Source organism: Leucopleurus acutus (assembly GCF_964270905.1).
Source record: "Leucopleurus acutus genome assembly, chromosome: 20".
NCBI lineage: Eukaryota > Metazoa > Chordata > Mammalia > Artiodactyla > Delphinidae > Leucopleurus > Leucopleurus acutus.
In genome coordinates this window covers 49,740,870-49,866,893 of record NC_139162.1, presented here as the reverse complement: position 1 = coordinate 49,866,893, position 126,024 = coordinate 49,740,870, and the positions used below count along the sequence as shown (strand labels likewise).

General features: G+C 50.9%; 7 protein-coding genes across 11 annotated transcripts; 3 read left to right on the top strand and 4 right to left on the bottom strand.

Annotated features, from left to right (window-relative positions):
* Positions 1–4,392: 4,392 nt before the first annotated feature.
* On the top strand, positions 4,393–40,403 carry LOC309976893 (optic atrophy 3 protein-like; the record flags this gene model as incomplete). Its single annotated transcript, XM_082862708.1, has 2 exons — positions 4,393–4,555; positions 39,967–40,403. The coding sequence occupies 2 exons, from the start codon at positions 4,393–4,395 to the stop codon at positions 40,401–40,403; spliced, it is 600 nt and encodes a 199-aa protein (XP_082718834.1).
* On the bottom strand, positions 22,176–22,568 carry LOC309976761 (barrier-to-autointegration factor-like; the record flags this gene model as incomplete). Its single annotated transcript, XM_082862527.1, has 1 exon — positions 22,176–22,568. The coding sequence occupies one exon, from the start codon at positions 22,566–22,568 to the stop codon at positions 22,365–22,367; it is 204 nt and encodes a 67-aa protein (XP_082718653.1). The 3' UTR covers positions 22,176–22,364.
* Positions 40,404–62,012: 21,609 nt separating the features above from the next.
* LOC309976339 (optic atrophy 3 protein homolog) lies at positions 62,013–71,163 on the top strand (the record flags this gene model as incomplete). The annotated part of the gene is made up of 2 exons (XM_082861914.1): positions 62,013–62,040; positions 70,763–71,163. 2 exons carry the CDS (start codon positions 62,013–62,015, stop codon positions 71,161–71,163), a joined length of 429 nt encoding a protein of 142 aa, XP_082718040.1.
* Positions 71,164–72,766: 1,603 nt separating this feature from the next.
* Positions 72,767–85,603, bottom strand: VASP (vasodilator stimulated phosphoprotein). Of its 4 annotated transcripts, none has more exons than XM_082862851.1 (13): positions 85,297–85,603; positions 78,315–78,486; positions 78,077–78,242; positions 76,961–77,057; positions 76,415–76,464; positions 76,054–76,295; positions 75,807–75,907; positions 75,238–75,289; positions 74,659–74,695; positions 74,396–74,441; positions 74,152–74,242; positions 73,559–73,616; positions 72,767–73,434 (listed from the first exon to the last, which is right to left on the bottom strand). In XM_082862851.1, the coding sequence occupies exons 1-13, from the start codon at positions 85,299–85,301 to the stop codon at positions 73,397–73,399; spliced, it is 1,155 nt and encodes a 384-aa protein (XP_082718977.1). In that variant the 5' UTR covers positions 85,302–85,603; the 3' UTR covers positions 72,767–73,396. The 4 variants fall into 4 exon arrangements, with proteins under 4 accessions (XP_082718977.1, XP_082718979.1, XP_082718978.1 ...); XM_082862853.1 differs by having other exon boundaries at positions 74,659–74,692; XM_082862852.1 differs by having other exon boundaries at positions 75,807–75,904.
* Positions 85,604–88,589: 2,986 nt separating this feature from the next.
* On the bottom strand, positions 88,590–91,931 carry PPM1N (protein phosphatase, Mg2+/Mn2+ dependent 1N (putative); the record flags this gene model as incomplete). Its single annotated transcript, XM_082862462.1, has 5 exons — positions 88,590–88,798; positions 89,970–90,030; positions 90,115–90,220; positions 90,297–90,414; positions 91,017–91,931. The coding sequence occupies 5 exons, from the start codon at positions 91,929–91,931 to the stop codon at positions 88,730–88,732; spliced, it is 1,269 nt and encodes a 422-aa protein (XP_082718588.1). The 3' UTR covers positions 88,590–88,729.
* A 1,226-nt stretch (positions 91,932–93,157) lies between these two features.
* Positions 93,158–101,013, top strand: RTN2 (reticulon 2). The gene is made up of 10 exons (XM_082862420.1): positions 93,158–93,315; positions 94,977–95,021; positions 95,145–95,615; positions 95,721–95,981; positions 98,210–98,417; positions 98,789–98,927; positions 99,074–99,143; positions 99,270–99,316; positions 100,479–100,537; positions 100,809–101,013. The coding sequence occupies exons 1-10, from the start codon at positions 93,282–93,284 to the stop codon at positions 100,888–100,890; spliced, it is 1,416 nt and encodes a 471-aa protein (XP_082718546.1). The 5' UTR covers positions 93,158–93,281; the 3' UTR covers positions 100,891–101,013.
* An 8,735-nt stretch (positions 101,014–109,748) lies between these two features.
* Positions 109,749–113,960, bottom strand: FOSB (FosB proto-oncogene, AP-1 transcription factor subunit; the record flags this gene model as incomplete). Of its 2 annotated transcripts, XM_082862012.1 has the most annotated exons (4): positions 109,749–110,210; positions 111,211–111,318; positions 111,590–111,919; positions 113,835–113,960. In XM_082862012.1, the coding sequence occupies 4 exons, from the start codon at positions 113,958–113,960 to the stop codon at positions 109,749–109,751; spliced, it is 1,026 nt and encodes a 341-aa protein (XP_082718138.1). The 2 variants fall into 2 exon arrangements, with proteins under 2 accessions (XP_082718138.1, XP_082718139.1); XM_082862013.1 differs by lacking the exon at positions 111,211–111,318.
* Between the last annotated feature and the right edge of the window lie 12,064 nt (positions 113,961–126,024).

Sequence of the window (126,024 nt, the reverse complement as noted above, 5' to 3'; positions counted from 1 at the left end):
TCCTCCACACTAACCCCACCCTCCCTTCCCTCCTGGTCTGGTGTATGCAAATTGTATGTAAATGAGGCTATGCTAATTTCCATAAGCATGTAAGAAAATAGGAAAATAGTGAGGTTGATGTGTCACTGGTCAACCATCGTCCTCCACCATGACCCCCTAACAATTCAGTAGAACTGTGCCTAGCCCTGCGCTGGGTGGTGCTAGTGACCCAGCGGTGACAAATGACAGTGCTGGCCCTGCCCTCACGGCTCCCACTCCACTTGGGGAGACAGATCTGTCCCTGGATAGTGATGACCCAGAGTGGGCAGGGCTCAGACGGGGAGCCCAGGGGCTGGGGGAACCCAAGAAGGCATCAGACCCGGTCTGGGGGTCAGAAAGTGCCTCCTAGAGGAGGGGACCAGTAGATTAACTTTCCGGAAGGTAAAGACAGAAAAGTTAGGATTACTTTCAACAAGGGGGTAAAAGTCTGTGACTCACGGGGAAGGTGGAAGAAGAAACTCACCGAATGCTGAGTGGTCCCTTTTGCCTTTGGGAAGCCCCCGGTCCTATAGGGGAGAGAGCGAGCAGGACAGAGCGTTTCCGAGTTTCACGGTAAACAGCATTCTCCAGGTCAGGACTGAGGAGGAGGGAGCAGGACCAAATGAAGGGCGATCAGCAGACGGGCCGGTGGAGCAGGGAGCAGGGCAGGCTTGGGAAGGGGGCTGGGGACAAGAGAAGGCTATTTATTCATTCATTCAAGGGAGATTTGTTTATACCTACTCTCTGCCCAGCCCTGTGCTGGCCGGCAGCTGGGGACAAAACGGTGACCAAGACAGCCCAGGCCCCGCCCTCACGGAGCTCACAGTAAATGAATAAAGATAAACATAACATTTGGAATCGATAAGGGTAATGGGGAAAAATAAAGCTGACTGAGGGGACAGAGAGTGATGTGGAGTCTGATCTAGATAAGGAGGTCGGGGAGGGCTCACGGAGAAGGGGGCATTTGAGAAACGACCTGAAGGAGGAAAGGGGTCAGATGGAAGAGCGCTGCAGGCCGAGGGAACAGCAAGTGCAAAACATGGAGTAAGAGACTGCCTGCGTTTGAGGGCCAGCAAGCACACACAGCGGTGTGGCGGGAACCGGTGTGGCGGGAACCGGGGGCGGGAGGATGTGAGGAATGGAATTGAGACAGGCCAGGGACAGGGGCCCATATTATAGAGCTTTGTGAATCCACGTGAGGACTTTGCCTTTTATTCCAAGAGAAATGGGAGCTACAGAGGGGCTCTTAGCAGAGAAGGATTGGGATTTGGCTTAAATGTTAACAGGATTCCCTGGCTGCTGAGTGGGGAACAGAATATGGCAAGTAAGGGCAGAAGCCAGGAGCCCAGGCAGGGGATGCTGATGGCTGGACTGGGGTCGGGGGTGGGTGGTGGTGGAGTGGGGAAGGATCGGTGTCAGCTTTGGGATTTATCTTGAAGGAATTCGATGATGGAAGAAGCACAAGGGCCGGTGGGATTGTGTAACTCAAGCCCCTTGCCCATCCTGGGAAAAGGGTGACCAGGGGACCTGAACTGGAAGGACGTCTGGGAATGATCCCAGGCCCTACTCAAAGGCCGTCACCGAAGAGGCCAAGTGATTAGCCCAGGGTCACACAGCCAGTGAGTCAACGCCGGGGCCATCCTGGGCTCCCTCTCCCCTCCCTGTCTCTGCCTCTGTTCCCATGCCCCGGAGTGGCCAAGGCTGCTGTCCTGGCTGATCGTTTTCCCCTCCCTCCCCTGGCCCTCAGGGGTCAACCAGGAATGGCTGTCCTTCTAGAACTAGGCTGGAGAGCAGGAGGAAACACACAGCTCTGGACAGGCCTCGCCCCTTCTGATAGCCCATCTCCCTCCCTTCCTCCCCACGGGTGTGTAACAGGCTCCAGGCTCCTGATGAGATGTGAAGATCTCCCTACACACACACACACACACACACACACACACACACACACACACACACACACACACACACACATACACACGGGCACAAATACACCATTGCCCCAGAGGTTCCCAGAAGAGTTTCCTGGAAACCCTTCTCAGAGAAAGAAAGAGGAGGGAGGAGGGGAGTGAGAAAAAAAATGAACTTAATGAGGAAAATGGTTTTGCAGGAGGAGGGGTGGGTCACTGAGATGCAGGAAGTTGGGTCTTTGGTGTTGTGGGGAAGAGAAAAGAGGGAGGCCTGGGATTGGGCGGGGAGGGAGGGCTGGTAGTTTTCCCACCCTGTCTCACTGCTATAAAGCTACTGGGATGGAGATGTAGGGGAATAGAAGCTTTCTGAACACAGTCCCCTCAGGGAATCAGATGAAAGCCTGCATGCTACCCCTCCACCAAATGCTCATTCCCATTCATTCAATAAATATTTATTGAGCACCTACTATGTGCCAAACATTGTTCTAGGAGCTGAGGAAACAATAGCGAATTATAAACAAAAAAGTCATGTACAAGTTTGGAAGCTTCCTAAACCCATCAGGTGGAACCTCAGCGCCCCACCCCCACCCCGAGTAGGTCCTTAGGCCCCAGGCTAACACCCCTAGGGATCAGGAGAAGACTCTGGGCTGGGACTCAAGAAACCCCAGCCTCAGTTCCATCTTGATTAACTCTGGAACTCTGGATAAATCCTTGTCATCCTCTGGCTCCAGTTGGTCAGTCAGTAAAATGGGGGGGAGGTCCCTAGTGGATGATGGACCTTGAATGGTCCCAAGCTCCTTAACATCTTTAGCCCAGAAAGGGTCCTGGGGAGAAGTTGTTTTTATGGAGTCTTGGCATTCTTAGTAATTTAGAATATCGAGGTTCACACATGTCAGTATCATCATTACAGATGGAGAAATGGAAGTCCATCAGGGCCAGGAAAGTGACAAAGGACACTCAGGGAGTCCAAGAGGATGCCAAGTAAAGCCCTGGGTCCCCCAACTCTGTGTCCTGAATGTTTCCTCCTGTACACAGCTTCTCTGTTCCTCGCACTTTCCCTCTTCCTCTGCCTCTTCGAGAATCTCTCAATTACGCATCAGCACTCCACCATCCAGAAATTTCTCTCAACCTCTTCTTGACCTTGTTTATATGATTTTGCTCCCTGCTGGGTAAGGGATGACAGTCTGGGACACTTCCTTAAACTCCTTCCTGAGCCAGCTCCCTAGGGACCCTTGCCCCCCAATGGAGGGAGTGGGGCTGCTTGAGAACGGTATAGTTTATTAGCCAAGACGCTGGGTTATCAACCTCTGCCGGCTGAGGGAGCTTGTGCCACTCTCCTGGCCCCTCTTTGGGTCTCAGTTTGTCAGTTACTTGGGAAATGGTTGGATTAGCTGCTTCTGGAGATGAAATGCGTCCTCATGCTGGAGTTAGCAATAATAATGCTAATACCTGTATAGTAATAAGGGCTGTTTATTGGGTGATTGGCACCATTCTAAGCTCTTAACATAGTTCACTATGTTTTTATATTCAAAATTTGCATGCAAGGCTTACAACAACCCAATAAGGTAAGTATTCTTTTTATTTTTTTAGTAAATTTATTTATTTAGTTTTGGCTGTGCTGGGTCTTCGTTGCTGCGCAGGGGCTTTCTCTGCTTGTGGTGAGCAGGGCTACTCTTCCGTGCGGCGCCCGGGTTTCTCATTGCGGTGCCTTCTCTTGTGGAGCATGGGCCCTAGAGTGCGCGAGCTTCAGTAGTTGTGGCACACGGGCGCAGTAGTTGTGGCTCGCAGGGTCTAGAGCGCAGGCTCAGTAGTTGCGGCGCACGGGCTTAGCTGCTCCGCGGCATGTGGGATCTTCCCAGACCAGGGCTTGAACCCATATCCCCTACATTGGCAAGCAGATTCTTAACCACTGCACCACCAGGAAAGTCCCAAGGTGTAAGTGTTCTTATGATTCCCATTTTGTAGATGGGAATACTGATGCCCAGAGAGGTTAAGTCACTCGTCACACACAGCAAGTAAACAGTGGAGCTGGGTTCCCAATCCAGGTCTGTATGACTACCTGGACAGTTTCTTACGCCCAGTGAGAGCTCTGAACTGCGGGGGGGAAAGGTGCATTTGGGACTCGTTAGCCCTAATTAGGACTAATTAAGACTCCTCCTTTGGAGATGCCACCTAGGTGTGTGACGTCACGGAGGAGGGCGGTGACGTCAGCCGAAGCGGGCGTGGGAACCCACGCAAGCTCTGCGAGCTGCCGTTTAACGGCACCACCCTCTGACACTAACTTTCGCCGTATATTTGCATATTCATCGGAACGGACGTCGGAGCGTCAGCGTTGACGTGGTGTCGTCACGGAGCGCCCCTGCAGTTCCCCATAGGGCGTACGCACGTACGTAGGCACGCACAGCGACGAGCGGGCGGGGGAGGAGGGAGAGATCGGAGGCGCCCCTCCCAGTCAGCAAGGTTGCGCATGCCCCTTGCAACCGCCAAGATGGTGGTGGGCGCGTTCCCTATGGCGAAGCTGCTATACCTGGGCATCCGGCAGGTCAGCAAGCCGCTTGCCAACCGCATTAAGGAAGCCGCCCGCCGAAGCGAGTTCTTCAAGACCTACATCTGCCTCCCGCCAGCTCAGCGTGAGTCTGACCCCACGTCCCTCCAACCTTCCCATTCTCTAACCCCTTTCAGGTGGTTGCTCAGGAGGTGGACTTCTGTTCATGACCAATCACAGCCCGAACCGGCAAAGTCTTTCAGCCAGTAGAGATGGTCCCTGGGAGAGGGGCAAGCGGGTAGCCCAATAGTAAGAAAGGGCATGGGGTTAAGGGCGGGGCAGGGCGACCGCGCTTGAGTTGGGAATACTAGCCAATAGAGGAAAAGAGCGCGTGGAGACTGACGTCTAGAGGGACCAATAACCTGGGGAATGGGAGTGATTTGGGCGGGGCATTCCAGGGCTGAGAGGAGCCGGGGGAGACCGGAGCTCCGGTGCTTTGACCAAGTGGGGTCGTTTGCCAGACTATCCGTGGGAGGGTTCGCTCTGAAGACTCCACCTCGTGCCTCAGTTTCCCTCCCGTCCTGGGAGTTGAGAGGTGCCTATGTATCATCGGTTTAGGACATTCATTGGTTTGCCCCAGTTGTACTCCGGGAAATAGGCCTGGGTAGAGGCGTGGCTCGGGCGAAGTCTGGGGTCTGGGGGCGTGACCTGGGAATCCGGCTAAAGGAGTAATTTTAACTAGAGTGAACATTTGTCCATCTATTCATTAATCCACCCATACTCCGTATTTGTTCGTCCATTCATTCAGTAGACAGACCATGCTGGCTTTTTCTGGGCTGGGAGACACATTTATGACCCATCACTGTCACCCCAGAGTGGTCAGGACGGTGTGAACTCCAGAGCTCAGAAAGACCTCCTGACCCGGGGGCGTGGGGTCAGGAAGGCTGTCTAGACGAGGGCTGCCTGAGCTGAGATCTGAAGGGCATAGTAAACATTCAAACTATGAGCTACTATCAAAAGGCGATCTATGTGCTGTGGGCCTGTGGGAGCACAAAGTATGGAAATTTAACGTAATTTGCTGGGTCAGGGAACCACCAGTAATCCATCTGTTACTTCATTTAGTTAGTGTTTACAGAGCGTCTGCTTTGTACCTGGCCTTGTGCTGGGCAGTGATGGTGAAACAGCAGGAATCAAGCTAGCCCCAGTCTCTGCCCCCAAGGAACTCACAGTCAGGTGGGGACAGACCCATCCTTCAAGGTGACGACCCAGAGTGGGCAGAGCTTGCATGGGGGATCCCACTGGACGCCTGACCTGACATGGGGTTCAGGGAGGGCTTCCTGGCAGAGGAGACCTCTGGGCTGGGAACTGAAGGGTGAGGAGAGTCTCGCCAGACAACACGGGGACAGGGATGATGTTGAGGGCGAGGGAGGAGCATGCGCAAAGGCCAAATGGTTACAGGGAGCACGCTTTTTTTCCTTACAAGTTTGGATGCTTAAAATTTGCTTTCCAGGGCTTGGAATTCTTGGTCTTTTGGTGTTTGGTCGGTCCTCTGCCAGAGCTGCAGGTCTTAGAACGGAGAAGTGTTGGATTACAGTTTCTGAAGTGCTTCCATATAAGCTCTCTCATTTGAGCCTCACACTCTTTTTTGTCCCCATGTCAGGGAGGGGAAATGACTTCCCCCAGTTTATAGAAGAGAAAACCGAAGCCTGAGAGCAGAGGGGAATTGCTGAGGTCACACGTGGAGTTAGTGCCAGAGGCTGACTCAAATCCTGCGTTCGGGATTCCCAGAGCTGGTGCCTGTTTCCTGCCTGTGTCTTTCTCCCAAGTACTGTGATGTGTCTCAGCGTTGTGGTTTAGAAAGCGGCTGCTTGAGTCAGACTGACATGGGTTCCAATCTGGCACACACACACACACACACACACACACACGCACCCCGTCCCCTTCTCAGCCAGGTGATTTTGGGCAGGTCACTAACCCCTCTGAGCTTCAGTTTCCTCCTCTGTACAGTGAGTATTATATAATAGTGGCATTTAATGGGTGCTCACTTTGTGCCAGGCAGTCTGCTGAGAACGTCACAGCATTAAGTCCTCACCAATTATTATGAGGTAGACGTCGTTATTATTCCTATTTTGTGTATATCTACATACGCATTTATGCTATAAATAATACTTACCTCATCAAGTTGCTGTGAGGAGTAATGGATGTAAAGTGATAGGTCAGTGCACGGCACTGAGTTGTGGCTGTTGTGTAGATGTTATGGATACAGCTGAGAAGAAAAAGTAAAAAATTTTGTCTTCAGGGGACCTTGCGTTCTTGGCGTGGGGGGAAGCCAGACAATAAAGAAAACAGTTAAAATGTAAAGTTAGATATTGGATAGCACTAATTGCTCTGGAGAAAACGTCAGGGATGCAGGAGGAGGAGTATTTGGGGGACGGTTGTGAAGTTTAGATAGGATTACCAGGGAGACCTCACTGAAAATATGAGAGGAGGGAGCACGCAGTGCGGGCATCTGGGGGAGGAGCTTTCTAGCCCGAAGTTTCCACAGGTGTGAAGACCCTGAGGTGAGTGTGCGCCTGGCCTGTTTGATGAGCATCGAGGAAGCCAGTGTGGCTGAACAGTGAGACTGAGTGGAGACTGAGGGCCGAGAAGGTGGTGGGAAGGGGGCAGATCGTGCAGGGCCTGTGGGCCACCACAAACGCTTTGGCTTTACTCTGAGTGTATGGGACTCACTGGAGGGTCTGAGCAGAGGACGGATGGGATCTGAGTTCGATTTTAATAGGATCCTTTTAGCAATCATAGGGTGAGCGTGGATGCAGGGAAGACATGACTACAGTAGTCCAGGTGGGAGGTGAGTGGGGAGGAGGGGTCAGATCCCAGAGACAATTTTTCCCCCAACTACTTCTTTTTAAAATTTCAAACCCTGGGACCTCCCTGGTGGCGCAGTGGTTGAGAGTCCGCCTGCAGATGCAGGGGACACGGGTTCGTGCCCCGGTCCGGGAAGATCCCACATGCCGCAGAGCGGCTGGGCCCGTGAGCCATGGCCACTGAGCCTGCGTGTCTGGAGCCTGTGCTCCGCAACAGGAGAGGCCACAGCGGTGAGAGGCCTGAGTACCGCAAAAAAAAAAAAAAAGTTTCAAACCCTGAGAAAAGTTGAAAGAAAGAATGGTATGGTCATCAGGTATATGCCCTTCAACACCTAGTTCATCTCTTATTAGTCTTCAGCAGATCTGCTTTGTCTTCAACACCATATATGTATGCGTGTATGAATGTATATACACAATCTTTTTTTTTTCTGAACAATTTGAAAATAAGTTTTGGACATGCTTCTAAACTCCTAAATACTTCAGTCTGTATCTTCTAAGAACAAAGGCATTCTATATGACACAGAACCAGTGTCACACCTGAGAAATTTAACATTGATAACAATAATATTGATGACAATATTGTTTAATATACAGCTCATATCTAATATATAGCTCTTATTCTGGTCCCCCAAATGTCCTTTTAGCTGTTTATTGTTTTTAACCTAGGGTCAGCTCAAGGATCATGCACTGCATTTGATAATCATGCCTCTTTAGTGTCCTTTAATCTACAGCAGGCTGGGCAATCTGGCTCACTGCCTGTCTTTGTAAATAAAGTTTTATTGGGACACAGCCCTGCCCATTCGTTGTACATTGTCTGTGGATGCAGAGTCGGGTTTCCATGGCCCACAAATCTAAAATATTTGCTCTGTAGCCCGTAGCAGAAAAAGTTTGCTGGCCCTCCTCTATAACAGTATCCTTGTCCTTTCTTGTTTCTTGTGACATTGACATTGGAAAGGGTCCAAGCCAGTTGTCCCATAGTGTCCCGCAATCTGGGGTTTTCTGATTGCTTCCTCTGATTTGATTCACGTTGAGCATATTTGGCAGGAACACCACAGAACACCTAAGGACATCACCTCAGGGGGCTCCTGATGTCTGTTTGTTCCGTCATTTGTGGCGGTACCTTGGATCCCTTGGTTAAGGTGGTGACTGCTAAAAGAACCTTTCCTTTTCCCCTTAGTAATGAATAAGCAGTAGATTTGTTTGAAAGGTAGTGGCGGCAGGATTTCCTGTGGATTGGGTGTGACAGGCCGACTGGAAGAGGGGCAGGCTGGATGGAAAGTACCAGGGGCTCAGTGGGGGACAGGTTTGGTTGGAGATGCTTTTCGACGTTGGTATGCCCTGACTTCTCATATTCACACTTTTTATTTTTAATTAATTAATTTATTTAAAATTTTTTATTTTATTTTTGGCTGCGTTGGGTCTTTGTTGCTGTGCGCGGGCTTTCTCTAGTTGCGGTGAGCGGGGGCTACTCTTCGTTGCAGTGGGCAGGCCTCTCGTTGCGGTGGCTTCTCCTGTTGAGGAGCATGGGCTCTAGGCACACAGGCTTCAGTAGTTGTGGCATGTGGGATCAGTAGTTGTGGCTCATGGGCTCTAGAGCGCAGGCTCAGTAGTTGTGTTCCTCCGCAGCATGTGGGATCTTCCTGGACCAGGGCTCGAACCCATGTCTCCTGCATTGGCAGGCGGATTCTTAACCACTGTGCCACCAGGGAAGTCCCTGGCTAAGGTTCTTTTGACACAGTAGGGTAGACCTAGCTGTCGGTCTCCTCACAATAGGGGCCGGAGGGGTAGGTGTTTCTGCCTGGGAAAGAACAGTAAATGCAAGAAGCATAAATCATCGATGATGCACTGTGTCGGGGAGACAAAGATATTTTTCAACAAAGATTTCTGGGGGAGAGAAAATAAAAGAGGTTGGTGATGCCAGGAAGGTTGGGGCCACTCATGCGAAGTGCACTGCTGATGCTGCCAGGGGAACTGTGGGAGGTCTCTGGGCAGTGGGAAAATTGCAGTTGGTTTCCGCTTATTCCTTTGGAGAACACTGGTCATTTTTCCAGTTTGCTACTCTGGTAGGCAGAATAACGGCCCCCCCAAAGATGCCCACATCTTAATCCCAGGAACCTGTTGAATGTGTTGCCTTACACAACAAAGGGGACGTTACAGATGTGATTGACTCAGGTATTTGGTGATTGGGAGAGTAGCCTGGGTCATGCAGGTGGGTCCAGTGTAATCACAAGGGTCCTTATAGGTGAAAGAGGGAGACAGGAAAGGGACCAATTTGAAGCTGCTACCCTGCTGGCCTCGAAGATAGAGGAGGGACCGTGAGCTCAGGAATGCAGGCGGCCTCTAGAAGCTGGAAAAGGCAGGGGAACACATTCTCCCCTAGAGCCTCCAGAAAGGAACTCTCGCCTGCTGACACCTAGAGTTTAGGCTACTGAGAACCGTTTTGGACTCCTGACCTCTGGAACTGTAGAGAATAACTGTGTGTTGTTTTAAACCACTGCATTTGTGGTCATTTATTACAGAAGCAATAGGAAACTAATATGCCACACGATTCATTCAGGCTGCTGGGATAATTTTTTCAGAAGAGTTTAGCTCTGTGGTCATTCTTAAAAGTTTTGGCTTTGGAGTTGGTTTCAGTTTTGCTACAAAGCAATCTGACCTACAGTTTAAGGACTTTACACAGTGACCATTTTTCTCTCACAGTTTCATGGCTTGACTGGGCCAGCTGGGCCTCGGCCAGTCTTGCTAGGTAGTCTCTCAGGGGGTTTCAGTCAGAGGGTGGCTGGGCCTGGAGTCATCAGGAGGCTCTACTGGGATCTTGGAATGGCCAGTTCCTTCTCTCCGTCTCAGTGTTGTCTCAGGACCTCTGTTCTCCACGTGATTTCGCCTCTCATGGTCACTCAGGGCCCCCAGGAGCTAGATTTCCATGAGGGAAGAAGCAGAAGCCGCAGGCCTTTTAAGGGCAGGGCCTGGATCCACACAGCATCACTTCCAGAACACGCTATCAGTCCAAGCAGCTCTGGCACAGACCAGAGTGAGTGTGAGAGGGGACCGCACAGGGCGTGATGCAGACAGTCACCAGAAGCAGTTTGCCACAGAGTCGATACTCTTGGCTCAGCATCTTGGAGCCGCTAATGAGCTGTGTGACTTTGGGCAAGAAGCTCGACCTCTCTGAGACTCCAAATCCATGTTCATCAAATGAGGGTGATGATAGAACTCACCTCCCAGGATTCTTGTGGGGATCCAAGAGCCAGTGGATATCAAGGCCTGGCCCAGAGCATGTGCATCTGGTCTTTAGTGCTGGCTGTGATAATCTGTTCTTAGCATATGTGGGCATTACTGTCCAGAGGCTGAAAACCCTGCTTCCAGATAAAGGCTTCCTGCACTCAGCTTTCCGCTTTGCCGTTTGCTGTGCGTCCCGCGCAAGTCACCCCGCCTTTCTGTACCTCGGTTTCCTCCTCTGCACGGTATAGCACTCACCTCATAGGTCTGATGGGAGCGTCTGTTGCGTGCGTGAGTACCCTCAGCGCAGGCCTGGCACGTTCTAAGTTCAGTGACTTAAAGTGAACTCAGTAACTTAGTGGGGCAGAGTGGTCAAGAACCCGGCCTCTGGAGCTGAGCTGCCTACATGTTAATCCCAGTTCTGCCATTTTCTATGTGGCCCTGGGGCAGTTTTTTTTTTTAAATTAATTTATTTATTTTTGGCTGCATTGGGTCTTTGTTGCTGTGTGCGGGCTTTCTCTAGTTGTGGCGAGCTGGGGCTACTCTTCGTTGTGGTGTGCGGGCTTCTCATTGCGGTGGCTTCTGTTGTTGTGGAGCACAGGCTCTAGGCACGTGGGCTCCAGAGTGCAGGCTCAGTAGTTGCAGTAGTTGTGGCGCACAGGCTTAGTTGCTCCGCGGCATGTGGGATCTTCCTGGACCAGGGCTCGAACCCGTGTCGCGTGCATTGGCAGGAGGATTCTTAACCACTGCGCCACCAGGGAAGTCCCTTCCGGGGCAAGTTATTTAACTTCTCTGGTTAAATTGTATCTGTAAATTATATCATTATAACTCATATTCCATGAGTTAATATATCCATAAAGCATTAAACAGTGCCTGGCTCTTAAGTGCTGCATAATTGTTTGTTGAATATGTAGAGATATCAGGCACCATTATTATTTTGATCATCATCGTCATCTTAATACTAAACTTTCTAGTGCATTCCTTCTCTGGTGGCCTGTTGCAGCCAAGCAGTCAGTACTTCAGGCCTCTAGGTGGCGTTGGTCCCTCTTCCTCAGTCAGACCTCACAGGCTTACCACAAGCAGAAGGGTCTGGGCTCTCCCATGAACATTTCTAACTAGCGCGGGGCAATTATTATGTTTGTCTGGTCAGAAGCTGGGATTTGGAGTAAAGAAAAGTGAGAAAGGCAAAAGAGAGAGGGCAGTGTGGCTGAGTAGAGAGCCTCCTATGACCTAATGCTTCCTAAAATATTTAAAGCATCCTTTGAAATGCATGGTTGTACCTGCAATGAAGAAAAGGGACTCCTCCCAGAGCAAGGAGAAAGCGAGAGCAAAGAGCCAAGGAGGGGAGGGAGCGCTGAAGCCTCCTGGTGCTCTGGGGACATTGACAGATTCACATGGCCTTGGGGACAGAGGACCACCTTGTGAATAGCCAGGTCCTGGGGAAGGTACCCCTCAGGGGAAGTGTGAACTAAAAAAAATCCCATCCTGCAAAGGCACACAGCCTTACATCTAGGTAGAGACTGAAAAAATTTTCCTCTGAGAATTGACTGTCCCTCATGTGGGTTTTAGGCTTCAATTATACTCTTTGGAAGGTCCTGGAAACAGTAGGCTGAGAATGAACCCGGATCTGTGTGCCCCTAAGTACCTGGCCAGGACAAACATAAACCCTCCCTGGAGGAGCCCCACCCTCTGCCTGGGCCTTGGAGAATTCAGGTAGAGTTCCGGCACATATGAGCTCATGATAAAAAAAATTATGTGCCGTACAGAGAAGCAGGCACCATGATCGAGAGTCAGCAGACACAAAATATGGCAGGTCAAGACCCGCAAACAAACAAACAAACAAACAGACAAAAAAGACCCGCAAACATTGTGGATGTGGGAATGATCAGATACGGATATAAAATAGCTCTGTTTATATATGAAAAGGATAAAATAGGACAGATATAAAAACATGAATGAGTACAATCAAAAATCACCAGGAAGTTGCAAAAAGAGCTAAATAGAACTTCGAGAAGTGACAGATACAATTGAAGTTCAGAGCTCCACAGAACTAAAGAAACACCAGACTAAATATAGCTGCTAAGAGGATTGGTGAGCTGAAAGGTAGATGCCCTGAAGGGAAAAATGTGAGCTTTGTGGCGTGCTCCCCTCAGCTGCCCAGGATCCTGATTGGTCCACCTGGGGAAGGAAGGGCTGGACACTTTATTTTTTAATCTATTTTTTATTCTTTTGGCTGTGCCACTCAACATGAAGGATCTTCCCCATCCAGGGATCAAACCCGTGCCCCCTGCGTTGGGAGCATGGAGTCTTAACAACGGGACCGCCAGGGAAGTCAGGGACTTTTTTTTTTTTTTTTAATTTATTCGGCTGTGTTGGGTCTTAGTTGTGGCACGCGGGCTCTTCATTGGGGTGCACGGGCTTCTCTCTAGTTGTGGTGTGCGGGCTCCAGAGTGCATGGGCTTAGTTGTACCGCGGCCTGTGGGATCTTAGTTCCCTGACCAGGAATAGAGCCCGTGTCCCCTGCATTGGAAGGCGGATTCTTAACCACTGGACCACCAGGGAAGTCCCCATTTTTATTTTCAGTATTTTCCAGACAGGATCCGCGTGTGCATGAGCGCTTGAAAACCACTTCCCTGGAGTCTATTTATAATCTCCAGAGTACCACATCAGTTATGTTACATGACAGCGGGCTGCTGTTGGTGACCTCCAAACAGTTTTATTATACTCTCCTATTAAGGAAAAGTTCTGACAACTCTCCCCTAGTATGAATGTGTGTGTGTGTGTGTGTGTGTGTGTGTGTGTGTGATATGAATGTGTATACATAGTTATTTAGGAGTCATGAATAGTACTGACATATATTACTGTGAATATATTATGTGCATTTAAAAACATTCAAAAATTGGAAGGGATGAAATTTTTTATTTTTTGAAGTTAATATTTTAATAATAAAATTTTTATTTTATATATTCATAGCCCTCCAAATGTTTTTGCTCTCACTAAAAATATTTTCTTATACAGGCATTGTTAATGCATTTGGAAACTCTCAGTGTAACCATCTTTTTTTTTTTTTTCTTTTGTGGTACGCGGGCCTCTCACTGTTGTGGCCTCTCCCATTGCAGAGCCCCGGCTCCGGACGCGCAGGCTCAGCGGCCATGGCTCACGGGCCCAGCCGCTCCGCAGCACTTGGGATCCTCCTGGACCGGGGCACGAACCCGTGTCCCCTGCATCTGCAGGGGGACTCTCAACCACTGCGCCACCAGGGAAGCCCTGTAACCGTCTTTGAGAGTCATTTTGACATTCTTTGTGCATGGCTGGCTGTCACAGCTGGCAAAGTCCTAACTGAGGTACAGACCAAATGAGAGAAGTGTGCCGTCAGCTGAATTTAATCCCCCTGCTCAGCTTTCATTCCCACCCTTCATATGCAGAGGTGTTTGTTGGAATTTTCTCGTGCTGGCCTTGGTAAATCTTCCGTCCTTAGTTTCTGAGCAGGACTCTTTAAGAAGCCCTGGTGTGAGGACTTGATTTGCAACCTGAGAATGTCCCCGGGAATCAATTTGCCCAGGCTGCAATGCGCTTAATGGACAGGAGAGGGCGCCCGTGTCAGTCCTTTAGCCTTTAGGTCCAGCGCCTGAGGATGCTGGCACCTGCGGCTGAGGGGCACTAGAGGGCTTCTCTGTAGTCCATCTGGGTGTGTCTCCGTATGCCTAGTAAAGCTTAATTTCTTCTTATTTTCACCCTCTCCTTCCTTTCTCCTCTTCTTCTTTCCCTTCTCTTCTCTTTCTTCAAAGTTGATATTTTCTTCCTATGCTCCAGAGAAACACCTTGTTCACCCTTCTTTGTTCACCTGTCCTTGAGACTCCTTGGTCTACGCCAATGTTCTCGGCCTCCCAGGATGTGCTTCTGTCTCTAACTAGGGTCTTACCCCTTGTTTCTAATTTTTGGTTCCTCCTTTGTTCCTGCTGTCCTGGCTCCAGCTGACCCCACCTCAGACCACTGAGCCTCCACATAGCTGGTGATTTCTTCAGAGCCCCCCACTCCCCCTCTTTCCTCAGTGATCTTCCGGCTTCCAGACCCACCTCGGTCCTGCCTTTGATGAGCACACAGCCACAGCAGCTACCTTCCACTGAAGGCCTAGTGTGTGCTGAATTCTGTGCTGCGTGTGTTGCCATTTTTCTCTCTTTTCTTTTTAAAATTGAATCAAATTTTAATTTTATTTTGGGGTTTTAGGGTTTTTTTCCTCTGAAGTTTTTTTTGGGGACTTACTAAATTTACAAAAGTAATATATGCTTATTGTGAACGAAAGAACAAGACACAAATCAGTTTGTGCTCCTCTGTGATTAATCGAAAACCCAGCCAATAAATCGTACCCAAATCTTAAGTCTAAGGGATGTTTATTGTTGGTGGAGGAAGGTGGCTTTGTGGTTGTTTGGTGGCTTGGTGATGTTATTAGGGACCTGAGGACTCTTTCTGTCTCTACCATCTTGGTGTTCAGGCAGTAACTCCCCTCAAGGCCTCAAAGAGGCTACTGGAGCTCCAGGCATCGTACCTTTATACTGCAGTGTCCAAAGGGAGAAAGTGTGTGTGTGTGTGTGCGCACGCGCACGCGTTTATATGTGGGACGGGGGTTCTAGGGAAATGAGAGAAAGCTCTTCAAGGAGAATAATATTCTCCCAGAAGCCCCCAGGGGACTCCCCTCACTGCTAATTGGCCAGAATTTAGTTACATACCATCCCTTGCTATATGGGAGGGCAGGGTGGTGGATGAATATAGCGTCTAGACTAATGGCAGGAGAGGATGGAGTTAATAAGACAGTACAGATGATATAAAGTAGTATTAATAGTAATGAGCACTAAGGTTGTTGTAGTCTTTCTGTATATTAATTTATTCCCCCCACACCCCGTGAGGTAGATTGCCATCCCTAACATACTTACAGATGAAGAAACTGAGCAGAGCTGTTGGGTGGCCTGCCTGAGGGCACACAGGTGCTGAGGGGTAGAGCTAGGACCAGGCGGTCTGGTTTTACTTCGCACTCCCCGTGCTCAGCCCCATCCCCAGTCTCTGCAGGCAGCCATGCCGAATCTCCCACTAGACAGTTAATTCATGTACAAGCCTTGAATGCACCAACATCCCTGCCAGCCAGGGGTTATGATCCCCATTTTGAAAAAGAGGAAGTGGGGGTGCGGAGAGGTTGAGAAGCTTCCCCAAGCTCACACAGCGTGTAAGTAGCAGGGCCAGAACTTGAATCCAGGAACACCCGACTCTAGAGCGCACTAAGCTCTTAGCCTCGTTAGCTGCTTCCCTTGTGCCTCTCTTTTTTTTTTTTTTAATTTATACTGGATGTTTATTTATTGGAGTATAGTCGCTTTACAATGTTGTGTTTGTTTCTACTCTACAGCAAAGTGAATCAGCTATACGTATACATATATCCCCTCTTTTTTGGATTTCCTTCCCATTTAGGTCACCGCAGAGCATTGAGTAGGGTTCCCTGTGCTCTACAGAAGGTTCTCATGAGTTGTCTATTTTATACATAATAGCAATAGTGTATATGTGTCAATTCCCATCTCCCAATTCATCCCGCCCCCCGTTCCCCCTTGGTATCCATACGTTTGTTCTCTACATCTGTGTCTCTATTTCCACTTTGCAGATAAGATCATCTATACCCTTGTGCCTCTTAAATCCCCACAGATGCCTTCTGTACTAAGTTGCACAGAGTCTCCAGATATGGGCAGGGAGTAGAAGCGGGATTATTTTCTGGGACAAGGGCTTGCTTCAGTCCATTAAGCGGCTGTATGATTGACTCATTCAAAAAATCTTAATTTAGTGCCTGCTGTCTGCTAGGAACTATCCTAGGAGGTATGACTAACAACACAAAAGACGCTCCTCTCATGGAGCTCACATTTGAAAGTATTAGTTACCTGTGTAGTGACTCCAGGGCACAGAGAGGTCCTTCTTCCCAGGGTGAATCTCAGTGGTCCAGCTTGGGTCACATCCCCATCCCCGAGCCAGTCACTATGGGCTGGGAATGCCGTGCTCTGATTGGTCAGTCTGAAGGATTGGGGTAACCCCTGCGAAATCCTTTGGACCCAGAGTGCGGCAGATGGGATCCCCGCACTGAGAGACAGAACCAATCATGTTTCCTCTGGTGACTGGCGGGCTGCGCAGCACTGCTGTCTCTGGGCAGTCATGGAGGATGGGACCAGGTTCACCAGAGGAGGCTCCCGCCCTGTTTGTAGCAGCGCAAGTCTGTTAACACCTGGAGCATGGTTGGGGCCAGCTTTCAACGGGCTGGAACCCATCCAGGAAAGGGCAGCCAGCACAGGGACTGGCTCGAAGCTGTGTTTACTCTGAATAGTAATTTCGTAACTGATGACAATAGTTTTTATTTATTATGCTTTCTGTGATCTCAACAAAATATATGAACCACCTTATTAGGGAGTTTATATGATCGTCCTGGTTGTATGAGTGGGGAAATAGCCCAGAGACCAGCAAGTTCCCTGAGGCAACACTGAATAAGAAATCAAGCCTACTGGCTCCCAAGCTCCTCCTCTTACATTTAGTTGTTAATATTTGACTTTTTGCGTATTATTTATTGAAGTACCGTATCTATACAGTATAATACTAAAGTTTAATAAAGATCTGTAGTTTAATGAGTATTAACAAACGCATATGCCCGTATAACCAACATTCAAGATATAAAACATTTCTGTCACCCTGGGAGAAGTTCCTTCCTTTGCCGTTCTGTCATCCTGTATGACTTCTCTCACTATAGATTAGTTTTACCTGTTGTTAAACTTTGTATAAACGGAATCATGCAGTATGAACCTTATGTCTAGCTTTTGTTCACAAGATGCTTTTGAGATATTTCCTTGTTGCTGCATGTATCAGTGGTTCATTTCTTTTATTGCTTTTAGTGCATATTCTTTTCTTTTATTCCAATACATATATGAATATCCTACACTTTGTTTATCCATTCTCTTAATCATTTGGGTTTCCACTTTTTTTGGTTATTACAAGTAAAACTGCTGTGAACACTCTTGTACAAGTCTTTATGTAGACATATGCTTTTATTTCTCTTGATTCAGTACATCGGAGTAAAATTTCTGAGTTATATGGTAAAGGTGTGTTTAATCTTATAAGAAACTACCAACGAGTTTTATAGAGTGGTTCCAGTTACTCTGCATCCTTGCCAATATTTAGTGTTTTCACGGTTAATTTTAGCTCTTACAGTTGGCGTAAAATGGCAACTCATTTGCTTTTTCCCTGGGGAATGGTAATACTGAGTACTTTTTCGTGTGACAATAAATAAACATTTGTTACCTCACACAGTCCCTGAGAATTAGGCATTTAGGAGTGGCCCAGTGAGTGGCTTTGTCTCAGAGTCTCTCAGAATGAAGGCTCACCTGGCACTGGAGGATCCGCTTCCAAGGTGACTCACTCACCTAGCTGTTGGTAGAAGATCTCAGTTCTTCACTGGCTGTTGACTCAGTTGCTTTCCACATGGACCTCTCCTTAGGGCTACCCATGACCTAGCAGCTGGCTTCCCTCAAAGAGAGTAATCCAAAAGTGAAAGGGACCGAGACTGAAGAAGCAGTGTCTTTATAATGTCATTTGGGAATTGACATACTACCACTTCTGATCACATTGTGTTGATCATACAGGCCAACCCTGGTACACTGTGGGAAGGGACTATACAGAGGTGTAAGTACCAGGAGACAGGGATTGTTGGGGGCCATCTTGGAGGTTGGCTACCGTAATTCTACTACTATCATGAGCTGAAATGATCGATTTTTTTCTTAAAGAATATTAAACCAATCTTATATTCTTGTATAAACCCCACTTGGTCATGGTGTAGTATCCTTTTAATATATGCTGACTTTGATTTGCTAATATTTTCCAAAAGATTTTTGTATCTGTAGTCATGAGTGATATAGCCTGTAATTTTTTTTCTCGTAATGTTTTTCTCAGGTTTTAATATCACGGTTTGGCTGACCTCATAAAACAATTGGGAGAATGTTCCCTCATTTTCTATTTTCTATAAGATTTTGTGTAAAATTGGAATTATTTCTTCCTTAAATATTTGATATAAATGTCCAGCTTGGCTTGTAGTTTTTTTTAAGGGAAGATTTTTAATAACTGATACAATTTCTGTAGTAGTTATAGGACTCTTCAGATTTTCTGTTCCTTCTTGTGTCAATTTCCATAAATTATGTTTTTCAAGATATATGTCACTTCATATAAGTTGTTGAATTTATTCGGATAAAGTTGTGCATCATGTTCCTTTGGTATCCTTGTAATATTTGTAGCATCTCTAGTGATGTCTCCTCTGTCATTCCTGATAGTGATAATTTATGTTTGCTTTTTTCTTTATTCTTGAATACTAATCCTGCTAGTGGTTTATCAAAGTATGTTTCAAAGAATCACCTTTTAGCTGTGTTATTTTACTTTTATTTTTCTGTTTCCTATTTCATTGATTTCCACTCTTATCCTTATTATTTTTTTCTATTTACTTTGTGTTTAACTTGCTCTTTTTTTAGTTAGATAGAATCTTAGATTAATTGCTTTTTCAATCTTTCTTCTTTTCTTTTTTCTTAATTTTATTTTATTTATTTATTTTTTGGTACGTGGGCCTCTCAGTGTTGTGGCCTCTCCCGTTGCAGAGTACAGGCTCCGGACGTGCAGGCTCAGCAGCCATGGCCCACGGGCCCAGCTGCTACTGCGGCATGTGGGATCCTCCTGGACCGGGGCACGAACCCGTGTCCCCTGCATCAGCAGGCAGACTCTCAACCACTGCGCCACCAGGGAAGCCCCTTTCTTCTTTTCTTAATATAAGCACTTAAATATAAATTTCCCTCTAAGCACTACTTTAGTTGTGTTCCATAAAATTTGACACATTGTGTCTTTTTTTAAAATTTATTTATTTATTTATTTTTAGCTGTGTCGGGCCTTCGTTGCTGTGTGCGGGCTTTCTCTAGTTGTTGTGAGCGGGTCTACTCTTTGTTGTAGTGCGCGGGCTTCTCATGGCAGTGGCTTCTCGTTGCGGAGCATGGGCTCTAGGCACACGGGCTTCAGTAGTTGTGGCACGCGGGCTCAGCAGTTGTGGCGCACGGGCTTAGTCGCTCCGCGGCATGTGGGATCTTCCTGGACCAGGGCTCGAACCCATGTCTCCTGCATTGGCAGGCAGATTCTTACCACTGCGCCACCAGGGAAGTCCCACATTATGTCTTTATTGTCATTCAGTTCTGTATATTTTTTAGTTTCTCTTGTGATGTCTTCTTTGACCCCTGGGTTATTTAGAAGTGAGTTGTTTAGTTTCCAAACATTGGGGCCTTTTTAGATTTCTCACTGTTATGATTTCCAGTTTAGTTCCATCACGGTCAGTAATAATGCGTGTGGTAGAAAAATTCAGGTGGTGCAAAAGGAAATATGATGAAAAGTACATCCCTTCTTATCCCTATCAGCCTGCCTGTCTTCCTTCTTTTCTTTGTTCATTAAGAAAGATTTATCAGAGGCCTACTACTTGCCAAGCACTGGGGATACAGCTGTTTAAAAAGAGACCCATGTCTGTGCTGCCCTTTAGAGCTGAGGTTCTCCTGATAAGAGACAGATAGTAAATAAGAAAGTAAATAGGACTTCCCTGGTGGCGCAGTGGTTAAGAATCCGCCTGCCAATGCAGGGGACACGGGTTCCAGCCCTGGTCCAGGAAGATCCCACATGCCTCGGAGCAACTAAGCCCATGCGCCACAACTGCTGAGCCTGTGCTCTAGAGCCCACAGGCAACAACTACTGAGCCCGCGAGCCACAACTACGGAAGCTCGCACGCCTAGAGCCCATGCTCCGCAACAGGAGAAGCCACTGCAATGAGAAGCCCGCGCACTGCAACGAAGAGTAGCCCCTGCTCACCGCAACTAGAGAAAGTCCACGCACAGCTACGAAGACCCAACACAGCCCAAAATAAATAAATAAATGTATTTAAAAAAAGAAAAAAGAAAGTAAATATATTACATGTTAGATGGTACTAAGGGAAAAATGAAGCAGGAAAGAAGAAGGATTAGGTGTAATGGGAGAAGGTATTTGCTCTAATAGAGTGGGTTTAGGAAGCCTTCTCTGAGGAGGTGATTACAGAGACTTGAGTAAAATGAGGAAGTATGCATGTTTGGAGAGCAGTGTTTCAGGCATAAGGTACAGTAAGTGCAAAGGCCCTGAGGCTAGAGCATGCCTGCTGGGTTCCAGGAACAGTGAGGAGGCCTGTGTGGCTGGGGCAGAGGGTGATGGGAAGAGTGGAAGGTCAGAGGTTAGAAAGGAAACCACCAAAGGTCACTCCCCAGATACCCTCCAGAGGTGTTCTGTGCATAATCAGGTGTACTGTATGCATATGTGTAACTCACGTAAAAGGTTGTGTACTGTTCACCTCGTTTTGTGCCCTATTTTTTTCCTCTTTAACTATATAACCTTGAAAATTCATCCCACATTCTTTTTCGTAGCACTTGGTACTTAGTGTGATCGTACCAGGCCCCTGTTGGTGGACGTTTAGGTTATTTCTGGGTTATGCTCTCCCAAAGAATGCTGCCTTCAGTATTCCAGTCTATGTGGCACTTGGCAGGCAGCCTTCATGCTGTTGTACGTGAATCCACCCCAACTCCCCGCACTCCTGCAAGGAGAGTTTTAAGGGAATCCTTTCCAGAGCTCTAGCTTCACCTGACTTGCCTGAGGAATCTGCTGGGTTTCCTCCCTCCCTCCTTCTGTCCTCCCTTCTATCCTTCCTTCCTTCCTTCCTTCCCTCCCTTTCCGATGGTTCTGCTCCCAAGAAAAGAAATTATGGGAGAAGTGTGAAAACAAAGGCAAATCGCCTCTCCCTTCTTGGTGATGCATTGCCCCAGGTATAAAAACAACCAGCAGGGCTTCCCTGGTGGCGCAGTGGTTGAGAGTCGCCTGCCGATGGAGGGGACACGGGTTTGTGTCCCGGTCCGGGAAGATCCCACATGCCGCGGAGAGGCTGGGCCCGTGAGCCATGGCCGCTGAGCCTGGGCGTCCGGAGCCTGTGCTCCGCAACGGGAGAGGCCACAGCAGTGAGAGGCCCGCATACTGCAAAAAATAAATAAATAAATAATAAAAATTAAGGTTTGATTAAATATATTATCTTTAAAAAAAAGTCAAGGACAGCGAGGAATTAAGTTGCTGTATTATTTTTCAAAGAAAGTTGATTTCTGCTTATAAAAGTAACACCTGTTCAGTGCAGAAGACCTATCTTGCCTCTTTTCTGTGATGTTGGCGTGCTGTTGTATATACACATTCACGAGTACACACTTCTAGGAATTTCCCCCTCAGTGCTCCTTGAAACTCCTGTCTCTCAATATTTGTCAAGAAGGGGTGATGGGGCTTCCCTGGTGGCACAGTGGTTGGGAGTCCGCCTGCCGATGCAGGGGACACGGGTTCGTGTCCCGGTCCGGGAAGATCCCACATGCCGTGGAGCGGCTGGGCCCGTGAGCCATGGCCGCTGAGCCTGCGTGTCCGGAGCCTGTGCTCTGCAACGGGAGAGGCCGCAACAGTGAGAGGCCCGCGTACCACAAAAAAACCCCACAACTTTACAAGGGCAGTAACCGTTCTACCAAAAAGAGCTGACTCAAAACTTGGCAGGGAAAGGAGAAGGGAGATGCATGCAAGGCTGAGAATTCCAAAAAAGTTGAAATGATGAGGGGAGAGATCTCCCAAAAGACCCTGGAGTACACGGGAGGTCTGCACCACCACAGCAGTCTTTTCCCTTGGAGAGGATGGGGGAGGAGTCCTCACTTGGCTGCAAACTCTGGAGACTCAGTGCTGGGGCTCGGGATCAGGGCTCCCCAGAGAGCATCACAGGAAGGCGTCGCACCACTCTCACAGGCACCCGAAGCAGTCCCGGGACTGCTTGGCGTTGGCGCCGCGTGTGTCCTTCAGCCATTCCCGGAACAGGTATTCATCTTTCTTTAGCACCAGAAACCAGCCAAGAACCACATGGGCCTTGTCAAAGCCCCTTTCCTCCAGCTTCTTGCCCAGGACTTCGCCAGTGCCGGCTAGGCTTCCCACTGGCTTTTTCCCCATGGGCTCTGCCACGAAATCTCAGTGCTTTTGGGAGGTTGTCGTCTTTTAAATATTCTTTTTTTTTTTTTTTTTTTTTTTTCCGGTACGCGGGCCTCTCACTGTTGTGGCCTCTCCCGTTGCGGAGCACAGGCTCCGGATGCGCAGGCTCAGCGGCCATGGCTCACGGGCCCAGCCGCTCCGCGGCATGTGGGATCTTCCCGGACCGGGGCACGAACCCGTGTCCGCTGCATTGGCAGGCGGACTCTGAACCACTGCGCCACCAGGGAAGCCCTCTTTTTTTTTTAAATTTAATTTTATTTGGCCATACCACAAAGCATGCGCGATCTTAGTTCCCTGACCAAGGATCGAACCCGTGTGCCCTGCCTTGGGAGCGTGGAGTCTTAACCACTGGACCACCAGGGAAGTCCTGGGAAGTTGTCATCTTGTTCAGGCTTAATCCACAGCTCCAGTCCCCGTAACAGCTTCTTCCACCACCCGACTCTCCCACCGATACCTCAACCCACTCCGGATCCCTCTTATTTTCTTTCCTAGTTGTCCAGTTGTCCCGACAGCACTGATTGAATAAAGCGTCTTTTTATCACCAAGCTGATATGTTTTTATACCTCAGACTTTTCACTTTTGGTCTCATTCTTTCAACATATCTCCTATGAGCATCTTCTCTATACCTGTGCTGAGTGCTGGGGACACAGGGCTGAAACAAACCCTGTCCCTGCCTTGTTTTATTCATCCCTATCTCATCCATGCAACCAGCACTCCCCAGAATCTTCTCTGTGCTGGGTCCTGTGCTGAGCAGCGGTGGGGACACAGCCCTGCCCTCATGGGTCTCACAATTCAGAGGGGAGACAGGCCCTTCTCCAGACGATCCAGAGAGGTCAGTGGGTCAGTGCTGGGCTGGGAAAGCCTGGAGGGGAGCTTAGCCAGTCTGTGGGTTTGGGGAGGGCTTTTGGGAGAAGGGGATATAGCAGAGCTCAAGGAGAAGTGAGCCAAAGTGGAAAGACAGAGGCACAGGTAACAGCATGTGCAAGGGTCAAGGTGTGAACGAGGGGAATCAGAAGAGGCTGGTGGGGCTGAAAGGTAAACGGTGGGGCTGAAAGTGGCAAGAAGAGAGACTGGATGGCCATCCAAGGACAGACCACACAGGGCCATGTTAATACATTTGGACTTGATTCTGAAGGCAGCAGGGACAATATGTCATGATGACAAAAGAAATCAAGAACAGGGCTTCCCTGGTGGCGCAGTGGTTGAGAGTCCGCCTGCCGATGCAGGGGACACGGGTTCGTGCCCCGGTCTGGGAAGATCCCACGTGCCGCGGAGCGGCTGGGCCCGTGAGCCACGGCCGCTGAGCCTGCGCGTCTGGAGCCTGTGCTTCGCAACGGGAGAGGCCACAACAGTGAGAGGCCTGCATACCGCAAAAAATAAATAAATAATAAAAATTAAGGTTTGATTAAATATATTATCTTTAAAAAAAAAAGAAATCAAGGACAGCGAGGAATTAATTTGCTGTATTATTTTTCAAAGAAAGTTGATTTCTGCTTATAAAAGTAACACCTGTTCAGCGCAGAAGACCTGTCTTGCCTCTTTTCTGTGATGTTGGCGTACTGTTGTATATACACATTCATGGGTACACGCTTCTTCTAGGAATTTCCCCCTCAGTGCTCCTTGAAACTCCTGTCTCTCAATATTTGTCAGGAAGGGGTGATGACCTCACTCTGAACCCCTCCCTCAACTCTTCACAAGTGACAGAATTCTAAGCTGACGGTCAGATGCATAAAAGCTCCGGAAGTGTATAGCTTCAGCCTCAGCTAGATTCAGGAACTCAGACAATTCCTGGAAGGCGCAGTCCGATCCCTGGGCCCTGTGTTTCTCTGTGCTGTCTTTCTTTCTCAGGTAGTCTCTCCCTTTGGGGATCAGATGGCCTCAGTAGCTCCAGGTTCATAGCCCACTCACTAAGCAACACCAGAAGAAGGAGAGGAGCTCGTTCCTGAAATTCCGGGAAAAATCCCAGGGCTAAATGCCAGCATCTAAACATGGGGGTAGGATCGGTTTTACCTGAACAACATGAGGGAACATTGAGGGGAGGGCCTTCCTCAAAGGAGAGTCAGGGGAAGTTTCCAGAAAAAGAGAAGTGGCTGCTGGGCAGATACCCACTTCACCAGGGCTTTGGAGGGAGAGAGAGGAGGGGTCTCTGTGTTCCTGAAGAGAGGAGAGGGGGCCTGGGAGCCACGGGGATGTCCTTGGCCTAGATCTTTCCCATCTCCCTGGATTACCAAGGTCACAGCTGAGCAGAGCCCCTTTCTGTACCTCAGTGGAAGGTGTGACCTCACTCTCATCACCTCCAGCTAGGGCCACTGGGGTTGACTCTTGACCTCTGTGCATTGGCCACCAGCCCCAGGCAAGAGGGTCAGGCGTGTTTCCAGCGTGGCCCGCCCCCTGGGCTGTTCCTGGAGTCCCCCTGGTTCACCCTCTGCAGCTTCCTGTCAGGTTGGGGAGGAGTTCTGGATATCCTCAGCTTATCCCCGCTCTCAGAGGGACTGGTGCATGCCATCCTAGTCTGTCCTAGTTCAGCTGCCTGCACCCTGTCCCCCCCCCCCCCCCGACACACCCATGGTGCCTAGGTGCCTAGGTCTCCTCCCTGCTGGCTCTGTCAGTTGCCTCTCAGCCATCTGCTTCCGGCCTCTGGGCCTGCCCTGGCTTGCTCCCCTCCAGGCCACCCCTCCCTCTTCCCTCTGTTCTTGTGGCTTCTGGCTTCTTTCTGCCTGAATGCCATCTTAGTGGGGCTTGAGGGAAGAGCAGAGTATTTCATCTAAACAGGTTTGACCACAAATCCTGGGTCCAGGATTATTTGTTGAATTTTTGGAAAAAATTTTAATTATCTGTCTCATTTTTGGCTTTGTTTTTAAGTTCACATGGTTTCAGGTTCACAAGGGTATGTAGGAGAAATTCTCCCTCTACTTCTGTTCCCCAGGCACCCTGTTCTCCTCCACAGAGGCAACCACTGTTATCTTGAGTATTTTCCAGAAAAAAACAAAAAACAACTATGCATTTCCAAGTAGATGCTGATATGCAACGCGCCCCGCCCCCCCGCCCTTTTTTTTCCCCACGAATACAGCAAACAGTATACACCGTGCCGGTCCTCACTGCTTTTCACTGACCATGTTACATGTTATCCTGGAGAGAATTATCTATCAGCACATGAAAAACTTCCCTACTCTCTATCTCAGCTGCCGACAGAGTTATTGTAATTTATGAGACCGTAGATAGTCCTGTAGGGTCTTTCCTGGCGTTTTTATTGTTGTCATAAACTATGCTGCAGACCTAACGTGGCAGGCACGCCTTTCACACCTGCGTGACTGAAATCTCTCATCCATCCCCAGAAGCAGAATTGCTGACTCAGGGGTGTGCAGATTTCCACTGGCAGCCACGAATGTTCGCCAGGGTCCGTTTCCTCCCAGTCTTGCCACCTGGAGGTTATTTCTTTTCTTACCTTTTTACTTTGAGTTCAGTGTAGATTTACAGGAAAGTTGTAAAAATGGTACAGAGCTTCTGTAGACCTTTCCCTCAGCTTCCTTCCATGATAGCATCTTATGTAAACACAGTACAGGGAGCAAACGCAGGGAATGAACATGAGTGCTGGTAACGTAACCACGCACGTCATTCGCATTTCACCAGTTCTTCCACCAAAGTCCTTATTCTGTCCCAGGATCTCATCCTGTATCATGAATTAGTTGTCATGTCTCTGTAGTCCCCTTTAACCTATGATAGCTTCTCGGTCTGTCTTTGTCTTTCATGACCTTGACCCTTTTCTTTAAAAAAATAAATTTCTTTATTTCTTTCTTTATCTTTGGCTGCGTTGGGTCTTTGTTGCTTTGCGCGGGCTTTCTCTAGTTGTGGCGAGCAGAGGCTACTCTTTGTTGGGGCTTCTCATTGCGGTGGCTCCTCTTATTGCAGAGCATGGACTCTAGGTGCACGGTGTCCAGTAGTTGTGGCTCATGAGCTCTAGAGCGCAGGCTCAGTAGTTGTGGCGCACGGGCCTAGTTGCTCCGCGGCATGTGGGATCTTCCTGGACCAGGGCTCAAACCCCTGTCCCCTGCATTGGCAGGTGGATTCTTAACTACTGTGCCACCAGGGAAGCCCCTCCTCCTTCATTTCTGATTTTATTTGATTCCTCTCTCTTTTTTTGTTGTTGGTGAGTCTAGCTAAAGGTTTATCAATTTTGTTTATATTTTCAAAGAACCAGCTCTTGGTTTCATTGACCTTTTATATTGTCTTTTTAGTTTCTATTTGATTTATTTCTACTCTGATCTTTGTTATTTCCTTCCTTCTACTAACTTTGGGCTTCATTTGTCCTTTTTCTGGAAGTTAGGTTGTTTATTTGAGATTTTTTTTGTTTCTTGAGGTAGGTGTTTATCATGATGAACTTCCCTCTTAGAACTGCTTTTGCTGCATCCCATGAGGTTTGGTATGTTGTTATTTCATTTTCATTCATCTCATACTATTTTTCAAAATTTCTCTTCTGATCTCTTCATTGACCCATTGGTTGTGCAATACATTGTGTTTAATCTCGACATATTTGTGAATTTTCCAGTTTTCTTATAATTGATTTCTGGCTTCATATCAGTGGGGTCAGAAAAGATGCTTGCTATGATTTCAGTCTTCTTAAATTTGTTAAGGCTTGTTTTGTGGCCTAACTTATAATCTATACCGGAGAACATTCCATGTGCACTTGAGAAGAATGTCTATTCTGTGGCTTTTGGGTGGAATATTTGGCTTGGACAAGTCTTCTAAATGTATTTGTGTTTTAAAAATTACATTAATTACTAACGTTGTCAAAGGAGTATGAGTACTTAGTTTAAAGTCAAATATATCTATGATTTACGATAAGAAGAAGAAAACTGAACCTTTTCCACTTCAATTCCTGTTCCCCACAGGTAAACAGTTTAAATGTTTTAGCTGTTTTTTGGTATTTACCACCATATTTCTAAAGATTGTTTCCCCATTTTTAAATTTTATTTTATTTTTTTGGCCACGCTGCATGGCATGCAGGATCTTAGTTCCCTGACCAGGGCTCAAACCCACGCCCCCTGCAGTGGAAGCGTGGAGTCTTAACCACTGGACCACCAGGGAAGTCCCTGTTTCCCTATTTTTTATTACCTGTTGACTTCTTATTATGGAAGGTAAGGATTTAGTGCTTTTATTCTCCCCCTCCCATGTTTTAAAAAGCACTCCCCTCTCCATAGCTAACGCATTTAGCAGTTCAGTATTTAGCATGTCTGTCACAGCCCTTTCATCATCCCAGGCTACCTAAGTAGTAGGTATATAATAGGTAGTGTAGTTAGGATGACGCACTGCTCACATTTGAATGATGGCCCATATTAGGAACACGTTCCCTTTATTTTACAAGGAAGCAGCCATTGTGTGTATGAAGGTGTGTTTCCAGTATTGGGGGAGAGGCCCTTGGTCCTGTCTCGTGTCCTTAAACTCCCGAGGCGCCTGGCCTCTCTCCCCCCACAACCCCCGCCGGCCCTGTCCTTGTCTTACGAGCACAGTTTCCTGAGGAAACAGATACATTCCAGCCAAATGCAGTCTCATGTGCAGGAAGACACTTTCACAATATACACAGACCTCAGAAATATTGCCAGTTCTGTTCCGAGGCCACCACATAAAGCAAACCCCACAGTAAAGGGAACATCACAATAAGGCAGATGACGAATTTTTGAGTGTGGTGATGCGTAGAGCCAGGTGAGAGGGAGCCGCGCAAGGGGTCCACGGCTCCCTCCCAGGGACTTCCACAGATCAGCCCTGTCACTGAGTACCTGTTCTCTGCCCCATCCAGGGCTGGGGACACTGCAGCGACCAGCTCAGCCCAGATCCTGCCTTCGTGGGGCTCATAGTCCAGTTGGGGGGATAGACTTGTCACCACACACTGATGGCTCAGAGTGGTCAGAGCTAGGGTGGGGGGCTTCCCTGGTGGCGCAGTGGTTGAGGGTCCGCCTGCCGATGCAGGGGACGCGGGTTCGTGCCCCGGTCCAGGAAGATCCCACGTGCCGCGGAGCGGCTGGGCCCGTGAGCCATGGCCGCTGAGCCTGCGCGTCTGGAGCCTGTGCTCCGCAGAGGGAGAGGCCGCAACAGTGAGAGGCCCGCGTACCGCAAAAAAAAAAAAAAAGAAAAAAAAAAGCTAGGGCGGGGTTGCCCAGGAGTCTGGGGCTCAGGGAGGAGAGGATATCTGAGTTGGGATACTCTGTGATATGGAGGATGGATCAAAGGGACTGAGACTGGAGATACAGAGACCAGTGAGGAGGCTGAAAACTGTTCTGTGTAGCCCTAGGGCATAGAGCTTAGACCACTGGGTAGGACATATTTCCAGGAATAAAACTCTGCACAGGAGTCAGGAAGAGGATGCTAACATTTAACATTTATTAAATTGAGCAATTTCTCTTTTAGTCTTGCATTGCCATTCTCCCAGTCCTGCCAGTTGGGTATCCCCAGTTGACTGATGGGGAAACTGAGGTACAGCTTGCATATCCAGGAAGTGGCAGAGCCAAGATTTGAGTCCAGGTCTGTATGACTCCACAGGCCTTGCTGCCATTTGTTAAGCCTGGCCCTGAGTGCAAAGTTTCTGCGTGCACTCATTTAGTCTTTTCAGCAGTACTATCCTGTAGGAGGGAGGGTCCTTAGTTTGAAGATGAATGAAGGCTTAGAGAAGAATACGCCCTTGCCCGCAGCCAAATGGCCCAACTTGGACTCAGTGTCTGCTCCTCAAGTGCACAGGCAGAAGTGAAGGTAGCAGACCCATGCACCTACAGTCAATTAATCGAAGACAAAGGAGGCAAGAGCGTACAATGGAGAGCAAAACAGTCTCTTCAACAAGTGGTGCTGGGAAAACTGGAAGCCACACGTAGAACAGTCAGATTAGAACATTTCCTCACACCATGTACAAAAATAAATTCAAAATGGTTTAAAGACCTAAATGTACCACCTGAAACCGTAAAACTCCTAGAAGAAACACTCTTTGACATAAATCGTAACAACATTTTATTGGACCAGTCTCCTAAGGCAAAAGAAATAAAAGCAAAAGTAGGACTTCCCTGGTGGCGCAGTGGTTAAGAATCCACCTGCCAATGCAGGAGACGTGGGTTCAATCCCTGGCCCAGGAAGATCCCACAAGCTGTGGAGCAACTAAGCCCGTGTGCCACAACTACTGAGCCTGTGCTCTAGAGCCCATGAGCCACAACTGCTGAGCCTGCATGCCACAACTACTGAAGCCTGCACTCCTAGAGCCCGTGCTCTGGAACAAGAGAGGCCACCGCAATGAGAAGCCCACGCACCGCAACAAAGAGTAGCTCCCGCTCGCCGCAACTAGAGAAAGCCCACGCACGGCAATGAAGAACCAACGCAGCCAAAAATAAATAAATAAAGAAATTTTTAAAAAAGAAAATAAAGGCAAAAGTAAATAAATGGGGTCTAATTAAACTTAAAAGCTTTTGCTCAGCAAAAGAAAACACTGACGAAACCAAAAGACAACCTATGGAATGGGAGAAGGTATTTGCAAAACAATGCAACCGACAAGGGGTTAATATCCAAAATATATAAATGGCTCATACAACTCAATATTTTTTTTAAAAAACCCAATCCAATCAAAAAATAGGCAGAAGGCTTGAATAGACATTTTTCCAAGGAAGGCATACAAATGGTTAACAGGCACATGAAAAGATGCTCAGCGTCAGTAATTATTAGAGAAATGCAAATCAAAACCACAATGAAGTATCACCTCGCACCTGTCAGAATGGCTATCATTGTTTTATATATAAATTTATTTTATTTATTTATTTTTGGCTGCATTGATCTTTCGTTGCTGTGCACGGGCTTTCTCTAGTTGCTGCGAGAAAGGGCTGCTCTTTGTTGCAGTGCACGTGCTTCTCATTGCTGTGGCTTCTCTTGTTGCAAAGCACGAGCTCTAGGTGCGCGGGCTTCCGTAGCTGTAGCACACGGGCTCAGTAGTTGTGGCTCGTGGGCCCTAGAGCGCAGGCTCAGTAGTTGTGCCGCACAGGCTTAGTTGCTCCACAGCATGTGAGATCTTCACAGACCAGGGATCGAACCCATGTCCCCTGCATTGGCAGGCGGGTTCTTAACCACTGCGCCACCAGGGAAGTCCCCAGAATGGCTATCATTAAAAAATCTATAAATAACAAGTATTGGAGATGATGTGGAGAAAAGGGAACCCTTTTACACTGTTGTGGGAATAAAACAGTATGAAAGTTTCTTAAAAAATTAAAAATAGAGCTATAAATGATCCAGCAATTCTACTCCTAGGCACATATCTGGAAAAAACGAAAACACTAATTTGGAAAGATACATGCACTCCAGTGTTCATAGCAGCACTATTTACAATAGCCAAGACAAGTGGAAGCAACCCAAGTGCCCGTCAACAGACGGTTGTGATTCTTCTGGGGAGAAGAGGGACCTCAGTCCTTGTCTTCTTTGAAGAAGGAATTCAGCAAAGAGACCAAGATTGTGAAACAGATAAAGCATTTAATACAAGCAAAGTACGTGTGGAAGAATACACGGGCGAACTTGGAGTGAGTTGCGTGCCAATAGGAAGGATTTAAGTTGCTTAAGTATCGGGGCAGTCTTCCGGGTTGCCTCTGGCCAATCATCTCGCCTGTGTCCATATTTGGTCTGACTCAGGGTCCTTCCCGGTGTGCATGCGCACCTCTCAGTGAAGGTAGATTCCAGTGTGAAGGTTTCTGGGAGGTTGGCAGGACAAATCCTGAGCTGGTGCCTCCTCCCTCCCTTTTTCCCTCCCCTAGACTGAGGACCTTCTCTGTGCATGTGTCAGGCGGGGAAATCCCCTTCACCACAAGCATGAGAAGAATGTAGTCGCTTTGGCCGTTTACCCAGGCAAGGCCCAATACTCATGATGGTATCTTATCTCAAAGTATCAGCAGGAGATGCTTGGAGCTGTTCAGCCTGGGGCCTCATCTATCTCCTACCTCAGCTGGATTAAAAAGATGTGAGATATATATGTATGTGTGTGTATGTATATATAATGGAATATTACCTGGCCATAAAAAATAATGAAATAGTGCCATTTGCAGCTCCATGGATGAACCTAGAGAATATTATCCTTACTGAAATAAGTCAGAAAGATAAATACAATATGATATCACCTATATGCAGAATCTAAAAAATAATACAAATGAATGTATATGCAAAGCAGAAACAGACACACAGATATAGAAAACAAACCGTGGTTACCAAAGGGGAGAGGGAAGTGGGAAGGGACAAATTAGGGGTATGGAATTAACAGATACAAACTATATATAAAATAGGTAAGCAACAAGGATGTACCGTATAGCACAGGGAATTATACACATTATCATGTAATAAACTATAATGGAGTATAATCTATCACTATGCTGTTCACCTGAAACTAACACAAAATTGTAAATCAACGTACTTCAAAAAAAAGTAGAAGTGAAGGTAGCAGTACGCCACGTGGTATGATGTTAGAGTTTCAGCAGGGTGGCTAAGGGCAGATAAACAGGTTAGGTGAGTCCTGCCTTTTCCTTGGCTAAAGCAACCTGTTAAATTCTCTCCCCCTTGGGAGGAGCAGCGACTCCTCAGAGATAGAGTAAACATCAAACTTTAGTTAAGATGTAAACTTCGAAACAGACGACATTTTGACAAAATGTGGGTGCCTATCGTGACTAAATACAGTAAATTTGAGGAAACCTGAAGGAAAGATGAGCCGTTCATCCACTCATGAAACATTCCCCGAGTGCCTTCTCGATGCCAGGTGCCGGGCTGGGCATTTCTGGGAACCTGCCCTTAAGGAGCTACAGTCTAGCCTCCAGGCAATGATGAAAGAGTTCCCTTGAAGCAGGGAGAGGCCAGAGGCCTCAGGATATTAAAAACAGTGAAAGCAGCCTTTTTGGTGAAAGGTCAAACGAGGCTGGGCGAAACATATTTCTATATCCATTTTAGAAGCAAGGAGTTCTGCCTCCATATTCTTTTTTTTAAATTCAACCTAGAATAAACAGCATCATGATGAGGGAAGCCCAGGGAGTTTTGGGAACCTAGAGGACATGTCTGATGCAGCCTAGGTATCAGAGAGGGCTTCCTAGAGGAAGGGACACGCCAGGTGAGACCTAAAAGATGAATTGGGGCACAGTGTGAAAAGAGGAGTGGGGGAATGGTATCCCAGGCAGAGGTGAATTTAGGTGTGAGATGGAAGGGAGAGCAGAACGGGCCTGGGCCCAGCCCTTGCAGAGCGCATGATCCAGTGGGGGAGACAGATCTGTCACCAGTGACACCCAAGATTGATCAGAGTTGGGATGTCAGAGCCCAGGGAGCTGAGGATGCCCAGAGTGGTCGTCTGACCTAGTCCTGAAGAAGGAAATCCCTGAGACGCACCTTGAAGAACAACCAGGAGTTAGCAGGCATTTAGTAGAGGAAATCAACAAAGTCAAAAGATGGTTCTTTGAAAAGATTAATACTACTCAAGGGGAAAAACACAAATTTCCATTAAAAGGGATGAAAACTGACACATTAATTCATTAATTCGTCCTAATTCTAGGATGACAAGAGGATATTATGATCAATTTCAGCCAAAAAATTTGGCAACGTAGAGGAAATGGGCAATTTCCTTGAAAAACACAATTAACAATATTGACACAAGAAAAAATAGAGACTCTGAATAGCCCTATATCTGTTAGAGACATTGAATCTATAATTTAAAACCTTCCCATAAAGAAAACCACAAGCTCAGACGGCTTCACTGGTAAATTCTTCCAAACATTTAAGAAAGAAATAATGTCATTACCCAAATTCTTCTAAATAATAGAGGAAGTGGAACACTTCCTTATTCATTTTATGAGTCCAGTAGAATACTGATACAACAACCTAACAAAGTCATTACAAGAAAGGAAAATTTTAGGCCAAGATCTCTTCTGAACATGGATTCAGATATCCTAAACAAAAATATTAGCAAAAGAATCCAGCATTACATAAGAAAGATAATAAATTATGACCTAGTGGGATTTATTCCAAGACTACAAGGTTGGTCTAGCATTTGAAAAGCAATCAGATATGTGTGGGTCTAGTTTTGGACAGTCTGTTCTTTCCCAGTCTTCTATTTGTCCATCCTGGTACCAATACGATCTTAATTACTTTAGCTTTGCAGTTAGTCTTGAAATCTGATAGTGTAAATCTTCAAACTTTGTTCTTCTTTAAATTTTTCTATTCTTAGGACCTCTGCATTTCCTGTGAATTTTAGGATCAACTTGTTCCCAACAACAGAAAAACTGGTTAAGATGTTTATTGCGATTGTCTGGGTGATGCAATGCCCTGTGATTCAGCAGTTTCACTCCTGGGAAACCTTTCTACTCTAGGCTCCCTAAATGTCCCTCAGTGGGGTATGGATGAATGAACTGGTCCATCTATACAGTGAATGAACTGAACCACATGGCAACACAGTGGATCTCACAGACATATTGCTGAACAAAAGAAGTCAGACCAGAAAGAGAACGAACGATCTATCACGAAGAAGACAGAATAGGATTTAAAGAGAACATATCATCTATCATAAGAGGTCAGAATAGTGACATTAGGGGTACTGACTGGAAGAGGGGCTTGAAAGTGGGAGCCATTTGGAGTGTGGGAATGTTCTAGATCTTGATCTAGGTGATGCCTACATATTAAAAAATTATCCAGCTCTACAATTAACATTGGTGTACTTTGTATACGTTATATTTCACTAAAAAGGAAAAAAAAGAATGGATTTAGGGAGGTCACTGGAAAGAAAGTCATTTACATAACTCAATTGTATTTCTATATACCAGCCCCAACCAAATTGAAAATGAAATTTAAAATACCATGACAGGGAATTCCCTGGCGGTCCAGTGGTTAGGACTCTGCACTTTGCAGGAGGCGTGGGTTCAATCCCTGGTGGGGGAACTAAGATCCTGCAAGCCGGCGGCACAGCCAAAAAAATATATATATACCATGAAGAATAATGACAAAAAATATCATTACCTAGTAATAAGTAAAACCAAAGAGGTGTAAGACTTGCAGAGAAAATGAGAGGCTGAGTGGGGAGAGATACCACATTCGTGGATTGAAAGACTCAAGGTTGGGAAGATGTCACTGTCCTGAAAATGATTTGTAGACTCAGCGGAATTCCAACCAAAACTTAGGACAGTGGCTTTCAACCTTTTGACTATGTTCCAGTCACACACACGTATTCGTACAGTCACATAAAAAACAAGACCAAAAGTTTTGTGAAACGGTACTTTCCTTGAGTGCTTAAGATTGGCTTTGATGTTTTATTTTTTTGTTGTTGTATCTGTGAGCTTGGCTTGTTGTTGTTTTTATAAATTTATTTATTTACTTATTTATTTTTGGCTGCGTTGGGTCTTTGTTGCTGCATGCGGGCTTTCTCTAGTTGTGGCGAGCAGGGGCTACTCTTTGTTGCAGTGCGCGGGCTTCTCATTGCGGTGGCTTCTCTTGTTGCGGAGCACGGGCTCTAGACATGGGAGCTTCGGTAGTTGTGGCTCACGGGCTCAGTAGTTGTGGCACACAGGCTTAGTTGCTCCACGGCATGTGGGATCTTCCTGGATCAGGGCTCGAGCCCTGCATTGGCAGGCGGATTCTTAACCACTGAGCCACCAGGGAAGTCCCTGTTGTTTTTTTAATTCCACATATAAGTGAGATCATATGGTAATTGTCTTTCTCTGACTTACTTCACTTAGTGTAATGCCCTCAAAGTCCATCGAATATTTTCTGTTAGGTTGCAGGAAGGGGGACCCCTTCCAGGGCCTGAGAGTGGGCTCTTGTCTAACATTTGGAAATGAATTGTCCGAGGAGACACACGTACTGACAAAGCAAAAGGCTTTATTGGGAAGGGGTGCCTGGGCGGAGAGCAGCAGGGTAAGGGAACCCCGGAGAACCGCTCCGCCACATGGCTCGCAGTCTCAGGTTATATGGTGATGGGGTTAGTTTCCGGGTTGTCTCTGGCTAATCACTCTGACTCAGGGTCCTTCCTGGTGGCACGCATCTCTCAGCCAAGATGGATTTCAGTGAGGAGGATTCTGGGAGGTTGGCGGGACATATTGTGTCCTCCCTCTTCCTTTTGACCCCTCCTGGGCTAGTTGTAGAAGACATACTGTGGGCTGGCGTGTCCTCCCTCCTTTCAGCCCCTCCTGAATTCTCCCAGTTAGTTTCCGGTGGCAGCACCTAATTCTTTTTTTTCTTTTTTTTTGCGGTACGCGGGCCTCTGACTGTTGTGGCCTCTCCCGTTGCGGAGCGCAGGCTCCGGACCCGCAGGCTCAGCGGCCATGGCTCACGGGCCCAGCCGCTCAGCGGCACGTGGGATCCTCCCGGACCGGGGCACGAACCCACGTCCCCTGCATCGGCAGGAGGACTCTCAACCATCGCGCCACCAGGGAAGCCCAGAACCTCATTCTTTATCAGAACCTCCTGTTGCGAGACAACTCATGCAAGTGGTTATCATCGTGCCTGGCCGGGGCTGGCGGCTTCAGTCAGCGGTTCCCTAACAATTATATTCTTGATTATATTTTTAACGCTGGTTTGTGCCACCATATTGATCTCATTAGATAGGGACTCACGGGACAGGATCTGCAGTTTGAGAACTGTCATGCGAGGGACGATCACGTCATCCTAGAAAATCACCGTCGAGCTGAGAGCAAACCGACGTGTGCTCTGTGGGGTAAGGGTAGAGAAGCTGTCTGACCTTGAGCCTGAGGACGCCTCGAGGCGTCCAGGTGCTTCCTCCAGGCGGCCCCGCCCTAACACAGCCCATCACAGGGGCTCCTTTCTAGCTTAGTCACACCCCACTGAACAGTGTTTCCACGACTGTCACCGCGTATGTGCCATTGATTTTCATTTTTCTGACTTCGCTGATGCACAGAGGACAAGGGGCCGTATTATAGCCCCCGAACAGCCTGTATGTTAAATCCTGATCCTGTGAAAGGACGGTCTGGCCTAGGGAGATGTGGAGGGTGGGGAGGGGAAAAGGGGCTGCTCGTTTCCTCCCTGACCATGTTGGGAGCTGAGGGAGATGGTGAAAAGAGTGTAAATACAAGAATAAGAAATATACAAACCACTTGTAGGAATGGGGAGCGGAGGGTCCAGGGAAAGACAGGCTGCCTGGGGAAGAAGTGCTCATCTTTTATGGTGGGGCCGGGGGACCAACAGGAAATAGTTGTATAAATACAAGCAAATTTCCAATTGGAAAACTCAGAAATAGAGATGAGCAACGTATGCTTATTATCAGATGTCAAGGAGAGGACACTCGGAGACAAAGAGGCCTATTAGGGCATGATTTAGAGGTATGTTTGAGGGATCAGGACCAGGTGGCATGTGGGATCTTAGCTCCCCGACCAGGGATTGAACCCACGCCCTCAGCACTGAAAGTGCGGAGTCCTAACCACTGGACCGCCAGGGAATTCCTGGCTTTTAATTTTATAGTTTGAGTACTTGATTTTCATGCAGTGCGTTACTTTTGTTAGTGAAAAGAATGGTAGTTTTTTGGGGGGTGGTTGTCTTTTAACCAGCTCCTGGTTACTCCATGGAGAACAGTTGCAGGGGGTGAGGCCGGGGCTGGCAGATGGGGAGGAAGCTGGCACGGGGACCCATTGGCGCAGCCAACGAGATGTACTGAGCATCGTCTGTGGGCCTGGCCTGGACAGTGCTGGGGACACAGCCATGACTGTGACAGCCCTGGGCTCACCCTCGTGGGGCTCACAGCCCAGTGCGGAGACGGAGTGCCAGTAACTGGCCGGATGACAGGATCATTCCCAGTTGTGATAGGCGCTTTGAAAGGAGTACACAGACTGATGGGAGGGATGGAGGGTCCCTGAACAGGGAGGTCAAGAAGGGGACATTGGTCAGAGCTGGGACAAAGCCTGGACCAGGACAGTGGAAGGGAGTGTGGTGTTAAGAGGCAGCAGGGCTGGTGTATGGTCATCATCTCCCCTTTACAGAGGAACCTCAAAATGAACTGTCATTACCCACACAGTAGGTGGCAGAGCCCCACGTGGACCTCAGGATGACCTGATGCTGGGACCTCAGTGTGGGAGGGTTCTTTGCAGCCTGGACTCCAGGAACCCCACAGCACCAGGGCCTACGTAACAATTAGTAGTAATGGTGACCGCAGCAGCTGGCGTACTGAGAGGGCCCTGGGTACACTCCTCGGATCTTACCGCCGGCTCCAGGCAGAGCTTCTCAACCATTTTTCTACTTAAAAAAAATTTTTTTTTCATGAAAACAAACAAAAAAATTTTTTTAAGTTTACTCCTTTAAAAAATTGAAAAGTTATATACCCTCTAGTGCATTTTCAAGTTGACAGCTAAAACTTCTGTTCATAAGTTCAAGTACCTGCAAAGGATATATTGGATTGGCCAAAAAGTTCTGTAACATCTTATGGAAGGGCTTCCCTGGTGGCTCAGTGGTTAAGAATCCGCCTGCCAGTGCAGAGGACATGGGTTCGAGCCCTGGTCCAGGAAGATCCCACATGCTGCGGAGCAACTAAGCCCGTGCGCCACAACTACTGAGCCTGCGCTCTAGAGCCCGCGAGCTACAACTACTGAGCCCGCGTGCCACAACTACTGAAGCCCGCGCACCTAGAGCCCGTGCTCCGCAACAAGAGAAGCCACCGCAGTGAGAAGCCTGCGCACCACAACTTAGAGTAGCCCCGCTCGCCGCAACTAGAGAAAGCCCACTTGCAACAACAAAGACCCAATGCAGCCAAAAATTAATTACTTAAAAACAAAAAACATCTTATGGAAAAACCCAAACGAACTTTTTGGCCAGCCCAGTAATTTCTGGTGTGTTAGGAATACTGAAATTTTTAAGCACTTGGAGCATCCTTTCTTTGAAGTATCTAATGCAATCCACATACTCTTGTGATGTGGTACCTGCCGATGTCCAGTTTATAAGAAAAAAAAATGAGCAAAGCTCTTCTTTCACAGTCGGAAATTTTACATTGTTCCTTTTCGTCCTTGAACTTATATTTACAGTTCCGTTTCCCACCGAATTCTATCTACTAACTGATGTGCCCGCAATGAAGACATGTACAGAAATTCAATTTTTAATTTGTTTAATTTCCTGAGACCGTAAGATTCTAAATGTTAAAATATTTTCTCCTGGATTGAATTACCTTTAAGATTATTAGTCCACAATTAATTTAAAACATTTTATATTTTGTGCATTTTCAAGGATAATTATTAAACGTTCAAAGTAAAATGATACGTAGGAAATGAATCTCCAAATGAGCTAGAAAACAGGGCCTCCCCAATAATCCCATGTGTCCTTGGATGAATGTTAACTATTACAGGAGGGAGTCAGGGGTCAGCATCAATTCGGCCCTGGTTTCTAAGACTCAAATGCTGAGAATCTTCCTTCACAAAGGAACAGCTGGGCAAGCAGGTTTTTGTTCCCGCAGCATCAGTCACCTCTGAGCTGCTTCCGAGGCGTGTGCCCAAAACCTCACCGGGAAGAGCTCACAGCTCTTATCAGCTCCATCTTCAGGGCCGGTGAAGATCTCGGATGGGAGGCACCAGACTGGCGAAGAGGGTTGGTCACCCTGTGCTCACAGTCGCCTAGCATCGATTCCTACATTTCTGCTGCCCTTTCTTTGGATCCAGGAGGTCCCTCTCCGTTGCAGCCCTGATTTTGCATTTGGGGAAGATCTGGAAAGAAAGGGGGTCTGCCTTCTTGGCAGTGGGTGGGGCGACGGTGCCAGGGGCGGTGGCTCGAGGGGCAAGCAGAAGGAGCTAAGCTTCCAGCAGTTGACCCTTTCTTTACACCTTCCTGGGAGTTTGCAGCCTGGCAGCTCCTAGTGACCTTCCAGGGGCTTGGTCCCCAGTCTCAGGACCTCCTCTCTGCGGCAGAGTTTCTCATTCCTGGCTCCTTGCCATAATTTTCTGGGATACTTAAAAAGATGCTCTGAAGTTCACCCCAGGTGGGGTGACTGGCATTCCTGGGACCAGGCCAGGTGCAGGGTTTTATTTAAAGTGCCCCCTGGGGCTTCCCTGGTGGCGCAGTGGTTGAGAGTCCGCCTGCTGATGCAGGGGACACGGGTTCGTGCCCTGGTCCGGGAGGATCCCACATACCGCGGAGCGGCTGGGCCCGTGAGCCATGGCCGCTGAGCCTGCGCGTCCAGAGCCTGTGCTCCGCAACGGGAGAGGCCACAACAGTGAGAGGCCCGCGTACCGCAAAAAAATAATAATAATAAATAAATAAAATAAAATAAAATAAAGTGCCCCCTGGTGATTTTGGCTGCTGTGTCCCCATTTCTCCCACCTGGACACCAAGGCGTGGAGGGGCAGGGTTGGCAGGGGCTCCCAGTGCATGACCTGACCCCTCTCTTCCCCCGCAGTGTACCACTGGGTGGAGATGCGGACCAAGATGCGCATCATGGGCTTCCGGGGCACGGTCATCAAGCCGCTGAACGAGGAGGCGGCCGCCGAGCTGGGCGCCGAGCTGCTGGGCGAGGCCACCGTCTTCATCGTGGGCGGCGGCTGCCTGGTGCTGGAGTACTGGCGCCACCAGGCGCACCAGCGTCACAAGGAAGAGGAGCAGAGCGCCGCCTGGGACGCGATGCGGGACGAGGTGGGCCGCGTGGCGCTGGCGCTGGAGGCCCTGCAGGCGCAGGTGCAGGCGGCGCCGCCGCCGGGCGCCCTGGAGGAGCTGCAGGCGCAGATGCAAGAGGTGCGCTCCCGGCTCTGCGCCGCAGACCCGCCGCCCGCGCCCCAGGCAACATCCACGTCCCAGGAAGTGTCCTCATCCGAGGAGAAGGAGCCTGCCGAAGCCTGAACTTAGACGTGGTCCTGTGTGTCCTGATGTGGCCTTCTGCCTGCGTTACCCCTACCTGTGCTGGCCCAGTGGAAACCACCGGGATGTGGATGGAACTTGGATTAGGTCACCCCATACTGACCCGTGGTACCTCCCCCTGCGACCAGCCCCCAGCAGGTGAAGGTTCCAACACAGCCCCCTCCAACCTCTGGCTCATTTGGTACAGTCCGCAGTGCTGTCGCTCCAGCCCACTCCAAACCACAAAGACCTATGGGGTCCCAGCCAGCAGGACAACGTGCTCACTCCTACGGCAGAAGAAAAAATGGAACCGGACTTGAGCCAGATCAATCTGTCAGCCCTCCATTTACTTGATCAGTGTTAACTTTTCCCGGGGACTCTTACATCGGAATACCTCCGTCCCTTTGTCAGTTGGTACAGGCTGTCGTAAGGAAGCGCAGTGTCTTTCAGTGAGCTTCTGCCTCTCCCACCTTCTAAGGTGGGCTCTCTCTGGGCATCACTCCTCTTATGAGGGGAAAAAAAAAGGGGTCTTGGCTTGCAGTTGATCCATCGAATATTACACCTTTCCCCTTAACCTGATCCGTGGTACCTTCCCCTGAGACACTCAAATGGAATATTCCAACAGAACCCCCCTCATCCTTCAGTCTACGGCACAACGCACTGGAATGGCTCTGCAGGGCCGTCTGGTAATGCCCTACCAACCCTGCTTCTGGTGGAAAATTTGATCCTGTCTGTGGCTAGTCCGACCGGTCTTTCAGCCTCAGCCCCCTGTCAACCTGTCCTCAGAGTCCCTGGGCCTTTCCTGACGTGTCCTTTCCTACCTTCCCCACTGTTTCTTCAGTGGCCTCTCTCAGGGGACTGCCGGCCATGATCACAGCCCCCATGTTCCATCAAATCTATAGATCTCTGTGCTATTGCCTTCCTTCCCTGCAGCTCTGGACTGGCCCAGCTGTCCCCCTCCTGCCTCCGTAACCCCCTCTATCCTGCCGGGCTAGGCCACCAGTTGGTCTTACCTTGGTTACTTCGTTTCCAGGGCTGCCATAACAAATGACCACAAACTCGATGGCTTAAAACAACAGGAGTTTATTCTTTCACAGTTCTGGAGGCCAGAGATCTGAAATCAAGGTGTTCGCAGGGTCACGCTCCCTCCACAGGCTCTAGGGGAGGATCCTTCCTTACCTCTTCAGCTTCTCTTGGCCTCAGGCATTCCTTGGCTTGGGGCCCCCTATCTCCAGTCTCTGCCTCCGTCTTCACCTGGCCTTCTTTTGCTCTCTGTCTCTTGGAAAGACTCCTGTCGTTGGATTCAGGGCTTACCCTAAATCTAGGATGATTTCACTTCGAAATCCTTAACTGAATTACATCTACAAAGACCCTTTTCCCACGGAAGCTCCCATAACTTTCCCTGGGTTAGGATGTGGACACATCTTTTGGTGGGCCACCATTCAACCCACTACACCTCCCCACCCCAGGAGTACGCTGGGACTCCTGCCAACCCCGTGGGGCATTCAGGGAACCACAAGGGTGAGAGGAACAGTCCAGGAACCACCATTCATTACCTGGAGTCTCTTCCAGGACTCATCTCTGAAGCAGGAGGGGTCTGGGCCCCACCAGTCTGCATCCTGTCTTTCAGACTGTAGATGTTTTCCAATTAAAAGAGCCCTGGAGAGGAAGTCATCTGAAGGGTGTGTCAGAGAATCATGATCTGATCTCCAAAATGAGTACAAGCCTCATTAAAATTAGGAGAGAAGCTGGGAGAGTTCTGATGGGGGTGAGTGGTAGAGCATCGTCCAAGATGGGGAAACTGAGGCCCAGCGGAAGCAAAGGGACTTGCCTGAGGCCAGCAAGCCAGTGAGGTGATGAAGCAGTAAGAGCAGAGGCAGGGAGGGAGATGGAGAAGGGATGCAGGGTGCTTGAGGGTACTGGTACAGGGCAAGGAGGAAGATGAGAGGGAGGTGGATTGCTGGGAGAGGGGCAGAGATCTCTACACAGAGGCCAAAGGCACCTGAGGGGCAGCATTGAGAGTGTCAGAACAGCCCCAGATTACACCCAAGATCTTAGCATTTAATGAATGAGGTTAGATCCATTCCACCTGGGCCCGTTTCCCAGCAGCTCTAGGGGAAGTGGGAGGGGCCAGCTTTCTCTCCCTCCCTCCCTCCCTCACCTCACTTCCCCAGCGGAGTGAAAATACTCTGGACACAAGACCTCCCCAGAGAGAAAACCAAGAAACCAGGGTTCTGAAACAGCATCTTAATTCCTTCTAGAAGAGCCCCCTCTGATGTAGAGGGAGCTGAGGGAGGTGGACCCCAGGTAGGGGTGTCTTTAAAATTGGAAGTGACTTGAGTGGGTTAAATGACGAGGGGAAGAAGGCAAGAGACAGAGCTACCACTGGATGATGGGGTGATTGATGGAGCCAGGTGAGCAGGCTTAGTGCCTGTTGCCATGGTTACCCCAGGGCAGTCCACTCTGGCACTGACACATCCCTGGAGCACGGGTTGCCACAGGCCAGGGACTGTTTTAGTGCCCTCCCCACATCATGTCAATGTCAGTGACCCATCTTGTCAATAAGGTGTGGTCATCATCAAAATAGGTGGAGTTTATTGAGCTCTGGTTAGGTGCGGGGCACTGTTCTAAGTGCTTTACATAGTCCCCATAACATTTTCTTTGTTGCCTTGATGAGGAAACCGAGGCGCAGTGAGGGAAAATCACCTACCCAAGGTCACACAGGCAGGGAAGAAGCAGAGGTGGGGTGTGAAGACGGGCAGTCTGAGTCAGAACCCGTAACCCCTGCGCCATCCTGACCCTGACGTAGTGCTGCGCTCACATCTCCGAGACTCAAAACTCAGCCCTGACGTGTACTTACGTGTGGCGATACCTCATGGGATGCATCCGCTTCACCCACTGGGTGGGGGTGGGATCAGCATGTGTGGAAGTGGAAAGAGTCCCCTCTCAAAATGCACAAGGCCAGAGGATGCTTCATCGCTCTGGTTTCCTGCTAGCTAAAATTTTGTATACATTTGTGACTTGGGGAGAGGGGTTAGAATAAATTTGTAATCCAAATTGGTTGTCTTCAAGTTGATGCATTTTTTCCCCATATTTAAAAAAAAGCCCCGTTAACCTGAGAAAAAATATCCTTCGTTTATTCTTTCATTCAAGAAACTGTCACCGATAGGACTTCCCTGGTGGCGCGGTGGTTAGGACTCCACGCTCCCAATGCAGGGGGCCCGGGTTTGATCCCTGGCTGGGGAACTAGATCCCGCATGCATGCCACAGCTATAGAGCTGACGAGCCTCAACTAAGGAGCCCACCTGCTGCAACTAAGACCCGGCGCAACCGAATAAATAAATATTAAAAAAAAAACCAAAACTGTCTGAGGTGCCCACCATGTTCCTCACCATGTTCTGTGCAGTGCTGGGGTCCCAGCCGTGACCGAGACAGCCCCAACCCTGCCCTCATGGGGGCTCACAGTCCAGTGGGGGGACAGATGCACATACAGACATTTCTTTTCCAATGTTACCTGCCCTGTGGTTATTTGGGAAGAAGGGACCAGGCTGAATCCCAACTCCTCCCCCCCTGAGGGACTCAGTACTTTAGGGCATTAAAAAACAGAAACGCTTAATTAAACACTGGCTCTCAAAAGCCTCATAGGATGTCCCAAGGGCTCTGCTTCTCCTGTCCCTTGTCAGGCCCCATTGTCCCCTGTGCTGGTTTCCCTGTTGGGAAGGCCCTTGCCTGGGGAGAGCCACCCCAGGAGAAGATGGATTCTGTAGAGCCCCGTCTGATCCATTGGCCCATATGGTCATCTCTGAGCTGGCCACCGGTGCTGTGACTGCAGGCCGGGGTCCCCCAGCCCCAGCAGACAGAGGGAGAGGAGAAGCATGTCCAGAGGAGAATCCACCCGCTCGCTAGACAAATGTTGACTGAGCACCTGCTGTGTGCCTGGCCCCATTCTAGTAGCTGGGAGTCAGCCAGGAACGAGGCAAGGTCACCGCCACCACGAGCCAACATCTAGTGCAGGGAAGCAGACAATAAAGAAAAATGATCCAGCGTCGGGGTGACGAGGGCTGAGAAGAAAGAGTTCGGGAGTAACAGGGATGGCTGATTTCGATCAGGTGCTCAGGGAGGAGGTGACATGAGAGGAGCTGCCAGAGAGTGTTGTTAGTATCTACAGAGGCCCTGAGGCAGGTGTGGGGATCAGCCTTTCCCTGGAACAGCGGGAGGATCTGCTATCAGCATTGAGCCCGGGCTAGCGGACCAAGGGCCTGGCCTGCCTGTCTTTGGGAACAAAGATTTATTGGGACATAGCCACACCCATGTGTTTATGTATATTTTTTATGGTTGCTTTTGCACGGCAATGACAGATTTGAGTCATTTGCGATAAATACCACGTGGCCTTCAAAGATGCAAATATTTACTGTCAAGGCCTTTCCGTAAAGAGTTTACGGGCCCGGAGAACAGAGTAAGCAAGGGGAGGAGGATGGGCGAGGGGCTCAGGAGCACAATGGCTGGCCCCCTTTTGCCTCAGTTGGCACAGCTCTGGAGGGTCTTACCAGCTCCGATGCCCCATCGGGTGTCCTCTTGGGCCTCCCTGTCCGCTCCTGCTTCCGTCACTCCCCACCCACAGGAGCTTCTCCCTGGAGTCGCCGCGATAACCCCGCTGTTCGAAGATCTCAGAGTCTCCCCCTCAGTCTACAGCAAGGCACAATGAGACGCATAGTTTATATAGTCCACCATGTTCATATTTATATAATAATTCACAATTCACCCTATATACGTAGGATAAACGCTGTGTAATTCATGCATTATATGACATAATGGAATATAATGCCACATAGAATGGAATATAAAAATCTTTTTGTGTAATATGTCACACGACGTTATATATTCCATGTTGTGTGTGTTGTGTGTGTATATATTTACCACTGGAAGGAAAATTTCGCTAAAAACTACCTTTAATATGTGCAGTGCAGTTTGATGTTTCCTGTTGTATTGCATTTCATGAAGAAAAACTACAGCTGTATATAGATATGATCATATATACCTAATATGTATCCTAACCATGTAAAATCTATTGTATTATATAACACAGGATAATATATATTATATATCCTATATTACATATCTTGTTAGAACAAAAGTTTCGCTAAACAATAATCGCCCTTACCGTGTGCAACGCACTCTGTTACTTTCTATTCACTTTTATTCTCTTTCATAAAGAAAAGCATACACACATGTATGGATTATACAAACCTACGTAAAGCGGGCTGCCTTGGGCTACGGCGAAGACTTTGGCGTTTCCTGTGGGGTAAGCAGGAGCCACGGGAGGTGCTCTGAGCAGAAGAGGGATGTGAGCTGGCTTAGTTTTAACAGGATCCCCAGACGCACTATTGTGGGCAAAGGTGGAAGCCGCCAGCCCAGCGAAGAGGCAGCTGTGATTGTCCAAGCGGGAGGCGATGGTGGCTGGACCAGGCGGAGACAGTGGAGGTAGACAGAAGTGGGATTCTGGGCATATTAATACATCAGAGATGGAGCAGACAGGATTTACTGAGTGATGGGAGGTGGGGAGTCATTGATGGCTTCAAGGTTTTTGCCCTGTGTATGGACAAGGGACATACTGGTGCTGAGATGGTGAGGCTGCAGCAGAAGCAGTGTGAGGAGGTATGGATAGCCTTGCCCTTCCCTTGCCCCTGGTCGCCCCAGATTTGGGAGCCCTCTGGCAGGCTTTGGTTATTTGTTCTGAATGGCAGCCGGCGGGGGCTGGAAAGACAGTCCTGGTCTCTCTCCTCGCGCTGTGAAACTGACATTCTTTATCTCACAGGCGCCTCCAGCAGGGCATGCTACTGGAGTCCATTTGGGACGTCCTGGAGGAAGGAGGCAACTGGAGGTGGTGGGCTCGGGCTTGGGACTCCGGTCTTAGGGCTCCCCTCCCCCCTGGAACGGCAGCACCCAGACCAGGCTTCCCAGAGGCGCCTCCACCTAGTAAGGGCTGATATGGACCTGGGGGCGGGGGTACCGCGGGGTCCATCACGTCCAAGATGCCTGCCTCACTCGGAGGCCACATCCTTGTGCCTTGATACTTATTATATTTTGATAGTCTCTTCCTAGAGTTCAGCCATTCCAGGGAAACCAAAGTCCCCTCCCTGAAAGGAATCCTGTCTCTGGTTTGGGGGCAATGTTGGCAGAACCCTTTTGGGAGTGATCTGGCCATGCCACCTTTGCGGGCATGGACGCTGTCCCCCTCTTCCCTCTCGTGAGCGACCTGCACACGCCTCTCTGGCCAGCATGAGCGTTTCCCCAGGGAGATGCCAAGTGCTAAAGAACTGCATAGGTTACAAACATTTATAGTTAATATAAAAATGCCCCCTAAAAGCTCTGCGAAGTGTCAGAGGAGCTGTCAGCACTTGCAGTTATCACACTTAAAAATTCTTCAACCCAAACAGTGCACAGTAGAATTTCATTATTCTTTTAATTTGCATTTTCTTGTTTTACCTGAGCTGAGCGTCTTTTCGGCCATTTATTGGACGTTTGTTCTGCTTTTGAAAAATGCCCGTTTTCATTGTCTGAAATTAATGTTCGTTTCTGGTGTGTTTTGTCCTACTGAAAGTTTTTTCATTTTTAAGTAACTGAATCTATGAGTCTTTTTTCTTTCAGGCACTTGTTTTTTCTGTCTTTATTTGAGAAGGGCTTCTCAACCCCAAGAATTTGTATCTCCCACTCTCCCTTCTTCTAATATTTGTATCGACGTTCTCTTTGTGCTTGTCATTCACTGAGCTTGTGTTGCATTGTGTTTTGGTTCCTAATGAGTATAACGTTGGGATCTGCGTTCTTCAGTTTCTAAATGTATGGCTGGCTGACATCTCGAAGTGCATGGGATGGCCCATCCTTTCCCTCCTCACCTGAGACTGGACAGCCGCGTTCGCTGTGTTCCCCGGACACAAGTACCTTTTTCTCAATCCTGTTCTGTCAACCGTTTGTCCGTCCTGCATCAACACCAGGTCTTTTGAATGCCAAGAGCTTGAAAATAGTTTTTGGTCTCTTCAAGGCAACCTGCCAGTCTCGTTGTTATTTTCAAACTTATCTGAGTTATTCCTGTGCCTTTGCTCCTTGATATGCATTTTTGAAGGTTAATGGACTTTACTTTTTGAGCGGTTTTAGCCTTAGAGAAAAATAGAGCAGAAAGTACAGAGAATTCCCACATATCCCCTCCCCACATAGGCGCACGTAGTTGCCCCTATTACTAACATCTTGCGTTAGTGTGTACATTTGTTACAATTGAGAAGCAAATATATGTATATTTTTTAACATCTTTATTGGGGTATAATTGCTTTACATTGATGTGTTAGTTTCTGCTTTATAACAAAGTGAATCAGTTATACAGAGAAGCAAATATTGATATATTACTAAAGTCACTAGTTTACATTAAGGTTCACTCTTGGTGTTGTATATTCCGTGGGTTTGGACAAATGTATGATGACATGTGTCCACCATTATAATGTCACACAGAATGGTTTTGCTGCCCTAAAAATCCACCTGTTCATTGCTCCCTCCCCGACCCTGAGTCCCTGGCAACACTGATCTCTTTACTCTCTCCATAGTTTGGCATGGTATGAACCCTCTGCACCTCTGTCTGTCACTTACTGACACTCCTGCATTTGCTGAGTCAGTGAATCCATGAGTGTCAAAAGATACCCGGCCAAATCCCAGCCAGATGGCCTCCAGGCCCTCCCATCCTATAGAGTGAACTGAATGGTGGCCCCCTAAGGAGCCTAGGTCCCAATCCCTGGAACCTGTGAATGTAACCTTATCTGATAAAAATTTTCGCAGATGTGATTGAGTTAAAGGTATTGAGGGGCTTCCCAGGTGGCGCAGTGGTTGAGAGTCCGCCTGCCGATGCAGGGGACACGGGTTCATTCCCCGGTCCGGGAAGATCCCACATGCCGCGGAGCGGCTGGGCCCGTGAGCCATGGCCGCTGAGCCTGCACGTCCGGAGCCTGTGCTCCGCAACGGGAGAGGCCACAACAGTGAGAGGCCCGCGTACCGCAAAAAGAAAAAAAAAGAAAAGCAGATGGGCTCTGAATCTCTAGGGAGAAGATATTTAGGATTGCTGTCACTTTTTGGGGAACAGAAGATCCCCCTGCAAAATATCCCTCTCAAGAAACTTTTGAAATATCTAGAATCTTATTTTTACTTATTTTGAGGCATTGGCTAAAAGGCATTAAGTTACAACCCAATTTTCAGCCAGTAAATTAGTATCTGCGAATTAACCAACAAGCTTTGTGACTTAGTCTGTTTTCTTCACTGCTGTACTACTCAGATATTTTGGGCAGCCAAGTCTACAAGTCTGCTGAAAACTTACCCTCATCTAGCTGAGTATTCTCCTATACGTGTCACAAAATATGTATTATATAAACGCTTTCTACTTAAATTCAGCGTCTCTCTAATGTAGAATAAAAATTTGATTATAGGGAATTCCCTGGTGGCCCAGCGGTTAGGACTCCGCGCTTCCACTGCAGGGGCCACGGGTTCGATCCCTGGTCGGGCAACTAAGATCCTGCAAGCTGCGGGGCGTGGCCAATAAAAATAAATAAATAAAATTAAAAGGCTCTTACTGAACCAGTTAAAAAACTTAATTATCATAATTTTCATAAGGTTGACAATACACCTGAAAAACCTTTTTGTATTTATCAAGTATCATACAGAAGAACGTTTTTGGTTTGATCTTCCATGAACAGGTGTCGTGGTCTTTGAGCTGAAAATATATAAAGTCGATATATTCAACATAAAGTTTTAAAAAACAGTCGGGGTTTTACTATTTATTAACACTGGGCTATTTTAATATTTATTTATTTGGCCGCGCCGAGTCTTAGTTGTGGCACGCGGGATCTTTAGGTTGCGGCGTTCATGCGGGATCTAGTTCCCTGACCAGGGATCGAACCCGGGCACCCCGCATCGGGAGCGCGAAGTCTTAACCACTGGACCACCAGGGAAGTCCCAACACTGGGCTGTTTTATAATTAGCATCTGCAGGGCTGATCTCAAAGCATGGTGTGGGGGCTTCCCTGGTGGCGCAGTGGGTGAGAGTCCGCCTGCCGATGCAGGGGACACGGGTTCGTGCCCCGGTCCGGGAGGATCCCACCTGCCGCTGAGCGGCTGGGCCCGTGAGCCATGGCTGCTGAGCCTGCGCGTCCGGAGCCTGTGCTCCGCAACGGGAGAGGCCACAACAGCGAGAGGCCCGCGAACCCCCCCCAAAAAAAAGCATGGTGTGGCAGTAGTAACATGAACATTGCGCTATGAGGCAAGAGAAAACAGTCCTGGCCCTTTTCCTGTGTGGCCCAGAGAAAGTTATTCTCTGAACCCCAGTTTCCTCATTTACTTAAACAGAGATGCAAAGACTTGACGAACAGGTGATAGGTCACGAGGACATTGAACAAGCATGACTCAGAGTATGATCAGAACAAACAAAAAAGGAACAGACTCTCCCCTCAGGCTTTGGGAGGGAGCGCAGCCCTCAGTGATGCTGATTTTGAACTTCTGTCCCTCGGAACTGTGAGAGAATAAATTTCTGTAGTTTTAAGCCATCCAGTTCATAGTAATGTGTCATAGTAGCCACAGGAAACTAATCTGCTCCCACGATCTGATGGCTCATCCCGAGTAGCTCTGGCCTTTCAGTTAAAGAAAGGACAAGCCTAGGAGTTCCCTGGTGGTCTAGTGGTTAGGATCCGGCGCTTTCACTGCTGTGACCTGGGTTCAATCCCTGGTCAGGGAACTGGGGTCCTGCATACCGAGCGGTGTGGCCGAAAGAAAGAAAGAAAGAAGGAAAGAACAAGCCTACTCCACTTTGCTGGAGCTGTGGAGGGCCTGGATTTTCCAGAGACTTCTTATGGCTTTCCCCTATGTTGCCTGGGAGAGAAAATTATTCCTCAACTCTGGACATGGGTATTTTGGCAGCACGTTTAGTAGTCTATATCAAAAGACTAGTCAGACCTTTGTTTACTAGCTCACATTTTTTTTAATGTTTTTTATTCTTTTATATATATTTTTTTTTAATTTTTACTTCTGGCTGCATTGGGTCTTCGTTGCTGCACACAGGCTTTCTCTAGTTGCGGCGAGCGGGGGCTGCTCTTCGTTGTGGTGCGCGGGCTTCTCATTGCAGTGGCTTCTCTTGTTGCGGAGCACGGGCTCTAGGCGCACAGGCTTCAGTAGTTGTGGCACACGGGCTCAGTAGTTGTGGCTCGCAGACTCTAGAGCGCAGGCTCAGTAGTTGTGGCACACGGGCTTAGTTGCTCCGCGGCATGTGGGATCTTCCCAGACCAGAGCTCGAACCCATGTCCCCTGCGTTGGCAGGCGGATTCTTAACCACTGCGCCACCAGGGAAGTCCCAACTAGCCCACACTTTATTGAGCAGTTTATTTTTTCCAGGTTGTAGAAGCTCTGTTTCTATCCTTGGGTCAATTTTCTCATTGCATGTTTCCCTTTTCGTCTGATTTTTTTTTTTAGTTGGAATAAAACAAACACACAGTAACGTGTGCACTGGTATAGGGAGGGCTCAATGAATGCTTATAAATGGGGATCCATTGGGAACCGGCACCCAGATGGAGACAGAGGACATTCCAGGACCCCAGAAGGCCCCCTCCTGCTACTTCCCAGGCAGCACCCCCTCCCCCTCCCAGCTGTAACCACTGTGCTGAAATCTGTCACCGTAGATTAGATTTGCCTGTTCCTGAACTTCATATCCATGGACTCATAGGGAATGTTCTTCTCTGGATCTGGCTTCTTCAACGTAATATCTGGGAGATGCATCTGTGTTGTTCTGTGTAGCAATCGTTTGTCCTTTTTCGGTGCTGTGTAGTATTCCACTGTCAACTAGAACACACTTTGTTTACCAGCCAACTGACTGACGGGCACGCAAATTGTCTCCAGCCTCCTGCTTGTTCTGAGTGAGGCCGCTAGGGCCACTTTGGCACCAGGCTTTGGTGGGCATCACGCTCGTTTCCCTAGGGAATATCTAGGAGGGGGATCGCTGGGTCACAGGGCGAGCCTATGTTTACCCTTAGGAGAAAATGCCAATTAAAAAAAAAAAAGTGGGACTTCCCTGGTGGTGCAGTGGTTAAGACTCTGTGCTCCCAATGCAGGGGGGGGGCCCAGATTCAATCCCTGGTCAGGGAACTAGATCCCACACACATGACGCAACTAAGAGTTCACATGCCACAACTAAGGAGCCCACGTGCCACAACTAAGACCCGGCACAAACAAATAAATAAAATAAAATAGTTAAATAAGTGACTGTAGGGGAGTTCCCTGGTGGTCCAGTCGTTAAGACTCGGTGCTTTCACTGCTGTGGCACTGGGCTCAATCCCTGCTTGGGGAACTAAGATTCCCACCACCCATGCGGTGCAGCCAAAAAAAAAAAAAAGAGTGACTTTACCATAATAAATTCTCCTGCTCTTCACAATGTTCCATATCGACAGTCTTTTTTTTCTCTCTCTTTCTTTTTAATTTTAACCATCCTGGTAAGTATGTAGTGGTATCTGATTGTGGTTATTCTCTTACAGTTCCTGAGGCCAGAAAACGGAAATCAGTATCCCTGGGCTGAAATCAAGACGTTGGCAGGGCTGTGCTGCCTCCAAAGGTTTGAGGGGAGAATCTGTTCCCTGCCTCTTCCAGCTGCTGGTGGCTCCAGGCTTTCCTTGGCTTGTGGCTGCATCAATCCAGTCTCTCCCTCCATCTTCCCATGGCCTTCTCCTCTATATGCCTGTATCTTTTCCTCTTCTCTCCCATATAAGGACACTTGTCACTGGATTTAGGGCCCAGCGGGGTAATCCAGGATGATCTCATCTCAGTATCCTTAACATTAATCACATCTGCAAAGACCCTTTTGCCAAATACGGCAACATTCACCTGTTCTAGGGATTTGGGTGTGTTCATCCCTTCAACCTATTACAGTGATCAGATCTCCCCCTGCCGCCCTTTCATCAGGACTCTTTGGGTTGCATTTAGGGCCCACCTAGATACTCCAGGAACATTCCGCATCTCAAGGTCCTTAACTCCATCACATCTGTAAAGTCCTTTTTGACACATAAAGTAAGATTCACGAGATCCGGGGATTGGGAACCACCATTTAATATACCGCATCCACTTTTTCTAGGCTATTCCATCGTCCTTCTCTAGTGATTTGTTGGTGCACTTCACAGAATTTGCATACTACCCCTTCTTTTGAGATGGGGATACTCTTGGTAAACCTCTCATTAGAGCCTTGGGGTGAGAAGGCTGGCATGGAGGGTGTGGTCTGTGCCTCCCAGATGATCCCTAGTGGGCTCAGCATATTTTCAGCTGTTCATTGGACCTTTGAATTCTGTGAGAGATGCCTGCTTTGGGGAATTCCCTGGTGGTCCAGTGCTTAGGACTCCGTGCTCTCACTGCTGAGGGCCTGGGTTCGATCCCTGGTCAGGGAACTAAAATCCCATAAACCGGGTTTCCCTGGTGGTGCAGTGGTTAAGAATCCGCCTGTCAATGCAGGGGACACGGGTTCGAGCCCTGGTCCGGGAAGATCCCACATGCCGCGGAGCAACTAAGCCTGTGCGCCACAACTACTGAGTCTTCACTCTAGAGCCCGCGAGCCACAACTACTGAGCCCGCGTGCCACAACTACTGAAACCTGCACGCCTAGAGCCTGTGCTCTGCAACAAGAGAAGCCACCGCAATAAGAAGCCTGTGCGTCACAACAAAGAGCAGCCCCCGCTCGCCACAACTAGAGAAAGCCTGTGTGCAGCAATGAAGACCAAATGCAGCTAAAAATAAATTTTAAAAAAATCCCATAAGCCGCATGGCATGGCCAAAAAAAAAAAAAAGAAATGCCTACTTTGCTTATCCTTAATGCTTTTTCGTGAGGTCTTCTGTACTTTTACAAAAGTTTTTCAATTTTTAAAATTTATTTTATTTATTCTTTTATTTTTGGCTGCGTCGGGTCTTAGTTGTGGCATGTGGGATCTTTAGTGGCGATGCACGGGCTTCTCTCTACTTGCGGCGCGTGGGTTGTATAGTTTGCGGCACGCAGCCTCTCTAGTTGAGGCGCGCAGGCCCAGTAGTTGGGGCGCGCGGGCTTAGTTGCCCCGCGGCGTGTGGGACCTTAGTTCCCCGACCAAGGATCAAACCCGCATCCCCAACATTGGAAGGTGGACTCCCAACCACTGGACCACCAGGGAAAGTCCCCAAGTTTTTCAATTTAATAAGCCAGATTTCCATCTTTTACTTTATGGCTTTTGCTTTTCCTCCCTTGTCTGGGAAGACCTTCTTTGCCTCAAGTTATAAGCATCCCCACCCTAAGAGTGCAGGATGATGATAACCGTCATTTTACAGAGGAGGAAACTGAGGCCCAGAGGAAACTAATCTCTTTTAGTTCACATTTCTTAGGCTCCAGGCACTGTGAGAAGGATTTTACGAGAGTCATATCTTTGAATCCTTGAATCTCCTTGTGCTGGGGTTCCTCCAAACCACCCTCAGACCCGATGATTTGCTAAGTAGGACTCAGAAAAGCTGACATATAATTTATTGCAGTGGAAGGATACAGATTACATTCAACAAAGGAAAAGATACATGGGGTGAAGTCCAGGTGCAGAGGGGACAGCTTGTGCAAAGGCCCAGAGATGTGAGTGAGGAGGGATGTGCAAAAAAAAAAAAAAAAAAGATTTCATGGCTTAGTCCTGCAGCTTAGTGGGCAGGACGAGGGGCCGGTGACCAGATCATACAGCGCCTGGGGCCATGGAAAGGAAGGTATAGCTCCAGGCCTTTCTTGACTTGGGAGCTGAGGGCACTGGATGGCCTGGAGTTCAAGGAGTCCGTGTCAAAAGGAATCTCATTCCGATCACTGTGTTTCCCAATCATATTTTCTACAGAGTTCAAGAGACAGCAGGCTCACTATAGAAACCACAGCAAACACTGAGAAACAAAAACACTGAGAAATGAAAAAAATCATCTGTAATTCCACTACCCAGAGATGATCATTGTTAACTTTTAGCTCTGCTTCATGATCCTAATGGCACGCGCGTGTGTATAGAGAAAAAAGTGAGGCATCGTGTATATATTGGTAGATACACACATACGTACAAAGTGGGCATCATTCTATAAGATGCTCTAGATCTGTATTTCAAGTGACCGATAAGGAGTCTTGGAGGAGAAGGTGTCAGACCCCCTTGGCCGGGTGAGGGTGGATTTAGGAGCCCTTCTCATTTATGAGCAGCAGTTTCCGAGGGAAGGCTGTTCTCGTAAAGGGCGCGGCATGTGCAAAGACCCGGTGGCCACAGGGAACGGTCGGAATGGCTGGAGCAGGGCAGGGGTGGGGCAAGATGAGCTGGCGATGGCAGATTTGTGCAGGACCTCAGGACCCCTGAGAGCCCTGAGCAGCTGTGTGAGTTTTTCCCGTGTGTTTGCTTTGTTCGTTTTGTTTACTGAAGCGCGTGCAGGACAGCAGTGTGGGCAGGAGTGGTGAAGGATCCAGGGAGGAGCTAAGGCTCCCAGGGACTGGACACCACCCAGAGATGGTCAGAAAGTCACCAGGACCAGCACCAAGATGGGCAGATGTAAGAGCTGCAGCCCAGCCACGGAGGGGACAGGGGAGACATGCCCACCTCCACCTTCTCCTTTCCCCCCCGCCTTTTTTTTTTTAATTTATTTTATATATTTATTTCTGGCTATGCTGGATCTTTGTTGCTGCGAGCGGGCTTTCTCTAGTTGCGGCGAGCGGGGGCTGCTCTTCGTTGCGGTGCGCGGGTTTCTCATTGCAGTGGCTTCTCTTTTTGTGGAGCACGGGCTCTAGGTGCGTGGGCTTCAGTAGTTGTGGCTCGCGGGCTTCAGTAGTTGTGGCTCACGGGCTCTAGAGCACAGGCTTAGTAGTTGTGGCGCACAGGCTTAGTTGCTCCGCGGCATGTGGGATCTTCCCGGACCAGGGCTCGAACCCGTGTTCCCTGCATTGGCAGGCGGATTCTTAACCACTGCGCCACCAGGGAAGTCCACCTGTCCCCTCCTCTCTTGAGGGCACTGCCCAAAGTCGTGCCCACCAGAAACAGAGGATAGGCACTCAGCTTCCTGGGAGCAGAGAAAGGCAGGCAAGAGTAGAGAGGGGGTCTGGGAGCAGAGGGAAGTATCACAGCCCCAGCGTTCCCCAGCTTTCCAGGGGAGCATGAGACCAGGACACCCAACACCAACCAGTCACGTGCAGTTACCTCGTGTGATCTTGCCGTTTGGGAGCTAAGGTCCTGGGCTTGGTGAGTCACACTCAAAGCATCGGGTTGGCTCCAAGGCTTCTCTCTCCCTTCCCAAGTGTGACTCAGATAGCAACAACCCCCGGGACGGCAGGTGGATGGGCTTCCCTGCAACGAGGAATACTGCACGTGACTGCGAGTTAGTGCACGCTTCCCACGGGGCGGGTGGGACGCATGCTCCTGGGAGAAGTTCACTTTTGGATCCATAGAGGTTCCAATTCCTAGAAAGGAGATTGCTCTTGTTCTCTCCTGTTCTGTAACATCTGTTCATAAAATGTAATCAGCCAGTAGGAAAAGAGGAAAGTCCCACATTTCTAACCAGTTAATAGTACGATTTGCTTTTCATCAAAACCAGATGAGAGTGTGTGCCCATCAATACCAGGCTTGTTCCATCAGGGACGTCTTCGCATGAGAACATACACAAATCTCATCACCAGTCTTCACTTTATTCTGTAAAATACAGAGAAGAGAAAACTAAACACCCGGGTCACCACCAGCCCAGCTTCAGAGACAGGGCTTCCCCTGATCTTGGAAGTGTCTGTGGGACCCTTGAGGGGGGCAGCAGGCCTCAGTGCGGTGCAGTGGCCCTCCAGTGATTTCCACCTGGTTGTGACTTCCAACAACCAGGAGCTGAGCCTCTTTTCCACCCCCGTGCCTGCCTACGTTTGGAGTCGGCCACTCTTGTGAGACACCCAGGAGATTTCCCATCACACACATGTGGGCATCTGGGACCTGGAGCGGGGGAGGGGCTCAGAGGAGGGCAGAACACAGGAGGGGCTGCCCCTGACGTCACTTCTGGAACTGTGGGAAGGGACTTTGAAAGCCCCAGCCCCCCTCTGTGTGGATGAGAAGTTCTTGTGCATACCTTAACCTGGTGACAGGGAGACTGGGCCCAGAGAGGGCAGGACCCTTGTTTGAGGTCACACAGTGGGAAGCTGGAACGCAGTTAAGTTAATGGCACAGATGCCCTGTCCAGTAACAGACAAGCCCCTCCGCGGAGGGCAGAGCTCCCGGGAAGGAAGGAGAGAGAAAAGGGTCTCTGTGACCCCCAGAGCAGAAAGGGAAGCCGCCGGCGGGGCCAGGACCTACCTAGAGTTTTCTGGGGTGTATGTCCTGCATTCTTCAGCCTCTAACTTTTCCGGGTTCATGGGGATGACCATGAACTTCCCCAGGTTGGCAGCACCTCTGCGTGAGGTGGTGGAAACGGTAGGCGTCTCTGCAGCAGCTCCACTTCCGGTGCTTGGGGTCCAGCGTCACACTGCCACAGAGCCGCCACGGCTCCCTCACCACCAGCCCTTCACCTGGGGCCAGACACGGCTCAGAAGGAGGGCCTGGGCGGAGGGCCTCTGCCTGCGCCCTGCTCCCATCCCTTATCCCCCTCGCATCCATTCATTTTGTTTTTTTTCAACTTGCGGGATGTTAGTTCCCCGACCAGGGATTGAACCCGGGACCTTGGCAGTGAAAGCATGGAGTCCTAACCACCAGACCGCCAAGGAATTCCCCTTTCCCTTGTTTTTGTTTTTGGTTTTTTTCTTAAATACCTTTATTAAGATAGAATTCACATATCATACAATTCACCCATTTAAAGCCTACAATTCAATGGGTTTTAGTATATTTGCAGGGTTGTGCAGTCAGCACCACAATCAATTTTAGAACATGTCCATCACCCTAAAAGGAAACCCCGTGTCCATTAGCACTTGCTCCCCATTCCCTCCGACCTCCCCACCCCCCTCAGCCCTGGGCAGCCACCAGTCTACTTACTGTCTCTATAGATTTGCCTATTCCGGACATTGACCTCCCCATTTTCCATTTCCACCAGCAGTGTATAAGAGTTCTCATTTCCCCACATCCTTGCCAACCCGTGTTATCTGACTCTCTGATTATCCCATTCCCTAGTGAGTGGGAAGTCGTATCTCCTTGTGGTTCTGATTTGCATTTCCCTGCATCCATTCATCCTTTACCCAGCACTGATGTCCAACGTCCCATCCGCCTCTGTCCCCAGAGCAGTCGTGACCCCTCTCCTCTGGCTGCCTCCTTCTCATCTGCCTTCTGCCTGGCCCAGGGGCGTGGGTTCTGTGCTGAGCTCTCCAGCCCTCAGTGGGCTCCTGCCCTTGTGCGCAGGGTTACCAACCGCTCACCTTGGGCGCCCCGGTCACAACCAAAGAAGTACACTTACCTGGTGCTAGGGCTGCAACTAATGTCACTGAAGTTGCTTAGGCAAGTAGCGCCCGGTCAGGGTTTAAGCTCCGTTCTCCCCCTCAGGCAGTTAACTTCACCCCTCTGAGCCACACTTTTCCCATCTCTAAAATGGGATTGTCTGCTTCACGGGGGTGTCACCCAGAGTGAAAGTGGCTGTCAGGTAGTGGGGTTGAAATAAGGGATAATAGAAATGCTTCGCCAGCTGGGCCTGTGGTAAGATGGGACTCTTTATTTATTTATTTATTTATTTTTGGCCGCGCCGCGTGGCTTGCGGGATCTTAATTCCCCAACCAGGGATCGAACCCCGACCCTCAGCAGTGAAAGCACCGAGTCCTAACCTCCAGGGACCTCCAGGGAATTGCTGGGACCGGACGCTCGACTTTGGCTCTTGTCTCGGCCGATCACTCCCTTTCTCCCTCCCAGCCCAGCAGATGCCCCATTTCTCCTCCCTCCCGGGAAGCACTCCCTACCCCCCTGCACCCATATTCAGCGCAAGGGGCTGGCATGGGAGATCCACACAGACGACCCCAGGACCTGGGGGTGGGAAGTGGGTCAGAATTCCACACTCAGGTTGGCATTTCAGCTGATGCGGAGCACGGAGGTGGAGGTTGAGCCCCTTGCTGCTGCCCAGCCACCCCAGAGGGGTCAGACTTCCCTGTTCCCCGCACCCGTGGTCACCTTTAGAGAGATGGGGCCATCTGTGCAGGAATGGGAACAGCACGAGCAAGAGAGCTGCAGGGGAGAGAGACGTGAGGGTCGGGGAGCTGGGCCAGAGGAGGAGGGTGGTGGGGACAGGCCTGTACCTGAGAAGATAAGGAGTCCGGATCCGCCGCTGACACTGGTCCTGGGCCCTGGCCTGCGTCTGGAGGCCCCTGGTTGGCACATGTTACGGAGGGGCCAGCAGCACCTGGGGAAGACAGCTTCTGTCTTCTGCCCTCTGTCCTGCAAAGTCAATCACCAATGAGCTCCAGATGCAAGTAACTCACTTGGTAATAAAGAATATATGTAAGCGTTACCACAATTCCTAACACAACCCTTCAAAGTCATTCATAAATTCCTAAAGGATGGGTGTATCTTTGTTATGCTAATGGCATGACTCAGACCGAGCCAGTCACCAGAAAGACCTAGACATAAGGTATAGATATAAGATATAGAGGGTTGTGATTTTGTTTTTATTTTATTGAAGTATTGTTAATTTACAATGTTGTGTTAGTTTCAGGTGTACAGCAAAGTGATTCAGTTATATATATATATTTTTTTCAGATTCTTTTCCATTATAGGTTATTACAAGATATTGAGTAGAGTTCCCTGTGCTATACAGTAGGTCCTTGTTGCTTACCTATTTTATATATATATTAGTGTGTATGTGTGAATCCCAAACTCCTAATTTATCTCTGCCCCCTGCCCCCAGAGGGTTGTGATTTGATTTGATTTAAATAAATAAATGTATTAGTTGCGGTGTGGGGGGTTTTTAGTTGCAGCATGTGGACTTCTTAGTTGCAGCATACATGCGGGATCTAGTTCCCCGACCAGGGATCGAACCCGGGCCCCCCTGTATTGGGAGTGCAGAGCCCTAGCCCCTGGACCACCAGGGAAGTCCCAGGTTGTGATTTTAAACTAGCTATATTGGGAGCTCTGGAGAATGAGTTCAGTCACTTGGCCGAAGATTTCATCACTCTTGATGAAACTGAGCGCTTCGTGGGTGGCAGCCTGAGTCCTGTTCTGATTGCTGTTCTGATACAGGGAGAGAGCAAAGGAAGCTCTGTGTTCCCTCCTAGACCTCACCCTCTGTACCTCTTTTATAATAAAACTGTAATTGTAAGTATAACATTTTCAGGGGGTTCTGTGAGCCATTCTAGCCAGTTATTGAATCTGAGAGAATTGTGGGAGCCCTGAATCTGCAGCCAGTGAGTCAGGAGTGAACATGGCCTGGGAAGCCCACTTGTGGCTGATGTCTGGAGTGTGGGCAGTCTCGTGGGACTGAGCCCTTCCCTTGTGGGGTGTGCGCTAACTCTGGACCGCATTGCAGTACACCCAGTAGGTGTTGACCAGTTGGGGGTGAAATAGGCCAGTACCTAAACCAATTTCTCATTACCCAGTTACCTTTTCTTTGTAAACTGTGGCAAGATATACATAACATAAAATTCATCATTTTAACCATTTTTAAGTGTACAGTTCAGTGGCATTAAGTACATTAAGTGTATTCACAGTGCTATGCCACCATCACCATCTATTTCCAGAACTCTTTCATCATTCCAGCGGAAACTCTTTGACTCTTAAATAACCAAGTTAGCTGCCAATAGGGGCCCTTATTCCCCTCTTCAGAAAGTAATTACAGGGATAATAAATTACTGCTATTCTTTGACTCTTTGAAGGGGAGGAACAAGGGGCTCTTCCGGAGGCAAGTGAGACAGAAAAGGAAGGAAGTCTTTACAGGGTATGTTAGTAAGCAGGTTACTTCTGTGAGTACCTGGGGCTCAGTCTTGCAGGGACCCTCCAAGAGACAGTGAATAAGGTACCCCAGAGTTTGCCCCCTCACCCCTCCAGGTTTCCTATGAGTTTTGAGTTTTAAGCTTAGAAGATGGACATATCACACCAAACAGTGGCCCCACTTCTACTTGACTTGGAAGGCAGCATTAGGACGCCTTGGTGATTGGAAGGAAAGGACCTTCCCAAACAGCCATGCTAGGCAGAGGGGTGTTCTCAGGGACCATGGGCTAAATCTTTGTGCATTCCATCCTTAGCTTCTTAAGAATAATTCCTGGAAATGACGCCGCTGGATCTGATCATGCATAGGTTTTGAATTTTCCTCTTTGATTTAACAAACAAGTCATCAGTGTTCATAGGAGAAAATTTAAAAATTATAAAATCATAGACCACCACCAAACCCATCTCGCAGAAATAATCAGCTCCTACATTTTGGAGTATTTTCCATAAATACTATTTATTTGTTTGTTTGTTATTTATATTTCAGTTTTCTCCAATATTTTACTTGGAAAATTTTTCAAACCTACAGAGCAATGGAAGGAAATACACAATCAACACCCAAGTGCCCTTACTGGATCCATCCCTTGTTCACACTGTGTCCTGTTTATGTCCTTCACATACCTAGGTCTCCATCTATACCCATGTTTATGTCTTCTATCATGCTGCTGTAACCAAATACCATAGGCTGGGTGGCTTAGACGACAGATATATATTTTCTCACATTCTGGAGACTGGGAAGTCCAAGATCAAGACGCTGGCAGATTCAGTTCCTGACGAGGACCCTTTTCCTGGCTTGCAGAAGGCCGCCTTCTCACTGTGTCCTCACAAGGCAAAGAGAGAGAGCGAGCCCTGATGTCTCTTCCTCTTCTTATAAGGACTCTAATCCCATCATGGAGTCCCTGTCCCCAAGACCTCATCTAAACCTAATTACCTCCCAAAGACCCCACTTTCAAACACCATCACATTGGGGGTAAGGCCTTCCACATACGGATTTGGGGGCACACAAACATTTTAGTCCATAACAGTTTACATCTATATCTTTGTCTCTATATATACACAGATTTTCTTGCTGAATCATTTGAAAGTAATTTGCAGATGCCACGGCACTTTGTCCTTAAATTTTTTTTTTTTTTTTTGGCCATGTTGTGCGGCTTGCGGGATCTTAGTTCCCCGACCAGGGATCGAACCTGAGCCCTCGGCAGTGAAAACGCCAAGTCCTAACCACTGGAATGCCAGGGAATTCCCCATCCTTAAAAACTGAAGCAAGTGTCTTCTAAGAATAAGGACCTTCTCCCACATAATCCACAAACCACTATACACTAAGAAAATGATTAATAATTTCATAATGTCATTTAAGAAACTGCTTCTTTTCAAATTTCTCCAACAATGTCAAAATGTCTTTTGTAGATGTTTCTTCCACCTCCAATCCAGGATCCAATCATGATCCACAAATTATATTTTATAGTCACATCTCTTTAATCTTGAAAAAGCTCAGACAGTTCCTTAGCTCTTTTGGACTTTTATAACTTTGGGTTTTTGGAACTTCCAGCTCAGTTGCCCTGTAGCAACTGACCCACACTCTGGACCATAATTAGATTCAGAGTGAACATTTTCAGCGGGAAAACGACGTGTGTGGTGCTGTGTCTTTCCCTTGGCAACTCCATCAGGACACGATGTCGGTGTGTCCCGTTTCTGATGATGGTGAGTTTGATCACTTGGTTCAGGTGATGACCACCAGGTCTGCCACTGGAAAAGTGCCCTTTGCCCTTTTGTAATTGGTCAGTAGTTTATTTATTCATTGATTGATTGATTCATTCATTCGTTTATGTTTTTAGCAAATATTCCATGAATATCATCTCTGTGCCCAGTCCTGTGCTAGGCAGGGCTGTGCTGGGAACACAGTGGTGACCAAGACACTCTGGATCCTGCCTTCTCGGGACTCCCAGGTCACGAGGGAGACAGTCCATCCACAGATAGTGACGACCCACAGTGCGTGGACCTGGGATGGGGGAACCCGCATAAGTCGTGATGGACCCAGCCTGGGGGGTCACGAAGGACTCCCAACAGGAGGAGGCATCTGAAAATTCAGGGTGGGTGTGGAGAGGAGTGAGTGTTGCAGGCAGAGGGAATAGCATATGCAAAGGCCCAGGGGTGGGAGAGAGCAGAGGGGTCTGGGCACTGAATGAACAGTTGGAAACTCCCCATCAACCTTGGGGTAGATCCCATTGGGCCTTGTGGCCATTTTAAGGAGTCAGGACATTTTCTGTGAGCTAGTAGAGGCCACTGCAGTAGGGTTTTCGTCAGGAGAGGGCTGTGGCTTCGGTGCATTCTTATTTTCTGGGACCATCACTCCGTGGGGAGCGTGGATTGAGAGGACGGGGCTGAACTAGTGCCGGCTGGGGAGCTGCAGGGGGCCCTGAGGGGCAGAGACTGGGATTCATCAGATACGGTGACTAATCAGGTGAGGGGGCAAGGCTCCAAGATAACAGTGCTCAGGTCCCACGAGTATTGTGTCTGTGCGTGTGCACGTGCGTAATTACACTAAATGTTTATTTTTATTCTCAGTTTAAAGAACAAAACATTCTCTAAGGCTTATCAAAAGCAATTCCCAGCCCCACGCTACCCACTCTGTACCCTTTCTCCTGCCACAAACTCTTTCAGTCCTTTTTCTCTGTTTCTCTGCCTTATCTCGAATTTTTTTGTCAAAGCAGCTTTAAGTGAGGTCTAAGCTTTAAGTGAGAAGTATAAGTGACACACAATACAATGCACGTATATAAAGTGTATCATTTGATGGTTTAAATTTTTTTTTAATTTTATTCAAGTGCAGTTGATTTACAATATTTAAATATCTCTTTTTTCTACCTATAAACTACCTCTTGTATGTAAAGTAGTGTGTATTAATTGATGTTTTGACATACGTATGCACCCGTGAAACCACCACCACATTGAAGGTAGTAGACACATCTCATCACTCCCCAGTCTCCTCAAGCCCCTCCCCCCTGCCCCCCTCCCCTCTCCCCTCCCCCAAGGAACCACTGAGCAGCCTCGTCTGGCTGCAGATCACAAACGTCGGGTTGCACTCACAGAAAACAAACTGTGGTTACCAAAGGGGAAAGGGGGAGAGGGATACATTTGGAGTTTGGGATTAACAGTTACACACTACTGTATATAAAATAGATAAACAGCAAGGTCCTACTGTATAGCATAGGGAACTGCATTCAATATCTTGTAATAAACTATAATGGAAAAGAATCTGAAAAAGATACACGTGTATCACTGAATCACTTTGCTGGACACCTGAAACTATCACAACATTGTAAATCAACTATACTTCAATTAAAAAAATTAAAACAGGTCAAGTTACAGGGCCTATGGAGGAAGCAGGATCCTTCCTCCACAGCTGCTTTTCTTTGGCTTCTTGCAGTGAGGGTAGCTCAGGCAGTGGTAGGAGCCGAAACTGTGGCCGAGGGTGCCCCTTGTGTGGAGTTTTGCAGTTTTGTTTTTTTGTTTTTTAATTGGTGTAAAATTCACATAACATAGAATTAACCATTTTATAGTGAATAATTAAGTGGCATGAGTACATTCACCACACTGTACCACCATCACCTCTATCTAATTCCAAAACATTTTCATGACCCCCAGAATAAGAGTTGGTACCCATTAAGTGGCTACTCTCCACCCCCTCCCCCTCCAACTCCTGGCCACCAGCAATCTGATTTCTATCTCTATGGATTTGCCTGTTCTGGACATCTCTTATCAGTGGAATCATACAATACGTGAACTTTTGTGTCTGGCTTCTTTTAACTTAGCATCATGTTTTCAAGGTTCATCCTTGTTGCAGCAGGTATTAGTACTCCATTTCTTTTTATGGCTGGATAATATCCATTGTACAGATAGACCACAGTTTATCTGTACATCTGTCAATGAACATTTGGGTTGTTTCTCCTTTTGGCTATTGTGAATAGTGCTGTGTGAAAATGGATGTAATTGGCAGTCATTTCTAGGCTTAGAGAATCTGTCTGGAGGGCAGTGGAGCATCGTGGAGGAGAGTGTGAGCTCTGACACTGAAATTCCTGGACTCAAGCCCTAGATCCACCTCATACTATTTGGATGAGCTAGAGTTCACCGGATGTCTTTGTGCTTGACAACAGAACTTCCTCTGTGGGATTATTACGACATCGAAACAGTTAATACATGTAAAACACTTAGGGAGGTGCCTAGCTCAGAGGAAATACTAGCAAAGCATTGAATTTTTGTCATCATCAGTGAACACTCTGCATTGCCAGCAACAGAAACCATCCTGGGCCAACGGAAGCAGAAAAGGAATATATTGGAAGGATATATTGGAGACCAAGCCTAGGAAAATCAGCAGGAATCTTGGAGGTCTATAGTTCAGGACACCAGTGTTGTCACCAAGAGACCCAAAATGTGTAATGGCACCTAGAACAGGGGTTTATTTCTTGCTTGTATAGCAGTTCTTGCAGGGGAGTCATGTGGCAGGACAGCCCTCTTCCTCTGCTCAGTCGTTCAAGGACCCAGGCTGATGCAGTCCCACCATCTTCAGCTTGTGCCTTTCAAGGTCACCCTGGGGGTCATGTCCACTCCAGCCAGAGGTCAGTAAAGAGCATGAAGGAAGAGAGCACAGGTTTTATGGACCAGGACTGGAAGTGGCACTCTATTCGCTTCACCTCAATTCCCCTTGCCGGGACTTAATGCCCTGGCCACACCTAACCCCAAGGGGCACTGGGAAATGTAGTCCCTGGCTGGACCAACACCTGGCAGCAAGGCATCTACCCCAGGTTGCCATGAGCACGAGACATTGGTGGACTCCTGAGGTCAGAGGACTGACAGCGCCGTGGGTACCACCCCACATCCGCCCTTCACCTGCCATCCTCCCTCCTGCATGACTCCTAGGCACTTCTGGCATCCTTGATACCTTGCTCAAGATTTCAGGTCCAGGGACTTCCCTGGTGGCACAGTGGTTAAGAAGCCGCCTGCCAATTCAGGGGACACGGGTTCGAGCCCTGGTCTGGGAAGATCCCGCAGGCCGTGGAGCAACTAAGCCCTTGCGCCACAGCTACTGAGCAGGTGCTCTAGGGCCCATGTGCCACAACTACTGAAGCCCACATGCCTAGAGCCTGTGCTCTGCAACAAGAGAAGCCACCACAATGAGAAGCCCGCGCATTTGCACAGCAGCATTTGCTAATTTCAGCAGGAGAGACTCTACTTTTTGCTTGCTTGTTTGTTTGTTTAAACAGCTTTATTGAGGTATAATCTAGCCATAAAATTCACCTGTCTTGAGTGGACAATTTATTTTTAGTAAATTTACATAGTCGTGCAATTGTTACCACAGTCATTTTAGAACATTTCCATCACTGGAAAGATCCCTCAAGTCCATTAGCAGTTCTCTCCCCATTCTCCCCTCCCCCAGCCCCTGGCAAACACTAACCTGCTTTCTGTCTCTGTGAATTTACCTATTCTGGACATTTCATAGAAAAGAATCATACACTACGTGGCCTTCTGTGTCTGGCTTCCTTCACTGCGCATAACGTTTTCAAGATTCATCCCTGTCGTAACATGTATCAGTACTTGATTCCTTTTTATGTATTAATAATACGCCACTGTATAAATACACCAGATTTTGTTATCCATTCACAAATTGATGGACTTTGTGGTTGTTTCCCCTTTTTGGCTGTTGTGGACATGTGTGCAACTGGCCGTTGTTCTGAATACAGTTATTCCAGTGGGTGTGAAATGGAATCTCATTGTGGTTTTGACTGGTATTTCTGTGCTGACTTTTTTTTTTTTTGGCTACGCCGTGTCGCTTGTGGGGATCTTAGTTCCCCGACCAAGGATTGAACCGGGTCCCCCTGCAGTGGAAGCACCGAGTCCTAACTACTGGACTGCCAGGGAATTCCCAGCTATTGTTGAGGGTTTTTTTGTTGTTGTTTGTTTTTGCGATACGCTGGCCTCTCACTGTTGTGGCCTCTCCCGTTGCGGAGCACAGGCTCCGGACGCGCAGGCTCAGCGGCCATGGCTCACGGGCCCAGCCGCTCCGCGGCATGTGGGATCCTCCCGGACCGGGGCACGAACCCGTGTCCTCTGCATCGGCAGGCGGACTCTCAACCACTGCGCCACGAGGGAAGCCCCTATTGTTGAGTTTTAAGAGCTCTTTATATGTTCTGCAACAAGTCCTTTATCAGATATATGATTTGCAATATTTTCTCCTAGTCTGTGGCTTCTCACTTTCTTAATCTTATAAAATTCCTTTTTATTTAACAACTTTTTTTGAGGTATGACTTACATGCAATAAACTGTACTTATTTTAAGGGTTCACTTTGATGGGTTTTATCACAGGTATTTGCCAGGAAACCACCACCATAGTTAAAAATATTTCCTTGGGCTTCCCTGGTGGCGCAGTGGTTGAGAGTCCGCCTGCCGATGCAGGGGACACGGGTTCGTGCCCCGGTCCGGGAAGATTCCACATGCCGCGGAGCAGCTGGGCCCGTGAGCCATGGCTGCTGAGCCTGTGCATCCGGAGCCTGTGCTCCACAACGGGGAGAGGCCACAACAGTGAGAGGCCCGCGTACAGCAAAAAAAAAAAAAAATATTTCCTTCACCCCCCAAATTTCCTTGTGTTCCTTTGCAGTCCATCTCTCCCGCCATACCTGACCTCAGGGAAGCACTGACCTGATTTCTATCACTGTGCATTCATCAAAATCCTTTTTTCTCCAAATGGCCAAAAAATATAATTGTTATTCTTTTTGAACTAATTTTTTCCTTTTAATTGTGAAATATTGCAGACGTAGAGGAAATACTATAACAAACACCCATGGACCCACCCCTTAGAATTAATAGATATTAACACTTTGCCCTATTTGCTTTGAGTTTTATTCCCTTGTTTAGGGACTAAAGCTAAAAAGCCTCACCCCGTTCTCACTCCTTCCTCCTTCATCTGTCCTGAAGTTGCTGAGTATTAGTCCATGTGAGACTTTATACTTTTCCTGAATACATATGTGTGTCCATAGTGCACGTTCTTGTTTTTACCGCGCTGTTTGTATCTTTTGGACCTAGTATTTCTTCTCGTTATGTTTGGGAGATTTTTCTGCGTTGAAGTATATGAAGCTCATTCGTTCTTTTAATTTTTTCCTTTGCAAATCGTGAGATTTATTCGTAGCGAAATATTTCAGAAGTGTTGGTAAGTTGGCAAAAGCATGCCTGGGGATGTAAGACACTGCTAGGGAAGCAAACGAGTAATTTCACCATTTTTGCTTTGTTTTGGTTTAACCACTGTGCTCGGCAAGCATAGCTTCATTTATAGGTTGTGACATAAAATCCTCCTCGATTTCAGGCTGAGATTCCCTTTTGAGCCTTTACCTTTAAGAAACTGTCTAGATTTACAGAGGTCATTGACAGACGGATTCAAATTTTGGTTTTTAAACAAAATGGAATGTGAGGAATTCCCTGACCGTCCATTGGTTTAGACTCCACGCTTCCACTGCAGGTGGCGTGGGTTCAATCCCTGGTTGGGGAACCAAGATCTCGCAGGCCCCCCAGCGCAGCCAAAATATATATATACATTTTTAAAAATTTAAAAAAAGAAAGGAATGTGCTGTCATCCTGTCTTTGAGTCCCTTTAACACAGGCCATAGTCGTGCCCGTCCCCCTCCCATTTTGAGTGGGGGCCTGGACTTTCTCAGTCCTGGATTCTGAATCCATTTTGCCTTTTTTTGTGTGTGTGTGTGTGTGTGTGTGTGTGTGTGGTATGCGGGCCTCTCACTGTTGTGGCCTCTCCCGTTGCAGGGCACAGGCTCCAGACGCGCAGGCTCAGCGGCCATGGCTCACGGGCCCAGCCACTCCGCGGCATGCGGGATCCTCCCGGACTGGGGCACGAACCCGTGTCCCCTGCATCAGCAGGTGGACTCTCAACCACTGCGCCACAAGGGAAGCCCCCCATTTTGCCTTTTAACAGACCCTCAGGGAGAATAGAGAGTTCAAGGATCCATCACGACCCTGCTTCCTGCACCCAGGCAGGAGCCTGGAGGACATCATAAGACTGGGGCTCCTTTTGGGAGGGGCCAGTGTAATTTCCCAACAGGAAGAGTGTTAAATAGGCAGTCAGGACACCTTGAAGTTAGATGTCTCAGGCTCATCTGACAGGTGGCCAAGGCCAAGTCTGGCTGCCCATGGGCAACAGGGAGGAAACAGACTGACCAAGGGCGTGGCACCAGACAGTGGCATTTCTCTGGCCCTCACCAGAGGCTGCAAGTGAAAGTCACTTGGAAGAGATCGGGAAGGTGGCTGGACAACTCTCGTTCATTTGGGTCATGAAAACTTTTTTTTTTTTTTTTTTTTGGCTGCGTTGGGTCTTTGTTCCTGCGCGCGGGCTTTCTCTAGTTGCGGCGAGCAGGGGGTATTCTTCGTTGCAGTGCGCGGGCTTCTCATTGTGGTGGCTTCTTTTGTTGCAGAGCATGTGCTCTAGGGCACAGGCTCAGTAGTTGTGGCGCTCGGGCTTAGTTGCTGCGCGGCATGTGGGATCTTCCCGGACCAGGGCTCGAACCCGTGTCCGCTGCGTTGGCAGGCGGATGCTTAACCACTGCACCACCAGGGAAGCCCTGGGTTATGAAAACTTTTAACTAAAGCAAAGTGTATACCTAAAGCAAAGTGTACAAATCCTAAGTGTATAGTTTGATAAACTCACAGAAAGAACAGGAAACAGAATATAACCAGCCCCCCAGAAACCCTACCATGCCCCCCTTCTAGTCGCTATGCCTCCCAAGGGTAACCACCATCCTGACTTGTAACCCTGTGGATTGAATTTGCCTCTTTGGGGACTTTATATAAATGGAATCACACAGCATGTATGCTTGTGTGGCCTCTTTCACTCAACATTGTCTGTGAGATTTATTCAGCTTTTTGTATGTCGCTGTGGTTCATTTGTTCTCATTGCTGTTGAGTGTTTCACTGTGTGCATCCTTTTTTACCAATCCTTCTATGGTGGGCATTTGGGTGGTCTAGAGTCTTTTTTTTCATAGCACTGAGGTGAACATGCAGGGACATGTCTTTCAGAGAACATGTGCCAGGTTTCTGTGGGTGTCCACCCAGGAGCGGAATTGCTGGCTCATAGAGCACTGAATGCTAAATTTAGGAGTCACTGCCAACCAGCTGCCAGAGTGGGTGTCCTCAATTACCTCCTCCGGGTCTGAGTGTGATACATCTTTGGCAGCACTTAGGATGTGTGGGTGTTTCATGTCAGCCATTCTGGGGTGTGTAGAGTGCTTTCTCTTTGTGATTTTAATTAATATTTTCCTGACATGTAATGAAAAGACCGCATCTTTTCACATGTCTAGTGGCCGTTTAGATTTTATCCTCTTAGGTGATTCAAGTCCTTCTCTATTGGCTGGTCTGCCAATAGCAGTGGTTAACCTCTTAGTGGTTAGGATTCCAGGCTTTCCATGCTGTGGCCGGGGTTCAATCCCTGGTGTGGGAATTGAGATCCCACAAGCCACGCTGTGCAGCCCCCAAAAAACAGTCCTCCTATTCCTTTGAGGAATAGGAGAACTAAAGCTGGAGGTGGAAAGATGGACTTCTGTCTTGCAGTTTACCCCCTTCTATGTAGTCTAAATGATTCCCCCCATGTGCATGTTATTCTTCTAACTTAAAGGAAGAAAACCTAATTAGGTCAGCCTGGTTGCTGTGGAGGATGGTTGGAAGGGGTCAAGTATAAATGTTTTCAGAAATTCATCCCTTAATGAGCCCAAGGAACCTTATTTTTCCCATCAGTCCATGTATCAGTGGATGAATATTAATTATTACTGCAGTGAATCAGGTTTCAACATCAACTCTAGGCTTATGTTGCATTTACAAGTGACCACAACGCTGATAATCCTTGTTCACATGAGTAAGTGATTAGATAAGGAAGGAGTTGGCGTTAGAGCAGGCGCTGCAGCCCTGAGCTCCGTCCAAAGCCCCAAACCCCACAGTGAACACACGTCAGGACGGAGCGCAGCACCGTCGGCCCCACCTTCGGGGAGAGGGAAGGAGCCTGGCAGGTGGGTTGTGGGAGGGGCAGAAGGAGCAAGCTTTACACCCGCCCTGGACTTCTGACCGCTCCCATCCCCTGCCAGAGATTGCGGCCTCCACTCCGGACCTCCCCTCCAGGGCAGCAATTCTCATCCCCAGCCGATCACCAGAATCTTCTGGACGTTTTCAAAGGATGCCGTCAGGGCCACCCCTGGCCAGATAACTAACTGGGCATTCCGCGTGCGAGGCCTGGCGCGGGTCTTGGTTAAGGGGCCCATTCCCCGCTGGCGCCCGCGATTCTGGCTGCCGTGTTGCCATTGCTCCGACCCGGACACCGAGGCGTCGAGGGGCGGGGCTTGCATTCCCAGCAAAGATCCCTGACCCCTGTCTTCCCCCGCAGTGTACCACTGGGCCGAGATGCAAGCCAAGATGCGCCTCACGGGCTTCAATGCTGAAGCCGTCAAGCCGCTGAACGAGGCGGCGGCCGCCGAGCTGGGCGCCGAGCTGCTGGGCGAGGCCACCGTCTTCATCGTGGGCGGCGGCTGCCTGGTGCTGGAGTACTGGCGCCACCAGGCGTATCAGCGTCGCAAGGAGGGGGAGCAGCGCGCCGCCTGGGACGCGATGCGGGACGAGGGGGGCCGCCTGGCGCTGGCGCTGGAGGCCCTGCAGGCGCAGGTACAGGCGGCACCGCCGCGGGGCGCCCTGGAGGAGCTGCAGGCACAGATGCAAGAGATGCGCGCCCAGCTCTGCGCCCTGGACCCGCCGCCCGCGCCCCAGGCAGAGCCCACGCCCAAGGAGTAGGGGGCCGCAGGTCCCTGGTCTCAGACGTGACTGATGCCTGGGCTGCCATGTCTGTCCCCACTGTCCCTTCCTGAACCGGCCCAGCTAACACCACCAGGTCCCTTTAGAGTCAGAAGGGATCTTGGACTGGGGCTGATCCAACCAGGCTTCTGGTCACCTCCCTACTAACCTGCCCAGTGAGGGGTACCTTCCACTGGGACACCCCCATCCACCGGTGGAACGTTCCAGCCCGACCCCCATCGCCCCACCGCATCCACTGGTTTAGCACTTTGGAATGGAAAAGCAGTGTCTTCCACTGGACCCCACCCACGCACCAACAGGAGGGCCAGCAGGGCACATGGACCATTTAATTTTGTCACTCATACCTCCAACTTACCTGAGGAGTGGTCCTTTCCCTGGGACCCTCATCCATTACACCAGGACACCTCATCCCACTTCTTCACTGGTACCGACCATTGTAGTGAAAATATAGAAACCTCTGATGGACTTCCCTACCCCTTGACCTTCCATCTACCTCACTCTTCTGGGGGGGCAGGGAATAGGATGGATCTTGGTGGGCATTAGCTCCAGTGGGTCTCCCTGTGGCTTCTCTAGTCCACCACTGGTGCCTTGACTGGGGTCCTCCCCTCTTTAAGTGGATCATTCCAACAGATCCCTCCACCCTTTCCTCCATCCAAATCTCCTCTTCAGAGTACTCAGGGATTCCCCCTTACTTCTTGCCTTTGAACTGGACACCCAGTGTCCACCCCCGTCCTTCATGCAAAGGCTTCCTCCACCTGCCCCCTCAGCCCTGAAGTTCACCACCTCCAACCAAATGGAATAATTCCACCAGGTAGTGTTAAGTGTTACCTACCTCACCTATCCCCTGCCAACCCATTGAACCATTAAAGGGGATGTGTTATGAGCTCTGTTATTTCTGAATTCTATTTTTGTTTTAGATTGTAAATGTTGTATAATTTAAGGAGCTCTGGGGGAAAGTCATCTTGAGAATGTGTCTGAGAACCACGATGTACGTCTGCAAAATGGGTGGCAGGCTCACTAAAATTAGAGGCTGGGAGGGATCTGGTGGGAAGGGGCCAGTGTCATCCTTTGAGCCCTTTCCCAGATGGGGAAACTGAGGCCCAGGGGAAGCAAAGGGTCTTGTCCAAGGGCACGCGGTCAATGAGGGACTGCCCCTGGCTTTCTCTAGGGTGGTGAAGTGGTTGGGGCGGGGTGGGAAGGAGTGAGGAAGCTGCCTGGTGAGGGGCACAGAGAGGAAGGGAGGCAGGAAGGCCGAGAGGGGCCAGAGGCCACCCTAGCTGCAGGAGTCTGAGGGCAGGTTCGGGTGGGAAGAAGGAAGGTGAGGGGAAGGCAGATTACTGGGGGAGGAAGGGACACGCCCCCATCCTCATGAGAGCAGCCCTTCAAATCACTCCAGAAATCTTAGCATTTATAAAAACTGGCAGATTTATTCCACAGGGGCCCATTTTCAAGAAGCTAAAGGTGAAGGTGGGAGAGGGGAGGTTTCCTCCCCTTTTCCTTTCCCCCTCATCTTTTTTTCCCCGGGGGGTAAAAATGGCCTGGACCCCAAAACCTACCGAAATAAAAAACCAAAAAACTGAGGTTCTAAAAAGTTACAGCATCTTAATTCCTCATAGAAAAGGGGAAGGAGCCAGAGGGAAGGGAGGTCCCTGGGGTGGAGGGAGCTGCCCCCAGCCTAATGGGACAACCCCCCTTAAATAGCTGTCCCAAGTGGGACAAACCAGGGGCACAGCATTTAAAAACTCCCCACATCCCATTTTATCAAAACCAAAGAGAAAAAACATTTCCTCCCCCCAAACCTAAATATATATATATACTTTTTTTTCTTAAAAAACAAAACTTCAAAGGCATTAAGCGTTAAAGTGAATCTAGAACAAGGGAATGTGAAATTCCCTCCTTCCTTCCCCCTTACTGTGGGGTTAATTGGTACATCCCCAGCAGAGGAACCAGCCCCAAGAGGATGGCAGAGGGGAAGGACCAAAGGGAGCAAAGGGTGGGGGCCTCCCCAGCCAATCAGCAGCCAGTATGGGTGTGGGCATGGTGCCAGGGAAGCCACACCCCCTTGGAATTTTCCAAGTGAGATAGGGAGTGGGGAAGACGCATTCCTGTGTAGTCTTCAGCCAATTCCAAGTCAAGTTGAGGCAGGGAAAGCAGGGTGACAGGCGGAGGGCGTGTGCGGAAAGGAGAAACTGGATCTTCTGGGGCCCTGTGGTCAGGGGGAGCCCCGCTTCCTCAGCTCCTGGACAAAGGCTGGAAGGAAACTGGGCAGAGGTCAGGGGCACAGCTTCTTCCCCCTTCCCTTCCAAAACAGGGCTTTCCAAGGGACATGATGCCTCCAAAATAAATAAATGTTTAAAATAAAAAACCACCTCACCTTCAATTATTTCCTCTTTCATTTTCTGCAGTTCCTTCCTCACCTCTTCCAGAAGCTCCTGAAAATGATGGGGTACCAATCAGGAAGGGTACTTGGACTTGCAAAAGTGAATGCCCCCTTTCTTAATGACTGAGGGGCCAGAAGAAGGAGGTTCAAGACCCCTATTACACACACACCATGACATCACTGGCAAGGCCACAAAGTGAGAATTCTAGGGGAGAATTCTGGATCCTTGGAGCCAGAAGGAAAGTACTGGAGAACATCCAGTACCAAGGCTGGCAAATACATTGCAGTCTCCTGCCACCTCCAATTGGTGATAAATGTCTGGGGCCAGTGTACTGAAAAGGATTCTGGGTACTCAACAGAAGTGAGTCCAGTGATAAGATTAGTAAGGTCTGTCATGGGCACTGGGTAAGGTGGTTATGGTGTCTGTGTCATCCCTGACATGATCCAATCTCTCTCCATTTCTCAGACTGGAAAACTGAGGTTCCCAAGGCTTTTTCTAGAATCACATGGCAGGTCAGTGGCAGAGTCTGGACCCAGATCTCCTTTCTATCCCCCGGACCTCACTCCCAGTCCTTTCCCCAAGCTACCTGTTTCACCCTCTCCAGGTCTGACTCATCACTGGAGCTGGGCGTAGAGGGTTGGGCCTCGGAAGTGGTCACTGAAGAAGATGACTTCATCCTGGGAGAGTTGGTGTGGTTTGGAGCGGAAATGAGGTTAGAGAGAGGGTCTGCCTCCCCTGCCTCCCATTCCAGGGGTCACACAGTGTTCCTCCCTACAAATTTGGCAAATTCAACTATTTTGGGGGGTGGGGCCCCAGTATTGATGGCCCACCTTGGCAAGGTTGTGCTGTTCTTCTCCCAGGGTCTCCGCACAGATTCTAGGGGACAGGCAATAAATCAAAAAGATCAGGGACAAGGAATGCCCTGCCTCAATCTTTCTCCCCGAGCCTCATCAGCCCCTGTTCAAAGAACCATCTCAGGAGACTACAATCCCCAGCACTGTTTGTACAGACTCTCCCATCGAGGTGTGTTATATGTGAGAAGCGGGCATCCTGGGACTTGTAGTTCCTGTGACTAGACTGGGCTCTCACTCACCACTGTGGGCTGGGACTCTGGCCTCTGGCTCCTCCTGCTGGTGGGAAATAAAACTGTCATGAGCCAAGGGCTTCCCTGGTGGCGCAGTGGTTAAGAATCCACCTGCCAACGCAGGGCACACGGGTTTGAGCCCTGGTCCGGGAAGATCCCACGTGCCACGGAGCAACTAGGCCAGTGTGCCCCAACTACTGAGCCTGCACTCTAGAGCCCGCGAGCCACAGCTACTGAGCCCATGACCCACAACTACTGAAGCCCGCGCGCCTAGAGCCCGTGCTCCACAAGAGAAGCCACGGCAATGAGAAGCCTGCACACCGCAACCAAGAGTAGCCCCCGCTCAGCACAACTAGAGAAAGCCCGCGCGCAGCAACGAAGACCCAATGCAGCCAAACATAAATAAATTTAATAAATTAAAAAAAATAAACTGTCATGAGCCAGCCCCCCACCCCCGACGCCGCACCTCTGCTCATTTTCCTCCTCCACCTTCAAACCTAGCCCATCCCTGTCACAGCCCCCTCCCCGATATTCCTACACAAACGGTACATCCTAAGGGGTATATGGCAGGAACAGCCCCTGACCCACATTGGCAGATTCATCCTTGGCGGTTTTCTCCCCAACTTGCGTGGCTTTCCTTCTGTAAGAGAGAAAGGCAAAAACAGATGGCTTCAGCCCTCCCTCAGCCACTCAACAATTCCCTTCCCCGGAGCTCTAGAAAGGTGGATTCTAGCGTGCAGACTTCTGGAATTTGTCAGGGCTAAGAAAATTTTAGTTTTAGAAGTTAAAGAGAGTACTGCTCTCGAACTGGGGTGGGGCTCTCCGATTCCCACGTTTGGGAGTAACACAATTCTAAGGGCGGAGTTCCCAGGTTCTGAGGCAGGATCTCCTAAGGTCCTGGGGTTTAGAACATTCCAGAGGCTACCTGGGTGGTTGCAAACCTCAGCCATCTCAGGAGAATGCAATCCCCATCATTATATCCCAAACCTGGCTATCAAAGGGCGAACTTTCACCCAAAGAAACCAACTAACTGGGAATCTGAGCCCTCCCCCGCACCCGGCCCTACTGAACAGGAATCTCCAGGTGATAACTGCTGGTCTGAGGGGTGTGTTCCAAGGGCTTTCTGCGGCTCTTGAGGGCTCCAGGCTCAGGCTCACCTCCGGGCCAGCATGGCATTCATCTCTTCCATGAGCCCCCCGCCCGTGCTTCGACTGCTCTCAACTTTGGGGGCCAAGGGCCCCCCTGAGGCCTCCTCCTGCTGGAGAAATTACAAAGAGGTGGGGGCTTTATAGGCGAGCCTCCTGGCCTTCCAGCCCTCCTGTGAGGCTCCCAGGAAACTCTGGCCTCATCCCATTATAATATCAGGCCCCGTCAACCCACACCCGCCTTGCCTGCCCCCCTCACCTTGCTGACTTTCCTGAGTTTGGCTCCGGCAATGGCTGCGGCCAGGCCGGGGGCCCCAGTCCCTCCACCACTGGGGCCTTGTGCTGTGGGGAGAGGGGGCGCAGGGGGTGGGCCTCCCCCTGCTCCATGCCCCCCAGCCGAGATCCCCGAGGAGGAGAGACCAGGGGGTGGGGGGGGACCCGGAGGAGGGGGAGGTCCTGGAGGCGGGGGTGGTCCCCCAGCTGTGGGAGCAGCTGGGCCTCCTGTAAGAAACACGAAAAAGGAGGGGTGCTGAGAGAGAAGCCTTGTTCTCTGTTGTCCGGCTGGCCCACCCCCTCCTCTGGGGTGGTCACCCGAGCCCCGAGGCCATCCAAGCAATCACCTGCGTTGGAGACCCTGCGTTCCCGCTCCATGAGCTCCGACTGCTGCTGCCTGCGGAGGGAAGGCGAGCTGCCATCACTCAGAGCCCCAGGCTGGCCAGCAACTTCCCGGATCGCCCCTCAGAGGTCTCCAGCAAGGCTGGCTCCTAAGCCCCACTCATGTCCTCCACTCCCCAGGGGCCAGGAAAGGGTTGCAGGGGGAGGACAGGGACAGAGCGAGAGCAGGAGGCGAGCAAGCTGGTCATCAGACTGTCAAGAACACCAGGATACAGAGCGCCCGGGATCCTCCAGACAACCAAATTCTGGACTCTGGGGATCTGGGGGACCAGGATTTGAAGGGTCAGAAGGTTCGGCAGCTCTGGGTGTCAGGAGGTTTTCAAACTCCAGGAGGTGGGGGGTTTCTGAAAGAGGGCCATTTCTAGTCCCCTGGGAGTTGGAACATTCTGAAAACTGCAAGTTGGAGAGGTCTGAACTCTAGGAGTCAGGGGTTCTGGAACAATCTACAACTCGGGCAGCAGTAAGGTTCCCCACCCAGGGACTGGCCCCACCTTTTCTGTTGCTCCATCTCCTCTGGGGAGGGGCCGTTCTGGACAGACCAAGTGGGAGGTGCCGTAGGCGGTGTCGGTGGGGGCGGAGGCCCACCTCCTGGAAGGTGAGAGTAAAGGCTGCTGAGTCACCCAGGAAGCGGGCGCCACCCCTCAGCACGTTCCCTCGGCTCTCCCGGGCCTCCCAGGGACTCTGCGATGAGGGGTCGGCACGAGCTTCCCCTGACTGAGCTGATGTCAGGTGGGTGCTGGGAGGATGCCCAGGTCACAGGCGGAACAGCAAAGGCCCAGAGAGGGGAGCCGCTTGCCCCAGGTCCTGCAGACCCGAAGTTGCAGGAACAAGGCTTGAAATGAGGCCCACTCCGGCATCCAGGCTCTTAGGGCACCTGTCACAGCCGCTCAGACTGCCCCACCTGAAGACCCAGGAAAGGCTGAGAGCCTCTTCCTCAACCCCCCTCAGGCCTCTGGCTCCCATGCATTTTTCTGTGCCTCGGACAAGCAGGCCCCTCCCCACTAGCCCTGAAGCCGCTCCAGGAAGCAAACACCTCCGCCATTTGGTGATTTGTGACCCCACATGCATAGCCGTCACTTTGCTCCTCAAAGTGTACTGTTTATGGACCGGTAGCCTTGGCGTCACCAGGGAGCTTGTTAGAAGTACAGAGGCTCAGGCCCCGGCCAACCCAACTGAATCGGAATCTGCGTTTCTCCTAGATGATTCGTGGGCACATTCCAGTTTAAGAAATACCAACTGGAGGTTTTTTCTTAATACTGTTGCCTGAAGACTAACCGATGATGACATAAGTCAGTATAATGGTTACCTGGGGAAAGGGCACAAGGAACTTTCTGGAGGCTGGAAATATCTCTGTCTTGATCTGGGAGGTCACACAGGAGTGTGCATGTGTAAAAATTCCTGGAGCAAAATGTACTCTTAGGAACCACGCGTTTTATACGTGGGTGCACTCGGGGCACACAGGAACCCACAAAACCCTCATACTAATTCTCCACAGAAGTTGCGAATTGGCCTCATTTTCAGATGAGTAAACTGAGGCCAAGTGGTGAAGTGGCGGCCCCAGGCCACACGGCAGGGCTCGGTGGTCCCCTCTGCCCGCTCTCTCTAACCTTCCAATGCCTCTAGGGCGCTGGCCATGCCGGCGGCAAACTGTGTTGCATCCTCCTTGCTGCCGAAGTTGAGGCCCCAGACCTGGCGGGCGTCACGCCACTGGTGGAAGTTGGGGGTGGCCTGGTTATACTTGACACCCCGGACGATGGCGCAGTTGATGACCACCTGGCGGGGGGGGAAAGTGGATGAGGAGTGGTGGGGCGCAGCGGGTAGAGGGGGCGGGGAGGGAAGCCTCACCTGCTGGTCTGGCTGCATCTTCCGGCCGACCACCCGGAAGGAGTTGGCAGTGGGGTTATGATAGATCTGGACGCGGCTGAAGGCCTGGGGGCCCGTGCCAGCAGGCAGCCATCGCTTGTTGCTGTCATCGTAGAGCATCACAGTGGCCCGGCTGGAGCAGACAACTGTCTCACTGCCCGGAGGGAGGAAAGGGGAGAGAGGCCAGTTAGCTGAGGGGAGCCTGGCACCCTCCCTCCAGGGGCCGGTCACCTTCTCCATCTGGGGCCCCCTGGGAGAGTAGGAGACACAAGACAGTGTGAGAGGAAGAGGGACCCATGGAGAGGCAGAGGAAGACAGGCAGACAGGGAGAGAGGGCTGGGGACAGACCCTCGAAGAGACCCAGACAGGGAGACTGGGAGAGAAAAGACAGACGGGATAGAGAGACAGACAGACTGGGAGAGTCAGACAAAGAGACAAACAGGGGATGGGAGACGGACAAGGAAAGAGACAGACAGTCAGATGGGGGGAAAGAAGACAGGAAGAGGAAGAGTCAGACAGACTGGAAGAGACAAACATACAGACTGATGCAGAGAGAGCGCTGAGAAAGGAATCAGACTGACGTAGCGGAGACAGACTGAAAGACAGACAGACAGAGGAGTAGTGGGGGAAAACAGATGGAAAGGCAGGGAGCAGAGAAAGATACAGAAATGGAGAGACAGGCAGATGGAGAAAGACAGAGAGATGGACAGAGAGACTGAGGCAGTCTGAGAGATGCAGAGTGAGCTGGAGGAGGGGGCCCGGGAGAAGCGGACGTAAGGGGCGGGGCAGGAGCTCTGGGCAGTGCTGGGAACCAGCCCCTGCCTGGTGCCCTTAGAGCCTCAGTTTCCCCGTCTCTGCTGGGGTGCTCGGAGCCCCCCCTTCCCCCAACCACCTCTCCCCACTGAGGAGGAGGAAGCTGAGGCTCAGGGAGGGGAAGGGTGAGGCTTGCAGCAAGTTGGGGACCAAGGCTAGATCCCAGGCTCTTCCACTTCCTGCTGCCAACCCCGTCCCTCCGGCCCCCCTGGCGCCAACGGCCATCAGTGGACACTCGCTGCTCCGTGTCAGGCAGGGACCCAGACAGCCCCGGCCCCACCCTCCAGAGCAGGAGAGCCTCACAGTGGTCTGTCCTGTCTGCAGACAGTGATAATCCCAGACCAGGCCTGGGGTGCCCAGAAGGAGTGCCTGCCCCAGCCTGGGGATCAGAGACTTCCTGGAGGAGGTGACATCTGACTTAGCCTTGTGGGGAGGGGGTCAGTAAACTGGTTCAGGGTTCAGGATCTGATATCCACAGATGTAGGTTCAAATCCCCGTTGGGCCACCTACTCCGTATGACTCAGGCAAGCAGCCTTCCCACATGAGAGAAGGCATCTTCCTTGCCTGCAGACTGGGGAAATGACAGACCCCACCTCCCCCAGGGCAGTGGGAGAAGTAGATGAGTCTGGACATGTAAAGTGCTTGGCACAGTGCCTGGCATGTACTGAGTGCTGAGTAACTGTCAGCATCCTTTCCACGGGCACCCTGAACAGGTACCACTGGGTCCCTGGACAGCCACATCCCTCCCACCCCCTACCAGTCCTTCTGGGGAGGTTCAATGCCCTCCTCCCCCAGTGGGGAAACTCAGGCTCCCAGACAGGAAGTGACTTGCCCAAGGTCACACACAAACCAGGGGGAAGCAATGGTCCCCACCCCCACCGGACTTTTTCCTGAAAAGAAGAAGTTGGTGGTCAGAGGTTTCCGGGGAGAGAAATTATACCCCACAATGGCTCTGTCTCTACCAGGGCTGGGGGCTGGTGCATAACACTGACGCTGTAAAAGACAAGGCAGGGAAAGCCCCTCAGCAGACCCAGATCCGGGTTCCTAGGCCAGGAAGCTGAGGCCCCAGACCCTCCCCCCAGGTTTACATAATTGGGGCACCTCCCTCTTATCAGGCACTTCAGCTGCTCAGATGCCCTAAGCCCTTTCCTCAGAGTCTCTCATTTTATTCTCACTGCAGCCCTTCTAGATGGGCTATTTCATCCTCATTCTGCAAGGACTACAAACAGAGGCCCAGAAAGGTTGCGTGACTCGCCTGTGGTCACACAGCTAGTAAGTAGCACAGCAAGGGTTTGAACCCAAGCCACCTGGCTCCCAAGTCCACAATCTTAACCACCGGGGACTGTGTGGGCCCTACCCAAACACCAGGTGCTGTTTCCAGACAAGTGCAGCCTCAGGGGCTCTTTCTGGCTTCCACTGCCCCTGGCAGGGCAGGGTTAAGGCCTCGCCCACACCTGCCACCCACACCCAGGGCAGACTCTGCCCAGGTGCCCGGGGCCTTCGTTGCTACCCAACCCTGGCTGCACTTTGCTCTCCCAAGCGACCCTGCCCTGCTGAGTCTCTGGACTGGCCAGAGAGCTGGATGTCTGCAGAATGACCCCAGACTGGTCTTGTCCCTCTCCAGGCTGTGGTGTCCCCATTACAGCAAAAGGATCCTGTTAAAACACAAGTCAGATCGTGCCCCTCCTCTTCTTGGAAGCTCCCGTGGCAGCTCCCACAGAATTTTTATTCTGGCCAAGTTCTCTCCAGGGCCTTCGTGATCTATGTGATCTCTGATCTCATCCCTTCCTTTCCCCCAGCTTGCTGTTCCAGCCCCACTGGCCTCCGCGCTGCTCCTTCAACGTGCCAGACACATTCCTACCGCAGGCTGGTGCTCTTGTTCTCCCTCATCCTGGATTTTCACCTCCTTCGGGTCGCCACTTAGCCGACACCTCTTCCAAGAAGCCCTCCCTGACTACACTATCTGGAAAAGCTCCTCTCCCTCTCATTGCACGTCCCACGTTTCATAGCACCTGATCCCTGCCTGACAGATCCCTGTCTCCCCTACCAAAAGGTCAGGACCATGAGGGCAGGGATTTTTGTCCTTTCTGCTGTGTCCTCGGAACCTAGAATCACGCCTAGGACATAGTAGGTACCCAAGAGTTGTTAAATTAGCCATCTATAAAAAAGGAAAAGTTTTTAACAATGGCAGCTGGTATTTATTGGTTAGCCTGTGTACCAGACATTGTTCTAGGTACTGAGCTGCAAGTTCCACAGTGAACCTTGCAATGACCTCATGAGATGGACTCTGGTGCTCACCCTTTTTACAGATGAGAAACTGTGGCCACAGAGAGGTGAAGACAGTTATCCCAGGTCGCGCAGCAAACAAGCAGAGGGGCTCATATCTGAACCCAAGTTCCCCACCACCACCACCCCCCCCCCCGGCAATGTTCTTAACCTCATTTAAAGATGAGAAAACAGCTAAGCTGATTTTTTTTTTTTTTAAGGCAAGGTATAAAGTGGTGTGTATCAGAAGTATTTTTTTTTAAAAAAAGAAAAGGTGGGGAGGATATAAATACCTCTGCACACAGACTGGTGATATATGCAGAAGCTGCTTCTCAGGTGACTAACCGTGGCTGCCTCTGAGGCACTGGGGACCTGGGGGCCTGAGGAGGCAGGAAGTGGACATTTTGTACCGTTTACCTTCTTGAATTGCTTGATTATGACTTTTCTTTTCATTTTGTTTTAGCATGGGCTGGTATTACCTATAAAAAACGAATTCATTACTTAAGTTCAAAAAATAAAACTATAAACTAGGCAAAAAGCTAGAATGGAAAAATCCCACAGCCAGGAAGCAGGGAGTGAGATGGAAATGGGGTCTGCCTAATTCCAGTGGTCTCTGGGGTCTCATACCCTCAATTTGACATGAGAGCCTTAATCCCCAACCAGCCCAGAACTCTCCCACAAGTCCTCCCATTCTGGTAAACTCTAGCATGTGGTAGATAAAAGAAGGTTCAAGTCACCCCCTCGCTGTGTGGCTTCCCGTCTCTGAACCTCAGTTTCCAGCCCTGGAAACCATAACTCACTGGGGTTTGGTAAGGATTGAAAGAGATTAAAAAAAGCCCTAAGCACAGGACTTGGAATTTGGCAAGGATTCATATGAGGGAGCTGAGAGGCAATATAGGAGGGAGAGAGCTTCTCATCACGGGAGGCAATCAAACATAGTCACTCTAGTTTACTCAAACCTTCCATATTAGAGGCTTGCCCTTCCTTTCACCCCTTCATCCTATAGCCCCTTAAACCGCAAAACTTGTGATCTACTCCCCAAAGCCCCAGGCACACACAACCTTTCCAAACTACAAATCTTTGAAGAAACCCTGGATAGAAACTCAGATGTAGGGTCTGCAGGGCTTGTATGGGTTCACTCTAGTCCTTCCTCCCTGACAGGCCTCAGTTCCCCATAAGTGATTAGGAAGGTAACTGGGTTCCTTTTTGTTTATCAGCATTATCTTAAGTGTTGGTACAGTGAAAGCACGTTACTTGTATTATTATTTTTTTTTAAAGGCCACTAAAGGTTTGATTTTCCTTTTTCTCTAATAGTATAATACTCTGGAAAGAGGCCTGGGTTCAAATTCAGGCTTGCCCACTTCCAATCTGACTTTAATAGGCAATTTGCTTAATTTCTCTGTGCCTCAGTTTTCCCATCTGGGGAAGGGGGACGGTTCTAATAGTATCAATCTCTTAGAATTGTTGTGAGGATTAAATTGAATCAGGCACCTAGTACAGTGCCTGGCACAAAGTAGATGCTTGATCAGATGGTCTCTCATTATTTAAAAAAAAAAAAACAACAATAATAATTACTATTATTGGAAGAGGAAAGAAATGAACCAAACACTTCTTGAGTCCCTTCTGCCCTGAGATTCTCAGACCTCTGCCCCACTTCCCAGAATTCCAGCTCAGAGTCCCGGACACAGCAGACACTCAACAAATATTTGTCAAACTGGGAGAAAAGGAACTGTATCTTGTAATTTTCCATCTTAACATCCTCTCTTCCAACTGCCCCCAAGACTGTCCCCAGCCAAATCAGCCAGAAATCTGAGGATCCCAGCCCCCTCCCCTCCCTCAATACTGCTTAGGAATTTCTCAGGGATCTTGGGCCAGGCCTTTCTCTCTTTGAGCCTCAGTTTCCCCAGCTGCCCCCAGACAAGGCCATGGGGCTTTCTGAATCCTTCCTAGCTGTCCTGGGAGAAGGGGCATAGCCCAGTAAGTCGGGTGTGGCCATCAGAAAGGAAGACCCCTCAGGAGGTGGGAGTAACTCTGGTGAGACAGGAATCAGCTCGACTTCTGCCCACCTCCCAGGAGGTGGGAGGTTTGGTCGTGGCCAGCAGTAGGGGGGCCTTGTGGGAGGGCCAGGGCCTCGGGGACTGGGGGCGGGGAGGCTGGCCCAGACATTGCTCCTGCCCTTTTACGGTCTCAGTGAGTGAGGCAGCACTAACTCGGACATCCGCCATCCGCCTTCCACCGTGCCTGGGACCGGAAACGCGGCGGGGTGGGGGGGTGGGGGGAGGCAAGGGGCGGGGCTGGGGGGCAGTGGGAGAGGAGAGCCCCCCAGGAAGAAGGTGAAGGAAGAGAGCCTGACTCCCGAAAACCGCCCCCTCTCCCGGGCCAGACCTTGAAGGGATGTTGCTATAATGGGGGAAAGGGTAGGCAGGAAGTCTTGTGGGTGTCTGTGGGTGCCCCCTTGCTCCAAATTTTCCAGCAATCCCTTTACAGCAGAAGGAACAAATGTACGAGGGGGATTCTCTACTGACCGTAAAAAACGAATGCCACCCTATGTCAGAGGGCAGGGGTATGGGGAATGTGGGAGGATGTGGGCGCCAGGGGGTTAATCCCCAGCCGCCCCCAGGGGCCTCCCCCTCGAGCTGGGGGCTTTGGGGCAGGAAGTCCCTGACAGCGTAGAGGAAGGGAGATAGTATTGTCAGGCTCAGGCCTCAAGGGAGAGATTATGGGGGGCCAGGGGAAAGGAAGAATAAGGGGGGGCTAGTCGGGTCCCCCAGCCGCACGGGCCCCGCCCTCAGGTGAGCCCAGGAGTTTTGAGGGAGGCCCGGGAAAGACAAAATCCCTGGGTCCCTTCGGCCCCCAGCCCCCAGGATTAAATTCCTGGGAAGATTGCTGGAACTCTCTGGGAAGCCTGGGTCCCTTGGGGAGAGGGCTATGACCTTGACGCTTTGCAACGCCCCCTCCTCCAACCGCACAACTCGGGACTGCTGGGGAAGGGGGGGCGGTGTTGAGAGAAGGGGGAGGCGCCGTGGTGGGGAAAGCAGCCGGCCCACGGCGCTCTTTGCCGGCCCCTCCCCACACCAGCTGTCTCGACAGGTGAGTCAGGAAGACAAAGGCCCCCCTTCCCCCAGCTGCCGCGCCCCCTCCCTCCCCAGGGCCGTGCAGGTTGGGGAGAGGGGCCGCCCTTCTGGCCCGGGGCCGGGGAGCCGCCCTCGGCCCAGAACGCTCGCTCGGTCCTAGGCACAGCCTGGTTTAAGCAAATTGTGGGTGGGGAGCGGCGGGGGAGGGGAGTCCCAGCCAGACTCTGGAGGCTGCGTCTGGGTCCGTGGATCCGTCCACACCAACCTCCTCCACAGGAGGATAAGCCCCCCAAATTTAGGGGGTTAAGTACCCCCGAAGTTAAGGAGCAAGGTCGCTCTTGAGAAGACTTTTTCCAGCGCCACGTAAAAGGGGACCCCCGAAAACCAAAGTCTACGTCTCAATCTCTCTTCCAGGTCCCAGGGACCCCCAAACCGGCCCCCCACAATCCCTCTAGGGGCCGGGTTGAGATGTGGGGGGAGTCTGAGCCCTGCCTAAATCCTAGCCTCCCTGCGGGGAGTATTTGCCAACTTCAAGGTCCTCTGAAAAAGTCTTTTAAAAATTCGGGAGTCCTTGGAGCGCCCCCAAATCTAAGGGCTCCCGGGAGAACCTCACCGGCACCACGCGGAGCCTTGAGAGTCAAGGGGAAGTGGTCAGTATTTGGAGCTCGTCAAAGGGGGCTCGGCCTCAAATCCGAGGTTCCCAGTGCCCGGTCCCCAAATACCAGCCCGGAGCAAGCTGGGGGGAGGGGGACAAAGGCGGGGCGGGAGCTCGCGCCGGGCGGGGAAGGGTCTGAAGGCAGTTCGAGGCTCACCTCATGGCTGCTCGGCGGGCGGCGGAGCGCCCACGGGGTAGGTGCTCCCGGGGCGCCCCTAGCTTGAGGTTCAGGGGTTCAGGGCTGGCTCCAGGTTCTGCTCAGTCTCCCCCAGGGTCCCGCCCCATAGAGTCCGGCTTCCTGGGGGGAACGTGGACAGGGCCGGGGCGGGTCCTCGGGCGCCTCCTCTCTCGGGGGCTCTGATCGGGGGTCCCGGCAGCAGAAAGGGGGTGCGGCGTCCCCTCCCCGGCGCGCCCCCTCGGCCGGCAGCGGCTACAATGTTACTCTTACTACTGTACTTCTCTTCGCTACATTTCGTTCCAAAATTCCACTCCCCGCACCCATAATGCCCTGCGCCTTAAAGGGGCCGCGGACACCTCAAGGCGGTGAGGTTGAGGGGGGTGGAGGGCGCTTAAAAGGGCAACGCGGAACCGTAGACTTCCGCTATTTCCCTCTTCCCCAACGTTACTGCATAGCGATACACTCTGGGGTTCACCCCCCCAAATTAGAGGGGAAGTTTGATGGAGGGGAAGGGATCCTTCCTTGATCCTTCGTTCTCTCCCACGATGGAAATTCTTAGGGGAATATCAATGGGGGCACAATTTCTTCTCACCCTCCCCCATCGACTTCTCCATTTCTTTACATTCTACTCAGTTTGGGGGGGCGAAGAGGACCTTCTGGTCAAGCATAGATTCTCTCAAATTTTGTCCCTTAAATCCTGCCTTCGGAGCCCTCAACGGTCTCTCTCCACCAATTTATGAGGGATTACTAAGGGGCGAACCCCCTCCCCCGCCGAAGAGCGGAATGGGTGGGGAGGGGGCCCACCCCTCTCACTGCCCGCCCCGCTCCGCCCGCCCTGGGAAGGTGAGGAGGAAGTGGGCCGAGGGGGCGCGGCTGGCCGCTGACTCACAGCCGCGGGGTGTGTGTGGGGCGAGGCGGGGGTGGGGGTGGGGGTTATGGGGTGTGTGTGTGCGGCGCTGGACCTCGGTGGGAATGGGACTCCCAGTCCCTGTGTGAATAAGGCCCCTTGTCCCCTCTCCACGCACGCCCCGCCGTGACTCAGTTTCGTCTGCGGAGGATGGTGGGATCATCCAGCAATCCGAGGGAACGGAGGTGGGGGACCCTCCCTAAGCCGGCTCCCGGGAGCCCCCTCCCCCCACGCGCCAGATTCGGGCTGAGTCCCAACACCCTCCCAGGCTTCCGCCACTGGTCCTGCAGACTCCGCCTTACGTGACGTCACCAATATGTTCACGCCCCTCTCGTAGAGCGCCACCTGGCCTGGGTAAGGTGCCTTAGGCTGGGGCAGGAAACTGGGGAATCAGTTTGACATTTAGAAATGGATAAATTGAGGCCTGGAGGCAGGAAGTAAATCTGGGGTATAGCCCTCTTGCCTGAGCCACGAGGACACCAGTGGTGCAAGGTATGAGTGTAAAACAACTCTTGGGGCCCAGCTGACTAGGTGAGGGAATCAAGATTCCCAGGCTTTTTTTTTCCAAGAGGAATCTGCTGCTGGGTGCCGTCCTGATCTCCTTCACCTCATTCTTCTAGGCCATGCTCTGACATTAATTCTTCTCTAAAGAATGGAGTAATCCTCTCCCCTTATCCACCCCACTCTGGGAAACCTTGAACCCTGATCTATGGTAGGTTATAATTGTTTCTCTGTGTGTCTCCTCAGACTGAGTTCTTTGGGGACAGAGGTAGACTTAATCGATTTCTGAGCCTTACTAACCCAGCCAGGCCCAGAACAGCAGCTCAACACACATTTACATTTATCCAACTGCATGAAAACCCCAGTTCTGTGTGACCATGGGCAAGTCCTTTCTCCTCTCTGGGTCTCAGCTTTCCCATCTGTGAAATGGGAGGGGTGGTGCTTCTGTGTGCCACCTACACTATAGTCAGCAAACTTTTTCTATAAATGTCCAAATAGTAAATATTTTAGGCATATTAAACATAGGGCCTCTTTTGCATATTTTTTTACAGCCCTTTAAAAATGTAAAAGCCATTCTTAGCCCAAGTGCTGTACAAAACAGGTAGCAAGACCCCTGCACTAGAGAAACTCCTGCATATGTACACAGGAGCCTGATCAAGGATCTTTACGGCAGCAGTGACGTAAGGGCAAGAAATTGGAAACAACCTAAATACCCATCAAGAGGATGACGGATGGTGAAACCATTGCACGTCTCTTGTCTGAAGTGCTGAGTAGCAGCTAAAAAGAGTGAGGTGTGTGAGTGGCATGAAAGAAGTTTCCAACACATTATTGAGTAAAAGGAAACAAATTGCCAAATGATACATAGGGTATGAAAAAAATCAAGGAGACACCTAAGGTACCATATACATGTGTGTACATGCCCAATAAAAGGTCTTGAAAAATCCACTCCAAACTCACTGCAGGCGTTACCAGTAGGACACAGAATGGGATCGTGGAGAGTCTGATGGTCATAATCTCAAGCCTCATCTTGAAAATGCTGAGTTCAATCCTGCCTCTAGGCTTTCACACTGGCTGTTCCTTCTGCCTTGGGACCCTCTTCCCTGGGGTTTTTGCATGGCTGGCGAGTTCTCTGTTAGGTTCCTGCTCAATTGTCCCTTCCTCAGAGGTCTTCACTGACCCCGGTCTAAAGCAACCATCCCCAGGTGGAAAGTGGAGTGGCAGTGGGTGAGGGATGGAGAGAGACTTCATTGTATACCGTTTTGTGCCCTTTGAATTTCAAACCAAGTGAACTTACCACCCATTCAAAAAATAACAATGTAAAAAACCCACCATAGCTCCCCTAAGACATTTTCTTATCACGTCCCCCAGTTTCATTTTCCTTGAGACACTTGTCAGTGTCTGAGATGACCTTATTTATGGGTTCCCTTGTTTGCTGTCCCTCCCCCACTCCACCCCACACACTAGGTGGTTCCAGGGGCTGAAACCTCAGTGGGTCTGCCAGGTTGATGGCCTGAGCAGGGCCTTGCACATAGCAGATGCCCCATACGTATTTGCCAAATGACTGGGCAAATCGTGTGTGCAGGGTTTTTTCCACAAGAAAAATGTATTTTGAATTATGTAATTAAAATTTAATTGTAAAAAGTTTCCCCTACCTCCCCTCCAAACAGATGAAAAATAGGAAGGGAAGAGAAGGTTATTGAACTGGGTGATTTTCAGGGTCCATTCAGCTCGAAATATTTCAAAGACATTTAGTTTTGGGGTTTTGAGGTTTGGGGTTTTTTTGGGTTTTTTTTTTTGGGTCTAGCTGGTGGGCGGAATTTCCCCTCTTTCATAAGACCTTCTGTCTTATGAGAGGGAAGTAGGAGAAAGGGAAATAAACATTCTGGGGTTCCTCCATTGGTTTCTCTTCCTTCCGCTAGTCTGCATAGCTGGGGAAGGGGAGTTTTCTTCCTTAATTCCATTGAGGCCCCAGCTGGGCAGAGGGTCCCTAAAGGATGACAGCTGTCAGGCCTCCAAGTCCAAGGCAGAGCTTGAATGGGTGCCAGTGGGCTTCTCAGCCCCATTCTGCCCCATCTGTAACACAAAATGTGGAAGATGGTGAATAGGAACCCCTTCTTGCCCCTCAGCATTTACTCCCCTGTATTCTGGAAGCATTCTATTTTTCCTTTGAGGAATCAGCATTCCCTATCTCTCATTTCCTCAGTTTTGGGTGGAGTGGACCCCAAGGCCAAGCGCTAGAGGATGGGCCTGTGACCCCAGCCTGGCCAATCAGAGACACAGAGACTGGTCAGGCACATGACCCAGTGTGGCCAATGAGAACCAGCTCTGGAAGCACGGCTGCAACTACTGGGAAACTGGCATGCTCTCCCCACTGGGGATGGAGCAGCAACTCTCTGCTACCTCACGTGGAGACGCTGCCTGGGAATGAAGACAACTCAGAGAAAGGAAAACTAAGACAGTTCCTGATGACATCATCTGACAACCGGATGCAGTCATGCCTCAAGTCCCTGTACTCTTCAATTACATGGCCCAGTAAACTCCCTGGTTTGTCTTCCCAGGTTGAAGGGGGTTTCTGTCACTCACAACTCAAAAGAATCCTGACAAAGACCTCCTTTCTGCTGCTGAGAAACCATCACCAACCACCCCCATCCCCACCCCCACCCCCACCCCCCCACCCCGATTGGTGATAACCCAACTCCCTTCTCTGCCCTGCAAAGGCCTTCTGGTTTCCTCCCTCACATTTCCTCCCAGTCCCCCACCCCATACCTTAGTTTACGTGGCTCCACTCACCACCTCCTTGGACATCTCTAAATAGGCTATCTGGGCCTAATTCACAACCTCTCTCCTCTAAGACCTGGGCCACCCTCAGAGATGTCCTGGTGGTCTCTGCAGTGCAGTTAGCCCTTGGTATCGGTCATCAACATCCCTTGAGTTTTTCTGCCTTATTTCTGGATGGAAGGGGTGGTGCTTGGGATGGTGGGACTTCACAAAGCAATGTAGGGGGCACATTTCTTGGAGGAGACGCACAGTCCCTTCTCCTCTGCTTCTGCATCACCACCGCCCGCTCCCCCCGCCTCACCAACCATCATGCCTAGCACAGGACCAGGTGTGAGAATTTATTACTATATCAGGTAAATTCCTGTCCCCTCTGGCCTCAATTTCCCCATCACTTAAAGATGTGGCATGGGGGGGGCGCTGAATTACATGCTTCTAAGAGAAACATTCAAGAACACAGGGTCCTTACCACCCAGCGCTCTCCTGAGGCCTGGCAGAACTGAGAGTAAGCGTCAGCGATGACTGTGGCCCTGGAGAGCAAAGGAAGTCCCTCAGGAGGGGACCCTCCTCCTACCACCCATCCTCCCATTCCACCCCACCCCACCCCAACTCACTTGCAGTGGAGCCCTCCCCCAGGAGGTAAATCCGGGATGTCCTCAGAGGCCAAAGTCCTGAAAACTGTGTTCAAGCTGGGGGGCTCCCGGCCAAAGGCACACAGCTCTGAAAAGGAGGCAAGGATTGTGAGTTACCCTGCTTGCTGACCACCCCTTCCGCCGGGCTCCTGGCACCTGCTCACCTGCAACCCTGCGTCCCAGGGCTGCGTCCAGCACTAGCTCCTTCCTGATGGCCTCCTCACAAGGCCTGGGGGCCCCCGGGAAGCAGACCAGGATGCAGGTCATGTTGTCCAGGCTTCCCTGGAGAAGGCAGAGAAAAGAGAGCCTGGTGGAACACGGTTGAATGCCCAGCACAGGGCTCCATGCCCTAGGAAACAGAGTTTCCCAACACTCCCCTTGCTCTAGTGCCCCCTTCCCAATCTGGTTATGCCCATATCTCTAAAGTCCCACCCTTCTGTCAGTCTAAACCAGGCCTCTCACAAGGACCAATTCCTTAGACCACGCCCTCTCACTGTCCTAGCACCACCCTATTAAACAGAGCCACTTCCCTTTTCCAAAGCTCCTCCCACTCTGCTGTTGAGCTGTTCTTCCTTCTGCCACTATTCACACCTCAGAACCCATCTTTAGGTCTAAGGGCTGTCCCATTCCAAAAGACCACGCCCTTTCTCGTAAATCCCTCCCACTTATCTATCGAGAACTACAACTCTTCCGTCTTGTCTCAAGGCTTCCCTCAGTCTCCGCTCCCTGCACAGTTTGGCCCTGCCCCGTTCCAGCAGGCCCCGTCCCCTATTTGGAGTCCCACCTCTCCTTTTCTAGTTTTACTCCCGCCTCTGCATCAAAGCTCCTCCCCACTAAATCCCTTAGGTTCTTCCCTCTAAGATCTCAAGCCCCGCCCCCAGGACCTTGCAAAGACACGTGTCCAACAGCTGCGCGCAGAGAAGCTGTGGGGCCAAGCCCAAGCAGAGGCGAGACGCCACCAGTCCCGCCAGGGCAGAGCCAGACATGGCGTCCCACACACCATCAGAGGCCAGGAGCATGAATTCGTCCTCTGCTCGGCGTGCCAGGGCGGTCACTTCAGGCTCCGCGGAAACGAGCTGTAGTTCAGGGGGCCTTCCCGGAGCCTCTTTGTAGGCAAAGTCTCCCAGTGCTCGGGACACCGCCAGAGAGCCCTCAAGGCGCCGGCGGCTGATGGTGCCGCCCGCGTCATGGATGCGCTCGCGTTCCCGGGGATGGAGGGGCCGATGGTCTTCGGTGATGAAGGCCACGGCGCCGGCGCGACTCAGAACCGCGCGGGAGTCACCGCAGTGCGCCAGGTACAGAAAGTGCGGGGAAACCAGCAACGCCAAGGCGGTGGAGCCTCCCGGCTCGCCGCGGGGCCAGAGCGCGCGCAGGCGTGCGTCTGCGCTCAGAAAGGCGCGGCGCAGTGCTTCGCACACGCCCTCGGGCTCACCGGGCGCTGGGCCCAGCGCCTCGAGCACGTAGCCCGGCAGGTGGCGCGCACCGAAGAGGGCGGCTCTCGTCCCACCGTGGCCGTCGAGGATCGCGAAGAAAGCCCAGCCCGGGCCCAGCCCGGGTAGCTCAAGCCAAGCGCAATGCGTGTCCTCCATGTGTGCGCGCCACCCTTGCACTGCGCTCGCCCCGAAGCTCAAGCCCCAAGACGCCGCCGCACCCCCGTGCGGCCGCTGGGCGCATCGCGGCGCGTCCAGGAGGGACTGAGGCCCGTCGGGAGAGCTGCGCCTCTCCTCTGCCTCCTCCACCCTCTCTTGCTTGCGAGCTGGCCAGAGGAGACGTTCCAGCAGGCGGGCAAGGGCCGCCATCCTTCAGCCTGGGGATCAGGAAAGCTCCACCCTCTGCACCTGCTAACAGCCCCGCAACCCCGCAACCCCGCCCCCGTCACCTCCACTAATCCTCTGCACTGTGAAATTTTAAACCACCTAAATCTCCTTCCTATGCCCTTGACTTGCACTCAAGTCGAATCACTAGAAGGGATTGAACTCTTCGTTCTCCTCTCTTCCGCACTTTCAAAGTGAGGATTGGGGTTTGGGTCAGGGAAAAAAGATAATAGTACCAAACTAGCATTTACCATGAGCTACACACTGTTATACATCATCATCTCCAATTTACCGAAGAGGAAACTGAGTCACAGAAGTAAACAGTGTTACAAGGAAACAATCTCTAGAATCCGTTTTCTCAACACAACACTCGGCTTCGGCTGCCCAGCCCGACTCTGTTCAATCTCTGCCCACATCAGTGGTCCCATCCGGGTTCCAAAATCTTTAAATGCTTAATTTTGTTATTTCGACCCCTCCCCTCTCCTCGCCTCACTCCAGGTTCAGCTCACCTTCTGGGCAGCACCACCACCCTTGATTGTTCTGCCCTATTCCCTCTAGGCCACGCCTCTAGCTCCTCAGTCTCGGACTGACCCCACCCAATTTAGAACAATTCTAAATTGGCTTAAACCTCCCCAAGTCTGAGTTCCTCCCTTTGTCTCAAAACTTTCCGAGTAGTTTCTCCCCGCCCCCTTTCCCACTCCCATTGAGAATCTAGGCTTATACCTCTACCTCTTAGCGGTAAAATCTTTATACCCTCCCCTCAATGCCACCTCTAGCTCCACCCCAACCCACTCTGAGATCCACGCCCCCATCCTCTCCGCCTAGGCTCCTTCATCATCATTTCCCGGAGCCCCTCACGCTACCCTCGGTCCCGATTCTCTCCCCCTAAAGGCCCCGCCCTCTTCTGTCTAGACCCCGCCCTTCAGACCGCCTTCCAGGCCTTCTCGACAGGTAGCCTACGGTCCTAGCTCCGCCCCTCTATTAGGAAGGCCACGCCCACCTCCATCCTCCCGGGTGTTTCCCCTCCCCCTCGCCCTCCCTCCTGTTCCGCCCCCCGTTCTCTGGCCCCGCCCCCGGGACCCGCGCTGCAGTCGCCCCACAGCGGCCCCGCCCGCCACCGCTGAGCCGAACCGAGGGCGGCGGCGGCGGCGGCGGCGGCGGCGGCGGCGGCGGCGGCGGCGGCTGTGGCGGCTGCTGGAGCGGCCCGGGAGGAGGAGGCAGCGAGGATGGCGGCGGCGGCGTTCTGGGCGCGGCGGAGATGAGCGCTCGCGGCCCCAGGCCCAGGGCGGCGTGGCCGGAGTGGGCGGGGGTCCCGATGCAGGCCCGAGGGGGGCCATGGGGCAGGTCCTGCCGGTCTTCGCCCACTGCAGTGAGTAGGGGGAGGCTCAGGCCTGGTGTGGGGCCCAGAGGCCCGGGTGGGCTCCTCCCCGGTTTCCCCTCCGACCTGGGCCGCGGGAGAGCCGAGATGGGGAGGAAGCGAAGGAGACAAAGGAAGCTCTCCCTCCCCACCGTGTTCTAGCGGCGATGGGGGCGACTTGACCCGGACAACCTGAGTGAGACTGGGCAGAGGCTGGGGGCACTGAGATAGCCGACGGGGGGCGCTCTGGGACCTTGAATGTGCCCCGGGGCTCCGCCCGGGGATGAGGAAGCTCTCCGGGAGCTGTCCCCTCGCCCTGGTGCTGGCCACAGCCAGCGGTGAGGGGATTTGAATAGAGGGGTAGAGCCACGATGGAGAAGAGGATCTGACTCCCCCCTTCCCCCGCATCACCCGTCTTCGCATCCCACCTCCGTTTTCTCCCCAGACTCAGAGGCAGCCCCGACCTCGCCCGAATTGTACAATCCCCTGTCCCCGGGATACAGCCATCCCTGGGTTGGCACTAGGACTCCTGGGTCCTTAGGTTTTACCACTCCAGGTCTCTGATTCCTGGCCTCCTATTCCCTAGCTGAAGAAAAGGGGTGGGGGGGGGCATCTGATTTCAATCCCCAAACGGTACTGAGCATCTCCTGTAGGCAAAGCCCCAAGCTAACTCTGAGAGGCTGAATTCCATAATTGAAAACGCCTTGCCTGAGCCTTATGATTTCTGAGCCCAGGGCTCTAACAGTCCTTGTCTAACATGCTCTGTCTCACACCCCTATGGTTCTGACAGCTGAGGATTGCAACGCCGACCTAGCCACTTGCATGTCTTGGGAGTCAACGTGCCAAAATTCTGAGAATTTGTTATTTCAACATTTTAGAGTATCATCCCAACATTCTATTATCTTGTCCTTACCTGGGCTTACAAAGGAAAGCCCTACGTGATCTCCCCACCCCCACCCCACCCCGCCTTTCCTCTCTGCCCTCATCTCCCTTCCATCTCCCCATCAGTCACCCTGTTCCAGTCCCATCTGCACACTTCTCAGTTCCTCAGATATGCAAAGTTTAGTGCTTGCCTCAGGGCCTTTGCACTGGCTTTTCCCTCCGCCTGGAAGACTCTTCCCTAGATATACGCATGGTTTCCTCACATCATTCAGGTTTCTGTTCAAATGGCATCCGGGAAGTCTTCCTCACCAACCTGTCTGAAATAGCACCCCCTTACTTTCTCTTCCCTTACCTTAATTTTTCTCCACACACTTAGCACCCAACATCATAAGTTTAATTGTTACTGTCTATCTCCCCTATAGAGTGTAAGCTCTATGAGACTAGACATTTTGTCTGTTTTGTTCACAGTTGTATCCTCAGGATCTAAAACAGTGCCTGGCATGTATTAAACACTCAATTAATGGTTGTTGAAAGAATTAATTAATTGAAGCCTCCTAAAATCCCTAATTTAAAGACACTAAGATCGAGATTCCTGGATTTGAACTTCTAAGACTGCGCTTCAGACAGCAGGGATACTAAGGTTTTACAGTCTGTATACAGAATGTTCTAGAGGTCCTGTAATTAAAACTCTAAGATTCCTTAATTCAGACAGGTTTCCAGGACTAGCACACTACTTCTGTAACTCGGGCAATCTAAGCTTCTAAGAGTCTTTGATTCTTTCCCTCTTGCAGAAGAAGCTCCGTCTACAGCTTCCTCTACTCCTGACTCCACAGAAGGTAAGCAGAGAGGGAGGGTGTGAGAGTGGGACTTGAAGGGGGCTCACAGCTGGGTAAAGGGGTTAAGGGGAGTGGGCTAGGGTCTTGGTCAGAGGAGTTCATGCCCTCCTTTGCTCATGGCAGGAGGGAATGACGACTCGGATTTTCGGGAGCTGCATACAGCCCGGGAATTCTCAGAGGAAGACGAGGAGGAGACCACATCACAGGACTGGGGCACTCCCCGGGAGCTGACCTTCTCCTACATCGCCTTCGATGGCGTGCTGGGCTCTGGGGCCCGCAGGGATTCAGCTGCTCGCCGCCCACGGCCCCAGGGCCGCTCAGTCTCGGAACCGCGAGAGCCGCCCCCGCAACCTGGCCTGGGCGACAGCTTGGAGAGCATCCCCAGCCTGAGCCAATCCCCGGAGCCTGGGCGCCGTGGTCACCCCGATTCTGCCCCTCCAGCTGAGCGCCCCCTGGAGGACCTGGGGCTCCAACTGGACCAAGTGGGCTGGGCGGCCCGGGGAGCAGGGTCCGGGGAGGACTCTGCCACCAGTAGCTCCACCCCGCTGGATGACGAAGAGGCCGACGGATCAGAGGTTGGAGAGGCTGGGAAAGGTGAGATGTCCCAGGTGCTGGGACAAAAGCCACCAGGGGTGGGTGGTCTCTCCTTAGGGCACCTCCATGGTGAAAGCTCACAGCCTTCTCTCTCTAACGCACCAGAACTGGACCTACAACTCGGACTCGCTCAGTCCTCGCCACCCGAAGTCTTGACTCCACAGCCCAGCCCTGGCTCTGGAATCCCTCAGGCCCGTACCCCATCTCCACATCGATCTCGGGATTCGAACTCTCGGCCAGATGAGCCCTCGCTGGACAAGAAGGAGGAGGAAGAGCCGTGGGGAGGGCTGGAGCGGGAGCCAATCATGGGGCAGTGCCTCGATAGCACGGACCAATCAGAATTCACATTGGAACCACACTTTCTAGGTAAAGTGCATGAGGGAACGTGCTCCTTTGGACTACAGCGAGGGTGGAGGATTGATTTTTAAAGGGACCATCCTCTGGAAGGAACGGAGGAGAATGGAGAAGCGAGGAGGTATTGCTACTGGCAAGACATTGTAAACTCCACCCTTTAAAAAAATTTTCCCGTTACCTGAGATTGCTATTGGCTCTTTTTAAATGGTTCCCCCGCCCACTTGAGAAGTTAGCCCTCCCACCTGAGAAGTTGGAAGAAGCATTAGGATTGGGTAATTGCTAAAAAATAATCTCTCTTTTGGAGTGCTCCCCCTAGAGGCTGATTTTGGACAGGCCAAATCCCTGAAAAAACAATGCTCTTTTCTGAATGTGGCCACCGGGCAAGTAAAAGTAAACTCCGTGCGTTTTAAAAACTCTCCTCTTCCCTGACCACAAGAATTGGCCAATTGTAAATAGACCCCGCCTTACTTTAAAGTATGCTCAGCCTCCACGAACGGTTCCTATAGGTAGGTTATAGACATCACTGCTTTGGGCTGTTAACAAAGAGAGCCACCCCGTTTTGGAATTGTTCCCACCGCAATGGAGAGTCATTGGCTGGGTACATAGGGGCTCCGCCCCCTTACTCCCTCCCTCCGGGTTCCACTGAAGTGGGCAAAATCCCTGAGAAGCAGCAGTGTCTGTAGCCTCTCACTCGGAGCCGAGATGGGGAGTAAAGGTGGGCTTTCGGGGCGGGTTGGGACGCGGGCGCTGGGGGACCGTGGAAAGGGACCCAGATTCACTTTTATCGCCCTCAAATCTGGGGGATGTTTCCTCTTGGTCCCAGATTCCCCAGAGCGGCAGGCTGGGGCTGAGGGGCTGCGGGGGTGTCTAGGGAGGGCGTGGAGGGAGTATGGGGTCCCCTCTCTCTCGAGCCGGAGCTTTGGGGCCCAAGAGCTGCGAGGCCCCCTCCCCCAGCCTCAGGCCCAGGCGGTGCTGTCACTCAGTAGCTGGACAGGCCAGCACAGCTGCCTGAGAGGCGCCCTCCCCCCATCGTGCCTAAACTTAGCCCCCGCCTCAGGCGACCCGGCCCCTCCCCCACCACTGGCTGAGGCTTTGGGGAGCCTGCAGGGGAGGGGTTGAGGGGAGGTCTACCCTAGTTAGAGGTAGATGGGAGGATGTTCATAGGGAAGATACAGAAGTGAGGAGAGTCAGACTCTGAGGGGGACTGGTTGGGATGGGTCAGTTTGATTGGAGTTAGGGGTGGGAGGATGGAGACTGTCTGGAAATAGATGGCAGGGTACTGGGCTCTCAGTTCAGGGCTCAAAGCAGAGCCGATTATAGGGACGGCTGTTAAAAGTTAAGATGAGTGAGATGAAACTTTGAGGTCCAAAGGTCACTGATCAGGACAGAGGCTGGGCTTGGGAGGTGAGTTTAGGATCTCTGAAAGGGGTCAGAAGTTTGAGTTAGGGCCTAAGAAGGAGGATGATGTTATTAATACATTTAGGACTTCGATGTATGTGTTGGTAGGGGTATCAAGGAGATGTGACTTTACACCTGTCAGGGTGCAAAAAATAAAAAGAACAGTAACACCCATTGCTGGGCAGGATGCTGGGAAAAGATCACTTGCGTGTTGCTCATAGAAATAAGGATTGTTACAGTCTTGCTAGTAAGCAATCTGATAATATTTACGACATTCAAAAATACATACTTAGTCCACCCAGCGATTCGACCCCTGGCACTCTATCTCAGAAATAGAACCTCCCGGAGGTAAGAATATCTGCAGGAGGCTGGTCCTTGTAGTACTGTCAGGGAAGAGGATGGGGGAGGAAACAGAGTAAACGACCCAGCAATAGCTGCATGGTTGAATGAAATGAACGATGGTGTAGCCACACCATGGAATATCGTGTAGCCCTTAAAATGAATGAATTAATAGCTATTCCCGTTGACTAGGAGGGAATTCTAGGAGGAAAATAGAGTGAGATATGCATGATGCAGAAGATTGATTTTTCACCCAAAATTGTGTTCACACATTATCTATGGGCAGGAGTAAGCTTGAGGGGACTTGCTAGACAGTTAACTTGGGTTTTCCAGGAGGCAAGCATGGAATAAAAGAAGATAAATAAAAATCTGGAAATTGGGTTAAGGCTCTGACAGGTGTGTCGAGAGGTGATGTCTCAGCCCCGAGACAGGAAATAGGAGGTCAGGAGGTCAGCCAGGCCAGCTCCAAACCCCAGCCTGATTGCCGCCCCCTCCCTCCACAGTGGCAGACCTGCTGTACTGGAAGGACACGAGGACGTCAGGAGTGGTCTTCACAGGCCTCATGGTCTCCCTGCTCAGCCTCCTGCGTTTTAGCATCGTGTCCGTGGCGGCCCATGTGGCCCTGTTGCTGCTCTGCGGCACCATCTCTCTCAGGGTTTACCGAAAAGTGCTGCAGGCCGTGCACCGGGGAGACGGCGCCAACCCCTTCCAGTGAGAGCCTGCAGCCTGGCCCCCAAACCTGACCTCTGTCCAGACCTCAGCGCTGACCCTAAGTCATGACCCATGACCTCAGATCAAGCACTGACTTCTCACCCTGGCCCTGACCCATCCTGTTCCTGTTCCTGACTCCAACCTGACCCTGACATTAAACCAGACTCTGACCCTTGACTTCCAGCCGTAACCTCAGACCCTAACCTCTTACCCTTAATCCTTGATCCCGTCTCCTGACCCTGACCTCCACCCTAGCATGCTATACCTGGCCTTACTCCCCAACCCTCACTTCTTGCCCTTGACTCAGCCACGCCCCTCAGCCTGGGTCCCATCCACCCATTGAGTGGCCTCACACACCTCTGTTCTCTCAGGGCCTACCTGGATGTGGACCTGACCCTGACTCGGGAGCAGACAGAACGTATGTCCCAACAGATTGCCTCCTGTGTGGTCTCTGCGGCCATGCAGCTGCGGCATTTCTTTCTGGTAGAAGACTTCGTGGATTCCCTCAAGGTGCCCCGAAGCCCCACACTCCCTCCTGGGTCCCAACATTCAACTCCCTGCCCCTGGGGGGAGGAGGGGAGAAGGGCCATTGCTGGGGAAGTTCCCAGCCCAGGGTGTACCCCATAGACTCTGCTGACCCCGACCCTCACCTTCAGCTGGCCCTTCTCTTCTACATCTTGACCTTCGTGGGTGCCGTCTTCAATGGTTTGACTCTTCTCGTTCTGGGTGAGCTGGGAAGGCTGTGAGGGGCGGCGCGGGGAGGTGGGTTGCTGGGGTCTGCTGGAGGACAGGTCTCTGAATGGAGCTGTTAATCTCCCTGGAGAGCCCTGACCCCCATCTCTGTGCCCGCAGGAGTGATCGGTTTATTCACAGTCCCTCTGCTGTACCGGCAGCACCAGGTAAGTGCGACAGGCCCTCAGTTGGCAGTACCCCGGCCAAACCACCCCCCCACACACACACAGCCGGGGTCCGTGACAGATGTCCCAGGCAGAGACAGGAGGACAAGCTGGTGTTCCCACCCCTGACAGAATCAGGCTCTGACTGACACATGCTAGGCACAGGTGGTCTGCCTGCTGCCCCTCCTCCATGCAGCTAGAGTCTACGTAATACGTTTCCACAGCCAGAGACAGGCATTTCGATAGGTGGCCCGTGACAGAGCCAGGATCTGACACATTCCAACCCAAGGCAGGTAGACTAACTGATGCTTCTCCCCAACAATGATCCAAGGTCTGCCTTGACACGTCCTACCTCCAGAGAGGCAGCCTGACTGGTGTCTTCTCTCCCTGACATAGCACGAGGCTGAACAACACTCTTTCTAGCCAGAAACAGGCAGACAGATGAATGCCTTCTCCTGATACCCCGATACCCTGTCTCCCCTGATACCATCAGAGACTGACAAACACATATTCCATTTGCAGACAGACAGACAGACAGACTGACGCCATCTATCCCTACACATAGTCTGGGTCTGACTGACACCCATCCCAGCCCAGAACACTGACAGAACCAGGGCCAACTGACATATATCCTATCCAGAGACAGGCAGATGGACCAACATTCCATTTTTAACATTCTCCGGCACAGCTGAGAGCCAAACGATACATGTTCCTGCCAGGGAGATAGCCCTAACTCCCTCACATGCCGGAATCACCGAGGCTCACAAAGTCAGTTAACACTGAATTAAACTAATATTTAAATCAGTCCACTCAGGGACGCGACAACCAACACTAACACCCTCTATTCTTACGCTGCCCCTAAACACACACACACACAAAACTCACTCAAAGATTAACAGTAGTTCCCAGGACGCAAAGCCACCGGCAGATTCTTGTGTGTCTACCTGACATCACTTCCCACACAGAGTGTGGTCCAATTGACTTGACGCTTCACCTTGGACTTCTGATTTCCAAGGGTATTTTATCAGGTTTAGAGTTGATGGTGGAGTGGTGGGCCACTCCTCCCAACTCCTGATCTGGGGGTGGGGGAGGAAGCAGCTTTCTTAATGAATTAGGGAGAAGAACCCCCTCCAATCTCTCCTTTCACCCCTTCTTGTCTCCCCAGGCCCAGATTGACCAGTATGTGGGATTGGTGACCAATCAGTTGAGCCACATCAAAGCTAAGTAAGGGCATGTGGTAGAGACGGATGGGCTGGGGAATGCGAAAACTTGGGAATGCTCCTCCGCGCCCCCACCCCCAATATTCCCTGTCCCTAAATCTCCTGGGGCTGAGTGCCTGCTTTTCTTAAAAGGTGAGAGACAGTTCCATCGCAGGCCAGTAGGTGGAGGGCAGGGGCTGGCTTGGGCACTCAGTTCCTCCATCAGTTTTTAGTTCCTAGATACTACTTATCCTGTCGCTTGCCCCACCCCTTGACTCCACGTGTTTCTCCCTCAGGATCCGAGCTAAGTTCCCAGGGACCGGAGCCCTTGCCTCGGCAGCAGCCGCAGTCTCCGGATCCAAAGCCAAAGCCGAATGAAAGGGGTGCCTCTGCCTGCGGGACGCCTGCCCCCACCCCCTGTAGCCCTCTGCCCTCCTCCATTTCCCTTCCATCCCCACCCTCTCCCTGCCTCATCCCAAGCCATTTCCCAGTGGGTGCCAGGATCGCTCACACCAAGGAGTTTGCGCAAATTGCCTGAGTGGCCAGGACTACATTTCCCAAGAGGCTCTGCTCTAGGAGTCTTGGAAAGGCGAGGCACCTTGGCCACGGGGCCTGCTGGGACTTGTAGTTTGCCTAGATAGGGCGCACGCCCTGCACTTCCGAGACCCCACCGCTGGAGGCGCCGTGAGGGGGTGGTGTCTCCTGGATGCCACTGGCCCCAACGCTGGGGCTTTGCATGGGGCCCAGGGGAGGCCTGAGCTTGGATTTACACTGTAATAAAGACTTCTGTGGAAAACCCAAAGCCTCCTGTGCTTCCAGCCCCGTCCAGTTTTCACCTTCCTGTACTGAAAAGCAGGTAAGTGATACTCAAGGAGGAACCTTCCCCATCTCTGCGGAGGAAGAAACTTCCCCTCTGCCATCTGAGAGTTGGTTGATCCCAGGGCTAGCCAAACCTTGACAGCCACTTTCCATGCCTGTGCTCAAGGCAGACATCGCGAGTCGATCCCCACACTCTCCCTGCTGGGCAACCATTTCACCTGAGTCCGAGAACCATGTAGCCAACTGCCTAATGGAAGACTACCCCCTCAAACACATCTAAACCTCTTCCTTGTCCTATCTGATTTCCCACTCAGGGACATCCCCTCCTGCCCAGCCAGAGACCCAGATATGGCCCTGGACTCCTAATCCCTCACCCCCCACATCTAGTCAGTCAGCAAGCCATGTCTTTTCTCTCTCTCCAACCTCTCCACCCGTTTCTCTCCATTCCAACTGCCTTGGGAATAAGCACAGGGCCTCGTGGCCTCTTTGGGCCTCAGTTTCCAAAACTAAACTGGGGGAGGAGGAGGCAGGAGACTGGAGTCTAAAGACCCACAGACCTGGACTGAATCATCTTCACTTTTTGGCTGCGTAACCTGAGCAAGTGAACTCACCTCTTGAAGGCTCATTTCCTCAAATAGAAAATTGTCGCCATAAACTACCTACATGTAAAGCCCTTGTTACAGGGCCTGGCGTAGAATAAATGTCCAGTAAACAGAAGCTGCATTGTTAGCTATGACATTGTTTCCCAAACCTCAGTCAGCCTTCAGGACCTTGATGATCTTTATATCACCTGTTCTGCTATTTGCCTAATTTTTTCTTTAAATTGGTTTATTACAAAAATAAAACAAATGTCTTTTAAAAGGAAATGTTACTCCACCACCAAGGAAGTCAGTATCGCTTGCCAGAAATAGAAGATAACAGTTAAACACGAAACTATTACCATTTAAAATGTTCGGGGGCTTCCCTGGTGGCGCAGATGGTTGCGAGTCCGCCTGCCGATGTAGGGGACACGGGTTCGTGCCCCGGTCCGCGAAGATCCCACATGCCGCAGAGTGGCTGGGCCTGTGAGCCATGGCCGCTGAGCCTGCGCGTCCAGGGCCTGTGCTCTGCAACGGGAGAGGCCACAACAGTGAGAGGCCGGCGTACCGCAAAAAAAAAAAAAAAATTATAAAAAAAAAAACACGTTTGTGCATCACCTAAAATCTTGCCTCTTGTGATGCATGTCACATTTTAGGAGATAGATAATGATGTTACAGGAGTAGTAGTTACAGCCTCGGGTTTTGTATACAGGGGTTGCCTAGCAGCAGCTAGCTAACTGAAAGAAACAGGACTTGGGGGGCTTCTCTTAAATCTGAATTTGCCAAGCAGGGGTAGTGTTTTAAACTTCCAAATAAAAGAGCAACATTTCCTAAAGATGCTTTTATTCATACTTTCCATAAGACAAAGTGTCCATTTGTCCATCTCAAAGAAAGGAGGAAGATGGACTGGTTGCGATTCTGGGTTCAGGAATGGCTAAAGCCCCCAGGCCCATCCTTGGTACCCCCACTGGAGGCAAGAAACAGGTTGGAGATGGAAACAGCCTTTACCGAGTGACTGCCAGTTGCCTGGTGCCATGTCAGGCTTCTGTAGCCAGCTGCTCGTTATGATTCCCCCTAGTTGCACTAGTCTTGTTTTCCAGATGGGGAAACTGAGGCTCAGAAAAGGATAGTGATAATATTCTTGCGTTCATCCTACAAACATTCAGTGAGCATCCTGCAAGTGCTCAAGCACGCTTTGGGTACCAGGGACCTAGAAATGAACCAAAGTGGTTAGGACTCCGTGCTCTCACTGCCTAGGGCCTGGGTTCAGTTCCTGGCTAGGGAACTAGAATCACATCAGCTTCGCGGCCTGGCCAAACAAACAAACAAACAAAATCCACCGAAACAAAGTCCACGGTTTCATGGAGCTGATATTCTAGCGGGAGCAGCCAGACAATAAGCAAACAGAAGTAGAATATGGCAGGTGGTGATCAGGGTGATGGAGAAAAGTCCGGAAGGGGAAGGGGATAGAGTGACAGGGGTTGCTATTTTAGATTGGGTGGCTCAGGGAAGGCTTCATTAAGTAGTGATATTTAAGCAGAGGCCAGAGTGAAGAGAGGCAGTGAGTCATGGGAACATGCGGAGGAAAGGAGATTCAGTCAGGGGGATCAACAAACGCAATGGCCCTGAGAAGGGAGCATGCCTGATGTGTGCAGCAAGAGATCTGTGAGCCAGAAACCGAATATATGAGGAGAGAGGAGTAGGAGATCGGGTCCGAGGAGTGCAAAGGTCTAATCATCGGGTTTGTAAGGCTGTGATGACAGCTTTGACTTTTACTCTGAGACGGGAGCCATTGGGAAGGTTTCATGTCGGGGAATGATATTGTCAAAGGATCACTGACTTGGATTTTAAAAGGATCACTTTTTTTGTAATAATATAATTACAATGGCACAAGTTCTGTTCTCCCGAGTGGTTGGGCTGTGTGGATAGGGTAGGGTACTATCCGTTTCTACGCCTCACTTTCCTCGTCCATAAAATGCAGATGCAAAAACTGATGATCTCTAGTGCCTAAGCTCAATGGGGACAGAAATTCTGTCATCCGCAGAACCTAGGACTGCGTCTGGGACTCTAGGTGCTCACTGAGCATGTGAAAAAACGTAGGGCTCTGTAGATCGCTGAAGTTCCACAAAGGAACAGCAGGTGTCGCCCCAGCCCTATAGCCGCCAGCTCGGAGCCTCCGGGGCTGGGCTAAATCAGACTCTAGCAGGAACCCACCCACTCGAATTCGGATTTTTCAGGAAAGGGGCCTCTGAATGCCGAATTATGAATCTTTTCTCTTAAAAAATGGACTTCTTACTTGGAAAAAAGGGGCTTCTGGCCCTTTAACAGCCAGAAGGGAGGGCTCCAGGTCCCCTGGCGCCGTTTCCCAGAATGCACGGCGCAATGCAAATGAGACAGTTTCTAAAGCGACAATGATTCAACTCATGAGGCAAACTCAACATTTTGGAAGGATATGCACCGTAATAAATAGCTTGGGAGAATTTATGTATATTGAAGTCAACAGTATCACACTCTCCGAAACTACATCACCATAGGTTAAAAAAGTGGAAGTTTATAGGTTTTATATAGCTGTGTGGGAGAATAAGTTACTCGCCCGGATGATCCTCAGTGGTCTGGGGTGCAGGCTTCAAACCTGTAGCTGTCTAGCGACAGAGTGGTTCAATTCCACCTTTCGGGCGTCGTATTCAGTTCTCTTATCTAAGCTCTCCATCGTAGAGTGCGAATTGGTCAGGAAAAGGTTGCTTTACTTCTGCGCTCGACAATGCGTTTATTTTTTTCCGCGAATAACAAAGAACTCCAAAAGATTAAGAAAAATTCGTCTACACTCTCTGTTCTAGGATATTTACAGTTTGAGAGTGATCCTGGATTCCTCCCCTTCACTTGCTTACTCACTTATTCATTTACTCACTCATGTACTTAATCACGCATGCACTTACTAAGCAAATATTTATTCATTTGATCATTCATTCATTCATTCACTCATTCAACAAGTATCTGCGGGGTGGTTGCTCTATGCCCGGCCCTGCACTGAGCGGTCCTGGGGACACACTGGTGACGACAAAACCCTGACCCTGACTTCATGGTGCTCCCAGTCAAGTGGAGGAGACAAACTTTAAACACTAATCAATTACCCATTTAATTAACAACTACAAAAGTGATAAGTACGGGGAAGGCAGGCACAGAACCTATGAGGACATCTTACAAGGAGACCTGAGTTCAGGTAGGGTGTCAGGGTAATAGCTGAATATACACCTGAAGGATGAGAGAGTGGATTAGCCAGCAGAGAGGGGGAATATTCCAGGCGGGGAAACAGGGTGGCCCCAATAACAGCGATGAAGATGGTGATAACTGCATTTTACTCTGCGCTCAGCGCTGGTGTGTACTAGCTCACTGATTCCCCTCAGCCCCATTCTGCAGCTGAGGAAACTGAGGTTCAGAAAGATGAAGTCTCTTGTCCAAGGTCACCCAGCTTTGGGAAGCCTCCAGCCCCAGGGCTCTCAGACCTCTGGCCAGTGCTATTTACCACTGCCCTGTGCTGTCTTTTCCAAATCAGCTACTCACCACGTCCTGTCTGTTCTGCCTCCTCAAAGTCTTTTGAATCCTTCCCCTCCTCTCTCTCCCACAGCCCTGGTCCTATTCCAGGCTCCCCCTCACATCTCAGTGTCCTCGCCCTAGCCTCCTCTCTGATCTTCTGCCTTATCCTTGCCCCCTTCCTCTCCCAGCTACCCTCAACCTGGCAGCTAGAGGAGTCTTCCTAAAGCACAAACCTGTCCCTGACCTTCTTATGCTCAAAACCTGCCAGAGCTCCCCAGTACCCTCAAGAGAAGATCTAAACTCTTAGACTGGAATTTCAGCCTGCAGAATCTGCTCCCTGGTAACCTTTCTCTTCACACCTTTTGTTCTAGCGCCTGTGAACCTCTAGCTCCCTCAATGTATCAAGCCCTCTCCCCACTCACAGCTGTTTGCACTCACTATTTCATTAGACTCAGCCTTTTTCTATTCCCTTCTATGCTGTCTATTTATCCTCTAAGGCTCAGCTTAGCTATCCTCTCCTCCAGGAAGTCTTTCCTGACTCCCAGGTCAGGTTAGGTGCCTCCACTGGGCCCCTCAAGTCCCATGGACTCCCCCAACCCTGTCCAATTTAGATCATCCCTGACTATGAACAGGTCTGTGTCCCCCACTGGACTGTGAACCTTAGGAGGGGGGAGCCTGGGGCTGTCTCAGTCTCTGCAGTATCCCCAACCCTGCCCAGCACAGGGCTGGGCACACGATAAATGCTTAGCAAATTTTGTGAATTAACTAAGAAATTAAGTAATTCCATCCTGACAACTACCCCTGCTTAGTCATTTACTAAGACATCTGACCTCTGGACCAGTACTTCCATTCCCAGAGTGCTTGCCGCTATGCAAATAAGAGCAGGTTTGGATCTTGCAATGGGGATGGCTCAGCTGTATCTTTGGACAAAGTGGCAATGGTTTTGGTTTAGTCAATCTTGGTTTGTCCCCCATATGTTTCAAACCCAGAAGAAGTGATCATGTGAAAAAGCAAAAGGCAACTGATCTTCACTGTAAAAGTGATCCAAGTTTTGTGAGTCATATAACCCTGAGGAGTTGCCATATGCCTGAGTGGTCTTCAGCAGCATAAACTTCTTCTACCTCTAAATTTTGCTCAGACAATTCCCAGAACATTACAGGGTCAAGTACAATAAGTTCCCTATATATGAACCTTCAAGTTGTGAGTTTTCAAAGATGTGAACATTCATTTGCATGCCTAATCATGTAAGTTAGTTCACGTGCAATGATACACGAAGGTTGCAGCAGCCGTTCAGAATGCAATCCAGTGCTACCATGTCATCTATGACGAGAAAAACAGAGAGACTACCTGGACATCACTGGATGACTAGCAAAAAAAGAGCTACTACCCAGACATCACTGGATCATTTTTTCAAGAGGGTAGATAGAATTGAAGCCAGCAAGAAACCAGAACCTCTGCCATCAACGTCAGGCATGAGTGAAATTGCAGCTTGCCCTCCGTCTCTTATTGTTCACTATCCTTCAGCTCTGCCATCTCCCACCTCCTCTCCCTCCTCCAGTCAGTAACTCTTCTTGCCTCTTCACTCCATGCCGGCCCCTGGATGCCAGCTGTTGTACTGCACTACTGTACTTTTCAAGGTACTGTACTGTAAAATTTAAAATGTTTTATTTTTTGTGTTTATGTATTATTTGTGTGAAAAGTATTATAAACCTATTACAGTGCAGTACTATGTAGCCGATTGTGTTAGCTGGGTACCTAGGCTAACTCTGTTGGGCTTATGAACAAATTGGACTTAACGAATGCCACCTCGGAACAGAAATTGTTTGTATGCAGGGGGCTTACTGTATAAATTCTTCCCTCACCAGGAAACCTCCCTGACCTTTAGCATTCTGGTATCAGACACCTCATGGCTTATATTCTGCCTCGTTACTTCTTCAAGGAGGAGGTACAGCCTGTGTGTGTGGGAAGTCCTCCTGACTGTCTAGCCTCCCTCCATCCTGCTGTTGGCTGATTCACTAGTAAGAGTTCCAGCGTGTGTGTGTGCGTGTGCAGTCCCATAGCAATCTAACCTCACTCCTTCATGCTGAAAGGAAGGCAGGCGATGGGTGTCAGGAGCAAACAGACCCTGAAGCTTGGTGGATGCACTTTTAAGAGATTTTATTGGCGACAGTGCAGAACCACGAAGGGGAGGGTAGAGGCCCAGTGCCAGCCAGCCCCAGCCCCCCAGGGGTCAGGTGCAAAATACAAAAAGAGAATCACAAATACAGCATGGGGTGGGGGTAGTTGGATATTCAATAAATTGTGGTCTGCAGCGGCAGGCCCTGCTCACAGCTTCACACTCACACCCAGAATCCTCAAAGATACAGATTACAAACATCTATAATCCCACAGGCTTACTCACAAAAATAAAATCTCAGGTCCCCAACGAACCCGGAGTCGGAAGACCGCTGGAGGATCAGGGACAGTCAGATGGAAACGGTCAAGTAAAAACAGGCAGAGAAAAGACAGAGGGGAAGGGACACTCGGGAAAGAGACAGGCAGAGACGGCCAGAAAACAACCAGAGGGGCCGAGACAATCAGAAAAGAGACAGCTAGAGACAGAGGCAGCCCAAGACAGGCCGCCTCGAAGTTTCCAGAAGCAGTGTTTCCAATTCAACGGCATGGCTTTGAGGGCCAACATGACCTAGAACAAGGTTGCGGAAGCTCTCACATACTCACGCGCACACACACACCCACATATAATATATTTATTTATACATAATAGATATAAGTGCCTTTCGGAAATCAGGAAAGGGATAAATAGCCGGGGCGGGGGGGGGGGTCTGGGTTCAGGACGGGAGCTGCGGGACGGGGCAGTGGAATGTTCTCCATGCAGCACGGAGGGCGGCGTGACCCACCCGATATTAAAAAATATCAATTGGCCTCATGATAAAATTGTCATGAGGTGAAACACAGGGAAAGGCGGGGGGAGGGGGGAGGGAGCCGAAACCAAGAATTGGGGCTGGGGCAGGGGGAGGGGAAGCTGGGACGGCGGGAGCCCAGCCCCTTCGGGTTCAAAGCCTCAGCCTTTAAATCTTCTCCGGAAAAACGTCGGGCCCCCTGGCAATCTCCCCTTCCTCCCTTTCTAGAAAGGATGTGGGGTGCCGAGGGGAGGGAGAAATTGGCGTCCTAGGCTGGGTTAGGGTGACAGGCCTTAAAGGAAAAGGCCAGGGCTTGGTCTGGGGGGAGGGGCGGGGGTCCTGAGGAGAGAGGCCACGCGAATGGGTAAGTGTCAGCCCCTCTCGATTCTGTCACCCCCTTGAGTCAAACTCATTTTGAGGGGAGGAGGGAGGCGGGTGGGGGAGGGGAGACCACGGAAGGGCTTTGGGGAGTGGGCGGCACAGTCCCTCCGGAGGGGTTCTGTCCCACCGGGCTCCTCCCCCCCGCCCAATCCGGCCAACTCATTTCACAGTATAAAACACTCCCGCGGGACAGGCATCACAGCACCCACTGCTGCCTGAATCAGAGAGGCCCAACAAGGAAGGCCCGGAGGGGAGGCTGACGGGCGGTGGGGGAGGGTAGACTAACACTGGAATCCCAAAAGAGGGCTGGGGGCTGAATGTGCGGGGGATCCTTAGGGTTCAGGAAATTTAAATCAGAGCCAGTCTCGCTGGGAGGGAGCAGCTGGACGGTCAGGGAGGGAGGTTCACATTTCAGACTAAGTCTGGGTCGGGGGGGGGGAAGGGGATCATCATAGGGGGGGCATCAACTTCCCTTTAAAGGGGGGGCTCAATTCAGGGGAGGACCTACCCACATGGAAATGTTAGATAAATAAGCTAAGGTCGTGGTGGGGGGCGAGCAGGGAGAACCAGCCTGGTCACCCCTTGAAGGGTGGGCGTGGGAGACTCTTTGGGGGTCCTGTGGCATTTCCTTGTTGGGCCTCTCTGCAGAGGACTACAGCTCACCCCAAAGCCCACCGCCAGCACCCCTCTCCCTCCAGCCCAAAGGTGGGCATCACCCCTGCCCCCACTCCCCCATCCCCAGAGGTTGGGTTGAAGCCAGACAGCCGACAGGCAGCCGGGGGGGCGGTGTCCATCCCCTCCCCACCCCCTGTCCCCAAAGTCACCAGCTCTCTGGTCTCGCCGGGCCACAGAAACAAGAGGCGGCACAAAACACAAGGAAGTCCTCCTGTCCGACGGCAGTGGCAGCGGAGGGTCAGACAGGAGAGGCAGGGAGGCCACTCGCCCGCTTTGTCTCTTCCCCTCTCTCCTCCTCATCCAAATCTCTCTCTCCCTTGTGTGTTTGTTTGTTTTGTGTCTAAAGAGTTCACAGAGCGAGAAGGGAGGGCGAGTTCAGGGGGTCGGAAGGCTGGTCGCTGCCGCTGGTGCGTTGGGCGCCGGCGAACGCGGAGACCTCCGGGCAGGTGAGGACAAACGAGGAAGTGTACGAAGGGTTAACAACGGGGAAGGGGTCGCCGAGGACTTGAACTTCACTGTGTGTAAAGAGAGAAGCTGTCAGGTTGGGGGGTGCGTCTTGGCTGGTCTGGAAGGGCAGGGGCGGTGGTGGCGGGGGCGGAAGCAGCCAGCTGAAACCATCTTCCTTAGTGGATGCTGACCCCGGCAAATCTCTCACCTCCGCCAGCGGGCCCGGCCCGGGCCCCTCTTCGTAGGGGATCTTGCAGCCCGGTTTGTGGGCCACCAGCACAAACTCCAGACGTTCCTTCTCCTTTTGGAGCTCGGCGATCTCCGACTCCAGCTCCGCCTTTTCTTCCTCCAGTTGGTCTGTCTCCTGAGGCCCGGGCGGCCAGGTCGCAGAGAAGAGCGAGGAAGGAGAAAAAGGCCGTGAGCGACTAGAGAAGGTGAGTCATGGCTGAAGCCATCTCTCCTAGACTGACTGCGGAGGCCCAGGGTTGGAAGGCAGCTCTGGACTGAAAGACCCCCTGAGATGGAGGCCTGGTGTGCTATGGGACTTGGGGCAAGGGTCTTGCTTTCTAGGAGCCTCATTTTCCCCGTCTGTCCAGTGGATGGTTGGGAAAGGGCCAGGTACACATAGGAAGTCTCTGGTTGCAAGAGGCACTCAGAGGTTTGTTGAGTGAGTGAACGATCGTCATATGTTTCTAAGGCCACCTATTCCCCTCTGTTACTTTTCCCCCTCTGCCTCCCAGGGAAGAGACCAGGTAGCTCAGGGAAGTAAAGAATTTCCCTGATTTAGCAGGGAAACCCCTGCAAGTATAAAGTAGAAAACTCTCAGACTGAGGTAGGGCATGAAAATAGAGGGGCATCGTGGCAGAGGCCACCAGTCCAAGCTCTGAGAACTACGGGTGGCTGGGGCAGGTGGTGGGGGAATTGATATAGAATCAAAGAATTTCGTTTCACAGACTCTCCAGAATGTTAAATCTAGCAGGAACCTGGGAGATTCACTGAGGAGTTGAAGAGATGGAGAAACTGAGGCAAAAATGGGTTATCACTTGCCCAAGACCAAAAAGCGGAAATGACTGGAGCGCCCCTCTATTAAAGTTCGCTCATATGTCCCCTCAGGATGAAGTGAAGGCCAGGCAAGTGGTGTGTGTGGTGGGGGGGAGCCGGGGTCATAAACCAGGACAGGAAGCAGCCAGGAGTAGGTGAGAGCCTGCGTGTATGAGCTGGGTGACCCCATCTGTATCTCGTTCCACATGTGGAACCTCTGGTTCTCAGTCCAGGATAAGGGCACAGGTGGTGGTGGGTAACAGAAGATGGGGAGAGAGCCCCCCTTCAGCATACCCTCATCCCACCCCAGGGACCATCCTCACCGCCTGGAGTCGGTCAGTCAGCTCCCTTCGCCGGTTCCTACACTTTGCTGCTGCCAGTTTGTTTCGTTCTCGGCGAACCCTTCTCTTCTCCTCCTCCTCTGGAGTGAGCTGAGTAGGGGAGATAAGAGATAGTGAGATTTGGGGGACATGTGTTCCTCCCCATCCACCCCAAACCTCCTCTTCTTCAAGAATCCCCAGGAGTCAGAAAAGAACCTTCTAGACCTCACTGACTGTGGCGAGGATGATAGGGTTTCTGCAGCATTGAGGCTGCAGACGGTCCCTCACCCCAACAGTGGGAAAGTTCCTGCCTCTCTTGCTTCTTCCCCTGCCCCCACCCCCGCCCCTGCACCCAGAGCAAGCTCTGATGCCCTTTACTCACCGTCTCCTCTCGGGGTCTCCTAGGCCGGGCTCGGGCTGGGCGGGGCCCAGGTCCAGTCCCAGGTCCACTGGTGGTTCCGCTGGTGGAAGGCCCACCACTGCCACTAGCTCCGCCACTGCTGTAGCCACTTATGCCCGGCGTGGAGTAACTGGTTCCTGGCATGTCATAGGGGTCAACGGCTGTGGGCTGGGAGGCCAGTGGCTGCCCCTGGGACTGGGCCATGGAAGAGATGAGGGTAGGTTGCACGAGCCACTGGAGGTCCTGGCTGGTTGTGATCGCGGTGACCGTGGGCACGAAGGAACCGGGCATTTCCCCAAGACCGGCGCACTCCTACAGGGTGACACATACACACACAGGCGTAGACACACAAACAGAGACACCGACACACACACACCCAACACACATACACACACCGACCCTGTGAGTGAGCACAGGGCCAGCGGGTGTGGATGTGTGTGTCACAGGCAAAAAGCCACAACACCCACCCTCCCACTACACCGTGACGCAGTGGTTAATGAGAGGATTTCTGTGCCACTGGCTTCTACCTCCTCCTTCTTCCTCGGGGAAAGGTTGCACGGTTCCAGCGGGTGGTGAATCACACCCCGGGTTGGTGACTCTTAGGTGTGGGGGGTGGGGAGGAGGCTGGACACAGCCGGGTGACAGAACCCCCGGGATGGAGTCACAGCCACACACACAGCCACAACACCCCACCCCCACCCCAGAGGCAAGGGGAGGGAGAGGGAGAGGCCTTAGGCTAAGCCTCCCTCTACACTCACACACATATACACACCCCTCTGAGCGAGGGGATGAGAGACTGGAGGGTCCATGAGACCCCCGTGCAGGGGCGGGGGTCCCAGTTAAAAGGGTGTTGGGGGACGGGCCTAGGAGTTTAGAACAACGTTTCAAGTAATTGTCTCTCCCCAGAGTAAGACTGACAAGCGACAGGTTACGGTGGGCAGACAAGGAGAGAAAGTGAGCAGCCAGGCTCCCTCAGACTGTCGCGGAGGTGGAGTGGTGCACGTCCCGAGACCCCAAGCACCGTTCATCTCCCCCACCCCCAAAATGTAATCCTAGAACTGCTCGGAAGGCTTAACTACTCTCCCAGGGGGCGTGGTGAGGGACAGGCTGGCTCGCTGGCCAATCAGCATCCTGGAAACCCAGAGGGGGCGGGGCTCCTGGAGACCACCTGGCTGGTTCCCCTAGGGCTAGCGGTTCTAGTCCTGTCTTCGGACAAACCGGAGACACCCGGCGTCGGGAGCATTAGGAGTGGGAATGTATCTGTGTGTGCCTGGAGAAGTGGGTGACGGTCACTATGTCTCCCAAAGAAATTCCGGCACACAGACACCCTCTGACCCTGAGAGCGGAGGGACAGGATCCCGGCAAGGTCCTTGCGGACTCATTGGATCGCAGAAGATCGCTCCTGTGGCGACAGGAATCCCCTCGCTCTTCCTCTAGAGGCCCGTAAAAGAGACCCTAGTGCCGAAGAACCACGGGTTCCGGGGACGAACTGGGGGAAGGAAACTGCACCCTACAAATAGGAAGGGAAAGTTGATTGGCCAAAGCTTGCGCCGCGGCGGCCAATCGGAACGCCGGGCTGCCCCCTCCCTTAGCAACGTGGCCCCGGCGTTCCAAAATAGAACGCTCCCGGGACGTCAGGGGCGGGGCGGACGAAGGGGGCGCCACGCGCCGTGCGTGCCCCGCGTCAGACGGAGGATTCCAGCGCGTCAGCCGTTACGCACGGGTTCCCCGTTACGTCTCCGCGCAGGAGGCGGAGGCAGCGCCACTGAGGGTTCGAGGCCCGCCTTCCCACTGGGTCGAGGGTGACCCGGCGCCGGAGTAGGCGCTCGGATGGAGGAGGAAAAAGGGAGGAGGCTACTGGAAGCTTCCCCGGGATTTCCCCCACCTGCCTAACGGCGCTAGCTTCAGGTTGGTGACCTGAGTGGGGGGCAGTCCCCGAGCCGGCTAAAAGTTCTCAGCCCTGCTACCTCATACACGTTGCACTGAACGGCGTACTCACCCCACCCCCAAAGCTCACCCCTCTGTGCTCCCTCCCTGCGTTCCACGCACACAACCAATTGCAAGCACGTCCGGACTCTGCAGTTTGCAGAGTGCGCCGTGAGCCTATCCCCTCTCAGATCCTGGATTTTGACGCGTCTTTATTTGGGGTGGGGGGACTGCTCGCTCCACCCTTGACTTTAAAAAAATTATAAACCACAAAGCATCACCCCAACCCTCTAGAACTTACCTGGGAGGCGGCGGCGGTGGGTGGACTGCCGAAGGAGTCCACCGAAGACAGATATTGAGACTCGGCGGAGGGTGAGGAGCTGCACCGGGAGCCGGAGTCGTAGTCTCCGGGGAAAGCTTGAAACATTTCCCTGGGCACAGGGGGGCCCCTGTGACCACGCTGAGGTCGCCGGGAAGCCAAGGCTATGGCCGGGTGGGGGAAAGAAAGGTGAGAGTCCGGGGTAACTCGGGATGGGGGCAGCGTCCCGCTCCAACAAAGGCAAAGTTTCTGTGTAATTCTTTTGCGGTGCCCAGGCCCCCACAAGATGCCGCTGTGCCTCCTGAAAGTCCAGGCTCCGTAGGACCCGGGGGCGAGGGGGGATCGCTCCCCCAGAGGCGGAAAGCTCTGTCCTGCTGTACAGAATCTGCTTCGGGTGCGGTCCCCTCCACGCGTCCGGCGGGTCCCACGGGGGGAGGGGAGTAATAAGGAAGACGAAAAAAAGTAAGTCGATCCTCCAAAATAAAATGTAGAATTATCTAGAAGAATCCTTCCAAAAACTTTCCGGAAAAATAATAAACTGAATTTCACAGCCCCCAAGACGAAGAACCACTACAATCAAGTCCCAGCTCCGCGTATCCCAGCCTTGGCCGTAGCTCTGAGTCTTATGAATGAAGCCCAGAGCCGCTGTATTTATATGCCCGGGGCCCGGCCCCCCTGCTTACGTCACCCTTCCCGCGCTCCGCGAACTTCTCAGTATCTCCGGCCCTGGTGAACCCAGCCACGCACCGTCCGGCAACAGGCCTGCCCTAGCCTCGATCTGATCACCTGCATCACCCTCGCGGCCCTGAGGGTCTTGGGGGCTGCGTTCTGAAGCACTCGGCGGGAGGGGATCCCGGCCTGGTCTCCCCGGAGTTCCTGTGACGCAATTAGCCATATAAGGAGCTTGGCCGGCGCCGCTGAGTGTTTGTTTGGTATCCTAGCAATTACGTCAGAGGGAATCCCTCGCTCGCTCGTGCGCTCGTCCCGCGCGCCTGCGGAACCCGCCCGCGCCTGCGCAGTGCAGCGCCGCCCCGGGGGCTGATATTAATAGGCTATTAGACTGACCCAGCGGAGGATCCCCGCAGGGAAGACCCCGGGGGTCCCCCTCACCTCTGGCCGCCCCTCCCATGTCCCCTGGTGGTGCAGCGCTCCTTCTCAAGAATAAGGTCAATCTCCAAAAGCAGCTTTGGCTCTGTGGTGTAGTCACTCAGTTTCGGGGAAACTGAGTCCCGAACCGGGTGGGAGGGGCTGTGGTGCTCCAGGTGAAAGTGGAAGTGGGGGTGGAGTCCCGAGGCTCATACCAGCTTCTGCCCTGACTGGCTGTGCGACCTTGAAAAATGTCTTTTCTCTCTGAGCTTCAGCTTCTTTTCCCGGATGGACAAAGGATGTGTGTCTTGGACCCTGCTGCCCCCAGAGATCCGGCGGCGTTTGGGAGGTACGCGGGTTTGGTGGGGATGGGGAATAAAACAGGGTGAAGTGTCCCTCCTGCTGATGGTGTTGTTAACCTCTCCTTTCTACTTTATAATTCTATCTGTAGTCAGAAATAATGTATGTGTGTGTGGGCATAATAAATAATAATAGTAATAATAATGATGATGATGAAATAATAATAATAAATGCCATGTATTTAGCACTTACCAAATACCGGCTCTTGTACTAAGCCTTTCAATACAAGATTTACAATCGTTAAAACAGCTTTGGAAGGTTAAGGGAGGAAAAATCTTCATTTTATAAAAGAGGAAAATGATAGAGAGTTTGTGACTTGCCCAAGATCCCATCCCATCAAGAAATTCAAACCCAGGATTCCTATTCTCTTCCTGACTTCTGAGAGCTGCCTGGTTCAGTGAAACTCCCTGAAAAACCTGGGTGTTGGGATTGTTTAAATGACAGTTCCATTGGTGGGGAGTCATAAGCCTTGCAGACCTATCCTGTCTGCTCACAGCGTACACTGTTGTAACCCAGGCTCAGAGGGGAAAGCTGCTTACCTAGCCACCCAGTTAGGAAATGTAGTTCAAGAGTCTAATTAGGGTATTTCAGACACCACAGCCTCCAACTCTTAGGCATCCACTGGTAAGGATCTCACTAGCTGCTTCAGAAACCTGACTTCCTGGCCCTTGCCTCCCAGTGCAGAGCCTGGCCCAGCCAGGGCACAGAGGGTGAAGCACTTTAAAATTGTTGAATCCTACAGGCCCAGAGAGGGGGACGGCCTGGCTCATGGTCACACAGCAGGTATGAAGCCAAGCTGGAGGGGTTGGGTGGTTCCTAATTCCCAGGAGAGTCTTGATTCTCTGTCCCAATAGTGGGGAAGGGGTAGGGAGACCTGGAAGGCTGAGGGGACAGGGGGACAATACAGGGAGACTGAGGTTTCCAGACAAAAGCTCAGCCTCAAACACCTCTTCCCCCACGCCCCCTCTGTCTGCAACCAGTCTGGGAGGAGGGATAGGGACTAGGAGATGACACGGCAACCACCAGCAGGCAGTGACTCGGCCCCAGCATCAGACAGGGAGTGACCCCTCATTCCTGTCCTGTCCAAGCCCCTCATCTCCTCTCCCACGGAATAAAGGAGACACACAAATACCTACCCTAGCTGCCCAAAGACCTTCACACCCCGCCCCAGGTGGCCCATACATCCACGCATATTCTCAAAGGGGCACACAGGCACTCAGACATCCACCCACAAGCAGCAACACACACCGCCACACAGAGAAACAGCTTCACGCACACACACACCTGCAGATAGAAACACACACCTTCACACGGTTACCAACACACATGACACACACATCCTCACTATAGATGCACGTGGCGTTCCTCACACACAATAACAAGAGTAATTCTTCTGAGCACTCATATTAACTTATTTAATTCTCACAACACTCCTATGAGGTAGGAACTATCATGTTACAGGCAAGGAAATGGAGGCCCAGAGAGGTGAAATCACTTGCCTAGAGTCACACAGCAAATTAGTGGCAGAGCTGGGATAAGAATGTAGTCTGCGGGGCTTCAGAGCCTTTGCTTTTAATTATTATTAAATGAGTTATATATGTCGATATATTCACACGCAGATGGTCACACTCATGCAGACATTGGACATTCAATCCCCGACAGGCAGACCCAGAATCTAGGTGGCCTGGGCTTACATTCTGGCCCCACCACTTAGTAGTTGGGTGAACTTGAGCTAGTGATGTCTGGAGCCTCAGTTTCCTCGCTGGGGAAAGGAGGGCAGGAATAGTGCCCAGCTCATGGGGCTGGTGAGGGGATTATGTGAAATGAATATCAGTAAAGCTTTGGGAACATGCCTGGCACATTGTAGGCACTTGTTTTGTTTTGTTTTTTAATTTAAAAAAAGTTATTTATTTTGTTTTTGGCTGCATTGGGTCTTCGTTGCTGCGCGCGGGCTTTCTCTAGTTGCAGCAAGCGAGGGCTACTCTTCCTTGCATTGCACAGGCTTCTCATTGTGGTGGCTTCTCTTGTTGCAGAGCATGGGCTCTAAGCGCGCCGGCTTCAGTAGTTGTGGCTTAAGGGCTTTGTTGCTCTGCCGCATGTGGGATCTTCTGGGACGAGGGCTTAAACCTGTGTCCCCTGCATTGGCAGGCGGATTCTTAACCACTGCGCCACCAGGGAAGGCCTTATTTTGTTTTTGAAACAAAGCTATGCAGACCTTTGCAGACCCTCATAGAGACGTGACCAGAAGCAGAGACACACAAGATCCCATTATAGCTTTCATGGGTCCAGGCACTTTTGCCTTTGTGGGCCTCTTTCTCCATAAAGACATCTTTAAAATTATTTATCATGACTACATTGGTATAAATACAAATATTAAAACATTTCATTTGACCTAGAAGTTTAGTTCTTCCTTGATTTTAAAAGAAATTAAACACTTTCATGGGCCTCTAAAATTATCATGGGCCCTAGGGCCTAAGGTAAAAATTGGCCCTGGAGACACACACACACACACACACACACACACACTCACTCACACTCTCACACACACAGAGTCTTACTCAAACATACACATGGACGTGAACACCTTGCCCCCAGAGCATGGCATGGGCAAGGCAAGTCTCTTGCCATGAGGCTGAATCCCAGGGAACTTCCAGGAGGAGGAGGACTTGAGTGTAGGGGAGAGGGCAGGACCCCTGCTCTGGCTCCCGAGGGCTTGGATATGTGTGTGTGGGAGCAGGCAGAGCCCTCAGCCTTCTGCCCCTGTTGGGGGTGGGGTGGCAGTGCCACCTCTGTTTGCTCACAGCATCCTGTAAATAGCCCTGGGGACCCAACTCTGCCAAAGGGAGCCCTCAGCACATTCTTCCATTCTTCTTTTGGCAAAACCCTTGCTACTCTATTCCTCAGTTTCCCCATCCATAAAGCAAGAAGGTTGGATGACCATGGGCTCTGAAGGTCCTTTCCAGTTCTGAAATTTCATAATAAAAATGAGGAGGAAGATACGGAAAGTAAACACTTAGCTCTGTTCACATGCATTATCTCGGTTAATCCTCATAGCACATCAGCCCCATAAGTAAGTTATTGTCCCCATTGTACAGAGAAGCAAACTGAGGCACAGGGAGGTTAAACCTGAGAACAGTGCTTCTCAGCTGTTATGTGAAATCAAGTAAGCTGGGGAATCTGGTTACAACTCACATCTGGTATAGTCTTTTGTGTTTCCATGCAGCCCCTGGGTGATGCCAAGGCTCTGGCTCCAAAAGAAATGTCTGTGAGAATTTCTGAAGCACGAGAGGAGTGGGGTGTGCATGTTTGGGTGTGTGTCCTGCTGTGACCTCCGTGAGGGTAGAGCCCAGGTGGTTAGTAACTGCTGGCTTCTCCATGTCCAGCATTGAGTAGTGAGTGTTACTGGCTGGCTGGGCCCACTCCCCACTGAGCAATCCTGGTTGCCTCCTGGAGGGGGTGTCTGTGGTGTTTCAAGGAAGCAGAGTGGTCCAGATTGGAAACTCTTAGCTTGACCCTCCCAATACCCCTGCATCCTGCATTCAAACTCCTCACTCACCACAGCCCACAAGGTCCGGCATGACCTGGCCTAGGCCGACCGCTGCAGCCTTACCTCCCCCTCCTCTTTGCCATGTTCTACATGCCGTGGTCTCTCTCCCTAGTCTTCAGGGACTTTGTATGTGCTCTTCCCTCTGCCTGGAGCATGCCCCTTTTTCCTCCCTCTAGCTCATACTCTCTTCCTCCAGTTCTCAGCTCCTGTATCCCCTCCTCCAGGAAGCCCTCCCTGGGTCAGTACCCCTCCCCCTGAGAGCCCCCGTCTCCTCTCTGCCTCTCTGGGTTCATTACTGTCTGGGGACAGTCTGGTCTTCTTCACTGGTCTGTATTATTATTCAGGCCCGGGCCAAGGCTGTCCAGGTCACGGCCAAGTCCCCAGCACCGTGCCAGGCACTCAGCAGGTGCTCAGTAAATATTTGTTGATTAAATGAATCTTCACCACCCACTCATTTATTCATCCATAAACTCTGACAGACTGCCTTGGACAGAAACATATCTGTCTTGCTCAGATCTGCATAAATGCCTACAGGACAAGGCACACAGATACACAGCATCACACACTCAGATCCCATTATTGTGTACACTCTTTCCCATGTATGCTCACAATTATACACATGCACAGTTTCACATGTGCGGGCATGCAGACACAGCTAAGTAGAGGCCACCCTCAGATGCTGGCTTGTCTCAGGCCCTGGTCCAGGTGCGCTGTGGACCAACCTCTCTCTTGTAGGGGCCAACCTCTCACCCACCCCAACCCAGACCCTCACAGTGTGGTGGTATATCACTGACTATAACCACTCCAGGCATTGGGTGGCAGGAGTGCTCAGGGAGGCCTGAGCAAACCAGGAGGACTTCCTGGTGGAGGCGTTTGGACTACTGTCAAGTCCTGAAAAGATTCAGATAAGGAGGGAGTCCCGGAAAGTCCCTCTCTCCCTACTGTAGACATGTAAGACCAAAGAAGAGGAAGCAGGAGACTGTGGGAAGCTAAAAGGAAGGACTGGACCAAGGTGGTGCGGATAACGGTTTTGGAGACCTTTCCAACTGCACTCTGAGTGAAAATAATATGAGTAGAATTAATAATATAGCTGGCAGTCACTTAAGAAAACGAACCAGGTGCCAGGTGCTACATACAGATCCACTGTACTTTCTTGTTTAACTCTTCCAATACCATTATAAGGAGGGCACTAGCTGTGTGACAGCAGGCAAGTAACTTAAGTTCTCTGGACCTCAGTTTCCTCATCTGTAAAGCGGGGTTAATAATAGCACCTCCCTCCCAGCATTTTGAGGAGTAAATGAGTTTGTATGAAAAAATGCCTAGAACAGTGCCTGGCAGAAAGTATATTCCCTGTAAGTATAAGCTACAATGGCAATCATTATTATCCCCACTCAACAGATGAGTAAACTGAGGCCAGGAGCCCTTAGGGAACTTGCCTGACCTGTGGATTTCTGCGGAGTGAGGGTCGGTTACAACCCAGGTGGTGAGGCTTCACAGTTGTGGGTGGACGGAGGCAGGGCCTCCCCGCTCCGGGGTGTTTGCATGCGTGAGCGCACGTATGGTGATTCCATTGTTCTCTGCGCAAACACCCAGACCCCATCCCACCCCCAGCAGGTCAACCAGCTGCTGGCCACAACCCACAGCCTCCCAGTCATACCCGAGCGGGCTTCCTCTTCACGGCCCAGGGGCCTCCCCACCACCGGCTCTCCCCCGCCTCCCCTTCCTGCACCTTGAGGACGCCTGCGGCTGGACTGGGTGGTCTCAGGCTGGAGCTGCCCCGTCCCTGACTCAGGCCCCACACCCCCTCACTGACCCAAATGCGGCCTGCCCGGCCCCCGCAGCCAGACGGACACGGGGGGGGGGGGAGTGTCATGGGGGGGTTCACAGCGGGCCACGTGCCCGCGCCGCCCCGGGTGGCTGAATTCCACCTGTGATTCAGTCGGCTTGTCTGGGCCACTGGGGGGTGCCCTGGCCGGTGATGTCAGCGGCCAGGTATGCGGCCGGGGTTTCTCCGAGGTGACTCAGGCGCCTGAGCTACCCTCTCCCTCCTGCAGACACTCTGGGCAGCTCTCCAGGGCCGGCAGCCAGCAGCCTGACCCTCCCTTCCCGGCCTCCTCCACGCCCTCCACACCCTCCACACCCGTGAGCTGTGGGAACAGCGGGCTTGGGGACAGGCACCAGGCAGATCTCAGAGACTAGGGGCCCACCTGGTGGCAGCCCACCAGGACCTCCTCACCTCCCCTGGAGACCAGAACTCACAGGTTATTGTAGGATGAAATTCATTCATTCATTCATTCATTCAATCAGCCATTCAAACACATGTTCTCAGCACCTCCCCTGTGTCAGTCTCTCTAGGCAACAGAGACAGAGCTGAGAACAAGACAGAAATTCCTCACAAAGGCCCATCAGAGCCTGAACACTGTACAACATTATTATTGCTATCGTTACCCCCTCCCGAAATTCCACCAGCCTGCAAGACTCAGGCTGGTTTCTGTTCCTCCAGGCAGCTCTCCAAACAGTTCCAGTTACTTTTAATCCTTAGCCCCCAAACCGTCCCTTGAGGGAAGTCCTTTCAGGATTCTGACCTTCAGCCAGCCTGCTGCAGCCTTTTCTTCCCTCGTGGACTTTACTCATTCCCAGTCCCATTGAATGATTTGAACCTCTACTTTCCTCATCCCCAAACTCTGCCCCTCCACTGCCTTCCCCAGAACCTGAGCTTCACAGTGATGATCATGATTGGCCTTGCAGACACTGAGCGCTCCCTAGGTCCTTACACCAGGGTCAAGACTTAGAGACACAGCTTCATTTGGTCACAGCCACCCCTGGAGGAGGCCTGTTGTCATTTTGTAGGAAGGAAACTGACACACAGAGGTATTTTGGTACCCACTAGCTCAGAACCACGCCTGAGTCTGTAGCTCGGATTCTGGACACATGCATACAGGGGCACACAGAGAGGAAGTAGTAATACTGCTGACAGTCAAGTGTGGTATTTTGTAAACATTTATTCTGTGCCGAGCACTTTCCAAATGTTCTCTACATGAACTCATTTACTCCCCACAGCAGTCCCATGAGTGAGTGCAATTATTATTCCCATTTTACAGATGAGAAACCTGAGGTACACAGAGGTCCTAATGCTAATGCAGTTCAAGTCCACAAATACTGACTGAAGCTCTGCTATATTTCACAGTGTGGTGGGTGCTGAAAATTAGAGCTACACAGCCAGATGCAGCTACAAAGCTGGAAGGCACACACAGGAGACTGCCACCCAGAAGCACAAAACCATTCACACAGTTACACAAATGTGTGCACTTGACATGGACACACATGAGTCACTGATTCATTTGCTCAACAAATAATTACTGAGCACCTACTGTGTGCAGGGCAGTGCTGGGGACCCAGTGGTGACCACAACAGCCCTGGGCCCTGCCCTCATGGGGCACGCAGCCCAGTTGGGGAGACAGTAAACAAACAAATATATAATGAAAAATTGTGATAAACACTGTGGAAAGAACTGTGAGAGACAACTGGCTGACAAACAGTTACCTGCATAGTTACACACAGATGACCGTACATTGAGATCCAGAACTACACACATACACACACAGCCAGAAATGCAAGCTAGAGGCAAAACCGTACACATCCATAGGTACCTACACACACACTGTTTCATGTATGACCACACAAAAAGACTCTCACAAGTATACACACGCGAACACATACATGAACACAAGTCAGCAGGGTTCAAATACCCATACATCCAGATACACAAATGCAAACTGGGGAAACCACTCACTCAGTCCAGCAGTTGCTCTCACACACGAAGGAAGCCTTCCTGAGCATGCTCTCACACAGGAAATCCCAGGTAGACACATTGTCACCGACAGAATCACTCACCAACAGTCACAGCCATTCACAGTCACACACCCAATTTCTTCTCTCTCCTTGGACATTCGCCCCAGCCCTGGTCACATGAAGCTACTGAATGGGGGGTGTCGGGGGGGTGTGTGTTGGGGATGAGCTATTAAAACCTTCCAGCTGTGGACAGCTTCCTGGACACAGGATGGAAGGACCTCGGGCTGCTTGTCGGATGAAAGAGCCTCCAGAAAGACACGCAAGAAAAGAAAACCCGAGGGGAGCGGGGAAAGGAACGGGAGGGAGCTCTCGCGCTGTGGCTCTGAGTATGTATGGGCGCGCACAGGTTGTTCACTGTGCCTGTCTCCACTGGTTGGGACCCCAAACGGAACAGTGCACCCAGAAACCCAGGAGTCGGAGGCAAAAGCAGCAGGCCAGAGAAGAGTGCTTGGATCTATTTCAGTTGTTATTGTTTGGGGGAATATGAGACAGCCACGGCGCAGGAGATGCTGGACAGACAGACATGCCTGGGACGAGGGGCCGCAGACGGACAGATACCCAGCGGAGGCGGTCCCAGGTCAGACAGGAGGAGCGGGTGACAAGCAGACGGCGGCTGTCTAAAGGGAAACCGGCAATTTGGGGACCTGGTTCTCCCCCGCTCCCATCACCGCAGCGCCCCCCCACCCCCCACCACCAGGCTCCCGGCCGGCCAGTCTGTCCGCCCTGGCTGGTCCTGGTTGCGCCCTGTGCGGCCGCGCGGCCAGGCCCGGGACAAACAGCCTTCACGTTGCTAAGCGACGGCGTTCCACAGCCCGTCGCGTCACCGCGTCTGCGCGGGCGGGGGGAGGGGGGTGTGCGGAGACAGTGGCCGTGTCGTTTGTTGACGTTGCCTGGCAACCGCCGTGGCGCTGCCGGGCAACGCCGGCCGACTGTTCCTTCTCTTAAAGGGCCAGGAACACTTTACTGGATCCATCTCGGACCGCGTCGCGGGACTGAGGCGCTGCTGGGAGAGGGGAGGGTTGCCCCCCAGGTGTCGGGGAGGTTTAGGGGATTGGAGACCGGGTTATGCCCTCTTGGAGTAGAGAAAGAAGAATACGAGGCAGGAGCTGTTGATATTTGGACTAAAGTTTTTGAGATGTTAGTGTAAGATGTTAGGTTGATTGCACATGTGCATAGGCGCACTTGTGGGCACGCACGTCCACGGGGCAGTAGGTGGCAGAAACAAACGGAGAGAGAGACCTGGGTTCAAATACCCACTCTGTGACCTTGACCTGTAACTTCCTTTTTCTGAGCCTCTTTCCTTCCTGAATTGGGAGTGAAAACATCACCCGCCTCCAGAATTGTGACTGTATGAAATCCTGTTAAGCACTTAGTACATAGTAAGTGCTCCGTACATAACAACTATAATTATGTTATTTAACAACTGGGTTCTGTCCCTTCTTCACTGGGATTTGGAATAAATGATATGGTGTTTGTAAAGTACTTATTGCAGCACAGCGTGCTTAATACACGGGGGCTGTCATATTATTACTGATATTTTTATTATTTCCTCCAGTCTGTAAAGGAGCACATCACAGGGCATTGGCAGTCATTGCCTTTCTTGGTGTCTTGGGGTGCAAAGGCAATGGAATCAGGCAGATGAGGTTGGAATTCTTGTCCTGCTGGACCCTGGCTGTGTGACCCCAGAGCAAGTGCCTTGCCCTCTCTGACCCTCTACTTCCTCCTCAGTGCAACCTATGATCTCTCACTTCTCACAGAGTCACTTCCAGGTAACAGTCCTGGGTGAGGGGTCCCCTCTCATTGGGCGTGTCAGGTCACTGCCCCACGTCTGCAGCATGACTCATGGGGCTATGTTATGTAAAGCTCCTAGATTCTGCACAGAGGGCAGGTTATATAAACGTGTTTAACGTGCATCCTACATGTAGGGCCTAGGGAGGGAACCTGGCTTGGTAAGCCTGCAATTGTCAAACTACGGCACTGGTGGCTTCTAGGAAATAGAGCCTATAAAATGTGGGCCACATGTATACTGTTGAAAACGTGCCCCTCTTGGGGTCTCTCTATCCCCCGAAATGACTGTCTGTCTCTCAGTCTCTGTCTCTTAATATGCCTCCAATTTCTCTCTGCATCTTTCTGACCCCTGTCTCTCTGTCTCTGTTGCACCATCTCTGTGCATTTCTGTCACTCTGTGTCTCTGTTCCCCTGAGTCCCTTTCTGGATTTCTGCCCCCCTCCCACCCCCCTTTCTCTGAGTCTTTATCCATTTCTGGGTCTGCCTCTGTGTCTTTGTGATTCTCTTTTATTATTTAATTTAACTCCCAAACTTGTTCCCATCGATTCTGGACAGCTCCAAGCCCCTCACAGCTGAGTGCTGTGGGGTGCTGGGATGGCTCCTCTGCTCTCTGGACCTCTGCTCTTCCCTTTGTGCAAAATTAGATGGAGTAGCTAGTGCAAGTCCCCATCACCTGGGGAACTTGATAAAAGTGGATTGCCCCAGTCCCACACCCAAAAGCTGTGGGTCGGAATCTCAGAGAAAGAAGTGGCAGAGATTATGACGTGTGAGATCCTGCCTGAGTAATTCTGAGCAGCTGACCTGAGGCCTCCACACATGTGTCCCAATGCCAGTTTTTTTTTAATGTTTTTTTAATTGAAGTATAGTTGATTTACAAGGTTGTGTTAGTTTCAGGTGTACAGCAAAGTGATTCAGTTTATACATATATATATATTTTTCAGATTCTTTTCTCTTATAGATTATCACAAAATATTGAGTATAGTTTTCTCTGCTATACAGTAGGTCCTTGTTGGCTGATGCCAGGTTCTGATATCACATAATAGGTGAGGTTCTGCGGAGACACGTGGCCAGGGAGAAGAGTGATTTCCCCTGCAGGTAGAGGGTCCTGAGTGTGAGGAGTCAGAGAGACAGATCTGGGGGTCAGGGTGGGGACAGAGAGAGACAAAGATAGCAAGACAGAAAGAGAGAGAGAGAGAGAGAGAGAAAGAGACCGAGAGATATGGAAACACAAAGAGATAAAGCCAGAAATTGCGTTTGCTGCACATCACCTGAAAAGGTACCTCCACGGGGGAGGGCCACGTACCTATCTGCCTGTGAGTGTGTGACTGTATTAAACAGGTCACTGCAGGCAGCACTGGGGTGTGCCTGGGTCCAGTGCTGGGACTGAGTGTGGGAAGCGGATGCTGGGCTGGGAGATTCTGGGTGTACCCTCTCTACATGTACATGCCTGCCTTTAAGCAAGTGTTCTGGGCCAGCATGGGTGACTACCTGACAACCGGAACACCAGTCAGGCAGCATTCTCCATCAGGCCACCACTTT

Bases quoted from the DNA above. Each gene is read 5' to 3' on its own strand.
- VASP (XM_082862851.1), bottom strand. The intron at 76,296-76,414 runs GTGATTGCTTGG...TGTTTCTTACAG, and splicing joins ACGCAGGGTCTCCAACGCAG to GAGGCCCAGCTGCTCCCACA. The intron at 73,617-74,151 runs GTAGCTTGGGGA...CATCATTTTCAG, and splicing joins ACCTGGAGAGGGTGAAACAG to GAGCTTCTGGAAGAGGTGAG.
- RTN2 (XM_082862420.1), top strand. From the start codon at position 93,282: ATGGGGCAGGTCCTGCCGGTCTTCGCCCACTGCA. The intron at 95,616-95,720 runs GTGAGATGTCCC...CTAACGCACCAG, and splicing joins GGTTGGAGAGGCTGGGAAAG to AACTGGACCTACAACTCGGA. The intron at 95,982-98,209 runs GTAAAGTGCATG...CTCCCTCCACAG, and splicing joins ATTGGAACCACACTTTCTAG to TGGCAGACCTGCTGTACTGG.